General features: G+C 46.2%; 1 protein-coding gene across 1 annotated transcript; it reads left to right on the plus strand.

Annotated features, from left to right (window-relative positions):
* Positions 1-36575: 36575 nt before the first annotated feature.
* Positions 36576-105496, plus strand: LOC147717217 (keratin, type I cytoskeletal 19-like). Its single transcript, XM_086920497.1, has 9 exons — positions 36576-36939; positions 50747-50875; positions 54636-54718; positions 59708-59864; positions 81417-81578; positions 84346-84471; positions 85086-85306; positions 102122-102150; positions 104461-105496. Exons 1-9 carry the CDS (start codon positions 36676-36678, stop codon positions 105327-105329), a joined length of 2040 nt encoding a protein of 679 aa, XP_086776623.1. The 5' UTR covers positions 36576-36675; the 3' UTR covers positions 105330-105496.
* The last annotated feature ends 32004 nt before the right edge of the window (positions 105497-137500 follow it).

Here is a 137500-nt window from a genome sequence, read left to right on the forward strand (position 1 = left end):
ATTTCCGTTTTTAGAACATCAGTTAGAAACCGTTCAATGTTCAATTTTAAAGAGGATAAGTTGCACAGGAGGAAAATATATGTATGCTGTCTGCATTAGATAAAGTACATCTAAAACAACATGTACCCCTCCCACTTCCCCATTTGGCGATTCTATCAGGGGTATAATACATAAAAAAGCAGGTTTTATAAAACTGAGTTTGCAGTTTAGTTGACATGAGGATAGTTTGAGATAAATCATATGCATAATTAAATTCTTCTATGCTGATTGCTAATTTCCCCTACCACTTCTGTGCTGTTTTCTCAAGATTGTTCGGAAGGAGGGATAACAGGTGAGAATATATATCACCAATTGTGAATTTTTTGGTTCTTTTTAAGGTTTCTGCTGTCGGTATTTTATCAAATGGGGTATTTTCCCTAATCCGTCGTGTTAAAAAATCTCTGATTTGCAGATATTTAAAAAAAATCCCTCCATCCCAAGTGATATATTTCCCTCAAGGTTTCAAAAGAGTGTAACCCTTCATTTGAAATAAGACATCCAAAATGTGTAATTCCTGCCATATTCCATCTATCAATACAGGCATCTCTGAATATTTCAGGGAGGGCTGGATTGTTGCTTAGAGGAGAGTAAAGCGAGAGTCGTCCTATACCCAGTAATTTCCTCACAGCTTTCCATGCTTTAAATCCTCCCAATAAGGTTTTTAGGCGGACCTTTTTGTGGTAGCTATCATAGAGAAATCGCCACATATAGCCTTTGCTCTTATTACCTAATACCAGCTGGTGAATCTATGGTTGGTCTTCCCCTGAGACTGTCTCATTATCATCTAATAGAAAGAAGAGTTCATGATTATATGAAAGCATACAAGCCCAATGATATAGCTTAAGGTTAGGAAGGGCTAAGCCTCCTTTTTCTTTAGGGAGAGTCAAGAGCTTGTAGGCTCTTCGAGGTTGTGAATAAGACCAAATAAAACTGGAGAAAGTACGCTCCATCAGTTTAAACCAATATTCAGAAATTTCCAGATTAATTGCTCTGAACATATAGAGCAATTTAGGGAAGTAAACCATTTTTAGTGCATTTACACGGGCAATCAGAGATAGAGGCAGGTTATTCAAACAGTGAAGATCTTTCTGCATTTTATCTAGCAGGGGGCTGAAGTTTAATTTGACCACTGTATCGAGTTTAGAGGAGATACATACCCCTAGGTAGGTCGCTTTTGTTGTCACACGAGGATCCTAGATGAACTTTCTTAAGGCCTACAGATTCCACACATGCACTAAAGTGCACTGTAACGGGTGTGAGAAGAAGTATTCTGCAGAGTCCAAAGTCATATTTATACTGCTTTTGGGTCATCCAGAAATGTCACATTTCTCTGAGTTATCCATAACCAGGACCTGGCTGAGGGCTGACCTCAATGGGCTGGATTAATAACTTTTCTTCCACAAGCTAAGTCCTCCTCTCCATGAAGAGAAGATGGGTCATCTATCAGCAGCTATCACTGGGTGCCAGGCACCAGGCTGCACCAGGGAGGGAAGGCAGAGTGGGTGAAGAGGCTTTTAGAGACCATGTGGCAGGAGACCCTGGAGGATGCCATTTTGAACAAACCCAGAGGCTGAGCAGAAAGGCTGGAGCAGGGGCAGTGAAGTGATGTGTCGCTGCTTGATAGCACAAACAGGGACTTCCTGCCAGCCCCTCGTCAACTTTTAAAAGTGCTTGCACATGAAGAGAAGCTCTCTCTGGGGTGTGGTCTGCTGAGACAGAACGTGCTGGAGCCTGGCGCAATGGGCAGGTGGAAGGAGGAACCCCCTGACTGCCCCCAGGATCCTGAACAGCACCAGGAGAAGAGTCCAGTACCAGTGCGCAGAAGCAGGGGCCTCTGCGCAGGGAGAAGAGAGGCCCAGGAGGAGAGCCAGCGAAAGGCTGGTGCAAGGAGCCAGTGAAGACAGCTCCCTGCTGAATGCACCCTCCTTCAGACCAGGCAGGTGAAGTAGAGTGTTCCCAGTGGCTGGTCAGGAGGAGCAAGGAGAGACGGAAACTGTGAAAATCAGCCACCTGGGGGCCGAGATGTGCCCCTCAGAAGGTAAGCAACCTTTGACCCCTCAGTAGACTGACAACGAAGCAAGTGGGCCTCCTCCGCCAGTCTCAAATATGCCCTGATGGTGGGTCAGGTTCCCGGGGGCTGCCCCCAGCAGAAGGGAAACAGGGGAGTACAGTCACATTCCCTGTGAAAAATGCCATGCAAGGGGGCCAGGAACCCACCCTGGCCCCTGCCGAAGGTGGAGGTGGGGGAGCGCCATCACACCCCCGCGAAGATGCCAGCCATGGAGCACCGTTGCGCTCCCCGTGAAAATGCCCCATGTGGTGAGGTGGAGGTGGGGAGCGGCGTCATGCCCCCTGCAAAGAGGTCTTTGGGGGCCAGTGCCTTGAAGCAAAGCCGGGGAGCACCGTCACGCTCTCCGTGAAGTTATCCTCTTGAGGGTCCGGGGGGCCAGGAGCCCAGCCTGGCCCCCGCCGACGAAGAGCAGCCAGGGAGCGCCAATGCGCTCCCATTGATGAAGCAGAGGGGCCGGGGACCCCATCCCCAGGCCCCGAAGTAAGGAGGAGGTAGGGGCAGCGCCGTCGCACTCCCACGAAGAACCGCCAGCGAAGGAGTAGCCTCCGCGTCTTCCCGCCAGAGCGGGCAGACCAGAATACACACGCCTGCTCCCGCAGCCGCACACAAGGGTGCAGGCTGGGAGGGAACCGGCATGGGCAGCCGGGGGTGGGCTCCCATCAATCCAACTATCAGCGCAGGGTACCCAGGTGGGACCGGGACCCTGCAAGGAGGAGAGGAGCGGCCGGGGGTGGGTTCCCCAAACCGGGAGAGTGACTTACCGACGGCACGGGGTCCGGGTGGGACCGGACCCCCGACGAGGTTGGCATAAGCGGCCGGGGGTGGGCTCCCCAAGCCACAAGGAAGCAGTCACCTGGCGGTCAGGGTGGCACTGGGCCCCCCACTGGGGAAATAACGAGGCGCGAAGCGCCAGCTGAAAAATTAGCGCGGGTAAATCCGGACCAGCAAGGGAACCGCTGATATAGAATGCACAAACTCCCATAATGCCTTGCAGGCCAGGACCAGCCTCCAAGGGCAAACAGCGGTTTTCTTTGCTTGTGGTGGCCCCAGGAGAACAGGGTCACCACCACATGGCCGCAAAGGTGCAGGGGGAGCTGCTTGAGAAGCGCACTCTCCCCAAGCACAAAACTTGAAGTCCCTCCCTAAGTCTCATGGGGACTTGAAAAGGATAACCCCTCAAGTGCTCAGTCAGCATTTTAACACCTTGTGGCCTGGAACTTTTGTTCTACAGCTGAGGGTGTATGAAGAAGTGCATCAAGGAGTGAAAGTCTGGAGAAGGGCATCCCCTGGACAAGAAGAGGTTTAATTTCAACTGTAGTGCATTCACTAATGTAATTTATTTCAGACGGATTGAAGGCCACTTGTGTAATGTGAGGTACCTGTGTAAGGTGATGTCATAAGCAAGGTGGGGCTATGTTGCCTGACATTCCTGCTTGGGTGTCTGGCTGTATATGCAGTAATCCTGTGATTTCACCTGTGATGCCTTTAGGGGCTGTATTTGCAATGCATTCTGATGATCCACAAATGTAATGAGTACTGTCATTCTAAAGTCATGCTTACACATGTATTCTTGCTGCTGCGCTTAGGTGAAGAACCCAGATTGCTAGCCTTTAAGACATAGAGGTGTATACTTCATGGTCAGTAGGAAATACGCAGTCAGGGTTATGTGTCACCAGGGCTGGGTTACCTATTTTAAATGTTTGTTGAGATAATGGGGTGGGTCGCCACTGGGATGGTGTCAGTGCGCAGGGCCCTCCCTCCAGTTTATGTTCAACTAACTGCAATTGGGGGCAAGATGATGTGCATACATGGAAGTGGTGGTACTAGACCCCCCCTCCCCCCAGCGGGAGGGGTGGAGATGTTATGCAATGTCACAAACTAATTCCAACAGCGTATGTATATTAGTAAATTGGTGCATAGTATTGAGTAGTGTGGGACCCTCAAGCCTGCTATTTTCTGGCCATTCCTGCTGCTGAACTGTGTTGACCTGCTGCCCCTTTGACTTCCGTCGTGTGCGAGAGAGACCTTGCCGGACCCGCTGCGCGGGTCCCGCAGCGCCGCACTCGGAGTCTGTGCCATTCCTGGGAGAGGAGCTGTCATCTTGGGCGTGAGGAGCTGCCGGCAGGGCTGCGAGCTTGGAAGCAGGGACTCGCCTTACCAGGAGTCCCTGCGAGCCCTATTCGCAACACCTGGGCTGCTCTCCCTGCTGGCCCCGCCCACCCGCCCACGGAGTGAAAAGCGGGAGAGGAACTTGCCTTCACGGGACCCTCAAGCCTGCTATTTTCTGGCCATTCCTGCTGCTGAACTGTGTTGACCTGCTGCCCCTTTGACTTCCGTCGTGTGCGAGAGAGACCTTGCCGGACCCGCTGCGCGGGTCCCGCAGCGCCGCACTCGGAGTCTGTGCCATTCCTGGGAGAGGAGCTGTCATCTTGGGCGTGAGGAGCTGCCGGCAGGGCTGCGAGCTTGGAAGCAGGGACTCGCCTTACCAGGAGTCCCTGCGAGCCCTATTCGCAACACCTGGGCTGCTCTCCCTGCTGGCCCCGCCCACCCGCCCACGGAGTGAAAAGCGGGAGAGGAACTTGCCTTCACGGGACCCTCAAGCCTGCTATTTTCTGGCCATTCCTGCTGCTGAACTGTGTTGACCTGCTGCCCCTTTGACTTCCGTCGTGTGCGAGAGAGACCTTGCCGGACCCGCTGCGCGGGTCCCGCAGCGCCGCACTCGGAGTCTGTGCCATTCCTGGGAGAGGAGCTGTCATCTTGGGCGTGAGGAGCTGCCGGCAGGGCTGCGAGCTTGGAAGCAGGGACTCGCCTTACCAGGAGTCCCTGCGAGCCCTATTCGCAACACCTGGGCTGCTCTCCCTGCTGGCCCCGCCCACCCGCCCACGGAGTGAAAAGCGGGAGAGGAACTTGCCTTCACGGGACCCTCAAGCCTGCTATTTTCTGGCCATTCCTGCTGCTGAACTGTGTTGACCTGCTGCCCCTTTGACTTCCGTCGTGTGCGAGAGAGACCTTGCCGGACCCGCTGCGCGGGTCCCGCAGCGCCGCACTCGGAGTCTGTGCCATTCCTGGGAGAGGAGCTGTCATCTTGGGCGTGAGGAGCTGCCGGCAGGGCTGCGAGCTTGGAAGCAGGGACTCGCCTTACCAGGAGTCCCTGCGAGCCCTATTCGCAACACCTGGGCTGCTCTCCCTGCTGGCCCCGCCCACCCGCCCACGGAGTGAAAAGCGGGAGAGGAACTTGCCTTCACGGGACCCTCAAGCCTGCTATTTTCTGGCCATTCCTGCTGCTGAACTGTGTTGACCTGCTGCCCCTTTGACTTCCGTCGTGTGCGAGAGAGACCTTGCCGGACCCGCTGCGCGGGTCCCGCAGCGCCGCACTCGGAGTCTGTGCCATTCCTGGGAGAGGAGCTGTCATCTTGGGCGTGAGGAGCTGCCGGCAGGGCTGCGAGCTTGGAAGCAGGGACTCGCCTTACCAGGAGTCCCTGCGAGCCCTATTCGCAACACCTGGGCTGCTCTCCCTGCTGGCCCCGCCCACCCGCCCACGGAGTGAAAAGCGGGAGAGGAACTTGCCTTCACGGGACCCTCAAGCCTGCTATTTTCTGGCCATTCCTGCTGCTGAACTGTGTTGACCTGCTGCCCCTTTGACTTCCGTCGTGTGCGAGAGAGACCTTGCCGGACCCGCTGCGCGGGTCCCGCAGCGCCGCACTCGGAGTCTGTGCCATTCCTGGGAGAGGAGCTGTCATCTTGGGCGTGAGGAGCTGCCGGCAGGGCTGCGAGCTTGGAAGCAGGGACTCGCCTTACCAGGAGTCCCTGCGAGCCCTATTCGCAACACCTGGGCTGCTCTCCCTGCTGGCCCCGCCCACCCTGCCCATATACTCTCCCCATCATTATAAAAGGAGCTACACGTGCCGCTGCGCGGGAGCGCGCGGGAGGGCGCCGGGCGAAGCCCGGGCCAAGGGCGGGCCCGTTTAAGCCCGTTCAAGACCGGGTAAGACTGGACTGGGCCACCCCCTTGATAGCGTATCCCCTGTGCTGTGATTGTAGCACTTGTTCTGTAAACCCCGACTTTCCGGTCAATTAACTTAGCGCTATACTTATTAATTTCGTATCATGTCACCTAGGCTTACTAGAAACACCAAGCCTACCCATGCTGCACAGGTCAAAGGGCCTATAGATCAATTTATTGCTAAAGCAAACGATGCCATAAATCAAGGTGTTCTGTTACTTGAAAGGAGAGTCTCCCAGGATTTGGCCGCAGCCAGACGCTCCTCATTGGGACTACTGGCGGCAGCCAAAACTCCGCAACGCTCTGTAGACGCTGGTTTACAGCTGGAGACTCATACTGTCCCTGGAATAGTGGATTTATCAGTATCCATCGATCTTTCCACTACTCACATTTCACCCTCTTCTGCACCACATACCCCCCCGTCACTCGAGAGAACTCCACTTCTCTTTACTATCCCTCCCGAGGAGGATTCTCCTTCTTCTCCCTCCTTAAATGCAAGGGGTCAGAGGGAGGGGGCTATTCCGAAAAAGAGGAAAGTGAAAAAGGGTGCTAAAAAACCCCCCCACAATAACGTCATCATACAACAGGATCCCCTGATACCCCCCTCAGATCACCCCCTCCCTTCAGCTTTATCCCCATCTTACCCAGCACTGTTTCAACAGTCAACGCTTATCACAGCGCCTGAAATAATAAATCTTTCGTCAGACACACTTAACCAAAACCCAAGTGGCAATTTACATAGCGAACTGGCTCCCAGTACACATGAGACTTTCTCTTTGGTGTCTATAGAGGCTTTAATTAAGTTACATCTGAAACCCATTGAGCTAACACTTTCGAAAATTCTAAAATCCCTAGCCTCATTAACAAATGACTTAAATGTTCAGAAAAATCTGACCATAATCCCAACACCCTCACTCCCAGTGCCTCAACCTCAAAATTCAAAACCTAAAAATGCAGGTAAAACCAACTCTCTGCAAACATCCAAACCACAGAAAGTGGCGACCACCACAGCGGTGGTTCACCAGAATCTCACCAAATCACCTAGCAAACCAGCGCAGCAAATACCAACCAATAACGCAGCTAAAAACACTTCCACCTCTTCACGTCCTGCTCCTACTGTAGCAAAGGCCCAACCCGTCACAATAACCGCAACAACCCCGGCAAAATCCTCGACAAAAACCCCAGCCTTAAAAAACGTCTCTTATAACACAAGACGTAACGGAGCCCGGCCTGTTCACCTTCCCCCAGAAGCGACCCCGTACATCATCATTATGACCGGGGTCCCAGTTTTGCGTACCAATTCTGAAGAACCAGGATGGTCCCTAAAAAACAAAATAATCCACTGGTTGTCACTGAATCGCCCACTTCCTCCATATTCTAATAACAGAATTGTTTCGGTACGCAGAGTCCCGTGGATCGGGAGGGAGCGAAAAACGATCCCAGGAGATTGCATAATTATAAATTTTGAGGATCCCCAAACTGTCGAGTTGATCTCCTCTTGGGGTCCCCAAACATCCCCTGAGGGAATCGGCACTAAAAGACTAGCCTTTTTCTATCCTCCAGCTAAACCCATGCAACCAAACCCTGAGTGGAACTGGACCCAGGTAGGCAATTGGAATGGTAACTCGGATTGGTCAAACTGGGCAGGACAAGGAGGTAGAGATAACATGCCATACCTAGATTGGGGGGGTGTCCCTACTTATAATAGGTTTGACTGCCTAGAAATGGTGGACTGACCACTACTCTCCACCGTCTTGGAAGACAGGAATATATCCCCCTCCAGCCCTCTATCCTTGTCGCCTGTAAGTTCCTCCCAACTCCCAAGTCCATTGACTCAAATAAAGTCACCATTAACCACATTAGCTACAACTGCCACAGATGATATAAACCTCTGTCAAGGCGCTGATATTCAGCCCAGTCCCGCTATCATATGTAACACGCAAGGGGACATCCTGTCCCTCTCTCCAAATTCCGATCCATGCGCAACAACTAAGACTCCTTCGCATATAGGATGCCCAGCGTATGGTACTGAAACCCCGTCGTTCCATCTAGTTTCGATAATATTCTGGAATGTTGCAGGTCTCCGATCCAAGATCGTACTGGCACCTTGGTTAGACTTTGTCAACACGCACCAAATAATTTGCCTGCAAGAGACCTGGACAATTAACCCACTGCATATACAAGGATTCATAACACTTCATTCCCCAGCCAGTCCAACAACACATGGTAGACCCATGGGGGGCCTTGTGGTTTATATTTCTAACACCTTAGCAGCAAAGAAAACCATAACTCTACGTACTACACCAAATTATCAAATTATTTTGCTCACTTTTAAAAATGGTATATCTTACACTCTTATAAACTTTTACAACAATTTAACACCAGCAGATTGTGCAAAGACTGTGTCTGATATTTCTTTGTATATAACTGAACAACGTGTTAGGTATCCATCAGCTATGAGCAATGTAATATGGGGAGGGGATTTTAACGTACAACTGTGCCCTAACTATAAGAAAACTGTCTGTGGCCTCTTAGATGAACATGATTCCCCGTTGACCCACTTTACCCATACCCCTGTAGGAGACTCTTTTAATGATAGTCTAATGTCCCTAGAAGTGATGTTCGCAAATGAACTCGTAAACCCACCTGTGGAATTTAGACCTACGTTTCATGGCAGGGGTTGTTGTAGTACCATAGATTTTATACTATGTTCTTATTCTGTAATGGGTACGCTTCACCAATTTACTACAGGCTCAGAAATAGCCGGCGATCATTTTCCTAACAGTATTAAGATCAAGTTACCTACGACTGCTCCCAATACACCGAAGAAGAGTTTGCTGACCCAAAAAGCACTGACTATGGATAAAACAAATGGTTACTCTGTGAAATGGTCAAGTGTTGACCCATCAGTTACCTCAAGTAAGGTCATAGCTAAGGCTCTCCCGTGGATTTCCACCTGTCTCGATGAGGACTCCTCCCACGAGCAAATTATTACTAGCTTCGGAGAAATCCTCAATACCATCCAGAAGGTATTAACCCGAAAGCCCAACCCAGGTAACCACTCTGAGCCTCGATGGTTCAACGTGGCTTGTAGGAAAGCCCTAACCGCCTTAAAAAAAGAGCTACACAATCCAAATAGAGATAAAGATACTGTAGCTAAATTAAGAACAGAATACAAACAGGCCCAAACGAGTTGCAAAAAAGATCATAAAAATAAACTGTGGGCTCAATTACACGAGAGCTGCCAGAGTAAGGACAGCATTCAGTTCTGGCAGATTGTTAAATCCCCATTCCTGCTGGAGGCTAGCTCACACCAACACCTGGACGTGGCCGTGACTGCCGACGAGTGGGTGTCTCACTTTTCCAAGATCTTTAGTGATCAACCCCCGGAACACTTTGCACAATCCACCTCAATAACCGACTCCCCAACAAAAAGGGTTTATCCAATTGATCTTCATTTTACCCTAGGAGAGGTTATAAGTGCACTTTCTTCCTCTAAAACAGGTAAAGCGCCGGGCCCGGATGGTGCACCGCTCGACATATTCATATGTAACTTGGAACTATGGTCCCCAGTCATCACGCAGCTGTTGGCCGCAGTCTTAAACATCGGCCTTCTGGATTCTTGGTCTTCCTCGATACTCCTTCCAATTTTTAAGAAGGGTGAAAGAAACAACCCCGCCTGCTACAGACCCATTTCCCTCCTGGATTCATTGGGTAAGGTCGCGGGTCGCCTAATTCTGGAACGTTTACAGGATTGGGCGGCAGAAAAGAACATCATTACTGACCTCCAATATGGATTCCGGGAGGGACTGGGTACTGTCGAACAGGCTCTGAATCTCACCCTTCTTATTGGGAAATATGTGGGAGTAAAACGTGGCAACCTATTCATGGTCTACGTCGACCTTAGTGCGGCGTTTGACTGCGTAATTCACGTCAAGCTGTGGTCCATCCTGGAGGAGTTGGGTGTTGATCCTCCCCTCATCAAATTTTTGCGCGAGCTCTATACAGATGCCTCGGCTTGCGTAAGATATGGTAGGGGTGGAGAGTTAACATCCTCCTTTCCAGTAACTCGTGGAGTACGGCAGGGTTGTGTCCTGGCTCCCTTCTTGTTTAACTTATACACTAACGGTTTGGAAGAAGCCATGCTAGAAGGGAGTCAGGATCTACCCACCATTAATCATCGCCCTATTCCAGCGTTACTTTACGCTGACGATTCTGTACTCTTTGCTATGACCCTAGTACAGCTCCAGAAACAGCTGGACAAATATTGTACCTATATGCTTTCGCTTGGGCTAAAGGTGAACAAGACCAAGACCTTTGTCATGCACTCCGGGCCCAAGGTAAAAAGTTCCAAACATCTCTGTATCGAGCATACCAAACTGGAACGTGTGAGGGAATACCCCTATTTGGGTATCTTAATAGATGACCACCTGACATGGAAAAGGGCATTGGTAACCAGAAAATTACTCTTTCAACGAGCTACCTCTGCCCTTGTTTCATTTTCCAGAAAATTGGGTAAACCTACTCCATCAGCGCTCCTTAAGATCTTCCAAGCCAAATGTCAGAGTATCGCCACATACGGAGCTGGGGTATGGGGTTATGCTAATGTTATGGAACTGCAAAAAGTCCAAAATGTCTTTACCAAATATCTGCTGGCCCTCCCACAGAGTGCCCCCACCTATGGATGTCACATCGAGCTCGGGATTGACTATTTGGTAGATTACATCAAATGCCAACCTGTACTCTTGTGGCATCGTGTTTGGTCCAAACCACAATGTCATCTTACACGTGCCCTGATCTCTGAATGTTTAGAGATGTCAGCCTGGAAAAACATCCCGTGGCTGGCGTACGTGGTTAACTTCCTGAAAGATCTGGATCTTACTGAGTATATTATCGAGCCATCTTCTATCAGTGGGATAAGCAGAAAATCCTTGAAAAACCTATGTCTCAGTCATTTAAGGGAATTGCGCTTGTCTGGTGAAGTTTCCAAGCAATCTAATGTACATATTCTGATGCTTCAAGTTTCACCAGGCATACAGCCTTACCTTACATATTACATAACTAACCACGAAAGGTATTTATTAACCAGGTTTCGATTTAATTTGTTTTTTCGTTTGGTTTCTTTCCCAAAAATGTCAACTTGGACTCATGATCTGGGGAAATGTCCTTGTGATAAAGTATCCTCGCAATCAACCATGCATACAGTATTGTTTTGCCACTATTACACTGAAATACGTAGGCGCTGGGTTTTACCAGTGCTGCGCCAGTTGGGGTTGAGGACCTGTCGCCCGGCGTTTCTAGCGCTACAACAGCTTGATACTCAATATGTGGCAAAAAGCTTAGCTATGTTTTTGAAATTAAGCCTATCAACTCGCAAAGCTATAGAACTGTCCCCTACTTGAATATCTGTATATCTGTATTTATCATGTTTTGCGAACCCGAATGTATTTCTTTCTCATTTATTCATCTTAATCTGTACTGTAATAATGTATTGTAATAACAATTATGCGCCTTATTTATGATGATGTTTTTTAAACAACCTGTGTACTTTTTATGATTATCAAAATGATTAATCGAATAAAAGACTTTTTGACTTGAGTAGTGTGTAAGTTTAATAAATGTACTCTTACTTTTATACAGACTGGATAATCAATTATTGATTGTTATTTCTGCGCACCTGCAAATGGCGATTATTAGTTATTAGCCCACACCACCTCCCTTGAGTAAGCCTCAGACTGCTCTGCAAGCTACCATCTGAGTGTCAGATGCTATAATTGGGTGTTTGGTTCCCAGTGAAGGACAAATGTAGTCATGTTACTTGTGCAGGCCTCACAGATGCTGCCTCGTTTTCCAACACAGGTGGATTATGGGAACCATTTTGTCAGTATTCTAAGGCTGCACACAACAACTCAGACCTGCCAGGCAGGGTAGGTGTCAAGCTCCAGCAACTGCCAACGAATGTCGAGTGCAGTTCCTTCACTTATAAGAATAAGAAGATTAGTAATAACAGCAGAAAAATAAACCCTGACAAACAAACAAGTGAATTAAAAGAACTGTGAAAGATTTGCTAGAAAAACAGTATCAGACCACCCTTGATAATAAGAACCTAGTCTCAATTCTCAAAAATGATGCACCTCTGTGCCAGCAAAGTTACATCCTTGTGCTGGTGCAGATTATCGACTTTTTGCACTTCATTGGGCCTTTCTCAAGTACGCCTTGCATGTTGCCCCAGCTGCAGGAAGACATTTGTGAATTTCTTGTTATGTACTTATCATCTTCCTGTGTTTCACTAAGCACACACAACAGCTTTCAGTCAGCTTTCCTTGGCACTTGGTCACTCCCCTCCTCCTCTTGACCAAACATTTTTTTTTATTTCAGCTGTCAGGAAATTGACAATATTTTTTTTTATCAGGTCCATTTTGCTGAATTTGTTTCTGTAAAAGAAGCAGCCCACTGACTTGGCCTTTCTCTACAGTTTGCTCCTGTGGGTTGGTTGGCATTCTGCAGTTGTGTGATTTCTCCTCATCCTACTTTCTGGACTGAACAGGCATTTATTCGTCCCAGTAGTGTTTTAAGTGAAAGCCAATCAAGGTTCATAATAACCGGTCACCTATGTAGTGCATAATCGTAAAACCTTCAAAATGCTGTGATAAAGATGATGCTATTAACCCAACCGGATGTTAATCATTTAATCAACCTCAAAAAGATGAATCTCTAAGTGAATTTGAAGGATTTGGAACTGTGCAAGTGAGGTTAAACCGATTTCTGCAGGGGATGCATTAGTGCACTGAGATATCTCACAGGATTTTTTTAAATGAACAAGTCCACCTCATCATACGCATGCTAGAATAAATCTCACACCTGGAGAACCTCAGTGTCTGCAAGCTTCACATTTAGGATCTGCTGCATCATCTATAATGTAGTCAACAACAAGACTTCAGCATCCTGGTGACCAAGACATCCACTGGAACGTGCACAACACGCACCAGTAGCATCCCCTGTCTGGAAACAAGTATATGCAATTGGGAAAACATGATAAGTCTTCTCCTGCTATTTACCCCATGGTAGATAATTCTACCCCAATAAAAGTCTGTCAGGATCCAGCTCTTCCTCTAAAATCATGAAGAACCAAAGATTCATTTTTTCAAGCAACAACTCATTGCAAAATAAACATTCTCCTGCTGAGCTTGCTGACAAAGTAGCCATATAGGTTGTATGATAAAGGTACACAAGGGTCAACCACATGTGCCTCTACCACGCAGCCTGAACCACAAATGTGCCTTAACCACACATTCCTTTACCACGCAATTTCATGATAAAGGCATGAATGGTAAGGGTGTATATGTGGCTAAGTTCACCTCTACTTTGACCCTCCTCCCCTCTGCCCATAGCACAACATTACAAACCCCCTACCTGCCCCCAGCCCTAAGTCCTAAATTACAAACCCCCTACCTGCCCCCTCCCTAAGCTCTAAATTACAAACCCCTACCTGCCCCACCCTAAATTACAAACCCCCTACCTGCCCCTACCCTAAACCCTTAATTACAAACCCCCTACCTGCCCCTCCCTAAGCCCTAAATTAAAAAAACCCTACCTGCCCGCCCTAAATTACAAACCTCCCCCTGAGCTTTAAAAACGCGCCATTCCTTAAATACTCCCTCATGCCCAGCCCTTAAAAATAGCCCTAAAAAGTTCAAACTTAACACCGACCCCCTCGAAAGGGACTACAGACCAGAGCCCTAGAAACTTGAACCCGCCCCTTGAAAGCAACCCCAGCCCCACTTGCTTATCCGTGTCCCCTTCCCGTTCCAACGCTCCTGTTTCGAGTCCCTGCCCATACCGAACACTAGAGCACATTTTCCTTAACCACTCATATGCATGGTTTGGGCAAATGCTTTGTTTGGGGTAGCGTGGTTACACTTGCAGGCTTCGGGAACACGTGGCTCTGGCTGCGTAGTTCAGGATGTTTCCCAGCATGTAACTCCAAAGCCCACCTTCACAATCCTATACCTAACCCACCTTACCCCATTTGCCCTCTCCCAAAATTTCTTTGAAACCTTCGCCCTTATCACCTCTCCCTCATTGTTCTCCTCCAAGGTGTCTTGCACCCACTACACATAAAATGTATACTTGCTTCCTGCAAACCACCTTGTTCCTTTGTAGTTAGCTTTGTGATACATTATTTTCCCTCTGTCTCTATCTCTCACTTTATCTGTCTCTTACACACGCACACAAGCGCACACACACAATGTTGTGTTATGAGGTTATGTTATGCTATGTTATAGTCAGAGCCTTCCTTAACATTTTTGAAGAGGAATTCATAAACTTCCATAACCATTTTTCTTCAGCATGACATAACGTTTACATAATATAAATGCACTTAGCTGTCTATGACATCACCATTGGACTAGATACAGTCTTTCACACACTAGTAAGTATGTTATGTCACAGCTAGTGATTAAAAAACTCAAGGTGTGAGCAAGCAGGTCTGGCTTACCCCTAGGTATGGTTTGAATAAGCAGTACCTTGAGGCAATCTTTCAGTGTCTATTACAAAGGAAAGGCTGGCCTAAAACGCAGGGATCTGAGACAAGGCTCTGGAATGGACCAGAGCGTCCGCCTCCCCCTTTCTGGTCCATGGCTTCCAAGATCATCTGCGTCATCCCTCAGACAGACATTTTTCAACATCTACATGGCCCGCTCGCTCACGTCACCAGACTGCAAGACCTCAACATTGTCTCCTACGCCGACGACACAAAGCTGATCCTCTCCCTCACCAAGGACCCCCTCACAGCCAAAACCAACCTCCATGAAGGAATGACAGCCGTTGCCGAATGGATGAAGAACAGCCGTCTGAAGCTGAAATCTGACAAGACAGAGGTCCTCATCCTCGGCTCCACCCCCTCAGCCTGGGATGACTCCTGATGTCCGACCACCCTGGAAGCAGCACCAACAACCACCGACCACGCACGCAGCCTGGGGTTCATCCTCGACTCAACACTCTCCATAACCAAGCAAGTCAACTCCATCTCATCCTCCTGCTTCAACACCCTCCGCATGCTCAGGAAGATCTACAGGTGGATCCCAACCAACACAAAAAGAACGGTCACCCAGGCCCTCGTCAGCAGCAGGCTGGACTATGGAAACGCCCTTTACGCGGCAGCCCGGGACAAACTGCTGAAACGACTGCAACGCATACAGAACGTCTCTGCACGCCTGATCCTCGCCATCCCTCAACACAGCCACATCACACCCCACCTGAGAGACCTGCATTGACTGCCTGTCAACAAGAGAATCACCTTCAAACTGCTCATCAACGCACACAAGGCACTCCATGAAACCGGACCATCATACCGCAACAGACGACTCACCTTCTACATCCTGAACCGCCAACTCTGGTCCGCCGACCACACCCTCGCTAACTTCCCCTGAATCCGAGGAGCGACTGCCGGCGGCAGATCGTTCTCCTACCTCGCTGCCAAGACCTGGAACACCCTGCCCATCCTCCTACGGCAGACACAAGACCTACTTACCTTCAGGTGACTACTCAAGACTTGTCTCTTCGAGCAGTAGCAGCAAACTCACCCCTAGCGCCTTGCGACCCTCACGGGAAAGTAGTGCGCTTTACAAATTTCATGATTGATTGATTGATTGATTGATTGGATGTAAGCGCAGACTGGATTCAGACTGCGCCATGCCAGAACGCACTGCATAGTAGGAGCACCAGCAGTGAACTGTGTTTCCCAGTGGGCTACAGACCTTTGCGGGTCTAGAGAAGGAAGCCATATTGGCTCTACAGGTATAACTTCCCTTAAGGTGCTCTGCACTCTTGCTTGGCTATTGTGCTACAATGTTGCTGTAGTGGGACATAGCGACATGGATGTAGGATTTCAAGCATCAACACCTTTGGTTCCTAGGGGAATGGATTATGGTCTACAGAAAAGTATCCAGAAGTCAAATTTTATATGAAAACGAACCTTGAACTCTTCCTTATGCACTTCTTTCAAATTTGAAGACTGTGGTTGAAAGTTCTGCTAACAGTTCTTCGGATTGAACAGAACGGATTCCTCATTTGGCATTTCACAAACATATAAATATTAACGAACATATTTTATAAGTTGTACTGGGCTAAAGTAGAAATTATTCTCATCTTCCCCAAAAGAGCTCATAGCAACAAATCTGGAATGACACAGCCCTATTCTGAACATCTAGAGATTTGTAAGTGCATATGTATTTTGCAAGAGATTTATATTCTTAATGTTTAACTTTAAAGAAGTGTCAGTTAGCTTTCAAGGTGTCCGGAGATGGTTATATTGGGATTTTGCCAAGATATATCACTTCACAAGTACAAAATATGATCGGTGTTCCAATGATAATTTGCTTAAGGCATCTCTTTTTCTTGTAGAGTGCCACTACAACCTGCATACCTACTTGACCTCAGAAGGTACAAGGTAGAGTGTGGAGTCCTGTGTCTCTGTTTTCTTTTTTGCTCCAGTCCTCTTACCCCAGTTTTACCACTGGTCTTCATGTCTTAGTGTATGTGGACTCTGGTGGGTAGCGGATCGGAAAAAAAGGAGGCTTCTGTTAGATCTTGCACGCAAGATTAGTGCAAACTTGACAATTTGCCTGGCACACAATATCAATCCAACACGAATGATGGATTCAGACACAACTCTGCCTCAGAGCCTAAAAGTCATAACCAAATTACAAAACTTGACTTTACTCAAATCAGAGAATAAGACAAATTACTTAAAATGAGCAACTGCGAAGCAGGAGATAGGTATTTTGTGGAAGTTAGAGAAGACAGATGCAAGTCGAATTCCCTTGTCAAATTGACTTGCATCTTTCTTCCCTGATTGCAACTCAAGTTCATGGGCTTTGCCAACTCCTTTGAGGGATACAGTGTTTTTTGCATATTCCTGTTCCTCCGTGATTCATGTTATACCCGTAGCTTCTCTAAATAGGTTTTCTGGGGCTCCAAAGAAGTTTGCACTGCTTCTCAATCATTGTCAGTTACATTTTTTGGTGTAAACCACCGACTTTCCCAGAGCAACAAACCAAAGTAGCTTTTAAATTGGATTGGCTTACCTGTGGCTACAAGTTATGATAGAAAGATAGATGTAGAACCAGGTTCAAAAATTACTTGTAGTTTAGTGTGTGCACCCACGGAGTGAGAGAGCGAATATTTCCTTCAGTATCTAGATGAAAATGTGTCTTATGGCTTTATTAGAGCTTCACAGTCTCCTGCTTCTTCACCTGTATTCTTTGTACTCTAGAACGTGGGTGAGTTGAAGGTGTGCGTTGATAACAGAAAGCTGTGAATAATCAATTCCCCTTGTCTTTGATATCTGCCTTATTATATTTTATTATAAATGCCAAATATTCACTAAGGAAACACCTCGGGTTGAAAGAGTGCCTCTTGATACGGGCCATTAACGACTTTGCTGTAAAGACAGTGTGAAGTGAACCCAAAGAGTAAAATGTGAAAGCAGCTGAGGCCCTAATGCTGACTGACATGCACATCTACCCAGGGGATCTCAGTCATTTGTGATACCTCAGCCAACTGTAGCTTTTAGGCCAACAACACTTTGCCACCTGGGACATGTAGGCTCATGCTTATAAGGAGACCAGTTGAACTGTGAGCTCCTAAATTTAGAGTGCTCTTGTCTAATATGTTAACACCCCTGATGATGCCACATATGATGCTTGTCTAGTTGGTAGCACTGGTCATGACATATGTTATAAGTATAATAACCTGCGAGTAGGTGATATTCACCTGTGATGCTCCTGAGAGAGGTTTTTTATACAGTTAAGCAGTCTACTTTGATTTAGGATGTATTATCTAGCTGTCCGGAATTCATTAAGAATAGAAAGGCTAGGCTTCAGGCATAAATCCATGTTCAGGTATCAAGCCATGGACGCCCATTATGGACCTCTGAGGGCAACAGTGCCTATGGGTTTCCCTTTCATTCCCCTGGCATCACCCTTGCTACCATTGGTCCCAAGAGCCATAAACATAAACAGAGGAATAAGGATCTGATTACGAGTTACAGTGTAAATTCCAATCCCTGGGAAAAATTGAATTTGTGTTTAGATTTACATGACAAGTTCTCTAACTTTTACTTGGGGAAAAAATGTGTAAATAGAACTATAATTTCTGGTGGATGCCTGGAAAAGCCCTAACCAGGCGGATGATTTTGGTGTGATAAATACCTATAAATACCTATATCCTGATGTTGTTGATGCTGATGTCAGGGCAGACACGTGTAACAGGACTATTAACCGCATCTTTCTCAACCCAAAGGAACTGCATTTACGGAAACAGTCAATGTCTCTCCCCGTACAGAATTTGGGATCATTTTTTTTTTTTTTCAAAACTGGTTTTATTGAATCGCAGAAATAAACATCCACAGTGCTCCGAACCCCGGAGGGGCTGTGACTACAATCACAATTCATGTTGTGCGATACATTTAATGAAAATACCTTCTACTCTCCACCCCCCCCCCCAACTACCCAACCCCCTCCCCCGTCCTGCAACACTCCGTCTCTCCACCACTGTTATGGGTAAGTATACAATCATATATGGAAATAACTGTGTCTCAATATGCCCACTACATCTGCCCTTCCTCGCCCCTTAGCGGCGGTGGGGGCTCCAGCCACAATCCCCTGTAGTCCGCCCATCTCTTCCATATTTTATAGTGTTTTGTGGGACAGCCTCTGGCCTCGAACACCGGCCGCTCCAGTCCCATGCAAAAGTCCAGGCCTTTCCTCTACCCGGCTACTTTGGGAGCCCCAGGGTCCTTCCAGGCCTGAGCCACATCACGTTTGGCCAGTGTTAGTCCCAGCAGCAGCAAGTGTCGCTTGTAAACTTTCCCGCCCACCCCTTCAAGCACATGAAGCAGGCCCAGTTTCGCCGTGCGAGGGAGCTCCCACCCCAGCACCTCCGACAAACAGTCCCACACACCCTTCCAGTATCTCGCCAGGCCACTACATTCCCACACTGTATGTAAAAGGTTGCCCAACTCATGACCACATCGCAAGCACACCGGGGACTCAATCAGCCCTGCCTTCCACAATCTCTCTCTGGTATAATATGTACGGTGGAGGTATTTGAATTGTATTAGGCGTAAACGGACTGCTATTGCTGCTCCCTTGGGGGACTCAAGAGCCTCCCGCCAGTCCTCCTCCTCCAGTTCTCCCACATCCCGCTCGCAACGATCTCTTAAGGGCTGTAGATCCGAGGAACAGTGTGTCACTAATGTTTGGTATATTTTGGATATTTTACGATCCTCTAAATCCCCCATAAAGATTTTTGCCTCTATCGGGCTGAATTCGGGTAGTGTAGTCAAGCCCACTAGCGCATGTGCCAGAGCGTGCCTAAGATGTAGATAGCGAAAGAAATGGGTGCGGGGCATATTGAACTCTGCACTGAGGTCTTGAAAGGTTTTAAGCGTGGTGCCTCTGAGGACCTGGCCCAAAGTTGAAATACCTATCAAGTCCCAGCTCCTAAATCCCGGAAGGGACATCAGGGCCGGGAGTTGCCCGTTATGCCAGAGCGGGGTCTCCTCAGTCAGCTTTCCCCACCATCCCATGCGGCGCAGTGCTTGCCGCCATACCTGGAACACCACTTGCGTTGCTCTAGGCAGTCTCTTTTGCAGCTGTGGTGAGTATAAGACCGTGTGTAGGGAGTCAGGTTCCATCAGATATCGTTCTAGGGCATATGCCGGGTCCCCCCGTCACAGTACCACCAGTCATTCAGGACCACCAGATGTGAGGCCTGGTAATACGACAGAATATCTGAGGTCGCCAGACCCCCACAGTATGTGGACAGAAAGCAGGTCCACAGCGCTACTCTCGCCGCGCCACCGGCCCACAAAAAGCGACCGAGAGCCGAGTTAACCAGTCGGAACCAATACGGCGGGATTGAGAATGGGTGGTTTTGTAATTGATACAGTAATCTGGGAAGGGCAACCATCTTAAAAATGGCCGATCTACCATAAATATTGAGAGGCATGCGGGACCAGCACTTCATTTCCTGCTGCACTTTGTCCCATACCGGAACCACGTTGCGCTCCCATGCTATCGTCGGCATGGTTGTCAGGAACACTCCCAAACATTTAAGGCCCCCGACCGCTCTCTGCAATGTCGAGGCCCACGGCCCGACTTCAAAGTGGTCTCCCAAAGTCCATAGGGTGGACTTCTGCGGTTTCAAGCTGAGTCCGGAGACTACGCCGAAGATTCTCATGATGTCTAGGACCCGCGGCCCGAACCGGTTCACGTCTGTAAGAAAGAACAGAACATCATCTGCATATAGTGCAATTCTGTCCGACAGTCCCGCCTGCCACTCAAATCCCTTCAGCTGTGCATCCATCCGGACCCACGCCGCCAGCGGCTCCATAGCTAGAGCGAACAAGTAAGGCGAGAGGGGGCATCCCTGCCGAGTGCCACGTCCTATCGGGAAGGCTGCTGACACTTCCCCCGCCACCCTCACCGAGGCCGTCAAACCGGTATAAAGAAGCCGGATATAGGACATAAAGTGGGGCCCTAGGTTAAGGCGCGGAAGGAGGGCAAACAAGTAGGTCCAACTCAGGGAATCAAAGGCCCTGTCAATATCAGCTAGTAGTAGTGCCGCCTGATCCCCGGTTCTACTCATCGCCTCCACAGCCACGTGGGCTCGTCTAATATTATGCCGCGTCGCCCTGCGGGGCATAAATCCGGCTTGATCCGGATGGACCAAATCTGATATGTAGGGGAGAAGGCGATTCATGAGCGCTTTAGCAAGTATTTTGGCCTCAATGTTCAGAAGAGAAATTGCCGATAGGACTCGTGGCGGTCCGGGGGCCGACCGGGTTTACAAAAGACGACTATTTCCGCATGTCTCCAGTCCGCCGGCAGAAGGCCCTCCTCTCGTGCTGCCTCCAGGGCGGCTTTGTAGTGGGGCCCTAGTTGTAGGTGATAGCGCTTAAAAAATTCACTCGGGAAACCGTTGGGCCCGGGGCCCTTACCAGTATTGAGTTCCCACAGTGCCGTGCCCAATTCATTGGCCGAAAGTGGGGCCTCAAGGAAATCATGCACATCATTGGGAAGCGCGCGGGGCGGGAGATCAGTTATAAATTCATCAATATCAAGTGCCGCGAGAGAGTCCCGCGGGGCGCATTGCATCGCAAAGTAGCCAGCGAAGCTGTTCGCAAGTTCCCTTGGAGCTGAAATGGAGGCCCCGGTATCGTCTCTAAGGCCCGGCAGGTCCTGTGCCTGGAACACTTTTTGGCAGAGTCAATGAAGCATGGTGCTGGACTTGTCGCCCCATTGATAAATCCTACTTCTGGTCGCTAGCCAGATCTGGCGGGCCTCGTCCAGCTGGAGAGAGGCGTACGTCTGTTGCGCCAGTAGAAGTTGCCCTACGTCCTCTAGGCGATTCGCCACACCACATTGAGTTTCCAGCCGCTCCACCTCCGCTGCGGCCCGCACCAGTTCCTCCCGTCGTCTGCGCCGCGCCGCCGCACACCATGCTATATCTACCCCGCGCAGCGTAGGTTTTATAGCCTCCCAAACTGTCCGTGTGTCAGAGACCGTACCCAAGTTTTCTTCCCAGTACTGGGCGATAGCCACCTCTAGGTGTTGCTGGTACGCCTCCTGTTGCAAATGCCAGGTAGAGAGACGCCACCTGAATGGGCGCCTCTCCCTGTCGAGGGCAACCTCCACAACTACGGGGGAGTGATCCGAAAGTCCCCGCGGCTGAATAGCCGCCGAGACCACTCTGGTAAGGACCGCGGCAGGAACAAAAATGTAGTCTAGTCTCGAAAACAAGTGGTGGACCGCCGAGACGTACTTGAATTCCCTCTCATGTGTATGCAAATATCGCCATGCGTCTACCCAGTTCAGGCCACTCACCATGCCATGTAATCTAGTGGGGGTATCTACTGCGGGGTCCCCCCTGAGTCTGAGGCGATCAAGTCGACACTGCATGACATCATTCCAGTCCTCCCCTATCACCGCAAGGCTCTCTGGGATCTCGGCCCATACCGTGAAGAGTTTTTCAATCAGGGCCCATTGCAGTGGGGGTGGAGCATATACACTCCCAAGAACCACTGATTCTGAGCCCACCGTCCCCTGCACAAAGACATAACGGCCCTGGGGGTCTATCCAGTGTTTAGTGTGTGTGTATGCCAGTCTACGAAGTATCAGCAAGGCCACCCCCCTGGAACCTCTCCCGAAGCCCGCGTGATAGACCTGATCATAGCCATATCTCTGTAAGCTCAGTGCTTTGTTACCCATGAGGTGTGTTTCTTGCAGCATCAGGACATCTACATTCTCCTTCTTCCCTTGTCGCAACACCGCCCCCCGTTTGATCTTGTCCAGCATACCCCTCACATTCCAGCTCATTACTCTCATTAGGGCACCAAGTTGCGCCCGCCTAGGGTTTTCAGCCCCCATCTAAGCGCAGATGAATTCGTACAGCAGGTAGTAGGCTCAACAAGCGTGGACACCACAACAGCATCATTCGAGACAATCGTGTGCAGGACAGCCCTTCCCCCCCACCTCCCTCAGGCCCCAACCCCCCCCACCAACTGCAATCAACTTCCCACAACTCCCCCCCCCGCCCCCACCCCATACCTCAATGAACAATGAAGTACCTGTCGCGGCGTAGCGTGGCTCCTGCCCCCAATATGAGACAGACCGCCCACCCCACCAATGGACCCCCATCACTACCCAAAAACCACTAACAAACTAAACCTAACAGAGGGGTCGAGTCCGCCCTCCCTATGCCGTCCCCCCACCCGACTCCCAAAACCACAAAGTTACTTGTACAAATGAAGTTCTTTGCCATGGTCCGCCAAGGCTGTCCACATCCGTGGGGAGCGAACTATCTCCCCTCAAATCTCGATGGAGCAATCACTTTTCGCTGCGGTAGCTAAGACGCCGGGTCCTGAGAGTCTGGAGCCCCAGTAGCTCCCGCCGCCCCATTCTCCGTGGAGGAGTTTTTCTTAGAGCGGGACCTCCAATTGCTTCTGCTGCGCGACCGCCGTGGAGTCCGAGGGGGCCCAGTCGTGGAGGAGTCTGAATCCCGACCTGGGGTGGGTGTGCACTCTAATACGGACCGTCTCGTCCGTCCAGGCGAAGACTTCCTCTGGGGTGTTAAAGAATAAGGTCCTGGATTGAAACACCATCCGCAGGCGGGCCGGGTAGAGCAGGGCATATTGAATTTTCAGACCCCGCAGTCTCGCTTTGGCCTCAGTGAAGGATTGGCGCTGCTTCTGCACCAACTTAGTGTAGTCCGGAAAAATTAGGATCTTATGATTGTCGTACAGTAGAGGGTCCTTCAGACGGGCTTGTCGTAGGATCGTGTCGCGGTCGTGATAGTTAAGGAGCTTGGCTATCACAGGTCCAGGGCGTTCTCCCACCGGCGACTTCTGGGTCAGTGCCCTGTGCGCCCGTTCGACTATAAAGCAGCACGATAAGGACTCCGGCGGCATCCAACTTTCCAACCAAGTGGTCAAGAAGGCCTCCATATCACCCTTCTCACAAACTTCCGGAAATCCCACAAACCGTAGGTTGTTCCGTCGGGCGCGCCCTTCAGCATCTTCTGCCCTCAGGGTAAGGCCCCTCTGGCCGAGACAGAGACCTTATTTAGGAGGCTTTTAAAAACTCACCTTTTCACCCTCTAGGTCGCTCACTTTCTCCTGCTTCTCTCTCCACAGCGCGGGGACACGCCGAGATGGCGTCACCAGGCGCTTTATAAAATCCTTTATTATTATTATTATTATTATGCCCTCCATGCTGGCCACCTTCTTCTTAAGGGTCGCGACGTCATCCTCCACTCCAGTAATCCTTATTTCGGCTTCCGTTATGCGAGCCACTGCGTTGCGCAGGTCTTGGCGCAGTAATGTCACATCTGCTCCAACTGCCCCAATTTTTGCATCTAACATGTCCCGGGACTGTGTTATCGCCGCCATGAGGGCAGCATTATCAGGGACAGACGCAGGAGGTCCCCCAGCCACACCGGCACCCCCTGGCGTCCCCGTGAATTTGTCTATGGTGCCCTGTTTGGAGGTGTGTCCGCTATTGCCGCTCCTCGTCATAGCTGCCAAGGTATGTGGAGATTAGGTCCAAGGCTCTATAGGGATCATATCTTTAAGAGTTTGTTTACTCTGCTGTTTCCACTGCTAGCACCACAAAATCGGTGGTAATTCAGCGGCCATCTGCAGGACAAAGAGTTAACCCTATGCTGTTGTCATAGGACAGAGGGTGTGTGATGTCACTTTTGGTATCCCTGAATTCTAGACATCCAAGTATAATCCTCAGCAGCTATTAATGATGAGAGGTGCACATGAGTTAAAAGCTCCTTAGAGATATTGTTGACTCTGAAACAATGTTGTCAAAGCCCACGGTCAGTTTCCAGTTGTTGTTACAGGTCTCATGTTATCAAGAGGTTCCACACAGGGATGTATGACCTTACAACGCATACTTTTACCACGCATACCTTTACAACGCGGTATTTACAACGAATACCGTTACAACGCATAGCGCTTAGAGGTGCTGGATAGTGGTAAGTATAATTTTCTATTCCAACTCCAGTCCCCGTGGACACTAGGGAAGGTGTTGGATAGAAAATTAAACTTATTCCCTATCCTAGAGCGCCCCCCAGCGCAATGCGTTGTAATGGTATGCGTGGTAATGCCTGCGCTGTAATGGTAGTACGTTGTAAAAAATGCGTGCTAAAGGTTGTATACCTCCACACAGTCTCTACAAAGTCAGTAGTTAATGGTGGTTAATGAGGAGGTCAAAATCCTTCTACTTGGAGATGTACTGTTGTGATGTTCATACTACACCCCAAGAACTGCCCTGGGGCGCTGTTGCTTCACTTTTTTTTATATTGTATCTAACAATTTGTAATAAAACAGAAATAAGGTTTCACCTGTCTGCTGTTTGTGACTTCATGATCTCCAAATTTTACTGTTAATATTGATTTCTCAAATTCCCAACTAAATATCAGAGTGTGTGTTGCATGTTTGCTACTGATGTATGGTGTTTGGAAGATTGCTCAACCACCAAATGGAATTGAGGGAAATCACATGCTGCAATAATCAGGAAAGCCAGTTTCTCACTGTTGAGTTGCAGGTGTTTTGCAGTGGCTCTCAAGGCTAGTAGAGGAGATAGCATGTCAAGGCATGACTTTTAAAAACTATGCCAATGACCGCCAGCTTGCAATGCGCATCGATGGACAGAATTGGTAGGTTTAAGGACTCCCATTGTTCACTGAAGGTGACTCATGACTGCCCAGTGAATGGCCAACAGTGGATACTATATGAATGGTGCACCCTAAATGGTTCAACAATGGAGGGCATGAGGAGGCGATCCCTCTGCAATGTCTCTCCCATTAGCAGTTCTACATCTTTGGCAGACTTTGAAGAGTGACCACCAAGCTGGGAGAGTTAGTGCAGCAGCTCAGCATCATGATGATGCAAATGAGGTCTCCATGGATGTCAAGGTATATTTTGTTGCAAGACCAGGCAATTCCAAAGGGTCCTAAACAAGCTTGCTCCAGATTTCGAGCGCCAATACACAGCCCCTCCCCCCCAGCCCCCCAGAAAAGGCTGAGATCATATCCTGGCTTGATTATGGAAAAGCCACATTCAACAGGTTAGGAACTACCCCCCAGATTCATCAAAGTAACGTTTTGCAAGTCCTTATTAGCGAATTTTAAGGATTCGCTATTAAAGACTCGCAAAACGGGATGCATGTAGAAATCGCAATATTTGATGCGATTTCTACTGCTTCCTTATTTGCGATTCGCTAATTGCAAATCGCAAATAAGGAATGGCTTTCCCATTCATTCCTATGGGCCTAAAGGCCCATAGGAATGAATGGGGAGTCATTCCTTATTTGCGATTAGCAATTAGCGAATCCCAAATAAGGAAGCAATTTCAAGGGTGCCAGGGTGTCCAAAGGACACCCTGTAGGACCCCTGAAATGGTAATGTACACTGCAAATGTACATGTATTTATATAGCGCAAATCACCGACCCGGCATCTAAGCGCTTGCTTAGGGAACCCGTCCTGGTATTCCCCTGTGAGATAACCCCGGCAGGGTATCCACAAGGTGAAAGCCAGGCATCCCACCGCAAGGGGCCGTTGTGGAGATTAAGCAAGCTATTGCCCAGAGTCGCAGAGTGTGAACCCATGAATCGAGTAGACACCGGAGCGAGAATTGTCGAGTCCGTGGACATTGTCGGACTCAAGACCCGCCGAGCCAGGAATTGAACCCTGGTCCCGGGCTGACCTCTGCTTCCAGGTCTGCCTCCTCTAACCAGTGAGCCACACTTCTCCACTGGTGTTGCGCACACACATGTCCAAAGGACATGTGTGTGTGTAACATACAACTTAGAAAAATGCACTGAAGTGCATTTTTCTAAGTTTTTGCTATTTACCACGTAGTTAGATTTCGCTGTAAATAGCGGCCCCAGATTGCGAATTTGCAATTTTAAAATGGATCATGAATTGCATTTAAGGAATCTCAAATTGAGATTCCTTAAATGCAATTAATCGCAATTTAGCGATTTCTAGACTTGCGATTTTTCCATTTGGGATGATGAATCACAAATGCAAAAATGGCGCTCGCAAAGGGCCAGATTCTGAGAATCTGGCCCTTTGCGAGCCGATTTCGGCTTGATGAACCTAACTGTAAGGACTAGGGGCCCGATGTAGGTAATTCCGATTTACCGACTCTTAAATACCGAATCATACCGATTCGGTATTTAAGAGTAGGTAAATTGGAAGTAGGCAGATGTAGGTAATTTTCATTTTCCAATTACTGATTCTGTAAGATTCGGTATTTACCGAATCGTTAAATACCGAATCGGTATTTCCCATTGATTCCTATGGGCCTTGAAGGCCATAGGAATCAATGGGAAATACCGAATCGGTATTTACCGATTCGTTAAATACCGAATCCTGGCAGGGGGAACGGGGTGTCACTTTGACACCCTGTAGCACCCCAATTGCAGGCTTGTGTGCCATGTGGCACACATACATGCCCTAAGGGCATGTCTGTGTGTCACATGGCATAGGTGTACATGCACAGATGTGCATGTACACTGGAATTCGGTATTTTACCACCCAATAGGATTGGGCGGTAAAATAAGAATTCCTAAGGGCCTGTGGCACTGCAAACTGTGCCACCTACATCTGGAATTACCGATTCGGTAAATATACCGAGTCGGTATTTTACCGAATCTGTAAATTTACCGAATCGGTAAATTTACAGATTCTGTAAAATTCGGGCCCCCTACATCTCAAAAACCAATTACCGGTCGGTAACGGCCAAAATCGGCCGTTACCGACCTGTAATTGGCGACCTACATCTGGCCCCAGATGTAGTAAGAATCAATTCGCAAAAAGCATCACAAATTGCGCATCAACCTTTTTTCAAATAGATTCTGATTTTACACACCAACCTGAGGTACTAATAGATTACCATTTGGAGTGAGTCACAATTCAACCCACTTCGTAAATATTATTGAGTTAGATAACAATTATGACCCATTCTAATTTGAGGACTTGACATGCATGGGGGGGGGTCTTGTTACCTGCCTGCTTCCTGTCTGCTGTGCCCTGCGTGCTCTTTGCTGCCCGCAACGCCGCATCTGTCAAATTTGAAACCCCTGGTGGTACGACGGTCCCAGGGGCTACGCGGCAACCACTGCATCTCCCATTGCTACACACACTCTGGGGAGGACCACAACCCCCAGAGTGCATTGCACCAGCCCGCCGCTGCTGCGAGTGAGGGGGAGGCAGGGCAAACATGCTTATAGTGCAGCCTCTCCCACCGTGGTGCAGGACGCGCATGGGACTCAGCCTGGACGAAGCCCGGACCAAGGGCGGGCCCGTCTGAGCCCGCCAGAGGCCGAAGGAGGCTGGGCTGGGCCACACCCCTTTTGCTGTTCTAAGACTTTCTGAGCCCCGGACTTTGATCAACTCTGAGGTTATTTTTGCTTTTTGGCCATGTCCTCTAAACGTAAGGTTACTGGACTGAGGGTGGGGGTGGGGGGGGTGTAGTGGGAATGCTGGATGCGTTTTTATCAAGGGCAGAATCAGTTTTAACTCACAAAATACAGCTCACAGAAAAAAGGCTTTATTTGGGGATGTATGCAGGGCAAAAAAGATCATCTCTGGGGGCTATAACTTTGGTCAAATCTCCCTTGGGTGCCCCGCAAGCCATGCTCCGCCCAAGTTTGGACACATTAGATGCCAGTTCTGCTGGGGCCCCAAGTGATGGCCTAACCTCTAAATCAGGGACCTTCGAGGCGGACATCCTAGGGATCTCGGAACTCACCCAAAGACCAAGGTTGAGTGTTCCTTGGGATCAGGCGGTGACTGCTACTAAGGAGAAGTTAGATTTGCCTGCATCCCCTCTCCTATCCCAAGTTCAAACTTCAATCACGTCCGGGGCAGCCCAAGGTGATCCCGCCACCAGACCTAAAAGAACTGTTAGGGAAAGGGAAAGTGTGGCATGTTCCTCTAAGTCTAGGTTTGGAGCAAAATAGTGAGGGGGGGAACGGGGAACCGCCTGCAAAACGTGCAAGGGGTGGTGTGGCAATGAGAAATAAGGCCAAAGCTAAGCTTAAACACCAAGCTTTAGGGAAATGCGAGAATTACTCCCCGAAACCCAATGGTGGTACGCCTTTTATTCTAAACCCTGATCCTCCCACCATGGTGGAGCACGGAGACGACCCTGATCATTGGAAATGCTTGGAGACATTAATTACTGGTCTCCTAGCGCCTTTCTTAAGCAAACTAGGGGCGATTGAAGAAATAATGCCTCATCTTTTAAAATCAAGCAATGTTTGAGACAATCTGGAGGCATGTTGGTGGCATAGTGCTACGCAGGGGATCTAAAGTACCCGCGGCGCCGTCGCTGCCAGAGACCATTGGTCCTGTGGGGGGTTCATAATAGGGATGTGGCTCATGGGGTAGGAACAAAGCTTACATGTAATGCATGCCCTGTCACGTCACAATCACTATGTTTGCCATCTGGTTCAGGGGGGGATATCGCCCTATTGTCCACGGGAGGCCAGGGGACAGGTGGCCCGGCAAATTTCTCTCGCCCACATGAACAGAACCCGCTCACGCCCGTGGGCTCCCTGAGACCATTATCTGTTGAACAGGCCAAATCCATCTCAAACTCCAGTAATCACCATAGAGATGGTCCCACTATGTCGAATGCTGTGATCACCAAGCCCTCTGGGGATATATTAGATCTGCCACCGGCTGCATGGCCTTATGTCTTGGTTTTGGCTGGTGTTCCCCTGCTCAGACCAGACCAATCTGAATCTTGGACCCAACTGCGTAATAAAACCATAGATTGGTTATCCAGATATAAAGGCTTTTGGGTACCTATGAGTAATAACATCATTATGGTATGTAGAGTTGGGTGGGTGGGATGGTTGTTAAAGAATATTGAGGGGGATTGTGTGGTTGTCAACCTCCGAAATCCGCGCCGTGCCCTATGACTGCCACCTCCATCTGGGCTTTGCCATTGGGATTTTTCTACAGGCCCCTATCGGGAACATTGATGGAGCTAGCTCCCCCCATTCCTGTTTCAAATAGGTTTCAGGCACTCTCTGGACTAGACACGGTTTTAGATAACCTGGAGGAAGTGATGGAGAATGAAATACATGCCCCCACGGTTAGTTCACCGCTTTCGATTATATTTCCCTCTTTGAACTGCCAGCCCCCTCCAGCTGGTATTGCAGACCCTAGCTCTACCCCGGCATTAACTGATGGAGGCAGTATGAAACTTTTATCCTGGAATGTTGCTGGACTAAGGGCCAAAAGGGGTGACGCCAATTGGGAACTTTTCTTTGCTACTCACCATATTATAGCACTACAGGAAACATGGGAGGCTAATGAAGCCTATTTTTTGGATGAGTGTATATCCTTTCGTAAATGCGCTATACCGTCCCGCATGGGGAGAGCTAGGTGGGGGCTATTGTTGTTGATTAACCTCAAATTAATATATAATGCAAAGTTGTTAGATACATGTTCCCCATATATTTTGGGAGTTGAATTGATAGGGAAGAATATACCAACTCCTCTGGTGGTAAATTTGTATAATTCATTCACTAGTAGCGATGAGCTAGAGCATCTAAGAGCCCTCACTGCCTTTCTGGCCAATTATGCTGACAGCTCTGCATCTCATTATAATATATTAGTCCTGGGTGATTTTAATATTCATGTTTGCCCTACCAATTGTCTAGCAAGACTGGAAGAGGAGTATGGCCCCCAGGGGTTAACTCATTTTGATCATACCCCCTCTGAGGCCTTCTTAGAAAGTTTTTTATCAACCCATCATTTGATCTCCCCTGCACAGTGGGATAGGATACTTCCTTACCTACATACATTGGCCAAGGCCGGCAAAGTATAATTGATTATATTCTAGTCTCATCTTCTTTGTAGTCGTCACTAGGCACATTAAGTGCAACAAATAATTGTTTTAGTGACCACAACCCCTCAATACTGGACCTTAATATTTGCGCTGTTAACAAAGGGAGGCCTATGGTGCAACTTACCAATGCTAACATTGCAGCCGTAGATCAAGCGCGCAGAATAAGGTGGGAAACGATCACCCCTGACAGCTTTATTGACAAACTAATTACTGATTGTGCACAGGAGTTTGGGATTTGCTCAGATCAGGACTCCCATCCACTATCAGTCCTTGGTGCCTTTGATCGAATCACAAAGCAGGTTGCCTCAAACCTAACTGTATCCCGTAGACGAAGGCCCCTAACATATAAACAATGGTTTGATGAAACCTGTATGAGTACCCATAATGAATTCATGCAGGAACTCAAGCAAAAACCCAAGGTAACCTTAGGGGTCAAGAATGCAAGGAGGGCATACAAACTTGCAGTGGAAAGGCGGAAGAAAGAACTAAGGGAGATAGCGTGGGAGGAGCTTAGTCAGGCCAGTGTTCTGGCAAATTGTACTAGGTTCTGGTCCGTTGTCAATAGCCCAATGTTTGATGAATCACCAAACTTCAGTAAAGACTGTTTAGTTCCATGCTCTAAGGTGAGTTCAACACTTTGGGAAAGTGTATAGTGATGTGATTACCGCAACACCTGCAGGGTCAGTAGGTAGTGATCGTGTTTCATATCCCTTTTCACAACGGATGAACTTATTAAGGCGATTATATCAACGTCAGGGGGGTCCTGACAGAGTACCGGCCGATCTCTGTAAAGCAGATCATGAGCTATGGGCTAAAATTTTAACTCAGGTTTTTAATGCAGCCACCCTGTCTGGTTTTCCCCTGTCTTGGGCCAACGCGGTTATTATACCGATCCTTAAGAAGGGAGCCAGAGACGACCCAGCCTGCTATAGGCCTATTTTGCTTCTTGACTCCGCTGCTAAAATTATGGGGAAAGTTGTCCGTGCACGCCTAACAGAGTAGCTTGATCAAGCAAACATAGTCTCCGACCTTCAATACGGTTTCAGGCAAGGGAAAGGTACGCTGAGCCAATGTCTCAATCTCCATTTGGTGATAGGGAAGTACACAGTCGCTAAGCACGGGGACCTCCATCTGGCTATTATGGACCTAACCTCAGCTTTCAACCTTGTCAATAGATCAAAACTTTAGCGGACCCTCCAAGATATAGGGCTAGATGCTGACCTGATCTCTTTTTTGGTGCCATCCATGAAAATACAACAGTGGCAGTGCACTTTAATGAAGATGGTAGCCTAACTGATTCTTGGGCAGTTAAAAGAGGAGTCCGGCAGGGGTGCATTTTGGCACCCTTGCTGTTCACACTCTATATTAACAAGTTAGGGGATGCCCTGATCTCTTGCTGCAAAGACATCCCTAGAGCTGGCTCTAAAATGATTCCTGCACTTCTGTACACCGATGATGCAGTGTTGGTGGCAAGGACTGCAAGGGGGCTGCAAACACTTGTAATCTGTTTTATAGATTTTATGGAGTCCCTGGACTTGATTACTAATTTTAAAAAGTCACATGCTATGTCCATAGGTTCAAGGAGGGCAATGAAGGTCAAAGTCTAACATCTTTGCAAGGATCTGGAACTAGTAAAAATTCCTGCTTTTCCATATTTAGGGGTTATTTTTGATGATAGGCGTTCATGGTCCACGCAGCGCACCCACAAAAAGAAAGTATTAGCTAGAGCTTCGGGGGCTATCCTAGACTTTGCAAAAAGAATTGGATCTAAACCACTCATGAAGATCTATAATGCCAAGTGTCTCCCCATGGCGACTTATGGGAGCGACATCTGGGGATATATAGATTTCAGAGAAATTCAGGGGGCCGAAAATACTTTTTTGCGCCGATTGTTATCGGTCCCGGCTTCCATGCCAGTTTTTAACATACATGAGGAGCTAGGAGCAGGTTTTATTTCCAACCAGATTGCGGTTGCCCCATTACTGTGTTGGCTGAGAGTTTGGGCACAACCCACGCCAAATCTCAACCAACTGATCATCCAAGATTGCCTCTCTTTAGATAAGGTGTTAGATATCCCATGGATTTGATACATTAAGGTCCATATGGAAATCCTTGGCTGATTTCCTATTCTTGAGCCCCATAGCGTTGGGCAAATCAGCCATTAGGGACATTTTAGGCAGCAGTTTTTGGATAGATGTATGTCATTAAGGGAGGAGAATGAGTTGGTAAAACCTACGGTGAGAGGTTTTGTCACACTGAGCCTGGGCAGCCAGCTGCAACCATATTTATCCCATATAAACAAACCATATCACTTGTTTGTTTTAATAAGATTTAGGCATAATATGGTCCCCTGGCTCTTAGCGTTTCCGAAAGGGTATTTTAAAGAAGGAACATTAAATCCTTGCCCCTGTGATAACTTCTTGGACCGGAACACCCTCCATTTAATATTTTTCTGTGCTTATTACAATTCATTACACAGGAAATGTATTATTCCTTTACTCAAAGGCTGTAATTTTGAACAAGTTAGGCCGGCGCTGGCATATTTGCAAATGCTTGTGTCACCTACGGTGTGCTTTGGAGTAGCCAGTTTTCTAACAGGAGCAATCAGGCATAGGAACAGGCTACCATTGAACCACATTGTGGACTCTGTTTTAAATCATGTTACTTAGTTATATATTTTTAATGTTCTCTTCATATGACAGTGGATAAGAACAAGATGGGCTAAATGGTATCTAATGTATTTATTTAATTCCTGGGACTAATCATTTTTTGTTGGAGTGCTGTATTTTTATTCCCCCTGTCATAGATTGGTGGGGTGTTTATGTCTGTGCATGAAGTGTAATGCAATTCTGCAAAGTGTTTTTTAACCTCCTGTAGATAATGACCCTGAACAGAGTAAGATGTTATGAAGTGTAACAATTGTTTTAATTGTCCTTTGCTAAAAAACCTGATGTCTGCCACTCTGTTATCAGTTGGGGGAAATTGAATGAGTCTACATTTATGTACTTAATGTATGTATTTTTGATTGGTTTTGTTTGTTTTTTTGCACTTTGCTGGTTTTAATTAATTGAATAAAGTTAACTTTGAACTTTGAGCATGGTGACCTGCTAGCATCAGTAGACCACTATGTCTGTGATGACCTTTAAATAAGGTAAATGTTTTTTTAAATGAGGCCTATTTTCCTTAAAGGAATCTGAGGAGCCTTCAAAAAAAAAGTTTAATAAAAAAAGAACATCTTTGAGAGTTGCCAGTGGTCTTATGGTCCACTGGCTACTCCCTAATAAACTTTGTCTAACAATCACAAAGTTGAAGTGGATTCAAGAGGATCGCGAATGGGTTACGGCCTCCTTTGCAGTATTGTAACTGTTCAATGGTTTATGACCGGACTTACAAGCTCAAATTATTAATGCATCAGATACTAACTTGCAATTTTTCAATTGTCACTCTTAACACACCCCTTTCAAATTGTTACTCAGTAGACATGTTTAAACCCATTTTGTGATTTGGTAAGCCATTACTGAATTGTAAAATAGGTTCAGTGAATACCAAAAAGCCACAGAGTGGCCCTAAACCCTCTAATCTTGCGAAATAAAGGATTTGTGATTGCAAAATAGTTCAGTACATCTGGCCCTAAAATATTTGCAACACCGTTCTTTAGTTTGACACCCCCAGGTTATAAGTATCCTTGTGGCTCTAACAGCATGGCTACATACCGACCCATAAAACAGATAAGAAATTGGATGCCTATGACACTCACTCCTCCCTGAGACAATCTACAGATTTTTTGAGGCAGTCCTCTTTATTTACAGGAACTAAAACATTGAGCGTCTGGCCCTGCAACACATCACACAGAAATTCACCATATATGTTTTAAACTGCAAAGAAACGTTTTAGTTTAGAGCAGGATCTCCTGCTTTAAGTTATGTTTTTGACCAAAGAAGGTAATCACTTCCTGGCTCATAGTCACTTAGGATGGCATTGTGTGCCATAGTAATAAGTATTAAAACGACATGATACCCAAGAACTGAAAGACATGGCAGTGTGTCCTCTACCCAATACAGGCACCAATTGTGCCTACCAAGTCCCAGATAAACGGGCCAAAGAGGTGGCGTTAATAATTGTTGCACGAGTTGCTAAAAATGGGTAAAGCTATACATGCTACAGGTGTTTAGCAGGTAGGAGACAGAGAGAAGTAGGAAAGAGGATCCTATACTGAAGGCCCCCATAAAGGTGTTTTGAATAGTGTGGACTTATTCTCCAGACAATACAGAACACCGCCGCCAAACTCATCCTCCGCATCACCCAGCACGAACACATCAGCCAACACCTGCGAAGACTCTACTGGCACCCCGTGGAAAAAAGGGTCACCTTCAAAATCCTCACACACGCCTACAAATGCCTACACAACACCAGAACCAAATAGCTCAATAACAGAATCACGTGCCCAAAAGAAACCTCTGATCTTCCAACCTTGCACTGGCCGAAACCCCATGCATCTACAGAGCAGGAGGAAGATCCTTCTCTCACACTGTGACCAAAACCTGGGTCGAGCTCCCGGCAGACATCAGACTCTCCCCCTCCCTGAACACCTTCAGCAAGGCCCTCAAGAGCTGGCTCTTCAGCTAACGGATCTGTAAATGCCCCCTCATCCGCGCTCAGCACCTTGAGACCCTCACCGGTGAGTAGCGCGCTTAATAACCTCTGATTGATTGAGTGATCGATTCTTGAATTTTCAGAGCTAGGCCTATCCATTTTGTAAAACAAGTTGCAAGAGTTAATGGGACGTTGGCCTGTCCATGTATTATGTGTGGTGGGATGTTATCACCACTTATAGGATCCAGACGACTTATCTAATCTTTATGCCTTTACTTAAATGATTAATATCCTACTCCTAACCCTGTGGTTTTCAAATGCTTGACATTTGATGAGGTTAGGTGCAGTCCCATTAAAGGTTACGTGTATTAAGGAAATAGATGAGCTTCTAGGTTGCTTATTGGGGTCGCTGTGTTTTTTCATGACTGATGGGAGGAATCTAAAATATCCAGAGAGAATAATGGATCTTTTGTTTGGGGTCCCAAACCATGAGCACTAAGGCATGACAGTTGTTGTGTACATCAGTGGATATCAGATCAACAAGTTTGGGGTGCATTGATTGATACAACTGTGTTGTAAGACCCTTTCCTCTAGCGGAATGTTGTTTTTCTCCTGGGTATTGGATTGAATTAGCAGGACAGAGTTGGTGTTTAACTGCATGATAGTTTTGAACATGATTGAGGTGTATAAGTAGAGATGCCTGGGCTTCCTGGTCTTGAAGAGTAGGGGGCGATAGTGGCTTGGTGTGAGTTGCATTGGCTGAACTGCTCTACAGCATGGTTGAAAGAAGCACATGATCCACCAAATTGAACTTCTCTGATTCTGAAACTTTGGGTCAGTTCTTCTGCCACCGTCAGCAGCTGGGCAAGGGGCACACTATTACAAGGATCATAGAAGGAAAGGCTTATGTTAACTAGGTGGGGAATCCCCCCCAGGTCAAGTCATAACCAACCCATCTCCTCCTGGGAGACTCTGACTGGCCAGTTTATCCTATGTCTGAGATCCACCTAAAGGCTGTCAACATTGCTGCATTTCCTCGAAAGAAAAGCCTTAACAGGCACGTATTGGACCCAGTTTAGGCACGAAAAATCATCAACACTTAATCATTTTTGAGAGTGCTCTGTTTGCTGTGGTTTTCAACCTTCGATGTTTGTACAAAAAAATCCCCACAGAAAAGGCAGCTGAGTTGTTCAGAGTGGGCGTGTAGCCTGTTGGGTTTGTCTAATACTAATTCTACACAGGCAAAACAAATACAGAATATGCGTGCATGAGTATGTGAAGCCAGGTAGCAACAGAGTCTTTTCTTTCCCTTGTACTAACTGTCAACTCCAGGGTTTGTTTCTTCAGGCGCTAATGTGGGCGAGCCAGTTATGGAACAATTTTTTGCTGCAGCTCTGCTTGCGCGGCCTTTATAAGGAAGCTGCCTTCAGGTCTACGCGCAGTCTCCTCAAAGCAATGTCCTTGGCTAGCAAATTTGCTACAAGAGCGCCTTTCTTTCAACACTGAGGATCAGATCCTTCAGCATCATGTTTGTGCAGCCAACTATCTACGAAGCCCATAGTGGGCCAGGAGCCAGAGGGCCACTGAGGTCTCTAAGTATGGGTGGTGCAGTAGGCGGAAGGGAGTCCAGAACCTCTGCGGGTGCTGGACTCTTCAGCACTCTCAATGGAGGGGGTAACATCGCCGGCGCCAACTTGGGTTTCAGCGACAGTGAATTTAGCATTCTCAGCAACAACGAAAAATCGACTATGCAAAACCTGAATGACCGTCTAGCTGCCTACCTGGAGAAGGTAAGATAGCCCCCAGCTGTAGGTGTGAGTGATGACCAGCATAAATATTCATATTTTGCTTTACTGTTCCTCCATTTTATGTTTAATGTAACCACTTCCAGTAGATGTTTCAATAGGTCTGGGCCAAATTATTTTGTTCTTTCTGATTTGTTGGTCCCATTGAAACTCGTGGTCGGATTTGGGCAATTGGATGGATAGAGAGAGTTAAGGTTTGTGAAGACAATCACATGCCTCTAGGGACTAAAAGGAGCCTCTAGGGTGACCTGCTGTAGAAAGTGTGGGAAAGTGAAAGCAATATTCCCCATATTCATAGGTTCTGGAAGCAAATTATTTTTAAGGATAAGTATTTTCAATGGTAAGAAAAAAGGTTTAAAAATATATTATATTATATAAGGAATTATGTCCCATTCCTGCATATTCAAATGGTTCTGCTTAAATTTTGTCTCAGGAAAGGAGGCAGAAGTTGCTTTCCCTAGAGTCCCACCATCCCCGGGCTTCAAAGTACAAGGTATTGTAGGGTTGGGTGATTTTATCAAACCAGTGAAAAAATCTGTGTTCCTACCAGTGGTGCACCTACCTCCACTGTAATGTAATGGGAGGGGGGTACTCTCCATCCAATTCTAACATGGGCATGCGGCAGCACAGAATAGGACAGGTCTCTGGTGGGGTCTACTAAGCCTAAACTGGTGATAGTGGACTAGCTCTCTCTTAATGAGGTTTGCAGCGTACCCGGGGCTCCCTGCCAGTCTGTCATGTATGCACAATGATCCTGGGCATTCCTCTATGGGGGGTGGGAGGGACACGGGACACATCATGCCTGCTCCCAGGGGGTGCCCAAGAATCCAACAGCAAAAGAGGACATACAAGTATTGAGGCACTACTTCTACACTTATCACTGCACGCACAGTACAAACAACAGTGCTACTTGAACAGGTACCCTGAGGCATCGAGTACCTGCACTTCTTAAATTTGAAAGGGAGAGTTCTCAGTAATTTTAAGCAGGGGTGCAACACCTTTAGTGGGGGAGTAATGGCAAAATGTGTCCAGATTTTCAGCAAGCTGCTAGGCATATACACCTGATCGTAAAGGGGCATCAGAATGTGTATGCCGATTGGGCCCCTGGCCACCATTTTCCTTCCGGGGGCCAGCTACCCCTGTAATACCACTGGCGGCTGTGGTCAGGGAGTGGGAAGGTGGTGCGGTTAGGTTTAGATCTCGGTTGAGTTGTGACTCTGCCTTGGTTTAAATAGGTGCCCCAGTATATGAAACTGAATGCATTTCTCTCATTTGCACCGGTATGTGGTGAAAGGGAAGACTTTCCATGAAAGAAACCCATTTCCTATGAACATAAGAAAGGCATCAAATAGATTTTAAAGTTTGTCTGAGTTCCCTAACTCACCTGTAAGTGCACAAAAAGTGGGAAGGATTAGGTTTGACCAGCCACTGAAATGGACTTGGCAGGGACAGCGCAAAGATGAGCGTCTGTTTCATGCGGTTGTAGTGTATGATAGTTTAACTCAATATTTTTGCTTTTTTTTCAGATGATAAAGCTGAAAACATTTTTAAGGTTTACCTCTGTTTCTGAGCTGTGCTGTCTAAAAATAAACCACTAGCTCAGAGAACTATCAAGTTACATTAATTGACTTTATGCCCAGAAGGCGCTTGAGCAGCCGCTCTGCGCTGTGCCATCAAAGCCAATCATCATACATCCCTAGAGGGATTTACTCTCCACACGAATAGCGTCAAATGAAAGTAGGTAGCGCCCCAAGGAAACCAGAAGGCTGTACTATGGGGGCGGGGAGGGTTGCACTATCGTCCCAAACATGTGGGATAAAGCTGGAGACTAAAGATGCAGTCATAGAGAGTGTGCAAAATGACTTATTAATGCACTATCCAAAAGTAAAATTTACTGTGTAAGAGAAATTCAAAGAAGAAATCAAAATAACCTAAGGCAAGATCGGGCAAGGTAGGGCGGAAAGCAGACAGGCAGCACAGAAATTTCAGGTGATAAGATTTCAATGTCTTGATGACACTCTGTGTGATTCTGATCAACTCTCAAATAATCGATGTTATATTTGTCTCTACTGCTGCAGGCTTTACATTATCAGTTCTCTTTAATCTGACGACTATCCTTGCTGTGTGGGTCCCAAGACTGTAAGGTCTCCGTCATTTCAGTTTTGGAATCTCTTTGCTGACAATAGCCAGGGCATTTGAGTATGTGCATTCTGTGGGAAACGTCTGCTGTGTTAATTCATGACTCCAGGGTTTATTCACATAGATACATTTACAAAAGAGTAAATCTACAAATGTAAATTTACTTTTACATATTGGAGAACATTTATAACTTTTTTCCTATTCACCCATTCCGAGTGTAAATTTACTCCAAAGTGTAGATTATTTACCAATGTAAAGTTACTGCTTGTAACTTTTCAACCCATAGACGGTGATTTCCGCCATCTTTGAAGACATCTCCACCACTGTGGAGCAGAACTCTGTCACCGCGATGTTGAAATTGAAATAATAATTTTTACACTAGAGCTAATAAAATAAAATGTTAGAGGACAACCCCTCTAAAAAATGTTCACTAGATAACTAGATAATGTAAATATACTAATTAATTTTATAAATAATAATTGTTAAATAAAACAAAATAAATGTTCTGTACCAGGCAATTTTATTTGTATTTTACAATTAAATGGTGTGTTTCATGTTTTAATTTTTAACTAAACATTTAAAAATGTATTTTGGACATAATGTAAAAGTTGAAACAACTTAATGACTTTAACATTATTTCCTATGAGTTGGTATATTAAGTCGTGTGGGCTGTTAGATGAAGTCCCTGCCTACATTATTCTCTTAAGGGCTATAGAGAGGTGTTGCAGTTCCTATGAGTAGCCTCATGTGCTGCTAAACTTACTCCAAGGTTGTGTTGGAGTATATCCACTACTGTTGTGTCAGTTTGAAGACAGTCCCACCTTTAAAGGTGTAGTTTGGGGATAGCCAACATCATGCTCTCTTGTGGAACGGCTTAATACCATGTCCCTTTCTAAACTACTCGTTACCTCTTTCTAAACCCCTCCCATTAAGTAGTAAGTTTGCCCGATTGTATCACCACTCACCCAGTCTCTCCAACATTTACTACTATGTAGTAAACTTAAATTGAAGAGATTTCCCAAAAGAAATTATAGGAGGGGTGAAGCCTGAGATTTCCACTTGAGGGTTTGTGAATAGCATTTTTTAATAAGTAGTACAACTTTACATACTACAAAATGGAGTTTGTGAATCGAATCCCTATGGGTTGTGGCACCATATTCCATAAAGTATTTGATTACGTACTGAGTCATGGATTGGAAGGCAGCACGATCATTCTTAAATGTTGGTATCTCAGCAACAAAATACTGTGCTTTCAGAAATGTGCCTCTAAAATTCCTGTGCTGCCCCTGCTGTTTAATAGTATCTTTCTCCAGCAGTGTACTAACTGGACAGTCTTTGCATAATTGACCAATAGCTGGGCCCGGCTTTAACATTGGTTGCACCTAGTGAGACAATCCTTTTTGCTCCCCCTTCCCCATGACCTCATTTTTATAGATTTCCAAACTACCACCCTCCAATAGTGTTACACATCTCGCCTTAACTCTTCTCTCACATTTATTTACTTTGTAGCTCTACTCATCCCAATATATAGCGTCAGAGCGCTTTATATCAAAGACACCATGTTGTACAGTGAAAATATGTCATGCAAACGTGTAAATGTATATGTACTGTTACGAAAGACAATAAGGACTGCAAGGTGTAGTAATCAATGTCATCCATACTGATAGGCTTTATATGTTAAGACGTTTTGGTCTGGAGAAACAAAGGGGAGGATTTACTACGTTTTCATGCTGCACAGTCCCCAAGGTGCTGCGATGTTTTTGTGAAAAAGAGAGTGCACAACAATATCAGATCTACTAAGAGATGGTGCTCTCTCCTCTAGTGCCAACTTACTTAGTGATTGCCTTGCACCAATGCACACACCCATGCACCATAGTGCAAATGTGTGTCTATGTTGTCAAGTATGGTTTTATAATAGAAGGGCACCGTTCAAGCACAAATTCTATGCTTTCACAAAGTTTAACACTTATCCACTTTACAGCGCACATACAAAGTTGGAAAGGTTTGTAGGAAGTAAATCTTTTCCCCAACCTCGCGGGTGTGTAATTTTGTATGCAAATCCCATTCTACTAAAGATAGTAGATAGGGATTTGTATCAGAATCCATTGGTGGGATCATGGAGACGTCTGTGTAAAAACCCATGGCATGCCTTATCGATGCATATAGTACTACTTATGATACCTTCTTGCTACTTTCCAACACAATTCAGGATTTGCACTGGAAAGAAAACCCTAAAAAAACGCTTTGCACCTGGTTTGCTTAACTTCTATAATGAACATCAGGCAGAAAGTGTTAGTAAATCTGCCCTTTAAACTCAGGGTTTGAAAGGTAACTCCATATTCGGGGTGTCATTTTAATAAAATGTCATTGCTATCTAAGGAAACCACTTTTATCAACGTTAGAATAACTAGTGGCGGTCGGTATTTTAAGAGGCAGGGAGGCAGACGGGTGGGACACACATGCACACATACGCATATGCACTCACAGCCATGCATACACACACCCACAAACACATCCATTCACAACTCTCAATACCAAACATTCATACACACATGCACACAAGCATGCACCAAACATTAATTTAAAAAAAACACACACAGCTCTTCCTTAGGTCTCTATAAGGGAAGGCATCAGTACCAACGTCATCACAAACTGTGATGGGGTCAGTGAGACCGCTGACCCTACCCCACTCTGTGATGAAGTGTCACTGATTGACACTCAACCATGGGCGTTTCAGGGCTTAAAAATGAAGCGCCCAGGTGCGAGGCAATCAGTGACGCTACTCCTCGTCACTGAGTGGAGGGCCTCAGGGACCTATGCTGTGTTGAGGAGATCACACCCACAGGAGCTGTGACGTCCTCAGCCCAGCAAATTTCAGCTCAGGCAGCCAGGAGCCTGCGCATTTGGATCATGTCTGGCGCCTGGCTGCCTGTCCTGAAAATGAGCAGCGTCGGTCAGGCTGACCCTTGTGCAGGCTGACAGACACTGTTCGTGAGGGGCAAAAGATGGGGGGCGGGGCCACAGCCCCAATGAACTGGCAGCGACTATGAATAACAAAGATTGAGGAGGAAAGCAATAAGAATATGAATGTATGCCTTGTAATTTGCATGCAATTCTTTGGTGCCAGTTCAGGTTGTTCGCCGGTACAACGCAGGTAATTACTTCACATGCCTTTGCCACGTATTTTTTAGCATGCATGTTTTTACTGCGAATATGCATTTACAACACATGCCAATACCATGCATTGTTTTTAGATTTAAAAACAATGTATTTGTGGGGGGAGACCCCCACCTCCAACTTACCTTAAATGCGTGGTATTAGCATGTGTGTTAAATGCATATTCGCTGTAAAAATATGCGTGCGAAAAAATGCGTGGTAAAGGTACAACGAGGTAAAAACCTTGTTGTAAAGGCTGTTTCCCACAAGGGTTATACGCTGGTACAGTGCAGGTAATTGCTATATTAGAAGTTATGTAACTTAAGAAGTCCAAAAAACAAAACAATCTGTTTGACAAAAGCAGTACCCCTCTGAGCTAGCTACACAAAACGCAAATTTGTGATTTTCAGCAGGAACATTACACTTGTATGCTACTTTAGCATGAGTCTAAACTGTACCTACACAGATCTCTCCATTAAGTGCAGTAACCACCAGAGTTACCATGCTGTTATTAGTCCCTGAAAAATGGTAGGCACAAAAAGATCTCTGCAGGCCGCTCTAAACTTACCTCAGCATGTAAAAGGGCGCCGCCCTCGACCTTGACACCTGGTGCGAGGGCACTGATCGCACCACCCTAACAAAAGCACTGACTGTTTGAAGTGTAAAACACAGTAATAATCAGGGTTCAGTGGACCCCTTGGCTCCAGTGGCACTGCACCTTCTGCACTCAGTGTTTAATTTGAACCAGTGGTTTCCTGTGCTCGGCACTAATTGCCAACACCGGGCCTTATGACAGTCTGCCACATGGTGGTACTGCTTGTGTTTTTTTTTAGAAATGAGCACAACAGTTGCTTATTAATTTAATAGACATTAAAATGACTAATACCGGCCACCCTAGCCATTCTTATAGCTTTGGTGACCTGGAATCGGCTGAAGCGTCACACCTGAAGGAGTTCAATGTTCATATGTGTGCTTGTACTGTCACCGGAAGCCCTGGCCAGAAGAATGGGTGGTGCAAGCTGCAGAGGCCTCCCAACGACAGCCATGGCACCTATTATTTTTTACAAATTAGGTACTGACTGCACCAATAGAAGCTATACACCTCCCTGCAATTTACTTAAGCAAGTGATAAAGTAGGGGTAGAAGTGCATACAAAGGAGTGTGGGAATTGGTTTGCCACCTTTCCCAGAGAAAAATACCAGTCATTTGTTCACTTATTAATATTCTTTAAAGGCCCAGAGATGAAACGTAATAGAACTTTACATATATTTATACATCTTCATTATACATATACTCTCCAACCATCCGTCTAAAACAATTTTGGGAGCTTAGTGAACCACAGTTACCAAAGATGCTGTGCTCATAAGCAAACACAGTCATGCAAGGCCACCATATCACCTTTTTAAACTTTACAAAGGGGGCTTTTTGGGATTTTCGGTATACCTAGGTCATGACTGGCAGCCTCACTCTATGGCATTAAGGGAACAGTTTCAAAGCTGGGACTTTCATGTGACAACCTTATGAGTGGTGGATGTTTATTTTGTATCCATTGAACTAATTAAATGAACATACTCAATGGCGAATGTTTGTGTGGTAAAAGCACGATTAGAGACCATTCTACTGCTTACTCCCAAAGGGTGTATTCTGATTGGTCTGGAGGCTTTGCCTTTCTAGTCTTTCACTAGAGCTCCATAGCAAGCATGGATGGCTTCCTTTCTCAGTCAGTGAACAGTAAACAAACTAGGGTTCTTATGAGATCTGTGGGACTTAATAAGCATTTATTGTAAAACGTCTAACCCATAAAGACCTCAGGCAGATAGACATTCTCAGTACAAGCCTCCTGCTTGTGGAATTGACCTCCGGCAGCTGGACATTCTCTGCACAAGCCTCCTGATGGTTGAATTGACCTCAGGCAGATGGACATTCTCTGCAGAAGCCTCCTGATGGTTGAATTGACCTTAGGCAGATGGACATTCTCTGCAGAAGCCTCTTGCTTGTGGGATTGACCTCAGGCAGATGGACATTCTCTGCAGAAGCCTCCTGCTTGTGGGATTGACCTCAGGCAGATGGACATTCTCTGCATGAGCCTCCTGATGGTGAAGTTGACCTCAGGCGAATGGACATCTCTGCTCATGTCTCCTGCTTGTGGTATTGACCTCAGGCAGATGCGCATTCTCTGTGCAAGTCACCCACTAGTGGAATTGACCTCAGGCAACTGGACAGTCTCTGTACAAACCTCCTGCTTGTGGAATTGATCTCAGGCAGATGGACATTCTCTGCACTGACCTTCCGCTGTGGAATTGACATCAGGCAGATGCATGTTCTCAGCACAAGCCTCAGGCTTGTGGAATTGACCTCAGGCAGATGGACATTCTCTGCACAAGCCACCGCCTTGTGGTTTTGCTGACCACGACCATGAACATGATCAACCGTGCTGTGAACCCCATCTAAGTTTCTGCTAGAGTATGATTTGGCTCTTTTAATTAGATGCTTTCATTGTACATCGACAGTTCGGCAGTGCCCTCTACATCAACACACCACTCCTGTAATGGAAATGCAAATGTATGAATTACCTGTTTAACATCACATCAAATAATATCCCTTCCCTACCTATAGCTCTTTCCGATAGGTCCAACAAAGGACGTGAACACCGGTGCAAGAAAAATGGAACTCTATGTACAGGGCTGGCCTTTTTCGCAGGCACCCATCAGGCAGAACTAGCGAACACATCGCCCATGCTGAAGTGGTCTTCCACCTGTGATTATTCACACACAGTAGACACCCACCCACTTGATGAAACTGTAAACAATGCAATAAGGCAGTGCATGTATGCAATGTGTATTGATCTCACACATCACAGTGAATAATTTAAACATAAGCTTGTTAACAATCATTCAATTTATTTGTATGTATATTGAGTTACCTATTTAGTAGCATGACATTTTGAACAGACATATGTTACAATAGAATATTAACAGTATAGAGTATCGTAGGTGATGTGGTAGTTAACATGAAAACAATTTTAAGCGTACGAGTACTTGTTGCTGTGTTTGAGTCTGAGCAGCAAACACTCCCAGACATACTCATGAATGATAAACGACACTGATCCTCTTCTATTAGTAACACTTAGCAGCTTCTCCTGTTTGGGATTAGGTGTATAAAAGGGCAATAAAGTACTGTAATCCCAGTTACAATGGATGCGAACACTCCATCCCTCATCGGTATCCACTGCTGTCATTAGATGCTCAGATGTAGTTTGTGGTTAACAATCCAGCACGCCTCACAAAAAGGTGAATACCTCACTAATGCAGCCTTTCTTCGCAGCATCCGTCCCCACCCAGACAGACATGTTTTCACTAGCATGGTATATAGAGCTCAGGAAGGATAATGAAGGAGGCTCTCTTTGTACTTCCAGGTTATGTCCTGTCTGTAGGGACTTTGCACTCAATTTCAGTGATATCACTCTCAGCTGATGTCCAACGTTAGTTCTCCGAAAAGTGTCACATCCACATTGACCTTTTAACTTTTAAACCTGCTCCTTAGACCTATTCTGATCCAATAACTATGTATATTCTCACTTGCAATATAGAATTATAGATGAGTTACAGTGAATAACATGGATGTTTTCTGACAGAGGGGGCCTAAGTGACATCAAAAAGACAATGAGAGCAAAGCTCATGCTCTCCACGCTGCCAGTCAGACCCAGAGGTGAAAATCATCAATTATTTACTTCTTACTGATCTATTATTTTATGTTAATTATAGTCTCCTAAATTATCTGTCATTGCTTTCAACAGCTACGCAAAGGTACAGTAGTACATAACATGGTCTCTCCTCTGTGTCCCAAAATTTAAAAAAAGTATCTGACCTCCTGCAGCCCACCCTCACCACACTCTGTACCCTCCCTCCCCTTTTGAAACTGCACCTCCTGCTCTCCAGCCCTGCACTGACAGGCTGCCGGAGAAACCTAGAAGTCATTTGTAATGAAGCAGCAGTGGGTATCAAGTTATATTACCCACTGTCATGTATCAATGTCATAGCAGTGAATTGCTGGATTTAGAGACCAGTTTTCATGCTAATGGCCTGTAATGAGAGCCATAAATAACAAACGCATTAATATCCATAGAGCTCATCTCTCCATTGCTGAGGACTTCCTGACAAGCGTAATGCACCAGAGTACCACCAATAGGCAGAAAGAAACTACATAATCTAGTGTGACTTTATTTTACGTTACTTTACCCTCTAATACTTAGCAGAGGATATAGGAGGACTCGAGGTACCCCCTATACATGGAATTTAGCCTGCACAACTGCCTATAAACAGCTGAAAGCGGCACTTTACACACATCCACAGTCAAGACAAGGAGTTAAAGATGCTCGGCGTCTATATAAATCTGCTTTAGAGGTGAGAAAAGACGAGGTATAACGAGATGAGATGAGATAAGAAGGATGATCTCGTAGAGGCGGTAGAGTGAGAGGTAAAGGAAGATTGTGGGAGGTAGTAAATTGCCCTTTCTTTTCTGAATATGATACCCCGAGGGTTGACTCTTTAATTCCAGCTGATTTATAGGTGACCCATTTCTCAACAGTGTTTTAATCAGAGAACATGTAGGTTACTTACCCGCAACAAATAATGCGTTGGGTATGAACCTTCAAAATCAGCAGGGTTGTCTTAACTCAATAGAAGTCTGGGAAGTAGCCTTAGCAATCCGGAATAGCATTGCAGAGGAGGTACCCGTGCCAGATGGTGTGCCAGCTGATATTTTTTTCAACCAATATTAAATAATGGGCACCACTGCTAAGAAATGTAATGAGAACCTTAGCGATAGGCCATATACCTGTTTTACGGAGGTCAGCCATCATTGCCTCCATTTTGAAGAAGGGGGATAGGTTTTCACCATCTGCTATCACCCAATATATTTAATCGGTTCTGATGCCAACATCTTGGGTCGGGTACTTCTGTCCTACCTGAAAGCATGGGCAGAAGAAAATGGCATACAATCAGAGGGCAGTAAAAAACGACATGCGAACAGATGTACAATATTGGGTCAGACCTTGAATTGGTACTGTAGAATAACGCCTCAATCTCTACTTACTGCTGGGGAAATATGTCATGGTCAAGGAGGGTGCTTTACACTTAGACTTTATGGACCTCTCTAGGGCCTTCGACCTCGCAAACCATTTGAAACTGGATCCTAATTGAATAGATGAGTTGGAAAAGGAGTTGCTCATCTTAATGAAATGCCTGCATCACAATACATTGGTTAAGGTCTGTTATGGTTCACTAGGTGAATATACCTCCCAAATTTGAACCGTGAGGGGCATGAGACAGGGGTGCATCTTGCCCCCTTTTAATTTTATTATATATAAATAGGATTAATAACCATTTATTATGTAAAGGAAAGGATATGACTCGAATGGGAACTAAGGGGCATAATATCAAGAACGGCGATAAACAACTCAAAACTTTCCTCTTCTGTTAACCGGTTCTGTCTTTGCTACTTCTGATACTCTCTGTTGGCAAAGCGCTGGGATGCTCCAGGGTAACCGTGCGCTGTACAAAACCGATTTAATAATAATAATAATAATAATCTTTAAAAAGGCGATAATGAGCTTGATAATATGTCCTTGTGAATTCCCATAGCAGCCCAGGTTCTGGTGTTGACCTGGGCTGCTATGGGAATTCACAAGGGAATATTATCAAGCCCATTATCGTCGTTTTAGCGGCAGTTTCCTGCCGCTAAAGCGGCGATAATTTTATCTCAGTTCTTGATAATATGCCCCTAAGTTCATATGAATTCTACTGTATGCAGATAATGGGACTGTTTGTTTACTAATGGTTAATATTTTATCTGGTTATTGTTCATATCTATGAATTGCACATATTGTGCTTTTTATACTTTTATGGCATGTGCCAAATAAATGTTACTGACAGAGTGACTAAGGAGTAAAACTTCCTAAGTTCTATGCAAGTTTCTTACACATCATGTTTTTGCAATGCACTCAGGGATTAAACAAATGACACATTTTGTGTAGTAGCTAAACAAATATCATACCTGGCTTCTGATTGCTAGGACCCGAAGCGAAATACTCTCAGAAGAACATTTTAACAGAAGTATAACAAGCATTTTAAACATTACCAAATGGAAAACGTTAGTGCCTGCTGCCATACTCAATCTGGTTGACCGGTGCACTGTTAGATGTGTCTTGCCTGTCAGAGGTTAGATCAAATGGGTCAGGGTCAACACTAATTTGCATAATGCTGGGTCCAAATTGAGGTGACATGGTGTGCAAAAGAACGATGGGTTGGGATGCTACCCCGAGCAAGTGCTGGTGGTTAGACAAATTTCAAGTATTCCTCCCATCACCTTTTGTATGTTTCATTTACAACCCACAGTGGCATGGATATGCCCGGACATGGGTCCTGTACTCACTGTGTCACTGGAACTACTGATGAGCCCATAACTAGGGAGTAACCAGTCTTGGGTTCGGGAGGACTTGGCTTGGTAGTTCAGGCTGCACTCTTCCCATGAAGATCAGTGTCAAGACTGATTTGCATATGGCTGGGTCCAACTGAGGTGACTTGGTGAGCAAAAGAACAATGGGTTGGGATGCTTCCCCGAGTGATTGCCAGTGTTTAGACAAATTGCATGCATTCCTCCCATCACCTTTTGTGTGTTTCATCTACCACTGTGAGTGGCATGGGTGTGCCCAGACGTGGGTCCTGTGTTTACAGTGTCACTAAAACCAAGCTGTTCCAGGTTATTGAGCCCATAACTAGAGTAAAAACGGTCCTGGGTGGCTTGTGGTCCGGGTCAGGAAGGACCTGACTTGGCAATTCTTGTGGAACTGTTCACATAAGGAGCAGGGTCAAGACTGATTTATATTTTACTGGATCCAAACTGAGGTGGCATGGTGAGCAAAAGAATGATGGGTTAGGATGCGGCACCAAGGGATTGGCAGTCGTTAGACAAATTACAAGCATTCCACCCATCACCTTTTGTGTGGTTAAAGTGTAAAATATGTCATGTGAACCGAAACATAAAACATTAGTTCAAAACTCAAAACTCACTCTGTTGGCTCCCAACAACTCTGTGTTGCCATTTCTAAAATGGAATAAACCCATTAAATGTAATGGTGATCAGAATCACACCCAAAATACTTTATATTAGGGTGCCTTGGAAAAAAGGTCCTGGGAATCCCACAGTAACTGGCCCTCAAAACACACCGACGAGGATCCTCAGATCAAGAACAGAGTCTGGTCCCTCAGAATACAGAGTCGTAGGCGGTGGGAAACCCTCAAACTATATGTGAAGGCACAACTCAACCACCTCCTCTTTATAAGACTCTTGAAAACTGAGCAGTTCAAACAAGCTTTCAAGGAGGAAGCTGAAGCAATGAGACTAAACTATGCCACATGTAGTGATGTCTCATGGGATACTGCCTTTAGAGTTTGACATCTTTCTAAGTGCTGCTTAGAAAAGGGGTCCTGAAAACCAGTTGAGGCAAATTTATGTGATGGTTGTGTCACGTTTGCACCACGCAACTTGGTGCTTGTGTGACGCAAACCTTTAAGTCAGATGTTTGAAGGCTTGCAAAGCCACTTTGCGTGGCTCTGAGCTGCTCAGAAAATCAGGAGTAACGCAACTCAGCGCAAATCATTGCATTGCGTTACTATTCCCTCGGAAGATGTTCCATGGGGGTCATGTGGGTGTTCCCGCACAACTCCCATGGATTTTCATGCATCCACAGATTTACAAGAACCTGTAAATCCGGGGATGCACCAAAATCTGACACCTTCCCATGGCAGGTGTAATGAGGAGAATTATATCTATTTCTACTTGTTTCTTTCTATGTGTCCTGCATTCTGCAGCACCAAATATAGTAAAAGGAATATGCCTCCCTGGATTGTTTTTGTGCAGGAAGGTGTCCCTTCTTGCACAAAAACAGTCCTGAATGCAACGTACTTACACAATAGTGCAAGGGTACCTGCATTGGTGCTGGGATGCTTAAAGGGTGCCAGCACATGGGAAAGAACAGGAAGGCACCATATTGCCTTAAATACAGCACATTCCTACCCTTTTCCTGTCACGCTGTGCAGCTGTGCGTTCCTAGGCCATAAATATGCAGCAGAGTGTGTCTGTTAGAACATTTGCATACCCACATCTCACTCAGGTGTGTTACATCTGGGATGAAATCCTTGGATAAAAAGGTGCAGGGTGCTCTGTGTTGTGTGATTATATGTGAGCCTGTTTCTTTACTTATCAAGTTTATAGTAAACAGTATGCACTTTTCTTTTTCATTCTTCTGCTTTTTCCATTAAATTCAGCATTTTCTTCGCTTTAAGCTGTTTGTTTCTTGCTCTGTCTGACTCATTCTGTCTTCAGAGCTGTGGCAGTACACAGATATACAGAATGCATTTGCTTTTGATTGGTTTTGACTGGCAGAAACATCTCCTTGCTGTATATAAGTTCAGTTATATTATCGCACTCCCAATAGGTGAGGTCTCTTGAAGAGGCCAATCAGGAGCTGGAGCTGAAGATCCGTGAATTCCTGAAGACAAGATCACCAGTGATCGACCAGGATCTGAGTGATTACTATGCCAACATCAGTCTGCTCCAATCACAGGTACTGTAGAGGCTTCTGTTTTCTTGGCTTTACCAATGCCTATTATGTTTGTGAATATTTTAATATGAAGGCAGGTATTTATTAAAACCAAGCATTGCACTAGTAGCTCCTGACACTGAAGAGGACTACTTATTATGCGGACTACTTATTATGCAGTTGTGCACATTGTGCAAGAGCTAAATGCTGTCACTCACAGAAAGGTAAGCCAGTGGCTGAATGTTCTGACCCTCTGCCCTACGCTGTATGCTGTGGTGTGCAAAAGCAAAATGTGAATGACATTACAGCATACCAATGGATGTAAATGGCTGACTGAAAGTCCCATAAGTAAGAATGTATAGTTTACATTCTTATTTTTTTTTTAAACGTCTTGGCTAATACAAGACCTAAAAAGGCTGGAGGTCTGCTGTACGAAATGTACAGACTCCATCAATCAATCTTTTCAGTTGTATGCATGAATAATAGCCACACTGCAGCAACTTGGACACTTTTGAGTTGGTGGATAGAGACAACCATAAATCCCACCTGCTATCTCCAATGAGGGATTCCACATTCCTAAAAAAAAGTACCTCCCATTTTTTGTCTTTGTGAAATGCCAATCAGATGTGAAAAATCCCACTAATTCATAACTGGTTGGAAAACTCTGCTTTGTGAGAAGGTTCCAATATAGGGTGTAGCTTTTACTTTTATTTCCTGATCTAATTATTTATTTTCAAAAGGAAAACACACACCTACATTTCCTGATTTTTATCAAATTTTGTAATCTAAAAATACAGCAGAGCCAGCAAAATAACAGCCAGATGGCAATTATTAGGGACGTAGGACTAAATCCTAAAGCGGGGCCCTCTAGATGTTTCTTTCATTTTTGCCAGGTGCTAAAAGCACTAGTTTCCAGGTAATAAAAATGCGCTGAGTGAAAGAAAAAAACATGGTGTCTGTCCCCATCTATTTATATGGCCATATACGCGGCCTCTTTTATTTGATGAAGCTGGCAGGTTAGCTATTATTTAATAATCTATGAATACCTTTTGCTGAAGCAGTGTGTGGCCCTGGAAATCCGAGGGGCTGGGGCATAATTCCTCATGTATGCCTCCTTCTGACAGTCCTGTTCTAAATGGATACATTTTTAGAAAGGAAGATCAGTATGTGTCTATTAAATGTATAAGGATGAGTTCAGGTCACTTGATCGACATAAGAGCTCATGAAATTCTCCTATACACATATATAGAGAGAGATAAGTGTGGAAGAGCGGGTGTCAACAAGCAGTTTTTCATCTCAGGGTTCTCAGTATCGACATAGACAACACGAACGCTGTTTTTGCTCTCATTGTCTACAATGTCACTTGCAACCTCTCTTTGGAAAAAAAGGTGAGCGCAAGGTAAGTGGTTTTATGCCTACCCAGGTGGTTGTTGACTCCCCCGACCCTGCCTTACCGCTCTTAACTGTGCCGGCCACCACTACCTACCTGTCATCTCCCTTAGACATTCCCTTCTGCCTAAATTTCCACGTAAACCAATACCTGGTGTCCTGACACACTGCCTCACTTCCCTTGGGCTTCCCTCACTTCATTTTCCCATATATGCACTCATATTTGGTGTCTTACCACGCCTAGTTGTTTATGATGTTAAATCAATGGAATAAATAGACTCATCCTTTTGCTCCGATTAAGCTAGGAGGTGTGAAATTTGCGTAATTTGCTTTTGTGTAATTATGTGAAAGTTCAGGCAAATTATGCAAAATTACATGTAAATTCATATCTATCAGTTAGCACTATATTTTAGCACCAAATGCACCCTCACATCAATTTTTGACATGTGAACGCATTTTGAACTATAAAATGATTGAAAAACACAATTGCAGTGGACAACAACAGTTAGCGTTCTGATTGCTTGCGTCTCGCACAACAATTTTGTTGCAAATAGCTGCATAATTACGTAACGTGACTTAATGGTGTCATTTCAAGAATTTCACCTAACTAGCGTAACACCATATTCCAGAAATCACGCTTACGTCTGCTTAATTTAAATTTCACCCAGGCTTAATGAACCCCTCATATGCCCCTATGAGTAAATCAGAAAAGCAATTCAACAAGGCTATACACTCAATCGAATGGGCATATTTAAAGCCATTGTCTAAGGGAAGTATCCAACTTGAATCCAGCCCTGAAATTTGAAAAAGCCCAAATTAATAGCATTCCTCCATGCAGTGCTTAATTTGTAAAAATTATAAATACTGGTGCCCAAAGTTGTGCTCGGAAGCCGACGCAACAAATATAGGGTTGCTGAACACCAAAGATGCTTAGGGGCACATGCATCAACCTATTTAGGAAGTGCAAACGGTGCGAATCGGTAAATTCCGCCGTTTGCATTTCCTAAATACGTTTTTGGGATGCATGAAACAATTTTTCAAAATTCGCTTTTTTTTTGCATTTCCTAAAAATGCGAATGCATTTAAGGAATCACATTTGTGCGATTCCTTAAATGCAATGCATCATTTTTAAAAAAAATGCGAATTTTGAAATAGGAAGTGCAAATTAACACGAGGTTGTTCCTCGTGTTAATTTGCGAAATTGTTTCAAAAAGCACAAAAATGCATTTTGAAAAGTGTCATGTTACAGACACACATGTCCTTAGGACATGTGTGTGTGAAACATGCACTTTAAAATACATTTCAGGGGTGCAGGGGGGGGGGGGGGTCCTTTGGACCCCCCTCGGCACCCTTGCATTGCATCAACAAATTGCGATTTCCTAAAAAAGAAATGCAAAACGGCATTGATTCCTATGGGTCTCTAGGCCCATAGGAATCAATGTAATGCCATTCCTTAATTGCGATTCTCAATTAAGGAATCGCAAATTCCGAAATTTAAGAAATCCTAAAGAAATTTAGGATTTCTTGATGCATAGGATTTTGCAATTCCTAAATAGCGATTCCTTAATTTTCACTTTTTAGGAAATACAAAATCCTAGATTGATGCATGTGCCCCATAGTCTTAATTCCATCTCATATCACTTTCATCCATCACCACACACTCCCTGACTCTTTATCTCACTCTTGCAGGTTCCTGCTTTCTCCCTTTATCACGATTTTCCCGTCTTTCTTTTCCTCCTTTTTCTCCTGGTGTGTTTTTCTCTCTCTTGCTCAAGATTAAATTCTGACGAGGAAGAATAACTAAGCGTATCAGTGTTGAAGAGTGAAACGGTTGATAGATTGGTGAAGATCCACAGACAAATTCAACAAACATTTGCAGGTAGCATCCCACATTGAAAATTGTCAGAGAGTTACCGCTACGAAGGGCAGGAGTAAATCTGTTTTCAAAATGGGAACGCAACACACCAAAAATAATGCTGTGTAGGGTGATGGATTTCTTCATGGAAGCACAAAAAGTTAGCAAATTTATTTTAACTTGACATACCTGCATGAAGAACATAAAAATGTTCATTTTCATCAGTGTCATTGAATGGGTATGTGAGATAGTCACAGCTTCAAAACAGTATTCCTGAGAATTTAGCAAAATTCCAAAATGTACTCAAGACATAGGCGAAGGCCTGTATCACCCAAAAATCTTTACACTTTAAAAGCTTAAAAATAATTTTTCATTATAGTATCTAAACAGACAGTCAAGTGAAGCAAGCGGTTGTGAAGTCGTGGGCTCCTGTGCCAGTCCTATGAAGGCTTCCTACTTCCCCTGGCACTGCCCTTGCTCTCTGTGATGGGCACTTTAGACCCAGTACTCCATGCATGTGACTTCTTGTCTTCCTTACAGATTCAGATGGCTACCATGGAGAACTGGGGGTTAATGCAGGAGATAGACAATGAGAGGCTGGCCATGGAGGACTTTAAAATGAAGTAAGTAATCTCTGCTTGTGCAGTGCCATCTTAAAAAATAACACCACAGGCCCAATTCACAAAGGTAAACTTAGACCTGAAGTCAAACTTCAGACCTGAAGTCTAAGTTTAAACATGAAGTCAAACTTCAGACCGAAAGTCTATGTTTAGACCAGTCTAAGTTTAGACCTGAAGTCTAAGTTTGGACATGAAGTCTAACTTTAAACCTGAGATCTAAGTTTAGGCATCAGATTTTAACTTATACTTCAGGTATAAGTTTACTTTTGTGACTTCAGATCTTAACTTATACTTCAGGTATAAGTTTACTTTTGTGACTTCAGATCTTAACTTATACTTCAGGTATAAGTTTACTTTTGTGACTTCAGATCTTAACTTATACTTCAGGTCTAAGTTTACTTTTGTGACTTCAGGTCTTAACTTATCCTTCCAGTCTAAGTTTACCTTTGTGAATCGGGCCCTGAAACTATACCATCAACCTCTAAAACTCATACTATACACTATCTTGTTTCTCTGCGACATGATTGGTGATCATTGGGGCAGAAGAGGGGACCGTGGGTAAAAATAAAAATTGGAAAAGTGATTTTCGTAAAGAGTGGACTGAGAAAAACAAGCATTTACAAAGCCTATGAATTACCTTTTTTTTTAATCACAACATATAGGAATGAATAGACACATACACATACAGAGACAGACTGATGAACACAGCCACAGGCCTCCATGCCCACACAGATTGAAACACTCATACAATTACCTAGGCACATAGGTACATAAGTACAGTCCCTCGGAGCCCTATGAACAACTGTCCTGTAGACTTCCAAGCACAGCAGTGACAATACACACATCCATGGTTCACAGGTGCATATTTATTGATTTAGATCTTTCATAGAGATCCCGAACGCGTAGTCTTGTGGGCACTATAGTATATCAAATGCAATCCAATGTGGAGGAAGCAGCGTCCAGCGGAATGTGAGATGAAGCCTTTCTGTTCTCTAGTACTGTAACCCTGTTCATGATGATGGCAAAGATCAGATGATAGCTTGTTTAAAACGTCAATCTTCAGAGGTTTTCTGAATAGCAGACAGACTCAGCTCTCTGCTGGTATTCCAAAGTTTAGGACTCTGGACACCCTGGTACCTGCCTTAGCGTGTTTGTCATTGAATCACATTAGGTCTTTTGTTTGAGTAGGCCTTGTGGATGGTGCATAGTGCTTTTGAATTTAATCCAGGATTACACTGGGTGTCTTGGGAGTGAAATGAGATCTGTTTTCACATTGTTGTGTTTCCAGAGGATGAGTCAGCATCTGGCTGCATGATGTTGCAGCTTTTACAACTTGTCAAAGAGCTTTTGTTTGGTGTCTTGAATAGGTAGCCTGGTAGTAGCACTGTCAACCCATAGAACGGGCTCTGTCAGTTCCAATAGTAGATTAGTGTTTTTCATTAGTGGCAGGATGTCCCTTAGATTGGACAATTGTAGGTTAACACCACTAGATACAGCTGTCACATGTGCAACAAGTGAGAGGTCTGTGGGGAACGTTATCCCAAGATTGTTTACTTTCTGAGATGTGGACATGCCAGAAAGGCTCCTCCTGGGTCATTCAAAAGGAAGCTTTTCATTTGGCCCTCCTAGAACGAGGAAGTCTGATTTAATTCCATTTAGACAAAGAAAGTTGTCTCTCTTCTCACAAAAAGAGTTCTAGCTGTATTTTGTGGTTTGGCTCTCAGAGTTGAAATCCATTCATAATGGATTTGGGTATCACCAACATAGATTTGAAGCGTATGTGTGTTAGTGGAAGCAAGTAAATGTTGAACTGTAGCAGTCAGTAGAAACATCCTTGTGGGAAACCCCAGGTCACCCTACAAATTGACAATTCTTCTATTCCAATGCTCATTTGACGGCTTCAGTTGTTGGGGAGAATACATGGGTTCAGCTGTACCAGACTGTCAGGTCATTCATTGAGTCTTGACAAACTGGCCAGACAGCACACGTACAGGCACACAGAAAATAAGGTGATTTTCAGACACACACAACACGTAAACAGACTAACACTACACATACAAACACACACACATAGACATGCACTCACAGATGAATGCATTGATCATAAAATATTATACAAATGGCTTTCATGGAATTTCACTTGTTTTTGTTTTGCATTCTAAATACGTATGAATGTGTGACCACTGAGTAAGTTAGTAATATTGTAAACATCAACAAATCATTTTGTGACAACATCCAGAGATAATAACCAGTGGAAAATGAATACTTAACTGCGATACAAACCAGGGATTTGAGTTGGAACCATTTTATTCTCTGTAGAAAAAAGACACTAACTTCTACCAGTCATGAAGCAATATTTTATCAAACATACAAAAGGTGATGGGGGAATAAGTCTACACCATTTGCAGTAGCTCTGACTAGCATTCCAATCCATCGTTTTTCGCCTTCTGCCACTCTAGACAAAGCTCTGCAAGAAGACTATAGCAGTTACTGAGCAAAATGTGGCTCTTTTGAGAGAATGCAATGTTATAACTTGCAAATTTGGTGAAACAATCTGCCTCATATCCGACTGCTGAAATAGTAATATCTATGTCTTGCATGATGTTTACAGTCCTTAGAGACACCAATAACAGAACTTAAAACCACACCTAGCAACTGTAAAAGAAAACAGACACTTGCGGTAGCACATAGAAGCAAAAATAGCCAGCAGGCAACACGAAAAGCAAAGGCAATATGGCAAATCAATAGACCACAGCTCCCCCATGTCAGCTGGAGCAAAGCAATGCTAAAATCCATGCATTGCGGTGACACGGTTATATACTTTTTCTCTATATATGTGAATGTAAGCAGGGCATTGTGACAGACAGAAACCTACAGATAGGTAATAATGAGCAGGCGCCGGGTTCCTATCGAGGGAAGAATGTGATAAGAGCTTGGAAAGATGTACCAGGCTTCCCAGGTGAAGGCGGAGTCTATTAGTTTCTGCAATCCTTGCTTCGTTGTGTCAACTTCAGAACGAGGCTTCACTTACTAGAATGGGTAAATTAAAATGTGCAATGGACACCACAGGTTAACAAAATGATAATTAGTTTAAAATACTTAAAAAGGTGCCATAGTGATAAGGCTTTTGTGAACCTGGAAAAAAAGAAATCGCAATAGAATAATAAATTGTATAATCACACGTTAAGGCACACGTAGATTTTTATTCTCACATTCGTACATGCGATTAAGGCAGTGGCTCCCAAACTTATTTGACCAGTGGCTCCCTTGACCTAATTGGCAGTTGGCCGTGGCTCCCCACCATTTTTCCACCTGTGGGCGGGTGGGGGGGGGGGGGGTAAGCCCAACCTCTGGAGTACTTCCTGTTGTCTTCGTTAAATTAATTGGGATGCAATGAAGGTATTTAATCATATTTGTAACAAAATAAAAAAGATAACAGTTGTAAAAGGGGAAAACCAAACTTTTGTTTAATGGGCTGATACGTTTTCTCTCATCGAGAATGTGAACTCAGGCGTGGGAAGCTGTATTGAAACAAGTGACCATACTGATGTTTCAGTGACCATACTGATGTTTCCGTAATATTTGAATGTATTCCCCTTTTAGGGACCATCCGAGAGTTGAATATATGGAATATGAATTTAAAATGATACAAAAAAGTGTCTTTTGTTTAAAAAACATCTTCAAATGTGCATTTACAGACAGGGCCATTGTCATTTTTCTAATCTATTCTAGACCAAACCCAGTAGCACTCTCGGTTAATCTGTAGTTAAATTCCACCAAGTTAAGATGGAGCAACTCAGTGTTATCATTGCATACTGGAGGAAAAATGCACCCAGCAGATAAAATCAATGTTTGAATATCGACTGTGTTCCTATAACTAATAGGTAAAAACAGTTTTAATGGTAAGAGATAATACAATATATCAAATGCTCTCATTCACAAAAATTGCAAACAAGAATATAGTTTTTGAGAGGAGGAGCTAATTTAGCGGAGGCTACGAAGCGTAAAACAAATTTGTCCCCATAAAATACACATATCCTAAATACAGACATTCCCATGGTTATCCTGAAACTTTGGTTTGGATCAGGCATCCTTAAGCCACGGTGGACAAGTAAGTTCTACATTTTGTTGGAAAAAGTCATTTCCCATTCACTTGCAATTTGAGACTTTTGGTAAACTGAGGAAGAGGGGTCCTGTTTACACCAACGCTGCTGATGGAAGAGCCTTCTGGCCATGCCTGACTGAGTAGATGGTGCTCTTGATGATTAATAATGTAAACTTTTATCTTCTTCCAAAAGACCTGATGGATTGACTGATTGGCTGTCGACAGCTAATTAGATAGCAAGGTTTAAATTTGGGGTCCCCAAACTAAAAGTATTTAGGACTTTTATCTATGAGAAAGAGAACTTAACATCCATCCGTGCCATTGAATCAAGGTCATTTAAGTGTCAATCAAACACCCCTTTGCATCACTTTGTCAGAACAGCGACCTTCATAGTTTGAGTGCAGGTCACCACTTTGGGTAGACAGGATGGAGGCAGTCTTGAAGAGAGACCAGCTAAGAGGGATCTTGATTATGTTTTACACAAACTAGAGTGCTTCTATCATTCACTGATTGGATCAAAGAGAGCAAATTTAGACCCGTCCGTCATACCGCCATTTCATGATTGGCCAGCTGAAATTCTGATGAAAGTACTCCTGCTATTTTGGTAGAGGCACATTCAGTGACCCCCCCACCCCCAACTCCCCCCGTCTTAGGCATAGGGAAGCTTAAAAACTGTAGGTGGACTGTAGGTGAGTAGCTGAGTCTAAAAAATCATGAGTTCTGTTTATCCAGAGCTGGTAGAAGTGTTTAATAATTAAGATGGATGAAAAAAATAGAAAATGTGTGACCAAGGCATCAGAGATCAAAGCATCAGTAACAGGAGTAAGAAGCCAGTGGAACCTGGAGGCTTGTAAGAGAGAGTACAACACTCTATTTGCATTTGTTAGATACGAGACATGGCTGATGGGGCGGAAGAGAGTGGAGCAGGAAATCAACGACCTGCGCAGAGTACGCGACGAGCTCACCCTGGTAAAGAGCGACCTGGAGATGCAGATTGAAGGCCTGAATCAGGAGCTGGTGGAGCTGAAGAAGAACCATGAGGAGGTAGGCCTTACTGCACCCCGAGCACTCAGGGGGACAGGACACACTGCGGGGGTAGGCCTTACTGCACCCCGAGCACTCCGGATGGCAGGACACACTCCGGGGTAGGCCTTACTGCTCCCTGAGCACTCAGGGGGGCAGGACACACTCCGGGGTAGGCCTTACTGCACCCCGAGCACTTAGGGGGGCAGGACACATTGCGGGGGTAGGCCTTACTGCACCCTGAGCACTCAGGGGGGCAGGACACACTGCGGGGGTAGGCCTTACAGCACCCCGAGGACTCAGGGGGGCAGGACACACTGCGGGGGTAGGCCTTACTGCACCCCGAGCATTTCGGGGGCAGGACACACTGCGGGGGTAGGCCTTACTGCACCCCGAGCACTCCGGGGGGCAGGACACACTCCGGGGTAGGCCTTACTGCACCCCGAGCACTCAGGGGGCAGGACACACTGCGGGGGTAGGCCTAACTGCTCCCTGAGCACTCAGGGGGCACAACACACTGCGGGGGTAGGCCTTACTGCACCCCGAGCACTCAGGGGGGCAGGACACACTGCGGGGTTAGGCCGTACTACACCCGAGCACTCAGGGGGGCAGGACACACTGCAGGGGTAGGCCTTACTGCACCCCGAGCACTCCGGATGGCAGGACACACTCCGGGGTAGGCCTTACTGCACCCCGAGCACTCAGCGGGGCAGGACACACTGCGGGGGTAGGCCTTACTGCACCCCGAGCACTCAGGGGGGCAGGACACACTGCGCGGGTAGGCCTTACTGCACCCCGAGCACTCCGGGGGGCAGGACACACTCCGGGGTAGGCCTTACTGCACCCCGAGCACTCAGGGGGCAGGACACACTGCGGGGGTAGGCCTTACTGCTCCCTGAGCACTCAGGGGGCACAACACACTGCGGGGGTAGGCCTTACTGCACCCCGAGCACTCAGGGGGGCAGGACACACTGCGGGGTTAGGCCGTACTACACCCGAGCACTCAGGGGGGCAGGACACACTGCAGGGGTAGGCCTTACTGCACCCCGAGCACTCCGGATGGCAGGACACACTCCGGGGTAGGCCTTACTGCACCCCGAGCACTCAGGGGGGCAGGACACACTGCGGGGGTAGGCCTTACTGCACCCCGAGCACTCCGGATGGCAGGACACACTCCGGGGTAGGCCTTACTGCACCCCGAGCACTCAGGGGGGCAGGACACACTGCGGGGGTAGGCCTTACTGCACCCCGAGCACTCAGGGGGGCAGGACACACTGCGCGGGTAGGCCTTACTGCACCCCGAGCACTCCGGGGGGCAGGACACACTCAGGGGTAGCCCTTACTGCACCCCGAGCACTCAGGGGGGCAGGACACAATGCGGAGGTAGGCCTTACTGCGCCACTGAGCACTCAGGGGGCACAACACACTGCGGGGGTAGGCCTTACTGCACCCCGAGCACTCAGGGGGGCAGGACACACTGCGGGGGTAGGCCTTACTGCACCCCGAGCACTCAGGGGGGCAGGACACACTGCGCGGGTAGGCCTTACTGCACCCCGAGCACTCCGGGGGGCAGGACACACTCAGGGGTAGCCCTTACTGCACCCCGAGCACTCAGGGGGGCAGGACACAATGCGGAGGTAGGCCTTACTGTGCCACTGAGCACCTTTGGGGTAGGGGTTGGGGGGCACTGCCTGGGTAGGTCTTACTGCGCCACAAGTATCCAGAGGGGGCAGGACCCATGCTTGGTACTTCCCAGTATTGCAACTTTGTAATGTTAGAAATCATGGTCATAACTACTGCTTATCTGAATAAGACTCGTTTTTTAAAGAGACCAAGATGAAACACTCGATATTTACCTGTGAGATTTGAACCTCAGGTTTTTCACAAATCTCTGCAATAGATGCATTAACCCGTAGAGCTATCGTATTGGTCATGCATTTATCCCTCGAAATCACAAAGAGTAGCAGCATCACTTTCCCTCAATTCTCTTAGTAATAAAGCAAGACCAAAACAAAAAGGAAACATTGGTTTTACTGACCAGTTATCCTGATTAAAGACACGCAACCACATGTTGTTAGGTTTCTGGACAAAAACGATTATATGTGTTTCAGCCGTGGTCAAGACTAGCTGAAGCTGGTAAAGCCTTGTTTTGACTACACATTTGACCTGGGAGGACAGAAACTGATTGCTAAAATGGGTCCAAAAAAGCGAAGGTATTTGCATGTAAGTTAAACTTAATTACACAAATAGTTTTATTGAGGAGCGTGAATAGGGCGACCAGATGGCTCCATGTCAGCAGGACACCACACTTCCATTCCTGGACTTCCATGTGTTGGTGCTCAATTAATAAGAACCAAGACTATAACTCCCAGAATGCACTGATATGTAAAAGCAAAGCCTAGGCATGGACGAAAGAGTTCTCTCTGTGTATTTCTGTTTGATATTGCGAGTCTCTCAGTAAGCCATGCCTGCCTTCAGGGGTATCTTTTCAGTGGGTGTAGAACTGTAACCTGCTTTTAACACTCGGTTTCACCGTTTACAGGATTAATCCCTTATTACATATATTTGTGCCAATTAACACAAACTTATGAGGGGAGTTTGATAATGGTTGAAGCAGTAATTTTTTTTGAGTTATTACTGTATTAACTCTGGGGCAGCAGGCCAGAATAATTAATCATTTTGAATAATTCATAAGAATGTGGGAGCAGGTGAAGTGGAACTAGAGATCTTGTAGGTACATGCTTAATTACTTTTTAGGTGACAGCCTACCAGACAGCTTGTCTGGTTTGGTAAACACATCCTGGGGATATTCAGAAAGTTCGCCTAGGAATGTATTCCACCTGTTGCTTACCATTGGCGTTGTGGTTTGTAACTCACATTTTCTGGCTTTCTATTTGCTGGCTTTATTTGCTTTAGTCTGTCCAGCTCGAGTTCGTCCCTCCTTTTGCTCGAACATTGTTCACTGTATTCTTCCACTAACTCTCTTTCTGTAAACAGATATTTAAATCTTGTTCTGATCTTGTCACATTGGCTGTGCCTTCAAAGGCATAGGTGGAATGTCAGGCTGTGTCTTTCAGGGAGCTTGCTGTTTATTTTTCTTTCTCTGACTTCAAAGTGGGAGGATTTATGAAACAATCATGATTGCTAGTGGGGTCTGCTTGAGGAAGTCTGTACAAATGTTATATTTTTTCTAGCACAAATCAACATTTAAATGCCTGTAAATGATCTGTGCAGATGATAAAATCAATACATTGGGTGATAACATTTCTTCTCATTGTTTGTGCTCTGTATACTTTTATCATCAAAACTGTATGTGAGTGCAAACGTAATGGTGATTTCAACTGAAGATGTGTTGTATGTAATGGCAGTACACTACCATACTATGAATACTCAACGTTACCACACTCAACTCTACTCTGCACCACTCCACACCACTGCACTCTACTCTACACTACTCCACACTACGCCACTCCACTCCACATTGCATCACTGACTCTTCTCTGCATCATTCCACTGTATGTCGCTCTACTCTACAGCACTTCACTCTATGGAATTGCACTGTACCCCACACTACTCTACTATGCACCACTGCACTTTTCATCCCTGCACTCTACACCACTTTGTGCCACTCCACTCTGTGCCACCCTAATCTGCAACACAGCACACTATGCCACTGCATTCTATGCCAATGCACTCTACACCACTTTACTTAAAACCAATGCACTCTACACCAATCTACTTTGCATCAAATCACTCTAGGCCATTATACTCTACACCATACTATTCTACTCTGTGCCATTGCACGCTATGCCACTCTACTCTGCACCACTTCACGCTATGCAATACTATTATTGCACTCCATGCCACTTTACACCACTGCACTCTACAACAGTATACTCTGCAACACTGCACTCTCTGCCACTCTGCGTTATGCCACTCTGTGCCACTGAACTCTCCACCACTGAACTCTACGCCACTGAACACTATGCCACTGCACTCTACGCCAGTCCACTCTAATTTACTCTGCGACACTGCATTCTACAACCCTCTAGTCTATACCACTGGACTCTAAGCCACTTCACTCTACTCTGAAACAATCTACTCTGCCATTGTAGTCTATGCCACTCTATTGCACTCTGCACCACTCCACACATGCCACTCCACCCCACTCCAAACTACACCAATGCACTCTACACCACTATACTTAAAACCAATACACTCTACGCCACTTCACTCTAATTTACTCTGTACCACTTCACTGTACATCGCTTTACTCTGTCCAACTGTATGCTACTGCACTTTTCACCAATGCATTCTACGCCACTCTACTTCACACCACTGCACTCTACTCTGTAGCACTGCACTCTTTGCCACTAAACTCTCTGCCACTGAACTCTGCAACACTCTACGCCACGCTTCTGCACACTACACCAATGCACTCTACACCACTCTGCTCTAGTGTGCACCAATGCACTCTACAACACTATACTTAAAACCAATACACTCTACGCCACTTCACTCTAATTTACTCTGCACCACTTCACTGTACATCACTTTACTCTCTCCAACTCTATGCTAATGCACTTTTCACCAATGCATTCTACACCACTCTACTTCACACCACTGCACTCTACTCTTTGCCACTAAACTCTCTGCCATTGAACTCTGCAACACTATACGCCACTCTTCTGCACACTACACCAATGCACTCTACACCACTCTCCTGTGCACCATTGCACTCTGACACTTCACTCTACACCACTTCAGTCTATGCCTCTCTACCACACCCCATGCACCACTGCACTCTTCACCACTGCACTCTACACCACCTCACGCCACTCCACTCTGCAACACTGCATCTACGCCACTACTTTATACCACTCCACTGTACCCTACACCACTCCACTCTATGCCACTTTACTCTACTCTGAAACAACCTACTCAATGCCACTGCACTCTAGGCCACTGCACTTTACTCCAATCTGCGCCACTCTGCTCTGTTCCACTGCAATCAGTGCTTCACAACTCTACTTGGCGCCACTGTACTATACTCCACTATTCTATGCCACCACACTCTACCCTGACCCACCACTATACACTACTTTACATCACTCCACTCTCTTCTACTCCGAAACAATTTACACCACTGCACTCTATGCCACTCTGCGCAACTCTACTCTACCCTGTCCACTCTTCCACTGCACTGTACTCTATGCCATTCTATACCAAACCACTGCACTCTAAGCCAATTCACTCTACACTACTTTACTTAAAAGCATTGTATCCTATGCCACTGTACCTGTGCCAACTACTATGCACCACTGCACTTTATGCCAATATACTCTACAACATTCTACTTTATGCCACTGCACTCTACATCACTGCACGTTACATCACTCTACACCATTGTTCTCTGTCACTGCACTCTACACCACTCTATTCTACTCCATGCCACTGTACTCCTTGTCACTTCTCTCTGCAACACTCTATTCTGTACTACTCTACTCTGCACCATTGTACGCCACTGCACTCTATGCCACTGCTCTCTGCAACACTCTACTCTGCATGCCTGCACTCTTCAACACTGCACTCTATGCCACTGTGCTGTACTCTACACTACTGCACTCTATGCCACTCTACTGCACTCTATGCCACTGCACTTTTTGCCACTGTGCCACTCTCCTGTATGCCAATGCGCTCTACACCACTCTACTCTACATCACTCCAGTCTTATGCCACTGCATCCTACCCTTCACCACTTCACTCCACTTTACTCTACATAACTCTACTCTGCAGCACTGCTCTCTTTGCCACTAAACTTTGTGCCACTTAACTCTGCATCGATGCGCACCACTGTATTTTACGCCAATCCACTCTAATTTACTCAGCACCACTGCACTCTAGGACACTCTACCCTATACCACTGTACTCTACCGCCACTTCACTCTACTCTGAAACAATCTACTCTATGCCACTTCTGTCCACGCCACTCCATTCCACTCTACTCTATGCCACTCAAATTTATACCTCTGCATTCTGTGCCACTGCTCTCAACACCAACGTTCTCTATACCACTTTACTCAAAACCAATACACTCTATGCCATTGAAGGCTATACCAATCTACTCTGCACAACTGCACTGTACGCCACTATAATCTACTCTGCCACTGCACTCTATGCCACTCTACACCATTGCACTCTATCACTTTAATTTGCACCACTCTATGCCACTGCACTCTACTCCAATGCACCCAACGCCACTCTACTCTACTTCACTACTTTCTACGACACTCTACTCTGCAGCACTGCACTCTCTGCCACTGAACTCTTTGCTACTGCACTCTACAACACTACACTCTACAGCACTCCACTCCACGATACTCCACTCTATGATGCTCTACTCCAGTAAACTCTACTCCACTCTGTCACTCCACTCTACAGCACTCTACACCAATCTGTGCCATTCTGCGACCCTACTCCCTCTTTGCCATTCCATGCCACTCTGCTCCACTCCATTCTATGATACACTACTCCACTCTACGCCACTCCATCTATGAGAATCTACTCTGCTTTACACCACTCTACTCTACACCATTCAACTTCACTCTATGCAACACCCTCTACACCACTCCACTCGGCCCTACCCCACACCACAACGCTCTATGCCACTCTACTCTGACACTCTACTCAGTTCTGCCACTGTGCTCCACTCTACCCCACTCAACAGCAGGCCCTTCCACTCTATGACACTTTACTCCCTCCATGGCACTCCACAACATTGTACGCTACTCCATGACAATGCACTTCACTCCTCTCCCCTCCACGCCACTCAACTCTACTGTTCACTACTCTATGCCACTCCACTTTATGCCACTCCATGCCACTCTCCTTTACCCTGCTAACTTCTAGCCATGCTGGACAGCACCCACTCTGTTGTACAACATTGCTCAAACATATTGCCAAATCCAATAGCTCTTGCATAGGTGAGACCTATTGGCTTTGCCAATGCTTGTTTTCAGTTCATCAAAGGCGTGTGAAGGTGCCCTTGACATGTGTAGTGATTGTTGCAACAGTATCTTGGTTAATTGCTTTCTGAAAATATTTTAAAAGGGCAACCGAAGTTAAAAATAGCCACTTCTCTCTGAGAAAGAGCTTACTGCAAACTGACAGGTGACGGTGAGACGCGTAAATCCCACAATGGAAGGCGTCTCTTCAAAGCTACGCGTAGACAAGAAAGTCAGAAGACAACAACAAAAGGAACCAAAGAGCAACGCTATGCTTCATTTGATTTAACAAAAACAAACACAAACACAGGTTACATTAAAAACTGCATGGGGCGAGAGAGCCTACGCAGATTCTTTAAAGATTGTTTCACAAGGTTTTATTTCTCAGCTATTTCGTTGACGGTTGGCGGGCCACAGGGAAATACAAAAAATGCCGTTGTTGGGGTTACACGTAACCAGCCAGTCCCTGGTGACTACTTCTAACCTCCTACCCTCATTTACCAGGGGAATGTGTTTGTTTTGTTTTAGCTGTAAAGATGGGGGATTTAGGGTGTGGTTGAAGGCATTGGTGGAGTAGAAGACTCGCCAATTCTTGTTTTTGAATGAACGGATGAATTAGCCTTTCATTCTTCGTAAGTCGATAAAAAAGTGATGAATTTTGGCACCCTTCAAGTGCCTAAAGGAAATTCAGTTAGAGGCATATGTCTTATAGATGGCAAGTACAGACTGAAGCTAACCCCACCTAAGGTCATAATATCATGTTTCATTCTCCCTTTCTCCATATCCCTTCTGCCTCCTGTTTTCCCTGTCCTCTTTTCTCTTTCTCCTTCTTCATTCTCCCTAACCATCCCTCCCACGCTTCCTCTTGCCTGCTTATCCTCACTTCCATCCCATCTTTGTTCTTCTACCATTCGCTTCATTCTTCAATCATCCCTCCTTCCCTTTGGGTCTCCCACAGGTTTGACCGTGGGCTTTGGTGACGTAAAGAGCTTTGCAAAAAGAATCATGGCTTGAATAGCATGATAGGAGAAGGGAAAGAAACAATCTTGAGCTGAGAACATTGGGATACTAGGCCACCAGGAAAAAGGGGCTATTTACATTGGCAACCCAGGATGGCACAATAGGTCTACCCCTTGTGCAGGGAAGCAATACACTGTAGTGAGCTGGGGCGGGCAGTGGCTGGATGATCCTCTTGGCCTTCTGTCTCTTCCTGGCCATTCTGATGGTCTTGTGGTACTTACAGCCCTCCTCCTACCTGGTGCCTGTCTAGTGACGTTTAATAGTCACTGGGGAGCCCATATGTCTCCTTGGCATCAGGCTCAGCTTTTCAATTACTGGGTTTTCATTTAACCCCTTCCTTGCTCGCCGACGGGAGCACTCACTCCCTGGTGCTGCAGCCCCGCCCACCCTTTAGAATTGCCGCCGTGGTTAAAGTGTTAACAAATCAATGCACTCTGGGAGTTGTAGTCTTGGTTTAAATTGTTTGGACAATATAACTTGATGACAATTGTTTGGAAATGGAATGGTCCTTTATACAAAATGACAATCCCCACCAATAAACACTTGCAGCCAACCGCACACTCAGTTTTGCCATTATCTGAGAGGAGGGGCTGTTCAGTGTGCATGCCTGACCTGCAGAGGAAGCTGCTCAGAAGTATGGACCGCATCAGATGCTGGCTCACAGTCATCGTCCTTGAGGAGGAGCTATGTCTGGATTTCGCAGGGTCCCTTATCACAGGCATCCTTGGAGCCTGCAGTACCAGCAATACCCCTCAGGGTAGTGACATGCTTGATAATTATACATGGCTTCCCAAGGTGTTTTTCCACATTACAAGGCTTTCCTAGTCTTGGTATTTTCGAGGATTTCTCCACTGTGAAATATTGGCAGGTCAAAAAATCCAAAAGTGCGGTCTTCTTCCCACTGACGTAAAGTCCTAAGGTCTGACTCCATTTTTAATAAACTCCAACTCCACCTTAGTTACTGGAGGTCTCTATCTTATCAATTTTAGGTAAAGGGAGTCGCCATTATCCTCAGATTTATGCAGAATTATTGTCATGCCTGCCATTGACGTAGCTGTTGTTGGACCTTATCTTTCTAAGAACTTTCTAAGCACGATGAAAGTTTCAAGTAACTCGGCTAATGAGTCAGATACAACACCTGATGTGACTTCAGTCTGGGACAGGTGTTTTCTTATCACAATATCAAGATCAAATAAGAAGAAATACTGACATATAACCAAAATATTGTAGTCTGAATGGATGTCCTTTCAATTTATATGCGTATAAGGATATAATAAGGATGCACCCCCTGATGCACATAATCTATGTCAGACATTCCTAAACGTATGTCAGGAATTCCAATCTCTGATAAGATTTAGTATATAAGGGCTGACTCTTGACCACTTGTCAGGAGAGTCCCTTATCCCAGGTTATCACATGAGAATCGGCCAGAGATGGTGTAACTTACTGCCAGCGTACTACGAAGAGGCTACACTTGCTACAGATAAAGTAGAGTCCCAGCGGAAGGTTGCTCCCCAGCCTGTGTCTGCCCTTCTCACAGAGCACTGCTATCATGCCTCCACCGATAATGACAGCTTCTTCTGTCAACAAGTTATACAGTGCATCTCTTTTCCCTTAGAAACTCTAAACTACAAGTTGCTCTGCTTTCCATGCTTTCTTAGTGTTGCACATAGAAGTAGGTTTTAAGGTAGAAGGTTTTTAATGACATTGTAAACATGTTAGAAATGTTCATTTTATTCTTGTTGATCACAACATGCCTTATTGCTGTTTTTTTTTATCACATCCTGTGTAGTTGTTTTAGAAGTGATGAGAAAGAGGTTCCCCCTGTTGTAATAAATACTGTCTATTTTTCTTAGTGCAGTGTGTGTGTGATAATGTGACAAACGATATAGGTTTGTTTCTGTTACCACCGTGCCCTTGGTCACGTTGCAGGGCTTGTTAGTCATTCAAAAGCAATAACTTTACTCCCACAAGGTATTGGGTGAGGTTCTGCCCTGGTGCATTGAACTCAGTTCTCCCGTGTCACCCGTGGGTGGAAAAGCAAACCTTTTAGAACTATGCCAGAGTCGTAGTTTATGCAACACCACCTGATAAATTGGAGGAGTCATAAAGATTGCACCCTTTGTAATTGACGCACAGCAATGAATAGAGATACCTCAACCAAGGGCTTGAATGGCCACCTTCAAAATACCCTCTGGGTTTCTTCAATAAACTCAAATCGACCCACATGAAAGTGTCAGACTTATTTTCAAAAAATAGCACGCAGTACACGGTTAATGCTGGTGTTCTGCATGGATACACATTCCAGTCACCAAAATAGCAGTGGAAGCGGGTGGGGCATCGTACACCATTTGATCTTCAATGCTATTCAATGTCCGACTCCTTTTCCTCTAATTATCGCTCTACATGATGCTGAAGGTCTTAGTTAAGGGTAAAGAGTGGAAAGTACAGACAGTAAAGGAAGCTCAAGATCCCTGTTTATGCTGTATACATGACCTGTGAAGTCAGAGGTACCAAATGAGTGGAATCTCCGTGACTTCCAAGGGGTCATGGAAACCGTTGTTCTTTTAGATTTGATTGGTAGACCTCCACGCTGTCGACCCTACTGTCCACCATGCTAGATTGTACTGGGGCTGATAAAATAGTTTATGGGAGTGTTTTATCTTCATTTCTATAGAGTAAAACTAGTTATGAGATACAGTGGATCCATTTGCATAGCATAACTATATTTATTTAATTTTCACTTGCCGGTTTTGTAAAGGACTGTAACTGATCATGTGGTTGCAACAACAAGCTCTCACTAGGGAAAGCAGGAAGGAGAATGAAGGCTTGTGGTGGACGGACAATGGAACAGACAGCAAGAAGATAGAATGACATGATCCCTTAACCATTGCTTGGGTCTGCTGATGAAGCCTCAAGAGTTTCAGCAATGTCCACAAGCCTCAACTGTTGAAGACGATAGCCGGTCTTAGGCTTCTGATTAGCAGGACACCTTGGTTGGAAGACAGGTGTGAGGCTAATCTAAGGAGTAAAATCAACCATGGGACAGACTGGACAGAAAATTTAATTTTTTTGACATTCTGAATGTACAAAATATATTTCCCTGTCTTAACTGTTTCGGGGGGGGATTTCCATAAAGAGAAGCTATGAATATTCAGCAAATTGTTTGTAGAGTGTGAACTAAATGAAGTGCAGTTTATGATTTGCAGGACGTAGAAATCAATTTGGAGATGTAGTATGTTGAGTGATTGTAACATGGGCTACATCGCATGATTGGTGATTATAAGCGTATACAACAGTGATTGAGGGTGTGTAGTATGATAATCCTAATTTGCACAGAAATTGGGGTTTCCGCTCAAATCAGTTTTACGAGGTATGCAATGAAACCTATGTGATTTACCTCAGGTATATTTTGCCTGTTAAAAATAGGCAGAATTTGTCCTTGGAACACTCAGAATCGCTGCAGAAATCAGTGTACAAATACCGTCCTCAAGTTATTTTTGACTGCGAGTGGGAAAAGTGGTGGGTGGTTAATTTCCATGACAAGCGGTATTGGTTAATGTGGGTGTAGCATCCATTTCCCCTTATAATGAAGCCCTGTATATCATGTTCCTTGAGTAGCTCATTCTCTCTGATCACCCCGGGCTCCTCATACTGGTTGTTACTGTGCTTCAAACTATCCTATTTTTCCAAGCTCAGCATCCTGTGTAGGCCTGGTGTGAAATTCCGCTCCTCTTGCAGAGTTTTTCCCACTCCACACTTCACATACGGCACGGAGTCCCAAAAACCTCTGCATTTTGGTGTGAAGCAGAGTTTTTCCTCTCCTGTGGCTTACCAACGTTAAGTTGGCGAGCAAGGAAAATCTTACTCTAGACTACCTCCTGGCAAGATTACTCAGCACAGGTGTTCACAGCTGTTCGCTAAGGCTCGTGTTGAGAAACCTTCCACTCGCGTTGAGGAGAGAGAAGCAGCGCACTCTTGCGCAGTGCATTGTAACTTTTTGGCTGATTTTACAGCACGAGGCAGGCACCCCTCGCTAAAAATCAGTGCAACGCATTCCGCTGCTTTTGGAACTCTGTGTAGCGCAGCTGAGTTTTTTGGTCACTTTGCGGAGTAAACTCCAGCCAGGCCTAATCCTGTGGGCCTGATTCTTATAGGAAGTTGTAAACCTGCTCTAGTTGCTCTATATTATTACATGGGTGCAGTGTTTGAAGAATTCACAACAGTATCCAAAGGTATGCCTGGAAACGTGCACCGGGTATTGGTTTTCCAGGCTCACTCCTGGAAAACTTAGATAAATTAAATTTTTGCATGAGCAGAACTATTAAGTAAGTGCAAATGTACTTACTAACTGAATTTTTAAAATGTTACTCAATAGGTAAGGTATGATCGTCCTACAGCCCATCAAATTTGGGAGGGCTTTTAAACTTTTCCTAGCCTAAAATCTCAGGTGTAAATTTCCCCAACATTTCCAAAGTGTAATGGGTTGGAAAGGGGTTTGTGATTTCAATCTTTGTGTAGGTTTGTGGGTGTACTCAAACCTGCAGAGAACACCCTTTTGATGACCACACTGCACCGTGAGCAGATTACTCACATGAAAACCATTCTACAAGAGCAAAAAGTAACTTTTGTAAATTGCAACTTGTGTAAGTCAAACGTATACCTTTAAATAGCTTTGGGGATCAGGCCCTAAATGTTCACGTGCATGAAAGTCTTCACATTTTTATGTTTTCTGCCTCATGCACCTCACTTCCAAGTATCGGAAGCTGCATTACCAAAAACTATTTCATACTGTTTCTTCATCTACTAAGGTCACACCCCGTGTGTATTTGTAATTTAAGCTTCTCACACTTTCTGTTCATGAGTTTCAAGCTACTTCATTTACTATGTGGGTTCACATGTCCCAAGTGACTCACACCATCTGTTCATCTAACCAAATCTACACTACATTGGTATGTGTTCTTCTTTCCTAACTCTTTTCATTTGCCAACACCTCCCTATACTTTCCATGTGCTAAAGCTCCTCAAACTATAGGCCTCATTCTAGAAGGTATTTACACATATAAGTCATATCAGATGGATCAGCCCCAAAGCATCATTTTGCAAGAGCAAAATACCTTTTTTGGTCGAGCCTGTAGCGGCGCGCATGCGCTGTTCTGGCGAGGGGCTTTCAAAAACTGACCACACTCACGAGATTTTGTTACAAGCTATTGGGCTTTGCTGCGTCTTTCTAAAAAAGACAGCACGCAAGGTGGCAAAGGCGGGTGCATGTCCCGCCTTTGCTCCGCCCATGGCCTATTACTTGCGCTTACCTGCACGGGCAACATCTGTTTGCAATTATCGTGCACAGACGAGTGTGTGATAATAAATAACAGATGTCTCGCTGTGGCACGCGCACACCACTTGCCTGCTTGTTTCCTTCCTCCTATTGGCTTCGCTGTGATTGGGGTAGGAGGGTGAGGATCTGGTGTTACTGGCTGCATGGTATATCACACCCCTATGTGAGATCTCACCCGCCCTTTGTCACTCTCCAGCAGCCCTCCTCAGGAAGAAGCCTTAACACCCCTTTAGTGCACACTCGGCTTTACCATGCCCCAGCCCACTTAAATCCCCAGTACCCCGCAGATAGCGCATTCCTTTGCATGGTATGCTTCTGCCATTGCTCCATATACCCTCTCATCACTTGGCTTCCCTTGCATACCTTAAGGTACAGATTCCTGTTCTCTTCCCACAAGTTTGTGGACTCTCATTCCTTCTCAGCCAGTATCATTGGTAACCCCTGCAACACCACAACGTCCCTGTTGCCTGCTCCATTACCGCCACTGGGTCTTTCTCTTCTACTCCTGTCTGTTCACCTGCCCTCAGAGCGCACCAAGGTATTTACCAGCACCCATGTACCTGCCCCGCGGCCCAAACCTGTCCACATCCCTTATTCTCTTTTATTACCAGCCCCCGTCTCTATGAGCTAGTGCCTGCGCCCCACCTGCCAATATTGTGCACCCCTTCCCCCTCCGATGCCTGACGTGTTGGTACCGTGGAGGCCACCAGGCCCGGGCTCGGGCTGTGCAGTCTGGGGCCTGTAACTCGCATGTGCTGGTCCTGGGCTCAGTAACACGTCCGCAGAAGCTGCTGTGCTGCTGACTCCAGGAGGCTGGCGGGTGCCACCGCTTCACTTGTTTTAACTGTGAATCTTGATAAATGCACGTCTCACTTTGTCGAGTAACGAACTGGTCGCTGGGTCTTCTTATTTGCAGTTGCCTGTTTATAATAGGGAAAATAGAACGTCAACCATATGATGGTAAATGCATAATAAATGCGCATCTGTAAAGGAACAGCCTTAACTATTTGTGTAGTTTCCCAGTATCTCCTTGCAGTGTATAACATGGCAGCAAATTCTTCCGAAACTAGTTGTGTCCTAGGAATATGCTAGTAGTTTTTAATGTGAATGGGCATTTTTGACACAGCACCTGGAATTAATGTTAATGTCTTGTAGTGGTTACATTGGTGCTCTTTCGCCGCCATGGTTGGTACAGGCTGTATTTTTATCTTCAATTTTAGTTGGTGGGGGGAGAAAAATAATTTTAGACATTGAAAAAAACATAATGGGAAATGCATCTGTTAAAGTGTTTTTGCACTGTTTGTCCAGCGGTCATTTAAATAGTCACAGAGATCAAATTTAAGCCCACTTGAAGGCCGAGAGGTTAAGCGACACTCTCGGACCCTCAATCTAAGTTTTTTTTTGTCCACTGAATTAACACTCTAGAACAAGCATTTGCAATGCAATAGGTCTCGCATTAGGAAAGTGTGAGCTATTGGTATTGTAAATTAAATTTTTTTAAATATGTGTTGGCTTTGAAGATATATAAATTCATAGCATTGTTATTCCCAAAGTCAGTAGCTTACACTTTCCTAATGCGAGTCCTATTGGCTATGGCAATGCTTGTTGGTAGCAAGCAGGGACAGTGCTGTTATGGTGCTGAGTGATAATGTGGTTGGGCTGAGTGATGTGGTGGTGTATTAAAGTGATGTGGTGGTGTCCCTGAGTGATGTGGTGGTGTTCCTGAGTGATGTGGTGGTGTCTGTGAGTGATGTGGTGGTGTATGTGAGTGATGTGGTGGTGTCTGTGAGTGATGTGGTGGTGTCCCTGAGTGATGTGGTGGTGCCCCTGAGTGATGCCCCCGAGTGATGTGGTGGTGCCCCTGAGTGATGTGGTGGTGTCCCTGAGTGATTTTGTGGTGTCCCTGAGTGATGTGGTGTTGTCCCAGAGTAATGTGGTGGTGTCCCAGAGTAATGTGGTGGTGTCCTATAGTAATGTGGTGGTGTCCTAGAGTGAAATGGTGGTGTCCCTGAGTGATGTGGTGGTGTTGTGAGGCATGCAACAGTGTGAGGCGTGCAGCAGTGTGTGGCGTGCAGCAGTGTGTGGCGTGCAGCAGTGTGCAGCATGCAGCAGTGTGAGTAATCTAGCAGTGTGCAGCAGTGTGAGGCGTGCAGCAGTGTGAGGCGGGCAGCAGTTTGAGGCGTGCGGCAGTGTGCAGCATGCAGCAGTATGAGTAATGCAGCAGTGTGCAGCATGCAGCAGTGTGAGGCATTCAGCAGTGTGTGACGTGTAGCAGTGTGAGACGTGCAGCAATGTGTGGTGTGCAGCGAGCAGAGGCGTGCAGCAGTGTGAGGCGTGCAGCAGTGTGTGGCGTGCAGCAGTGTGTGGCGTGCAGCAGTGTGTGGCGTGCACCATGCAGCAGTGTGAGGCATGCAGCAGTGTGAGGTATGCCTCAGTGTGAGGCATGCCTCAGTGCGAGGCGTGCAACAGTGGGTGGCGTGCAGCAGTGTGTGGCGTGCAGCAGTGTGTGGCATGCAGCAGTGTGTGGCGTGAAGCAGTGTGTGGCGTGCAGCAGTGTGAGGCATGCAACCGTGTGTGCGTGCAGCAGTGTGAGGCGTGCAGCAGTGTGTGGCGTGCAGCAGGGTGTGACGTGCAGCAGTGTGTGGCGTGCAGCAGTGTGTGGCGTGCAGCATTGTGTGGCGTGCATCAGGGTGTGGCCTGCTGCAGTGTGAGGCGTGCAGCAGTGTGTGGCGTGCAGCATTGTGTGGTGTGCAGCAGTGTGTGGCATGCAGCAGTGTGTGGTGTGAGGCGTGCAGCAGTGTGTGGCGTACAGCAGTGTGAGGCCTGCAGCTGTGTGTGGCGTGTAGCTGTGTGTGGCGTGCAGCTGTGTGAGGTGTGCAGCAGTGTGTGGCATGCAGCAGTGTGTGGCGTGCAGCGTGCAGCAGTGTGAGGCGTGCTGCAGTGTGTGGGGTGCAGCGTGCAGCAGTGTGTGGCATACAGCAGTGTGTGGCGTGCAGCAGTGTGTGGCGTGCAGTGTGCAGCAGTGTGAGGCATGCAGCAGTGTGAGGCATGCTTCAGTGTTAGGCATGCTGCAGTGTGTGGTGTGCAGCAGTGTGTGGCGTGCAGCAGTGTGTGGTATGCAGCAGTGTGAGGTGTGCAGTGTGCAGCAGTGTGTGGCATACAGCAGTGTGTGTCGTGCAGCAGTGTGTGGCGTGCAGCGTGCAGCAGTGTGAGGCATGCAGCAGTGTGAGGCATGCTTCAGTGTTAGGCATGCTGCAGTGTGTGGCGTGCAGCAGTGTGTGGTGTGCAGCAGTGTGTGGCATGCAGCAGTGTGTGGTGTGCAGCAGTGTGAGGCGTGCAGCAGTGTTTGGCGTGCAGCAGTGTGAGGCGTGCAGCAGTGTGTGGCATGCAGCAGTGTGTGGCATGCAGCAGTGTGTGGCGTGCAGCAGTGTGAGGCATGCAGCAGTGTGTGGCGTGCAGCAGTGTGTGGCGTGCAGCAGTGTGAGGCATGCAGCAGTGTGTGGCGTGCAGCAGTGTGTGGCATGCAGCAGTGAGAGGCATGCAAGCAGTGTGTGGCGTGCAGCAGTGTGCGGCATGCAGCAGTGTGTGGCGTGCAGCAGTGTGTGGCATGCAGCAGTGTGTGGCGTGCAGCTGTGTGAGGCGTGCAGCAGTGTGTGAAAGGGGGGCAGTGTGAGTGGTCTGTTGGAGAGGGGTGTAAGCATGTAAAGACAGCCAGAGGCGAGACTGGATGAAAGTGCTGTTTGTGGAGAAAGGGTTTTTGTTTTGCATACAAAATATAAGAAGGAAAGGATCGATTGAGGTAGATATGGTGGAGGTAGATACGAGTGGGAGGCGAAAACAGGGCTTTGGAAAAGGAAAAGTGCAGCTTATGACAGAGAGAAAGAAAGAGGATAAAAGGACAGCTCAAATCAAGAGGAAGAGAGATAGGAAGAGACAGGGTGAGAGGATGAGGAATGTTAGAAACAGGAGATGAAATGGGTACATAAAATGAAGAAAATGTAAGGTGATAATTGGAAAAAGAGGAAGCTACGTGCAATGAAGCAGGAAAAGACGTAATGGAAAGGAAGGAAAACATGGCGATGGGTAAGTAAAATAACAAGCTCTCGTCATTGCTGTGGCGGGGTTGGGGGAGCGCATTCCTTTGAAGTCAGCAATTACACAGTTTATTGACCTCCGCGGGCCAGGTATGTGGCTGCTGCACAGGGGCGGCTGGGGAGGGCCTAGACATGGTGTGGGAGGAGGGGGCTGGAGACGCGAGACACGGCCAGACCAACGCAAGAGCAGGGAAAGACACTGTATAGGGAGAGAAGCGAGGCAAGATTATAGAAAAGACGGAAGAGAAAGGTAGCCGTAGGGACAGAAGAGGCGGGAGTGTGATAGAAGAAGAAAACAGGAATGGTGGAGGTAGATACGAGTGGGAGACGAAAGCAGGGCTTTGGAAAAGGACAAGTGCAGCTTATGACAGAGAGAAAGAAAGAGGATAAAAGGACAGCGCGAATCAAGAGGAAGAGAGATAGGAAGAGATAGGGTGAGAAGATGAGGATTGCTAGAAACAGGAGAAGAAATGGGTACATAAAATGAAGAAAATGTAAGGTGATAATTGAAAAAAGAGGAAGCTACGTGCAATGAAGCGGGAAAAGACGTAATGGAAAGGAAGAACAAGCTCTTGGCATTGCTATGGTGGGGCGAGGGAGCGGAGCGGGAGCGCATTTCTTTGAAGTCTGATGCGAGGCACAGACAAATGGTTGTGTGACTAGGCTGGCGATGGCGTGCACGCACATAGCTCACATGAATTATACACGATCCGCAAGTTTGGTAGAGTTTTTGAACTGCCTAATATATTCTCGCCTATCTATCCTTGCTGTATAGAATAGTCTAGACCTAAAAAGGAGTGCAGGGGAGGTGTGGTTTTGTGGCTGAATAACTGTTTTCGGAACTCGGCGAACAAGCTGCAATTTCGGGGCCTCCACTTGAACCACAGCCATGTGCGATTCTGGTTAAGTAGTTGTATCTCCCTATACATCGAATGAAAACAAACTTAGGAAGTGATATAAAGCGGGCGTTCTGCGCCAAACTCCTTTGTGAATGGTGCAAAGACTACATAACAGTGGATTGTGAGCTGCTTTTTGCATCACCTGGCATGCAATTAAGAAAATAACGATACAAGGACAGCAACCAGGCTGAGGTTAAAATATATGTTTACGGATAAACTCTCCTGTGGTCAGGTCCTATGTGATCATGATATCCTTTAGCATCAACTTGGGACATTGTTAAAGCTATTTTTGCTTTGTTCAGACAGTGCATGTAAAGGAAGAGTTCAGTTGGTTTACTTTCAGGTTAAATAAGACATTTTTGATATTTGTTAGTAGCTAAACAAATGCCCTAATCTAGTGGCTGCTGTGCCTTCTTCTTTCTTCTTTCTCTCACTTCTCTCGTGTTCTCTCTTTGTCTGTCTTTATTTGTGTTTCTTACTTTCCCTCATTCTCTCACCTCCCTTGACCCCTCTCTCTTTCTTCGTCTCTCACCCTTTTCTGCCTCAGCCTCCCCCCTTTCTTTCTCTGGTCTCGCTCATTCCCTCTCTCTTTGATTCCTCCTCTTTCTCCCCCCACCTTCGTCTCCCTCTCGCTTTGACCCCTTCTCCCTCCTTTTCGTCTCCCTCTGTCGTTCATACTTCTTCACTCTCACTTTCCCAGCCATCAGCACCGCTGCCCCCTGTACACCAACAGATATCGGTGCACAAGGAAGAGACAACATGACATCTGTGCAGACAGACTTCTACATGAAAGAATAAGAGTTTACCCTGGAGATTATAATGTGCTGGTGTTCGATGCTGAGAGGATACTGCTGTGCATAAAAGTGTCTGGGAACATTCATGCATACCGACAGTGGCTTCAATAAACCATAACTAGACACTGAGCTCCACCCAAACAGGCCAGCAGAGCCTGTCAGTTACCCCTCCACGGGACACACCCGCCTCCCTTCTCCACCCGTCAGAAAGAGGAACAAGCATTGGCATAGCCAAAAGGTCTCACATTTGGGACATTATAAGTGTTTAGCCATGCAACAGTTTATGTTGTTGCACCAAGGATATTGTACTGCATAACTAAATACTTATAAGGTTCCAAAGGCGAAACCTATTGGCTATGCCAATGCTTGTTGTATTTAGAATCTTTCTTTTTGCACTCATAAGTTGAATTTCTTGCATGGAGATTTTGTATCACTAAATCTACGTGGTTGCACTTGGATGTTCTAGAGCAGGAAAGCCGTAGACGTTGATGGACTCCCACAAATTTACACGTTGGTGGGATTCAATATTAATTTTCTGACCTGCGAAAGGTCAGAGATTTAAGTAAGTCATGGACTGGAATCAATCTCATTGCCTTGTGGGAATGAGTAGGCAACATGCTGAGGGTGCAAGGAGGGTGTTTATGTGCAGACACATATTTTTTCACATGGTAAACAAAGATAAAAGGTGGCATTTGCACTTTCTCAAAAAAAATTGCAGGCTGGATTATAAGAGTTTATATGCTTGCATTCGAAGAAGAAATTCAGATAACAGTTCTTGGACTAAGTCTGGAAAGCTTTGACGTGCCCACGTTTCCATTTGTGATCTGGAAATGTTTTGTGAATCCCTGAAATGGGTATCTTTATACCCATGTGTGGCAGTAAACCAATGGGTGCTTATTTACTTATTTATTTATGAATGCTATCCTTTATATTCATGCTCCCAAAGCACCCCAACTCTTCAAAGGCCTCCAGCTGCTCATACTGCCAGTCCATGATCCAAAAGTGGCATCAAATGGAGGAGATGAACTGCCACCTCTACCCGGAGATTTAAGAGAGTGCAAGAGTACAGTACGTCAGCATGTGACGTGGTCGCCATATGGCTGCCTTGTCGGCATATGACATAGGGGTGCACGTTCGGCGAGACAAATCAATTCCACGTCTAAGGCTCACCCCTGCCGTAGTGCAATATTGCCTCTGGCCTGGAAGCTGGTTAGGCAGGGGGTATGTTTCTGTAGTGGTTGGTGTCACAGTAGGTAAGCAGATAGAGGGCTCGGAATAGTCCGGTAGCAGGAAAGATCTTCAGATTGGGATTTTACAGAGGAGAATGTTTCAGATCAGGTAGTAGGAGGCAGCCTTGACCCTATCGGAGGTATTTAGACAGAATTTGATAAAGCTCAAATATTGTGGGACAAAAGATTGAGTCAAGACGGGGGTAGATCGGTTTCGTACACCGCCCCCATCACTTGAATAAACTTCCCCTTAGTTTCTGCTCCAAGCTCAGACTTCACTTCCTTCAAGAAGGGGCTGAAAACTTAGTTGCTTTAGAATATCCTCCCCTCTCTAAATAATGCAGCACTGAGATTCTCCTCCAAGAGTGATTTGTGCGCTATATTAAATGTCTTTTTCATATTATATCAAACATATCGAGGACAAAAGTATAGTGAAAGTAAGTTTCTATAGTTAAGTAAAGTTTTACCACATATCACTCCACATATATGTACCTAGACGATATATCTTCAAAGTACATAGATGTGAGGTTGAGACTAGTAAATCTATGCTTACCTATTTGCACTTACCTTCTCAATATTTGGGTCCACGATATTTTTGACACAATATTCTGTCCACACAAAATACGAGTTTCCCATATTCTGTCAGTGATCCCCTAGAAAAGCATGCTGGACACAAATGTTGTGAGTGTTTGTGAGTAATGGTAAGAATAAGATATGCAATGTTTTGAGATAGCTGAAGCTGAAATCTAGGCAAAGTGACTTTACAAGGTTCATGGGTGGGAATGTATTAGGGGAGTGAGGAATAGGTTAGTTGTTGAAATGACAGTGTTAGTGGTGACATTTTAGATTGAACAGATAAAGCCAAAAGATATCTGTCTGATAAATGAGCTCAGCTTGGTTCTACAAAACGGAGTCTTTTGCACCTTTGAAGAGTATTGGCATTTTATATTATCTCAAAACTCCTCACACAGCTGTTCACAAGCCTTCAGCTCCTCACACTGTCTGTCCACATGCTGCATCTCTGATCAGGTTGGTGAAGTGGCACTGCGTTGCAAACCTCTTCTCTTTAATTCACTTTCAACATATAAAATGCTGAGAATGTCCACAAAGCAGTTCCTCCAAGTGCCTTCCTCTGATTGTTGACAAAGATATCAGAAGGAAGCTGATTTATCTGGACATGCTTGTTCCCATGATAGGAGCAGGCGGATCTTCAGAACCACACAGGAGGCGACGTCAACGTAGAGCTCAACTGTGGACCTGGCCTGGATCTCCTCAAAGTCTTAGGAGACATGAGGGAGCAGTACGAGGCTCTCACTGCGAAGAACAGAAGCGATCTCGAGAAATGGTACCAGGTGCAGGTGAGTGACCTGTCAAACCTACAATGGCCATCGAGGCAATTCTGCAGACATGCCCATAGTTAAACCCCAATCCTTCCAATTGAGGTCAGCTTGCATCCTTTAAATGTATTACACAAAGTTCAGTTTCAGTCTTATACATTCATCACCCTGCAAAACAATTCTCAGTACCAGATATTATTTGACCGATGAAGCGCCTCAGGTACATCTGTGACTGCTGAGCCACTGACGGCCTCATCCTATCACTAGGAACTCTTATTTGAAAAATTAGTTACTCCATTTCCAGCAGAACTCCTCAGCAGTCATTTAAACAGGTAGCAGTGACTCCCATGTTCAGAAATTAATCCCTAAATTTGTCTTACAAAGACAAGTTTTGTCCATTTTCCGAATGTCGTAGGCGATCTAGGGATACAGTTGTTACTAATTGCTTGAAATGAAGTTATTAAAGGAGATCGTTCATTATTTTTCTCATTACAGGCACATTCACATTATGTATGCCGCTACTGTGTAGTTATATGTTAAGACACAATTTCAATAGGAAGACTTTTTTTTGTTTTGCTAATAACTGTGGCGCAGTTTGATGAATCTTCACTAAACGTTCCAAATAAGTGAATCCATTTCAGCTCCTTCCTGGAAATTTTCAGGGTGATCTATTAAGGAAGGGCTGAGATAAAGGGGGAGGGGGTTCCAAAACATATTTTTCTCATATAAATTATCATTGGAATTTTTGTAAGCGATAAAAAGAAATGGCTCAACAGAATTACATCAAATTTGCAGAAAGCTAGCTCTTTACTCAGGAAGCATGCTTTTTGTTTGTTCAGAAGTTTTTGAGAAATTAGTGTAAAAAATTAGCAATATCTAGTACCGCAGGACTGCAGTATAAACAAAGAATTCTGATTGGCTCGGCCCTCAGAAGTTCGACAGTGCCTCCAGGCCCTGAAAAGAAAATCCAAATCAAATTTAAGGGGCCAGGGTAAGAATACCCCAGCAGGAGTCAGCGTGGCCCCAGTGTTCTCCCACAGGAGTCCCTGTGGCCAAACCAATGCTGTGCAATGTCTTTGGCCATCCATTGCAGGTGTTTGGTCGCCCTCAGAGAGTTGGCTGCTGAGCTTGGCCACAGACCCTGCGAGCAATCCTTTGATGCTCATGGCCAAAGGCTGTGTACAGGAGTAGTTGGTCATAGCCTTATTGTAACAAGATTCCACTTTGTGTTAAAAACCATTGAAATTAATTGAAAAAAACAAAAGTTAAAGTGGAGTTATGCATACGTGAGGTAGTAAGAGGGTAACTAATGTAAAAAGAACTTAAACATTCACTGAAAGAATCACGGTAAAGTGGAGTTATATGTAGGTCTTTAATAATAAAAAAAACTACCATTTTAAAACAAAAGAAAAACTGCTTGCAATCCATCGGTTGTATACAACTGACATAGCTATAACTTTCACCGCTATGATGCACTGCTTATGACCTCACAATTTTAAAGAACTGAAAGTTTTGAAATAGCTATATTTATTGTTGTGGGACTCCCACCCTGTGGGATAAAACAACAAAATAAAACATTCCTACGGGAGCAAGATCTCAGCTTGCCTTGCCGTGACATAAGCAGACATTTTGCGTCCACCATTACAGTGATCAGGCACCCAGTCCAGAAAAAATAGACATAGAAGAAGGAGAGTAGGGATACCCTGACTCCTTAGCCCTTGAGGGCCCCAATTAAACAAAATATATATACTTGTTTGTTTGGGTTGTTGTGGTCCTGCGTGAGGCACCTTGGTACTCCCGTTGGAGCCAGCACAGACCGCTGTGTTCCCACGGGACCATGAAAAAAAGGAAAATGTGGGGTGGGGCCCATGGGCGGTTAGGCGGTCATTGAGGGGGTTGCGCTCATGGGGGGTGGCCGATGCCGTGGGTTGTGTGCAGGGCCTGTCCGCAGGCAAGGCCCTCTTGCCTACCCCATGCTGTGCACAACCCTTGTGTGGGTCCGCGGCACTCCTGTGGGCCACTCTGTGCCGACGGGAGCATAAAAAAAGGAGACTGTGTGGTGTGGGTCCAACATTAATTAAATGAAATATTTTTATGAAGGTTAAATGAAAAAATAAATTCCAGCCTAAAGTAAAGTAGTTGCATTTTATTTTGTTATGCATTAATAATTATTTTAAGTGATATATAGAATTAATTAAAAGTAGCTTAATTATATTTTGATAACAAAATAATGTAACAATAATTTGTAAATTCAAAAAAGTTGTTAAAATATTTTATAATTAAATAATAAATAAATTTCATAATATATTTGTACTTTAAACTAAATTTACTTATATTGCTACCTGTTTTAAATAATCAAATGTAATTTAATATTATTTCCTAAGGGGTTTAATTTTAAGTCTCTACCTCCATTATTTACTATGGGAGGATGTTGTGGATGTTGCAGTCCTAGTGGTTGGCCATGTGTTGTACTGGAAATACTACTGTTTCTTTTCGGCAGTAGAAACTTACACACATAAAATTGGCTCCACCCTCTGTCTGATGGAGTGGAGACATGTAAGTCTACACTTTTGAGTAAATTAGCCCAGGTAAGAAAACTTAAGTCCAAAGTGTAAAAGTGAATTCACATGTGTAGGTTAATCTGAAGTGTAAATTACCTTAGCGACTATCCTTGAGCCATATTCTTTTACTTGAGGTTCATAATGGTTCTGTTCCACCCTACCTTGCAGGGCTCTAAACAGCCAGCACAAATTTCTAGACAGTGAAAGCTTTCCTTTGTGTTTTACAGAGTGCGGATTTGAAAAAGGAGGTGGCAGTTCGCACTGAAACTACCCAGACATCCAAGAGCGAAGTCACCGAACTAAAGCGCTTGCTCCAGTCACTGGAGATAGAGCTGCAGTCTGCGCTGAGCATGGTAAGGAGAGCATTGTGCTTCTAAGTGGGGCACGTGAGATAGGTCCTTTCTTCAAACTTATTGAGCCTATATTGAATGAGAAGGGATGAGCCTACTTATAGGGCCTGAGTATGAGTGCTCCGGGATAGAATGCGATAACTATCGCATTTGCTAAAATCTGACTCAGAGGCGCAATAATTATCACCTATCCCGACTCCCTTACAAATGAGGCATACATCTGTACGCCTTAGCACTCTACAGATCTTTTTCACTTTTTAAACTCTGATTTGACTTACTGAAATCTAGCGAGGGGTTAGACGTAATTACTGGGTGCAATACACATTGCACCACTTAAATTGCAGTCTGTTTGCACAGGGATTGCATTGTTTACCGGGCTACTGATAAGAAGTCCCATACTATGTTATAGAAATGTGCTCAACAGGAATGGAGCTAATTTGTGAAGCCAAGTTGACAAACCACCAAGCAAAAATACCTATGATGTTCCTTTGAAGACCTGTGCTTGTGTTGTCTGAAAGTGCTGTGAAGCATCTGTTGTTGGTGTAGCTTTGTGCTGATCCTGCTTTTTGTCAATGATCACACCTGTGATCTACAGCACACAATGTTCCTTATTACAGAAAGACTCCACAGAGCATATGCTGGCTGAGACTGAAGCCCGCTACGGAGCCGAGCTGCAGAAGCTGCAAGTGACCATCACCCGCCTAGAGAAGGAGCTGTCTGGAGTGCGGTCAGACATGGAACATAACTCCTATGAGTACCAACAGTTGCTGGGTTTGAAGATGAGGTTGGAGCAGGAGATCGCCACTTACCGCCGTCTCCTGGAAGGAGATGACTTAAGGTTGTTGTAGCCCACTTTTCCATGTTGCAGAATTTCACAAATTCACCATTTCCCCATGTTGCAGAGCTTCTCATATTTACACAATGACCACATTCTTACCGATCAACATAAAAGATGTACTAAAATATATTGAAATATTCTGGTAGTAATGGAGGGTTTTAACCTCTTCATCGCGGTTTCAAATTCCTGCGCTGTGCTGAACGTTCTATTGGGCTTATGGACTCATGGCGGAACGGTTCCGTCATGAGCACAGGCCAACCGACGCTCATGACGGAACTGTTCCGTCATGAGCATCGAAGGGGTTAAATACCTTGACAAATATGTAACTGCAGAGCCTTATCTCTTCCACACACATTATCTTCAGGGACGTGGGACATTGGAGCTCATTGCCACTCTCCTTGCTGGGATGAGCAACCCTTTTCAAAGTGATGGTGCTCCCAAGATTTCTCTATGCATTACAGAGCACGCAGTATCGGGTCCAAGAGTTTTGTTTCCAAGCCATAGACATCGAGGTTATAATCTTTCTTTGGGATAGAAAACCTCCAAGGATAGCCGCACGAAAGCTGATGCTAGGGTGGTATGATGGCGGTATTGCATTACCAATTATTCAGCATTACTATTGGGCAGCACAGTTAGCCGTCATCAATCAATTGGTGCACCGCCTGCAAGATGACCCTGCATACCGAATGGACAGATGGATTTTGAGTCCTGGGGGATACACTCAAGCACTATATACTAACCCCAAGCACCATAATATTACAGGACCTATGAACCACACAGTCACATTTTAGCACTAGGTGCACAGGAAGTTGGGGTGGCACAATAAAATAATTCAGGGAACAGCACTCTGGGGCGCGGAAAGACTCAAAATATTACCAGGTTTCGACAGATGGGACCACATAGGTATCTCTAAAGTGGGAGACCTGGGAGCTATAGAAGATGTCACCCACCCCACAAAAGAAAAAAAAAGCTTGTGGATCTACTGGGGGAATATGAATTAGTGCCCACTGAAACTTTTTAATTTGCAATTAGACAAGCCTTAAGAGCTACTATACCACAGGGAAGCAACCTCCCTGAGGCGTCCCCATTGGAGGAAAGATTATAGACTGATTACATGGACTAGAGAGCAATATCCCTGGCTTACCAAAAACAGATACATAACTGCCCTGACCCACTCCAGCGCCTTTAAAAATGCTGGCACACTGACTTGAGGGAATTGATGGACAAAGACTGGGTGGAGGCATTGACATTCCCTAAGGAGTCAGCTATGTCGTCAAAACTTAGGTTAGTTTAACTTAGACTTCTTCATAGATCCTACATTTCCTGTAACACCTTAGCAAAGATTGGCAGAGGATTAGACTCCAAGTGTCACAGATGGTATGGACAGGAGAGATCTTTTTACCATATTTTATGGGAATGCCTGGAAATTAAAACCTATTGGAAGGCTATAGTACAGTGCCTGCGAGAGGTGTGCGGGTGGACTTACAACCCTCGCCTAGGTGGTGCCTTCTAAATATATGGGATCTTAGCTGTAAAGAGCAAATCTGGGCAACTATGGGGACAACGATCGCTAAACGTAACTTAGCCTGGAGATGGGGGGCATCGACAACGCCGACACTAAAAGAACGAAAGAAAGACATGGACTAGTGCATGGTGGCTGAGAAAGTCGTCTATGAAGGCAGGTGATGACCCAAGAGATGGGAGCAGATCTGTGGTTAATGGAACTCTTGAAGGGTGGGTGTTCCAGCTAGGCCTGCAGTAGATGGTTCCTTAGGGGTTCCTGTGGGTCCTCTTGCCACCTGTGTGACTACAGAACAGAAGATATTTCGAATCTACTCTGTACGCGCAAGGAGCTGCTAAAGGAAAGGAGACAGCTGCTAAAGCCTCCCTTTAACCAAAGGGGAAATCGCTCGCGGAGGCAAGCAGAAATGGCCTGCTTAGGTCCGGGGGACCCACAGCTGAAGTGCAGACTGATAATATTTCTTATGCTAGCTGAAGAAAAAACAGCCACTGGCCTCCAATCGTGAAAGATGCCCGGTTGCAGCTGAATGCACACTAAGACAGGGATTGTGGGGACACTGGAAAACTGTACCTATTCAAGGACTGACCCAAAGCATCACCAGTAGCACACCTACATTTGTGTGCACAGCACTCATCACTTAACAAGCATGGAGATGATCTAACTGTTATTCTAAACATGTTCATTTTAAATGTATGCATCCTTACGGTTTAAATCCACCTGTTTTAATGCACTGGTTTTTATTAACTATTTTTATTTGTCCTGAAAGCAGGTAAGTAATATGTACAATGAAGAACAAGGAGTAGGTCTCAGAAGTTACCAGAAATTTGTGGAAATTCCACCGTGTCGCTACAGTGGCAGAGTATCCAGAACAGGTGTCAGTTCACAATAAACAGTGCACCCTATCAGTAAACTTGAGATTATCTTGGCATGCGCACCATATATCTTTATTAGTGATTACTGACTGAGTTTGCCACCCTTTCGTAGGACTCACCTGGATAAACAACACTATAAGGCAACAGTTCCCACTTAGATTCAGGGCCCGATTATTATGTTGGCAGTGTGGGAGTGGGGGCCCCTATGCCGGTGCCCCTCTCCCACACCACCCAAGCTGTGTGAGCACTGCCCACGAGATTACGAGTTTTCTTGTGTCTGTCAGGCGTTTCTTTGGCAGTCCCACAGTATTGCCCCTGAAAAAGGGCACCGCAGTGGGGGCGTCAAAGGTAGCGCCTGCACAGCATGGACTCTGCAGTCCATGCCGTGTAGGAACTGGGGGGCATGCACACAGGGGGGCACAATGTACATGGGGAAAGGGAGCCCTAGAAGGACCCTTTGTTTGATGACCGCCAGCAGTTTAATGGAGTAAGTACCTCCATGAGACCGCTGGCGGTCTTGAAATTCATAACATGCATGGTGGTGCTGCAGCGGCACCGCCAGCATATTGGGAACCCCTGACCGCGGTACCACCGCAGGGAATGTGGTTCCATAGCGGTTGCCGTGGTCCAATGGCGATCCGAATGCCAAAGTTGTAATAGGGCAGTCGGATCGCCAGTGCAGCAGTGGCACCGCCACTGCCTCGCCACCATGAGTTTGGTGGTCCACGTACGCCAACCTCATAATCAGGCGCTTGGATCTTCCCAACCATCAATCAGTTCATCTGATATTTCTCGCAAAATAACCATGTCTTTTATTTATCCCCAGTTCGACCCCAGACATATTATTATTTTCTTAAGCCAATCTTTCTCTTACATCTCATTTTGATATATCAGGAGATGGGCCAGGCGGTTGTGGCATAGATGGTAAAAACGCTGCAAATGACAAGTGAGCATTTCCCTTCTGGAGTCTCGGGCATAGGCCCAGCATATTATGAGTAAGGCGGGTAGCATCATGGCACCTTCGGACATTGATACATGTCGCCAATTGTCTTCCAAAACTAAGCATGACCACTTGTGTCTAGAAAATCAACTCTGCCGTTCCAGAACCACTGCAACCCTTCCTGGTACTAATAAGAATTTTGTGAAAACATGAAATTTATTTTGCTACTTTTACTGTTGGAAAGAAAATCCTACATACATTTCAGACATTTAACAGGTGTTCAGCATTTTTTTAAATATCGTATTCATTTTATTTTTAACTAATTACAACATTTTCGTTAGCCTAAAAACATGTTAGCACTGTTCAGAAAAGCTTTCACATATAATAAAACTAAACGCTAAGGACTGACTCCAGTGTTTATTATGAAAAATATATTATTAATGTTTTATAACTTTTTAACTTGCAATTGTAAATATTTGAAACAATTCCAAAAGACATTTTCAAGGCATTCTAATCTCCAAGGCAGCTTAATTAAAAATATAAGCTTAAAACGTAATCTTAAAAAAAAATCAACATTGACAGCTGATTAAACACGTATACAGAAAAGAAAAATTAAAAATGACCCCCCCAGGGAGTCGCGATCATTACTATCTGAAAAAAAAAAATCACACTTCGAGAGTTTGTTTTTGTAAAACAAAAAAGTTGCTTAGCAGCTGTAAGAAACATGGCGGTTTTCAGCAAATTTGCAGTGCCTTCAGAGCAGCTGCTATCACTGTAGTTCCTTTGAAGTCACAGATCTCCGCCACGCTGACAGAGAGCCTTAAATAAGACAGGCAGTAGTCTCTCCCAGAGGAGCGGAGGTAATTACCCCCCTTTGCTCCCCGCAATTCGGAGGGGGACACCCACCCAATTCTAAATCCGGCCCATAGCCCTGAGAGTTGCTGTCTTTTTCCTGACAGTCAATTTAGTATTTCTGATTGGTCTTTAACATAATTTTAATGCTGAAACTGAGTTATACTAATCATGTTTATCTAGTAATGAAGGAAGTAATTCCACTGGGCTCCTAAAGAGAGTATATTTCCATGAGAAAACTTGCCTAATTTGTTTTCATCTCCCTTAAAACGTAATCCTTAGAAACTTGAGTTCTGCCTGATACGTGTTGCTACAGATTCCTGGACATATAGAACTGGAAATTCAGACTACCCTTCTATGTCCCTTTTTGTATCATCATCATCTTATCTATCATTAGAACATTCATGTTTATACCTGTGTGTAGGTTTTGGTAGTTAGCTATAAAATTCTATGAGCTGTTTACTGCATGTCAAATATGTTAGACCTGTCGGCCCTTTGGGTGGTCCCTCCTATTTTATTATTTATTTTTGTCCCCTTTTTGCTCCTCAATCCCTTTGTTTTTATGTCTAGTGGACTTTTCAGGTGTTGACCTAGGGGTTAGGTGCTCTTTGCCCTCATACTCTTTATCCTAAGGCCTAGGTGCCTTTCTGACTGAATTTACAAGGCCCACAAAATGGTGGCTTATAACTGCCATAACTGTCTTATCTCAGGGACTGACCCATAGTCTAGTGTGAGGTTCTGGAACCTTCTGGACCACTCTGGAACCTGGGGCACAGGCTATATATAGGGAGACTGTGGGGCGGCCATTTTGTGAAGACACTGGACTGACAAAGTGGACTGGAGACCAGGCTGCTGACTGTGGAGGGTATCGCACATAAGGGGTTGATTGCCTATCAAGGCTGCTGCTCTTATAGTGAATGCTGCCCCCAGCTGTTGACCTCACCCAGCCGCGAAACAACCCCTCCTGGACCAGTTTCCCATATCACAGGAGGGAGATTTCCCTGACCAGGACGTGTGAAGGGAGCCAGGACAGTTGTCAAGGTGGTGAGTGCTGAAACCCCCACTAGAAGAGTGGCCTGCGCGACATTGACCCTTGACGCCTTATCCTTACCCGGAGCGACAGTGTGACTACGTGTCCCCAGGTGCGGCCCCTAAGGCATTGGGGTCCTTCGCAGGTGGTCGGAAGCCCACGAGGAAACACCCCCGCAGTCAAAGCGGGAAAGAATCACACTCCCCCTCTACTCGTTACGAGACTTTTCCACTCACCACAGTAACTTCTCGATGAGTGGGATTCCAGGAGAGGGTTCCCCAGGAGCGGCGGCCGGTGATCTTGCTTCGGGGCCAGGTCGGCTGGTGCCGCGGACCGGCCTGTGGAGAGGAAGCCGGGCAGCACTGTCGGGAAGTCGAAGTGGAGCTGGGAGAGACGCGGGGCGGAGTTGGAATCTTCTGCCCTTGCGCATCACACTTCCGCGTCTCTGCTGACAGCCCAAACCACACGGGGAAAGTAGAGAGAGGTCAGCAGGTGGAGCGACAGAAAGTCTGTGACCCTACTTCATCCCCGTAGCCAAAAGTACCGAAGCCTACAGGGGAGGCGATTGGGGTGGCGTGCCGAAGTTGAGGTGCGTGGTCTTGCTCTTCAGACGCCGTTCTGAGGAGAACGAAGGTACTGTTCTGCCGGCTAGCGAGACTCGAGCGGAATCCGCTAGTCGGAAGGGGAGGGTGAGATCTGATCAGCTGTAAACCAGAACGAAGGGAGAGAACCTGCTGTCACGTGTGTGGATAGTAAATTGAGAACCACAGGTGACTCGGCAGTGGCAAAGCTTCTTGAGGCAGCTGGTGTGGATCAGCTATCTGGATGAGTGACTGCAGCAGAGAAATTAGCCCAAAACACCTATAGTAGACGGTTCTTCTTACAAGTAGGAACTGGGTCAGACCTCCTGCCTGCGGGGGAGTTATTCTATTTGGTATTGTAATCCCAGCATGTTCATTAGAGTCCCCTCAGTTTAGGAGTCTGAATAATCTATTGTGAGTAGGAGAGTAAGGAGTTAGATTACATCTGTATACAGAATGAGCACGCCTGCTAAGTGAGCCATTGACCATAAAGGCGGGTGGCGATTAGTTATAAAAAGGTTATTCAGGGTTCATTGCATTGATAGCTGAAGATTGTTGGGGAAGTGCCACGGCAAATGTAAGGGAAATGTCTTGCTTAAATGTAAGTTAATGTTGGGAGCATTCACCTGGCCAAGAACCTGTTTATTTATAATTGCTTCAAGTGAAACTGTGGAATATTCAGTGTATAGATAAAGGCTGGAAATTATCATTAAGTTCCTTCTGACTATAGGGAATGTGCCATTGAAACTATTTGTAAATGTGATTGTGCTAGCAGACTAATGCAGAGCAGTGTTTAAACAGAACCAAAATATTGCAAAGAAAATGAGATACCACGAAGAGAATTTTATAAAACAGCCCAAATTTTTCTAAACTGGTGTAGTGTCCTTATTTTTGAGTGGATGGACGTTATGTTACTGGAGGGTGTGGCGCAAACTTAACACATGTACCTTTGGGATAAGCTTACCGACTTTGTGCCAAGGTACCCTATGTAGATTGGTAACCCCAGGTCCAACAAAATACATTTAAAAAAAAACACATTTGAGTAGATGTACGAAACAATTTAGCATTCGCAAATGGCCCAATTTCGCAAACACAGAAATGCCTTTTCTAATGCAGAAAGCCTACATTGCTATTTGGTAACCTGTTATCGAATCATAATTTGGGTTTGCGAATTGGTATTTGGAGGGGGGAGGGTGTTTGGTGTGTCCCTTCCAAATACCGATTTGCATTGGTATGTACGAATGTTTTGTTACCAAACTGTGTTCGCAAAACATTCACACACGCTCTCCACATGCACAGCTCTACCCAGCTGCGGCCGTGCTCCTCCCCTCGCTGCCGCGAGTTCGAGCCACCTGTGTTGCCTCCCTGCCTCCCTGCTGCCCTATTTCTCTGCCTTTTCTTTCTCCCTCTTATCTTTTGCCCTTGAGCCTCTTGCCTGTAGTTTTACTCCATTCTGCCTTCTTGCACTGTTTTGGCATCTTCTGCCTTTTCTCACTTTTGCCCTATCTCAGCCTTCTGCCATCCACTTTTCCCTCCGATGCGTCCCCTGGGCCCGTCCCCCCTCGATCGCCCATTGGCCCTGCACCCGCCTCCCAGCTGCTCCTACCTCCCACCTCCTCTTCTTCATGGTGGGCACGCGGCTAGCGCGCCAAAGGCTCACCTAAGGCAAGCCCGTCTGCGCCCATTCACGCTTGGACCGGTCCCAGTGCGAGCTCCACAACACCAGACGCCGCTATGACGCCAACCTCCTCTACGCACTCAACGCCGGCCGTTCTACCACCTGCTTCCAGGTTACCCCGAATTGCACCCATGGACCCTTCACCTGCCGAAACTGCAACTTCACCAGCAAGCGTGCACCCGCCTCCCCCCCACCAAGGCAGACCACAACTATCTCAGATGCATACTGCTCAACACCTGATCCGTCCACAGGCACGCCGTCGAACTCTGGGACCTGCTCAACTCATCCTCATTGGACGTCGCCTTCCTGACGGAGACCTGGATGAACACCTCATCAGCACCCGACGTTGCCATAGCCATCGAAGCTAGCTACGAGATCAACCGCAGGGACTGCACCAACAGACCGGGAGGCGGAATCGCCATCGTCCACAGAAACACCCTCAGAATCTTGACCAACAAAAAAGACACCCTCAGCACCGCCAAACACCTGCACTTCCAGATTCACATCAATCCCAACACCACCCTCAAAGGAACTCTCCCTCGGACCCCAGACACAGTTCTGCGACTCCATCACAGACGTCGCCAGCCCTACGCCTTGGCCTCCACAGACTACATCCTCCTCGGAGACCTGAACTTCCACCTCGAGAACGCCGACGACAGCAGCTCCATCACACTACTGGACAACCTCGCCAACCTCGGTCTCAAACAGCTTGTCATGACACCCACCCACTCCGCCGGACACACCCCCAACCCCATTTTCTCTGCCAGCAGCCACGTCAGCTTCAGCGACACCACCGAACTCCACTGGTCCGACCACCGCTGCATCCACTTCTCCTTTGAGAAAACCACTGAACACAACCACCAGCAAAGAATCCCCCACCACAGGTGGAACAAGGTCGCCGAAGACCAGCTAATTACCACCCTCGCCCAAGACCCACCACCCAACCACACTGACACCGACACAGCCGCCCGTAACCTCACGCAATGGATCGTCGACTGCACAAACTCTCTCGTCCCAATCAAGAAGCCCTCAAACAGACGCACCAACAGAAGGGCCATTTGGTTCACCGTCGACCTCCAGGCTTTCAAACAGACCTGCTGAAGACTAGAGCAGAAATGGCTCCACGAGCAAACACCGGACAACCATGCAGCCCTCAAGAACGCCAGCCGAAGGCACCACCAACTCATTCAAACCGCCAAAAGGTCTTCCTACAGGTAACGCATCAACAACAACGCACATAACAGCAAACAGCTGTTCAACATAGTGAAGGAACTCGCCAACCCCAGCTCGAGCGCCAACGGCATCCCACAGTCACAAGACCTCTACGACACTCTAGCCACCTTCTTCCACCGCAAGATCATAGACATCCACGACAGCTTCAGCCTCCAGACCCCCAAAAGCCTCCAACTTCTAGGACTCACCGCCCACCAGACACACCGGCCTCCTGATCTCCATCAAAATCATGAACTCCATCCACTCCGGATCACCGTCAGACCCCTGCCCCCACCACATTTTCAACAAAGCAAGCTCCCTCATTGCACCCCAACTCTGAAAGATCTTCAACAACTCATTCGAGACCGCCACCTTCCCGGAAAGCTGGAAACATGCAGAAGTCAACGCCCTACTCAAGAAACCCAAAGAGGACCCAAAGGACTTCAAGAACTTCTGGCCCATCTCCATACTCCCGTTCCTGGCTAAAGTCATCGAGAAGATCGTCAACAGACAACTTTCCCACTTCCTCAAAGATAACAACACCTTGGACTCATCCCAATCCGGATTCCGCAGCAATCACAGCACCGAAAACGGCCTTACTGGCAGTCACCGACTCTTTGATACGCTTATTGGATGCAGGCACTCTACCATGTTAGTTCTGCTGGATCCCTCCGCAGCTTTTGATATTGTCTCTCACTCAAGACTGTTGAAGAGACTTGTGAGATTGGTGTTTGGGGGACTGCGCTTAAATGGTTACATAATATCTTGAAGGATAGATCCCAAATGATCACTCCTGGCCCCTATGCCTCTTGCAAGATGCGTCTGGGTAAGGTTGTACCACAAGTAAGCATGGGCGAATTTTGCGAATACGCGATCCGCGAATTTGCGGATTTGCGAATTCGCGATCCGCAAAATTTGCGAATTTGTGCGAATTTGCGGATTTTTGTTTTTTTGCGTGTTCGCGGGGTTTTTTGCGTGTTCGCGGGGATTTTAGCGTCTTCGCGAGCCGCTTGCATAGCGAAGTTACCCATGCAGTCGTTTATGGGAGAGGGAGAGAGAGATAGATAGATAGATAGATAGATAGATAGATAGATAGATAGATAGATAGAGAGAAAGAGAGGGAAAGAGAGAGGGAGAGAGAGAACGAGAGAAAGAAAGAGAGGCCGGATCTCTGAAGGGCCAGATTCCTGAGTTGCCCCTACAGAACATACAGCTTTTTATTTTTAGCAAAATGCATATGAAAATTGTGTTGTAAAGGTCTCTTTTAGTTTAACCCCTCCTGAAACTCAAAATGGGTGTATTTGCCATCCTCTCCCTTCTTCCTGTTTTTTATATCTGTAAGTGCTTCCTGATGAGGTTTAATTCCTTGGACAGGTGCCTTGTTGCCTACTTGTAACTATTCTCTGACCCTGCTTCAAGGGTCAGAGCAGGGTCAGAGAATAGTTGCAAGTAGGCAACGAGGCGCCAGAAAGCAATTAGCAGCAGGTGTCCAAGTTGAAGTTAATTTGTTTGTAACCCTTTTGTAAAAGGTTACAAAGAAATTAGGTTCAACTTTTGCACCTGCTGCTGTAACCCTTGCTTAGCTGAAAATTCGTCCCCGCTGATTCGCGGATTTTACCGCGATTTCGCGAGATTCGGGGATCGCGGAATCGCGGAAAATCTGCAAATTCGCCCGCGAAACGGATTTTACGCCCACCCTTAACCACAAGGCTCATGTTTGAACCCCAACTTGTTCAACATTTATATGGCACCCCTTGCTAGGATTGTTGAGCCTTTTGACTTCTGAATTGTATCCTATGCTGATGACACTCAGCTGACCTTCACTTATTATTCTAATTTAGACTTAACCAAAGATCGGTTTACAAAAGGAATGTTGGATGACTGACAATTATCTACAGGCCATGATTCACCAAGATCATGCTGTTTGGCAAAGCCATCACCCTGTGGTCTAATGAGTGGTGACACTCTCAACTAGAATCAGTCCCATCTCGTAAACAATCTGTGAAGAACCTTAGCATAAAAATGTATCCATTTCTGTATGAAAAATCATATCTTGGATATCATGGTCAGGTGCTACCATAATATGCATTTCCTATGAAGAATATTTCCCTTTTTCCCTCTCTCTGCAAGAAGAACATTAGTTCAAGCCCTGGTAGTGAGTCTTCTAGAATACATGAATGCTCTACTGGCTGCAGTTAATAAGATGCTCTGCTCATGGCTAGACTACAGGTAGTGCAAAATACGGCAGTGAGACTCATTCTCAATCGTCCGCCAGGTACCCCGTCGGCCCCTTCATGGAAGTCTTTGCACTGGCTGCCAGTAAGAAAAAGAAGCATTTTTAAGATCTGCTGCCTCACATCCAAGGCCATAAGGGACAACAGCCCCAGTTATCTTCAACAGAAAATTAAATTGTATGCACCCACCAGATGTCTAAGATCTAAGGACAAACTGTTGTGTGTCACCCGCAACCGTCTTACTAGAGGTGGTGGGAGAACATTTTCTTACCTGACTCCTATTTATTGGAACAAACTCCCTGTGCATATTCGTACCTCCCTGAACTATTGCCAATTTAGGAAATTGTTGAAAGCCTCACTTTTCCAATGAGACCTATTCTTGTAGATGCTTGCCTGCTACTGTTTGTATCACTGTGATGCCCATGGGTGAATCAAGCCCTATATTAAATGGAATTAACATAACATAAAGATAATGAAACATGAACAGATAATATTATAGGGCCCAGCTTCACTTCACCCAACTTTCCACTCAGATATATGTTTGTGAAAATATAATCTCTGCATCTGTGGAGTGGTGTGCATGAAAGAACACGCACTATTTTCCAGTGACATGTATTGCTCTTTAGGTCTCTTCTACACCAGAGGTTTTCAAACTGTTTATGAGGCAAGCCACCTGAGAAAAATGTTTTCAAGACAGGCTCCTCCAAAGTTTTAGTGACCACAATGGGCAGGGACAGGCTGGGGTGGAAGGACTGGTGAAAGAGATGGCAGGGCTGGTAGAAAAGAAAAGTGAAATTACTTCTTAGGTACTTCCTAAGTGACTATGAAAGTAAATAGAGGCAGTAGTGGGACACACACAAAATATCCTTTTTCAGAGTCAAGGCATAATGCTCACATCTCCTTTGCAGCAGGGGTAGAATACATGGTACTCAGAAAAAGCAGATCTCATTGTTGCTTTTTCTCACACAGTGCTTTCCCATATATTGCCTTGTTTAAGATTTTATGATACTGCATTGAACAAAGTATTGCAAATATAGCCCTTGGTAAAGAGATGAAGCTCCAAGGTCTGCTGCTTCTGTTTTTTTGTGCAGCAGCAGCTTTGAGATGTGTTTCTTTTGTCTGTCAAAGGATAGGATTGCTCGGATCTGCTGTGGGATTATGAGGTTTGCCCAGATTACTGTCAGATCCGGGTTCCAAGGAGCCACAGAACAGACATGGGCGACTGAGCCCCAACTGTGGCAGTCAACCAACAGACACAGTGCCCAACACAGTGCTTACCCCATATGGAACAGGGTCCAAGGATACCTGACCCCACCATGGCTGAAAATGATGACTTCTCCCCCCCCCCCCCGCTGAACTTTGACTTACTCTTCCCGTCCAGGACTGCGCCTACCCTTATGCGAACATCTGAAATTCTTTCTTTCCTCCCCGTTCCACTCCTCTCCACTTACCTGCTACTGACCTCTGCCCTCACCTTGTCCTGGCCCTTGTCCCCACCCTACTTACCTGTGAATTTTCCCTTGGCATGTGAGCTGACTTCATCAGCCCGCACGCCCTCCCCTCCGCTGACTACATCCTCCTCGGGGACCTCAACTTCCACCTGGAGAACAACAACGACTGCAACACCACCACCCTGCTGGACAACCTCGCAAACCTCGGACTCAAGCAGCTGGTGACCACCCCCACCCACTACGCCGGACACACACTCGACCCCGACTTCTCATCCAGCAAGGACATCACCTTCAGCCACGCCACCGGACTCCACTGGACGGACCACAGCTGTGTCCACTTCCGCTTCAGAAGGACCACGATCCACCACCACCAGCAACAGGTTGCAGGCAGAAGCTGGAACAAGATCACAGCCGACCAGCTCGCGACTTCCCTGAGCAAGAACCCACCCACCAGCGCAACGAACCCCAGCCAAGCGGCCACCAACCTCACGAAGTGGATCAGAGACTGCGCAGACGACCTCGCCCCCCTGAGGACCCCGCCTAGCAGACCCGGCAGCAAGAAAGCCCCATGGTTCACCGACGAACTCAAGAGCTCCAAGAAGAACTGCCGAGCCCTTGAGAGAACCTGGCGCAGAGACCCAACACCGGACAACATGACTGCCCTCAAGCTCGCCACCCGAAAACACCACCAACTGATCCACGCCACCAAGAAAACTGCATTCAAGGAACGACTGGACAACAACGCACACAATAGCAAGGAACTCTTCAACATCGTTAAAGAGCTCTCCAACCCCAGCGCCGGAAACAACGACATCACCCCTTCGCAAGACCTCTGCAACTCCCTCGCCTCCTACTTCCACAACAAGATCGCGGACATACACAACAGCTTCAGCACTCAACCGACGCACGCCACGACCGAACCACCCCCCCCCACACCCATCCTCCGCGCCTGGACCCCGATCAGCACAGAAGACACTGTCCGCACGATGAACTCCATCCACACCGGATCTCCGACCGACCCCTGCCCTCACCACGTCTTCAACAAGGCCGACGCTGTCATCGCACCCCACCTGCGGACACCATCAACGCCTCCTTCGACATCGCTACCTTCCCGGAGAGCTGGAAGCACGCCGAACTCAGCGCTCTACTAAAGAAGCCATCAGCCGACCCCACCGACCTCAAGAACTACCGCCCCATCTCGCTGCTCCCGTTCCCTGCAAAAGTCATCGAGAAGACCGTCAACAAGCAGCTGGCCGCCTTCCTCGAGACAAACGGATCCCTCGACCTCCCGCAGTCTGGCTTCCGGGCCAACCACAGCACCGAGACCGCCCTGATCGCAGCCACCGATGACATCCGAGCCCTGCTTGACAACGGAGAAACAGCAGCCCTCATCCTCCTAGACCTCTCCTCGGCCTTCGACACTGTCTGCCACCGTACACTAGTGCAGCGCCTCAGCAACGTCGGAATCCAGGAGAAGGCACTGGAGTGGATCATCTCCTTCCTCGCCGGAAGGACACAGAGAGTCCACCTCCCCCCGTTCAGATCTGAAGCCACCGAAGTCATCTGCGGCGTTCCTCAAGGCTCCTCGCTCAGTCCAACCTTCTTCAACGTCTACATGAGGCCCCTCGCAGACATCGCACGCCAGCACAACCTCAACATCATCTCCTATGCCGACGACACCCAGCTGATCCTCTCCCTCACCAACGACCCCGCCACAGCCAGAGCCAACCTTCACGAAGGGATGAAAGAGGTAGCCGAATGGATGAAGAACAGCCGCCTGAAACTGAACTCGGACAAGTCGGAAGTCCTCATCCTGGGATCTTCACCCTCCGCCTGGGACGACTCCTGGTGGCCCCCCGCCCTAGGCAGCGCACCCAAACCAACAGACCACGCACGCAACCTGGGCTTCATCCTGGACTTCTCCCTCTCCATGACCAGACAAGTCAACGCCATCTCCTCGTCGTGCTTCAACATCCTGCGCATGCTACGTAGGATTTTCCTGTGGATCCCCACCGAGACCAGGAAGATGGTCACCCAGGCCCTCGTCACCAGCCGTCTGAACTACGCAACTCCCTCTACGCCGGAACCACCGCCAAACTCCAGAAGAGACTCCAGCGGATCCAGAACGCCTCAGCACGACTCATCCTGGACATCCCCCGTCGCAGCCACATCTCCGGACACCTGAGAGACCTGCACTGGCTCCCGGTCAACAAGAGAATCACCTTCTGTCTCCTCACCTACGCACACAAAGCCCTACACAACCAAGGCCCAGGATACCTCAACAGCCACCTCAACTTCTACTCTCCCAAACGCCAGCTTCGATCGACCGGCCACGCCCTCGCCGCCGTCCCCCTAACACCGAAGAGCCACCACAGGGGGGCGGTCCTTCTCCTACCTCGCCGCCAAGACATGGTACTCCCTCCCGACCCACCTCCGCCTGACCCAGGACCACCTCGCCTTCAGGAAGCAACTCAAGACCTGGCTGTTCGAGCAGTAGCATACCCCCCTCCCCTAGCGCCTTGAGACCCTCTGGGTGAGTAGTGCGCTATATAAATGCTTTGATTGATTGATTGATTGAGATCTAGCTATTTTGCATGTTGCCCGATGGAGCTACCTGGTTTAGCTATAGGGTAGAAAGGTCGGGATTCCATCACTGGACGTCACCTACCCAGTCGGTCTTCAGTCAGACTTCCTTTCATCTCTCCTGTCATCTCTTCCCGCATCCTCCCTCTATCTATGTCTCTCCTTCTCTCCTCATTTTGAGACTGAACTATTTTGTCTGATGCCCGATGGAGCTACCTGGTTTAGCTATAGGGGAGATGGGCTGTGGACTCCCTCCTTGGTCGTCACCTACCCAGTCGGCCTTTAGACTGACTTATTTTCGTCTCTCCATTTTGTATATCCCCTTTCTTCCCTTTTCTCACCCTCTCCTCTATGCTCCATTATTTTGCCCTCCATGCTCGTTTTATGTTTCCCTTGAGACCTCGCTATTTGGCCAAAGCCCAGTGGAGCTACCTGATAGCTATAGAGGAGATGGGTTTTGGGACTCCCACTCCACCTTCACCTACCCAGCTGGACTTTGGGCAGACCTTCCTCCGTCTTTCTGTTGTATCTCCCCTTTACCCTTATCCCCTTACCCCCTTCCCCGCTATACTCCACTCATCTCGTTCTCTATGCTCTTGTAATTGTTTTTCTAGCAACTGTTGTATATTTCAAGGTCATACACAACCCCAGACATGTGAAATCAATACTTCTCCCATTACACCATTGAATATGCATAGGCTGCAACAATGCGATGGCCAATAACATTCAGAGACTGATTCATTGCAGTTTGTTGTATACATTTGTAGACTGTATCAGAAGCACGTTTGTTTTGCCTGAACGGATCCTGGAAGCATTGCTTATCATCAGTGGCGGCAGGCACGGATCGCGGTTGGTGAGGCGGGGCACAGAGGGGAAGGGGATTATCTTAACACAGGACGCATGTGCCAATAGGCACATATGTAGAGGATATCTTTGTAGCCCTTCTGTCCATTATGGATTTTATGGAGGTAGGTATATTTCCAGAAAATTCTTATTCTGAAACATACAATTACGTAGATGGTCTTTGCAAAGTGTTTGTATCTAAAGTGAATCTTATTCTAGAGATTATGCGTTTGCACTGGATCTTGATATGTGGTTCATGTCGTATTGTAAGGTATACCTTCTCATAATGCAATAATGCAATTCTTGGCAGAATTATCATCAAAGCACTCTTGTAACTGAGAAATATGTTTTAAGTGACGGCATCTGGGTGGTAAAATGTTATTGATTATAGTGTTAAGATAACTTTAAATTCATTACCATGTGTTCACTAAAACATGTTTGTATGGCGTACCAAGCTTCTATTATGAAATTAAAACATAACTGGAAAGTAAACACAGCACCATTGAAGGATGACAAACTCCTGTGATTTGCAAATTTAACTTCTTACTTTTCTTTTCATGCCATGTTTACACAGGAGCATTTTTAATTCTAATATTTTAATTTCTGTTAAAAATTCTTGAAAAATAATTAAAGACATTGCACGTTTGCCATGTCCATCTCTTTTGACTTTGCCAGTGCTTGGTATATCCCTGTTTAGAGACCCTCTATGGCACTGCGGTTAAGGTGTAATGAATATTATGCCTATTTGTCTTGAAATCAAGTTTGGAACACTATACAACATCTGCAAATAATTGAAGATTACCTCATAACTAGTAGATACGCTACATTGTTTCAGAACAAATGATCCATAATGGTTGGCGTTATCATGTTGCAAACACCACAGAACAAAGTAGAAAAATGTCAATGCTTTCTCCCTCCCATCTTAGTTCTTTCATTCTTATCCCATCTTCATAAAGCAGAAGAACAAAAAGTTAAACTTTGGTGAATCAATGTATTTTTTCTTTGTTTGTTTTCCAGCTTTTCATTAAATGGAGAAAATGAAAGAGGTGAGTGGTGAAGCTTGGAAGGGAGGTGTCATAAGGCTGGTCTCCAGAAGAAGAGGTATCTTGGGCGGTATTCCTTAATTGCGAATCACAAATTGCAATTTGCAATTCACAATTAGGGAATATGTAGGATTCGCTACATTTTTTGCAATTCCTACATACATACAGGCACATGCATCAAAGCCTTTTGGGATCACAAACGGTGCGATTCACAAAAATCGGCCATTTGCGATCGCAAAATTAACTTTTGTGATGCATCAAGGGTCAAGCCCCTCGCAATTTGAGAATTCACAATTAATTGCGAGTTCTCAAATTACGATTGCATTTCAGGAATCGCATTTGCGATTCTTTAAATGCAATGCAAGAACCACTTTGAAGTACCGATTTCGCTACTAGGGGGTGCAAATTACCATGAAGTTGAACTTCATGTTAATTTGCAAAAACTTTGAAAAATGCACTACAGTGCATTTTTCAAAGTTCCATTTTACACACACATATGCCCTTGGGCATGTGTGTGTGCAAGATGTACTCATATGCAGATTTAAGGGGTGCAACAGGGTATCCTTTTGACACCCTGGAACCCTTGAAATTGCATTTTCAATTTGCGATTCTCTAATTCAGAATCGCAAATTGAGAATGTCTTCTCATTCATTCCTATGGGCCTCTAGGCCCATCGGAATGAATGGGAAGGTATTCCTTAATTGCGACTTGCAATTTGCGAGTCGTAATTAAGGAAAGTTTAGAAATCGCTATTTTTTAAGCAATTTCTACATGCATATGCTTTTGCGATTCCTTAATTGCAATTAAGAAATTGCAAAAGCCAACATTGATGCATGTGCCTGATAGCCTTTTGCAATTCTCAAATAGTGATTCACAAAAAATCACAATTTGAGAATCGCAACATCAGAGTTTGATACATATGGCCCTAAGTAATTAACTTGCTCATTTGTTTCTCCTTTTCAGTGCATGAATTTTCTAAACTAGATTGCTCCACGCTCATCTTAAAGCCACTCAACAGAACAGACCGATAAGCAAACTGTAACCCTGCAGACCCTGCTAATTTTCTTGAATCCTTTTAGTTTTTCAGAGGACTAGATCATGATAGTTTGCTAATAATCCAAAATCTAATTATTACACCTAATTCTATGAGAACAAGAAAATGAAAATTGTTAAACCTTCAAGCAAATTTGTTATATATAGTTTGTAGTTCCTTCAAACTATTTGTTTAGTTCTCAGTCACAATGTCAGTAGAATTCTAGTATTTAGTATTTCATTCCGGTTGCCATGTTCTATTCTATTGGATTCTCTACCCTTTGTTGTCCCCACTAGTAAGCATTTATTTCATCAAGCCATGTCCACTATATCACACCTTTCAGAAGCATATCTTGGTTTAGTTTGGAAATGGAATAGATAGGACATTCCATTTCACTATGGGCACATTTATTGACAGGCTACTGTCTGTATCCAAAAGGGCATGGGAAGCACATTTCAGACACTATTAACTAAATTAAAGATTTTCACAGGCAGGGGTTGTTAGACAAGCTTGGTTAGATGAACACTGATCTAGAAATATTTGATACAGAACTGCATGATCATTTGCTTTATTTATAACTACAATTATGCAGCCACTGGGCATTGATATATGGCACTGGTGCTGTTCAGATGGTAAATGGCCATTCATTGTTGTGCCTGAACATATTTTGTAGTGGCTTGGACAACAACATCTCATTGTCCTTTCTCCATGTTTGATCCATATCAATGTTGTGAGGGAGGTAGCCTCACTCACATCCATATGTACTCCTGCCAGCAAAAAGCACAAGCACCCTGTGTGCACAGCGACCATGCTAGCCCTGCTTTTCTAAGCTCAATTGCTAATATTCATGGGTATCCCTTCCTCCGCTAGAGTTCAAGTATCTTCATCATTGAAGAGCACCAGATTGAGTGGAAATGTATTGCAATTAAAAGTTTGGGAATCACACTCAAACAATGGACAAGTACACACGCCTGAGTGTATTTAGGTAAAGTTTGATGCTAGCCCCTGCCTGAAAAGGGATGGGAAAGTTATTTAGTCATCATGATAATTTCTGAGTATGAAACTTTTCAATAAATAGCAAGCTGGCCAGCATATTCTGCTAGACAGGTGGATAGGCCTCACTGCAGGAATGATACTACCCAGCATATAATTGTGTGAAGGACAAGCATGTTGTAGAGTCATTCTTATAGTTCTGTGACATTTCCTTCCCAGTCCAAGCCTAGGTGTGCAGATTCTGTACTTTTTCCTCCAGTCTCAGTTCATCTTTGCTTCTCTTTTAGCCATTGGCAGCACTGTGAGCAGCACCATGAACAGCAGCCTCAAGAGCAGTACAGCTGAGGGCAGCAGTGCATTCAGTGACAGCACCAAGAGTGGCGCAACCACAAATGGATACTCACTGAGTACTGGTCAAGTGACTGACAGAGCCACACATAGCAGTACTCTGTCTGGCAGCAGCAAGAGTGACGGCGCAATGAAAGGTATCAGCACGATTGGTAACTCCGTAAACGGCAGCATCGAGAGTGATAGCAGCAGGGGCGCTATAGGTGGTAACACTTCGAGCAACAAAGCCAAGAGTTCTGATACTGTGAATGATAACACTGACAGTGTCAGTAGTGTGAATATCAGTTCTTTAAATGCCAGCTTGGAGAGTGGGGGCACAGGGAGTAGCACTGCTGCAAGTGGCAGCACTATAAGCAGCAGCACAATCAGCAGCAGCACCGTGAGTGACAGCTCAGTGATTGGCAGCACTGGGAGTACTCACAGTGTTACCATTAAAAGTGATAGTACCATGAATGGCAGCATTAGCAATGGAACCACCGAAGGAGGCAGCACCAAGAATGAAGTCACCATGAATGGCGGCACTATGGGCAGTGGGAGTGACCACTTCACTTTTGGCAGCTCCATGAACGGCAGCGCTGTAACTGATAGCATTGAGATTGGCCACGCGAATAGTGGTAGCATCGAATATGAGAGTGACAGCAATGAGAGCGAGATATTTGAGCTTGGCAGCCCCCTCTACAGCCCAGCGAGCGGCATCACTCGTAGAAGCATCAAGATCCGCAGGGTGAGGAAGGTGATCCAAGATTTGGTCGATGGCAGAGTGGTGTCTACAAGTACTGAGGAGACGGAGGAGCCAATCGAGGAGTAAATTGTGCGACTGATCTCCGCATTGGCAAAAGATGAAACAAAAGGAGAATAAATGTTAAGGTGTGTCCACCTGCACACATTCAATGAATAAATTGGGTGTATGGGGTTATGGGGCCTAAACTTGAAGAGTGTCTTTCTCACAAAGAATATGAGCCAATAAAGTTAGTAAACGCTTTGATCAAAACTAGTGTAACGTTTTGTAAATCTGTTGTGGTCTTTTTACATTGACACTGAGTCTTGGTTAAGTGGTAGAATAGCACAGTGTATCAATGACTGTATTCAGCCCTGCTTTAAGAGGTATGAAAAAACTGCATCTTATAGTATGTTCCTAACGAACAACAAAATGCTATTCACTGACCTATGTGTGGGAGTCAGTGCCTCTACCTTTGTTATCTTTTACGCGTGGAGATCTCTACCTTCACAGCACACATCTCGACGCATGTAGGTAGGTATATGTTTTAGTTGTTAATGTAGGAGGGAAAGTGGCAAGTGGCTGGATAATAGGGACTATTTACTACTAAAAGGGGAAGAGGTTTGGGATGAGTAATGAGTTAATGGAGTGTTAGGGAGAGGCCCAGGGAGGGACATGCAGCAATCCATGAAGGTTTAAGCCCAATGATATTCACAAACTGCACTTCTATAGTTTCAACAGCCAAAAATTACCCAAGATATTGCTTCAGCTCAGAGTTGGAGTAAGTCCAGCACCACACATGGGCAAATACTGGTACTACAACACTTTCCCATATAAACTTATGTAGGTAGGAAATTGAAACCCATTGTAAATACCATTGAAGGTTAGTTCTTTCAACTTTTAATGTATGTACACATTTATTAAGCCTAAATGATGCACCTTTGTTAGTTTAGAAATAAATGTTAATTTAAATTTAAAAAAATGCATTATTTAAAATAAATGAAATACTTATATTTTAGTAATTTAAATACATAATAAATAAATAAACATTCAATGTTAGATTTTTTAAATAAATCTTTAAAAATACTTAATTAAAAATGAAGTTAAAAGTACTGTAGCATTTTCTAACATTCTACTACTTTTAAAATAAATATATTAAATTAATTTACATTTACTTTTATCATAAAAACCACACTATATAATTTTACAACTTTAATAATTTGATACATTTCCGTATACGTTACCAAAGGAAGGTCTTCTTCCTGATTGCAGAGGCCTCCACCAACTGTGTGGAACCAAAAATAGGGTTGTAAAGTGGTAATTCTATGTTTGTTTATCACTTTTTTCTGACTCCATCCTCCTGTTTCAGGGGGTGGGGATATATAAGTCTACACTTTTGGGGACTAGCCAAAAGTAGCAAATTTACTGAGAAGTGTAAGAGTAAATTTACATGTTTAGTTTACTCTATGACTTTTGTAAGTTTACCTCTGTGACTAGCCCTCTATGTCTATAGTGACATCCACTCTCTGGTCACCACCCTCATACTCAGCACCATCGTCAGTCATTTGGATAACCAGTGCGATTCATTTATACCAACAATATCGCTCATTTGTACCAACAAAGATGCTTACCTGGACCACAAATGCCACTTATTTTTGACAACAATTTTGCTTGTTTACTATCTCAGCATCATTCATTTAGTTCAATATTTGGCTTATATGTATCAATGTCAGTCATTCATACCAACAGTTCTCTGACTTGGACCAGCGGTGTCATTCATTTGTTTCATCATGCTGCCTCATTTGGTTTAACTATGTCCCTGCTTTGTATAACGAGCACACTCATTTGCTTTTTTGTCAAAACTTTGTGTACCTTATTATTTTGAGCAACGATGGCATTCATTTGTACGAACAATATCACTCTTTCGAATCAACAATTCGAAATATTTGGGAGAACACTCTCCCTTGTTGGTGCCAATGTCTTTCTCTTTCCCGTCAATAATTTTGGCAGAAGCATCTGAGGGTAACTGTCTCTAAACAACTGGGCCTAGGGCCCAGAGGGTGATCTGGCCAGTTTTATGCCTGCATGACTGGTATTTCACTGTCCCTGCCGGTAAGAAAAACTAGAAAAATCACTGAAGCTGGTATTTGTTTCCCTTATCAGTGCATAATTTAACAGCACTGACAAGTTTCCCAGGTCCTTGAGTGATGTGTCTTTCCAGTCCAGGTTTGTTCCTTAAATTATGGGACTTGTAGTCTAGTTTATCCCATTATAAAACAGGACAAGTACCAACATTCAAAGGAAAATACCTGGACTGGACCAGCACATCACACATGGAACTGGGACACTTGGCAGATATGCGTTTATCAGTAAATGTTAGAATTATACACTTTAAAATGTGTTCTATGGCTGCCTTTAAAGTGGTGTAACAAATGCCCCTGCAGTGCGGGGGCCCCAAGATCCAGTGGGCCCCCTCAGCAGAGTACCCTGGCCTGAGACCTCCTGAGTGAGTCCAAAGGGAGACCCCACTTTGTACTTTGCAGGGAGGGCCCTCAAGTTTCGTTTTGCCACTGCTGTGTTAATGACCTGACCAATGCTTAGTTTAAACTGGTGGTTTTGCTGACAGCTGCTTTTTTTTCCTCATCAAAAATTTCCAGTCTCACGTTGACAGCTAATCGCACTCTCGGGTATCAGGCTGCTTTATTTGCAGGGTTTTTAGCTGTGTTTTAGAAGCCTTCACTATATGTTAATCTTCACCAATTGTGTCTCAAAACTTGCTTTGAATTTGAATTCGTAACTTGCACTTTGCACTTTCCCAAGAACATTGCTGCTATCTACGGGAAGTTGGGGGCGGGCTTTTGGGAATTTAGCCTCACCACTGGGACATCGAGGGCCACCATTTTTGCAGAGGCCGCCGCACCCTCTCGTAAGGGTGGGGGAGGCTTGAAGGCCGGCGCCATAACCCTCGTGGTGCCACTAGCGGGGGTAAACTGGTTCTGGGCGCTTTGATGCACCCAGGAACCAGCGGAAGCGGGGTGCGCACCAGCCACCCAACCGGAAGTGACCTGTTGACCTGAGCGCCCCCAAAGGGCGCCCAATGGTCAACCTGGCTTTGTTTGAACCCCCCAATCAGGGGGACTCACCTGAGACCTGCATGGAGGGCTCAGGAGGATTTAAGCGACGCCGCTTCCCAGCAGAAGCACAACGCCTTCGAGGAGCTGGGAGAACGGCGCGACAACAACAACGACTGAAGGAAAAGAGGCGACGCGGCGAAGGACGAAGCTGTAGAAGGCGAGGCCACGGTTGGAAGATACAGGTCATCGTCTCCGAAGACGCCTCGTGGAGTACGGCGCGCCGTGCCAGCTCCCCCGAAGCGAATACCAGGTAAAGCGGCAACAAGCTCAGAGCCCGGGGTAAGCACACGCAGTTAGCTGTGCCCCAGCCGACGGCCTGACGCAGACACAAAAAACCAAGAAGCCACACGGAAGTGCGCAGACGATCACGACATGTCGGAAGGCCAGCCAGACGAGAGGGCAGAGGTACTGATGAAGATCTGTGAATTAGCGGCCATCCACGGTGACGACTGGCTCCACCCTCACTTGGGTAAAGGGAAAGAAAACAGACCGGTGGAACAGGCAGACGAAGAACCAGGGCCTTCCGCACCCAAGAAGCTGAAAAACACGCCGATGAAGAGAACATCCAAGAGGAATCCTCCGAGGAAAGTACGGCAGAAACCTCTTCCGTCGAGACCGGAGGACAGCGACCAGGGCGAGACGACCAGCAAAAAGAAAAAGGGTGAGCATATTAGCAACATCGTAAAGGAATGTTTAAAATTGCTGGCGCCGGGGCTACTTAATGGCACAGGGCAAGGAGTGGCAGGGCCTAGGGAGCAGCGCGCAGAGGAAGCGGCAGGTCTCACGTGGCATATGGTCGATCCGGGGTGGGCCCGACAAACAAGAGTGCAAGAACAGGTAAGCTTGTCCGCCCAAGGTGAACAGATTTCCCCGCGGCCCCGTTTCGGGAAGCCCACCTCCGAGCGGGGTAGTCAACGATCATTACATCAGGCCATCACCTGGTCCGGCGTCCCTGACTACGAAAGCCACCGGCTTGGCATGTCTCATCCCTCTTGCGGTAAAAGAGAGGATATGGCGCAAGGAATTCATAGACATATTTTCGCTGCTAGAAATTGAGCTAGAGGGGCTCAAACTAACTACGTGCGACAGGAAGGAGGAGGACAGGAGAGAAAGGCGCGGGGCCAAAAAGGAGCGCACTTTCGACAATTGGCTAGATGCGTTCAGAATCATGGCATGCATTATAGTAGAAAGGTTCCCCCATTGCGCTGCTGATTTGTGGCTATACGAGGCCAACATCCACCTAGCACAGAGGCAGTTCCCTGGGGATGCCTGGTTAGAGTACGATAAAGGGTTTGGATTAAAAATGCAGAGGCACCCCGAAATGGAGTGGAATGAAGAGGATGTCTCGGGGTTCATCCACAAGATGCTTACGGCTAAGGAGGTTAGGGCCTGGGCAGGCAAAAGCGACCAGCCCTTTCGGAGCTCATACCAAAAGGGGAAGAGTGGTACATATCAGAGGCGGTCGAACGGGAGATCATACTCCCCAACCGCAACTAAGGCGATCTGTTGGAGATACGAGGCAGGGGACTGCTCATGGGGCTCCGCTTGTAAGTTTCAACACGCATGCGCCAACTGCGGGGGCAAGCACGCTTCCGCTGCATGCAAAGGTTCCAAACACAAATCGAGAATCAACGCAGGGGAAAGGGGGGGACTGGTGGACATTAGTAAGTGCCAGCTGGCCAGATCCCCCATTATTACACAACGGCTGCGCAGATTGGCAAACAAATATCCGAACAAAACAGATGCCAGGATACTGGTAGAGGGCTTTGAGCAAGGCTTTGTTATTCCATTCCGGGGCCCGCTCCCCTCGGCGGGGGCGAGCAATTTGAAGTCGGCAAGGCAACACCCCGAGGTGGTTAGCGCTAAGATAGAGAAAGAATTGAACCTGGGTAGAGTTGAGGGCCCCCTCCCAAAGGAAGTACAAGAGGGCATAGTCGTCTCCCCGCTAGGCGTGGTTCCCAAGAAAGAAGAAGGTCAATTCAGGCTGATACACCACCTTTCGTTTCCGGAAGGTTCCTCCGTGAACGACGGTATCGACCCTGAAGCTTGCTCAGTGGGCTACGCGTCTGTCGACGACGCAATTGAGCTGGTGAAGGCGGCAGGCATAGGAGCCCTCATGGCGAAAGCGGATATTGAATCAGCGTTCCGCCTATTGCCGGTCCACCCCTCCAGTTTCCACCTACTGGGTTTCCAATGGGGCGAGGAGGTGTTTATTGACAAAGCCATGCCCATGGGCTGCACGATATCATGCGCATATTTTGAGCAGTTCGCCACTTTCTTAGAATGGGCGCTTCATGACCAGCACCAGGAGGGTGGAAAACTGCACTACCTAGACGATTTCCTGTTCACAGGCCCGGTAGGTTCCTCAGTTTGCGCTAGCACATTGGCAGCCTTCGAGGATCTAGCCAGGTCCCTAGGGGTCCCCCTCGCAAAAGAAAAAATGACAAACCCGACCACGAGGCTCACGTTCCTGGGCATAGAATTGGATTCTATAGCCACCCTGAGGGAGATCCAAGGAGTGATAGGTAGACTTAACTTCGCGGCTCGGGTAATCCCGCCCGCCAGGGTATTTTCGAGGCGCCTAACAGAGCTAACGGCCGGCGTCACCCACAAACACCACCACATCAGATTGAGCGCAGGCGTGAAACAGGACCTGCAGGTGTGGGACGAGTTCCTACAAGATTTCAATGGGGTGCGGATGTGGAGAGAGGGGTGGGTAACGGCCGAACAGATAGCTCTTTACACGGACGCGGCCGGAAGCCTGGGTTTCGGCGTGGTCCTGGGAAACAGTTGGTGCGCCAGCCAGTGGCCGGAGGAGTGGCATGCGCAGGGGCTCACTAGGAACATCACGTTTCTCGAGCTGTTCCAGATAATTGTAGCACTGACCATCTGGAGAGAAGAAATAAAAAATCTGAAACTCACGCTGTGGTCAGATAACATGGGAGTAGTGCAGGCCATTAACAGAGGCGCAGCGAGATGCCCAGACATGCTGAGGCTAATGCGGCGGTTAATTAAATTACAGCTGGAAGGGAATCTGGAGCTGAAGGCACGCCACGTGCCAGGGTCAGAGAACTCGGCAGCAGATGCACTCTCCCGGTCCCAAATGAAGAGGTTCAGAGAACTGGTGCCCGGGGAAGACAGGGAGATGACCCCCTTTCCACCGTCCCTCTGGGACCTGGGGGAGTAGACTTATCCTGGCTGATAGGGCAATCACTTACCGCGGAGGCAAACAGAAGATACAGGACTTACGCAAACGTGGTAATGAGAGTTGGGGGTCTAAAATCGCTGGAAGACAGGGCGAAAACTCGCACAGCAGTGGAGAAATTCGTACAATGGGCATTTAAGTCGAAGAAAACGAGATTGTGGGCCCAGGCGCATTTGTCCGCCACCGCCCATTTCGCCAGGCTTTATACAGGCGAGGACCCTACTACCTCGGCCTATTTAAAGGCGGCCCTAAAAGGCTGGAGAAGGGTTGAAGGCAAAAAGAAGGACAACAGGCGTCCCATCGATTTCGCCAAGCTGGGGCAGCTCCTGGGAGCCCTCACAGGCTTAATATCAGACAAATATGAGCTGCAACTATTTAGGGCGGCATTCACCACGGCTTTCTTCGGAGCATTCCGAATCAGCGAATTAGTAGCCCCCAGTAAGTCGGGCCCAGCGCAGCAATGCCTGCAGGCAAGAGACATTAAACCAATGGCGAAGGCAGTGGAATTAACGCTGAGACAGTCCAAAACGGGCAGGGCAAGGAGGGGGACGACGATACGTCTCCATTGCATCCCAGAGGCTGGGCTCTGCGCGGTATGCTGGCTATTTAGGTACATGGGGGCACGACCAGCTGGTGAGGGCCCCCTCTTTATACATAAGGATGGAAGGAACCTGAGTAAGTTCCAGTTTACAGCCATAATGCGCCAAGGTCTTGGTAAAGCCGGGTATCGCGCGGCATCGTTTGCCTCGCACTCATTCAGGATCGGCGCAGCGACCTCGGCAGCGCAGCATGGCATGCCAGAGGACAGGATCCAGGCGGTGGGCAGATGGTGCTCCAAGCCGTACAAGTCGTACATACGCCCTCACCTCGTAAAAAAAAAAAAAAAAAAAAAAAAAGAAGAGAAAGCCCCGAGGGGGGAGAGGGGGAGGTAGTCACTTTGGGATGCCGCACGGCAGGGTGATAGCCCCCTCGTAAGTACACACGGTGCGCAGAAGGCCACCTAACAGAATGCTTTCTCTCGACAGGGGGACGCCCGCGGCTGGTCTGGGTGGTGGGACATTCATTCGTGTCCCGAATGGAGTCTTGGTGGCAGCAAGGGGGCCACAGCATAAGCAGGCCCAAATCGACGTACATCCGCTGGATAGGGCAGCCGGGTATGAGATGGGAGCAGCTACTGCCGATGCTGGACGGCCTCATGGCAGATTCGGCCTGGCTGCCCGACGTCCTGATCATCCACCTTGGGGGCAACGACCTGACCCGGCTAGGGCGAAAAGCAGTCGGGCAGGCCATCCAAAAAGATCTCACCAAGACAGCAGCGTGGCTGGGACCCACAACGATAGTCTGGTCCGAAATGATCAGCAGGAAGTATTGGAGAGGTGCCGATTCCAACAAGGCCGTCGATAACGCAAGGAGGAAATTAAATGTCGCGATGCACAAGTTTTGCCTCGCCAATGGCCTGGAATCAATCCGGCACGGCCTCATCCACCCGGGCCGCCCGGAACTCTACGGGCAAGACGGGGTGCACCTCTCCGAAAAGGGGATGAAGGTGTTCTGGGATAACTTGTGGGGTGCAATGACACTCGCAGGTTGCAATTAAAAAAAAATATATATATATATATACACAAGTATGGAAAAAGGTGGGAGCCACGAACCAGGTGCAGGGGGGGAGCCGCAGTAAGACGTGAGCCTCCCTGCGGCGTGGCGGAAATCCTACACTGGTTGGCTAAGAAAACACACCGGCGGGCGGTGTGTAAGAGGATGGCCACTCACTTTTGAATGCCGCACGGCAGGGTGACGTGGCGGCATAAAGGAGGGGAGTAACAGGAGGAGACGGCACTTGCGGCCCAGACCCGGCCGGACGGCAGGGCGCAAATGGTAGCGAGCTGGGGACCTAACTCCCGACAGGAAAGCTCCCCTCCGCAACACGCAGAAGGCGTGGGCAACCAACCACTGGAGCACCAATAGACTGGCAACAAACTGGTTTGTGTACAAGCCCCATTTTCGAACTAAGGAGGGCACAAAAAGACTGACACCTGTTATCACAAGATGGTGTCATAATTTGTATATGGCAATTATGATTGATGTTTACTGTTCGTAAAATGGAAGATTGCTTGAAACCAGTTTGTGTTATTAATATGTCTTTGGTTATTAATAAACTGCGGCCAACAACGACCACTACTAATACCAGTTATTGTTGGCTGACATTATTTCCCACCATTGGCAACAGCAGAATGCGGGGGCCGGTAAGTATGTATGCTTGGGTCTCCGCGGAATAGGCACATGCGAGGGTTATTGCAGAGGCCGCCGCACCCTCCCGTAAGGGTGGGGGAGGCTTGAAGGCCGGCGCCATAACCCTTGTGGTGCCACTAGCGGGGGTAAACTGGTTCTGGGCGCTTTGATGCGCCCAGGAACCAGCGGAAGCGGGGTGCGCACCAGCCACCCGACCGGAAGTGACCTGTTGACCTGAGCGCCCCCAAAGGGCGCCCAATGGTCAACCTGGCTTTGTTTGAACCCCCCAATCAGGGGGACTCACCTGAGGCCTGCATGGAGGGCTCAGGAGGATTTAAGCGACGCCGCCTCCCAGCAGAAGCACAACGCCTTCGAGGAGCTGGGAGAACGGCGCGACAACAACAACGACTGAAGCCCACCCACCCACACCTAAGGAACAGCAAAGTCGCAGTGCTGGATAAGGGAAGGGGCGTTAGCGGAAATCCTACACTGGTTGGCTAAGAAAACACACCGGCGGGCGGTGTGTAAGAGGATGGCCACTCACTTTTGAATGCCGCATGGCAGGGTGACGTGGCGGCATAAAGGAGGGGAGTAACAGGAGGAGACGGCACTCGCGGCCCAGACCCGGCCGGACGGCAGGGCGCAAATGGTAGCGAGCTGGGGACCTAACTCCCGACAGGAAAGCTCCCCTCCGCAACACGCAGAAGGCGTGGGCAACCAACCACTGGAGCACCAATAGACTGGCAACAAACTGGTTTGTGTACAAGCCCCATTTTCGAACTAAGGAGGGCACAAAAAGACTGACACCTGTTATCACAAGATGGTGTCATAATTTGTATATGGCAATTAGGATTGATGTTTACTGTTCGTAAAATGGAAGATTGCTTGAAACCAGTTTGTGTTATTAATATGTCTTTGGTTATTAATAAACTGCGGCCAACAACGACCACTACTAATACCAGTTATTGTTGGCTGACATTATTTCCCACCATTGGCAACAGCAGAATGCGGGGGCCGGTAAGTATGTATGCTTGGGTCTCCGCGGAATAGGCACATGCTAGGGTTATGGGGCGGTGTGCACTCTAGTCTCAGATGCATAAAAGCGGGGACGCTGTGCAAAAAGTGGGGGTGCACTGGCGCGCTGAAGGCGTGCCTAAGGCAAGCCCATCTGTGCCCGCCAGCATCGCGGAGGCTCCCGGCGCCGGCCATGCTGTCCGTTGGGCCCCAGGTACGACGCACACCGTTCAATATAAACAAGATGTATTGCTTTGCTTAGGCGCCCTTCATTCGTGCCAGGGTAACGCGGCTAGTAATGAAAATTTGCCTTTGCAACTGGACTCCGGTCAGGGCTTGGGAGGGTCCACACATGGGGCCAGCGCTGAGTAAGAAGGAAGTTATTTAGGAAAACAGGGGAAGCATTTTAAAGCAATACTGCTCAACACTCGATCCCTGCATAAACATGAGGCACAAATATACGACTGTCCTACTAGATGCACGCCCTGACCACCTGTTCCTTACCGAAACATGGCTGTCGGACACCTCAAATCCTACCTTTGCATCTGCCATTCCTTCTGGTTATAAAATTATGAGGAGAGATCGCCGCTGCGGAAAGGTGGTGGCGTGGCTATTGTTTTTAAACAGGAATTGGAGTGTACATCTATCTTATAAGACACAGTAGAAGGCGTCGAATGCCTGGGTTTCCGCTGTTCTCTTTCACCTCATCAATGCATTGCCGGAAATTCTGATATATAGACCGCCAGGCATATTTAGTCATTTCATTAAGACTCTTCAGGAGTGCATTGCACCGCTTGCCCTCTGATATAAACATCTCCTCATCTCGGGGAACCTTAATTTACACATGGATAAGCCATCGGACCCTCATGTAACGGCTTTGTCAGAAATAATGGCAGCATTTAATCTAACTCCTTTCATCTCTGCTCCTACACATAATTTGAGACATATTTTGGATCAAATTTTCTGTAATACGACTTTGGAAACTGACCCTTTAGTCCCGATAACCTGGTCGGATCATCTCCTTGTCAACTTTAGGATATCTGACATAGAGAAGCATATTCCACCCAAGATGAAAGCAAATGAGCATAATTATAGAGCTCTAAATAAAATAGCCCTGCTATCTCTTCGGTAGGCGTTGGATTCTTCTGTTCCTTCCTTTTCGAACAATCCTGAAGTGGATGCCTGTGCTTTAGAATCATGGCTCAGGATTAACATCGAAGCATCGCCCCTTTGACCTCGTGCACTTCAAGGAGGAGCTGTCACTCTGCCCCTTGGATCAATGAATCCTTGCGAATAAGCAAAAGCCAAAGTAAAGGTCTCGAAAGAAGGTGGCGCAGTCACTATCTTTCTGAGGATAAAATCCTCTATAAGGCAGCTTCAAAATCTTATTAACAGATGGTGAAAGTGGCCATGACAAGGTATTTGCAGACCAAGATTGTGTCCACTAACAACAAAGGCAAGGACATTTTCACCATTGTAAAGTCCTTTAAGACACCTAAGGCGGCCAATAAGGAAGCCCCGCACACGGTGGAATGGGCCAGACAGGTTGCCCACTCTTTTCAAAATAAGATTATGAATATCCATCAGTCCTTTCTTGAGGAGACTGAGGGTGACATGCCTTCTCCTCATATTTCCGATGGAATAAACAGGCCCCAGTTTCCCTCAGCACTTTCACAGCTGCCATCCTTGTTACAATTTCCCGCTATAGAATCTGATGATTCACTTGCATACCTTAAGGGCCTTAAGTCGGGCTCACCAGCAGATGCATGCCCAGCTAAATTATTACCTGCCCTAGCATCCATTATAAACCAATTGGTTAGTATGGTACTGAATTCCTCTCTTTCCACGGGCATTGTGCCATCCCTCTGGAAGTAGGCAAAAATCCTGCCACTCCTAAAAAAAACTAAAGCAGACCCAAATGTTCCTACAAACTATAGGCCTATCTCCCTCCTCCCGGCCTTCTGCAAACTGTTGGAGAAACACGTGAATAAAGTGATCACTGATTATGATGAAAGTCATAATCTCTTGCACCACACTCAATCTGGCTTTAGAGCTAATTACAGCACTGAAACAGCTCTGTTGGAGGTGACAGAGCATCTTAAGGAAAACCTTGATCAGGGGGGCAGAGCGATTCTCATACTACTCGGTCTGTCGGCGGCGTTCGACATGGTGCCACACTTGATGCTCCTCAATCGATTGAGGAACATGGGCATAGGGGATCTGGCACTAACCTGGATAACATCCTATCTGAAGTATAGAAAACAGGAAATATGCCTTTCACACCCCCCCATACCCATCATGGAGGTAGGAGTCTTTCAGGACTCTATTTTGAGCCCAACTCTTTATAATTTATATATGTCCCCCCTAGACCCCTTGGCGGAAGCAAATGGCGCTAAGATAATTTCGTACACTGACGATACTCAGCTGTTGTTCTCGTGCGACAAAGGCACACACTTTGATGGTAACGCTATTAGAACCTGCCTCACAAAGGTCTTTAAATGGCTGAAGGTTAACCAGCTCAAGTGCAACCCTGATAAATCAGAAATTGTTTTCTTTGGACTGCCTTCTGTGTGCAATTGGAGCCAATGGTGGCAGGAGGAAATGCCCCCCCAAGCGTTGCCCAATCCACAGTTAAAAACCTGGGAATCAACACTGATGATGCCCTCTCTAGGAATTCTCAAATTCAGGCCCTGGTGGGAACCTGTTTTGGTCTACTCCGTATGCTGCAAAAATTCCTTCCCTTCCTTCCGCAAGACTCCAGGGAGATTGTGGTTCAGGCGTTGGTCACGTCTAGATTAGATTACGCCAACATCCTTTACTTGGGCCTACCGGACTACCTCCTTCAGCACCTCCAGGTGGTGCCAAACTCAGCTGCTAGGGCGATTTTCAGACTGAATCCCAGGTCTCATATGGCCCCTCATTTCAAGGCCTTACACTGTCTTCCAGTGAAGGAGCGGATAAAATTTAAAGCCATTGTCATATTTTTTAAAGCCCTCCATGGCAAGGGCGCAGGATATCTCAGAAGGCGCGTCTATCTATGCACCTATCAGATCGCTAAGATCATCTTCCTCTGATTTCGCTTGCATCCCCATAGTCCGCTTGGCATGTAGGGGTGGTACATCTTTCAGTTTCCTTGGTGCTCAAACATGGAATAAACTTCCGGCGGCACTGCTAGCGATCACTGATTTGACAACTTTTAAGAAACAGCTAAAAACTTGGCCCTCTACGGCAGACTATAAGGCTATAACAGTGCCGGCCACGGGATTCTGAGCAGCACTCTGGGTACCAGCAATTATTATTCAGAAATGAAGAACTGGCCCTGACTGATAATTAAAGTAAACAAATACAGAAATGGCATGTTAGAAATGAATACAGACAATTTTGTGTAGAGTTCTACTTAAGAATCAGGTCTGGGCCTTTGCAGAATATTAAAATGTGACGAGATGGCCGGAACATGTCTCTGTGAAAAGTGGCAACCCTAGCCTCTGCTCCGCCGTTCCCGACTCCCACCTGAACAGCCATTATGTTTTTATTTTGATTGAGCAATTCCTTTACCAGAAACATGCCAACAATTTAGAAGAGGAAAGTGGAAGATTTAAAAAATCGTATAACAATAGGGAGAATGTATTTCCTCCTTGACTTGTATTGAAGCATAGGCAATTTCAGGTGGACAGCGGCGGCTGCCACTAGAGGGAGCCAACGATCTCGAGTTCCTAGTTATGTGGATGGTAATTGTCATAAGCAATTACCATCCACATAAGTGTTTTTTTTAATTAAAAACAGGGCTTTAAGCTGGTGCCCTGTGCTGCCCTCAATATCTGGCTGCCTTTCCTCCTTGCTGAGGTGAGAGTCGGGCAGCCATTCACTACTGAGAGGGACACAGGCACTAGTGAGCATGTGCAGCACAGTTTTGTCCTTTTCCAAACAATCTCTAAGCAGGCTAAGGGCTGACCTAGTGCCAGCCCTGGCCTGTAATTTTCAGGGGTCTGAAGAGACCTCCCATGATGTGTAACAGCGTCATATTTACAAGCAATCCTGGGAATCTAGGACATAAGTACAGTATTCCTGGGACTTCCTGTCAATCTTTTCACATGCTGCAAGCAACGCCCTTTCCTAACTCGTCACCTGTGACGTGTTGGGGCTCGGTGTTGCTTGCAGTCTGTGAAGGATGGAGGGCAGGTGACTCGAAGCCACAGAGGAATGACACTCAGGGACCTCGAGCCACATGAATGCTGTAAACAGATACACTGTGCATGCTGTAACATGCTCGGAGTGTCAATTTAAAGCACGTAATTATAGTATTGAAAATAGCTTCCTTTGTGTGCTCTTAACAGGCGAGTGTTTCACTTTACTACATCCGTTTAGATCACTATACTGACAGGCCTTTATTACCAGTTTTAACAAATGCCTCTCAGTATTGTGATATTAACTGATGCATTCAGGTGAAACAATCGTGCATGTTAAAAGCATATGCAAGAACACTTTTAAGTATGCCAGTTCAGGATGTGTGCATCCTGAACTCACATATGTAGAGGCCTCTTGTATGCTTTCAACAAGCTGGAGCTGTTTACTTCAACACATCCGGTTATATCACTACATTGGGTGGCATTTATTAATGGTACCTGAAAACCCCACGTCTGGTACTTCCCCTTCCCAAACCAAAACGAGGCACTGACAAAACACACAGTATTTTGTGGGACAAGTCATATTTATTATAGGTAAGTGAAGCACACAAAATTAGCTTAACATCATGAAGAGTCAACCCCAAGTGAGATAAGATCACACAGTAAGCAGTGAAATACACTTTTAATAAAGTGAAGATCGTGACAAAATCAAAACAGTATAGGATCTAAGGGCAAAATAAAGCATACATAAGAGGCCCCAGCAATGAACATTGTAACACCAGGGTATTTGCCGATCGCACACAGGTGGAACCACCTGCATCTGTGAGGAGAGGTCCCCCGCATCGCTGTACCCTCGTCCTCATTCTAGGGTCCCGCCCCTCAAACACCAGGCTGTGAATGAGCTGAGATTAGTATGACCAGCAGCTGCAGCCCCATGCCCAGCACAGGTAAACCGTGAGCCCTAGCTCCAAAGCCGGCGGGTGCATCCTCTCCTTGTAACAGGATTGCTGCACCCTTCCCTCAAGTGCTGCTCTGGGAAGTATGAACCGGAGGACCCCTCTGCTGACTAGAAGTGATCTTGGTAGTAGGGTTCCTGCCCCAAGGGCGACGTGAGCAATGAGGTATTTTGCCCTCCACATGACAAACAACCATTTACAATGCAATAGGTCTCGCTTTCGCAAAAGTTAGAGCTATTGGCATTGTAAAAGACAAACTTTTTATTTATGTGTTGGTTTTGAAAACAGATAAATAAATGGTTTGTCATTCACAATGCCAATAGCTTAATCTCTCGCAAATGCGAGACCTATTGCATTTGCAAGGCAATAGGTCTCGTATTTACACGAGTTTGAGTTATTGACATTGCAAATAACAATGCGTTGTATTTATGTTTCAAAAACCAAAACATAAATAAAAGGTCTCTCACACTGCTGTCTCTCTCACACTGCTGTCTCTCACACACTGCTGTCTCTCTTACACACACTGCTGTCTCTCACACTGCTCTCTCTCTCACACTGCTGTCTCTCTTACACACACTGCTGTCTCTCACACTGCTCTCTCTCTCACACTGCTGTCTCTCTCACATTACTGTCTCTCTCACACACCATGCTCTCCCTAGAACACAGACACTTCTGTCTCTCACACCGCTGTCTCTCTCACACCCACTGCTGTTTCTCACACACTGCTGTCTTTCTTACACACAATGCTGTCTCTCACACTGCTGTCTCTCATACACACTGCTGTCACTCACACTGCAGGTGTGGGTTGTGGGATGTGGGTTTCAAGCTCATATCTGGAGGGTGGGCGCTGCTGCATTTCATGGGTATTTTTTTTACATACTCCCCAGGGTATTAGTGGTAGCTTCAGAAACTTTTGTTTTGGGGGGAGGGATGTTGGGGGTCAGATCTGCGCCCAAAGCCCCAACCCCTCTTTTTATGACCTTGTGCCTTCATGCCTCGTAAACGCAATTGTCTTATGATTTTGTCCCTTCATAGACACATCCCCTATAAGATCCTCCTCTAAACCCCCCCACCACCCATTGTGAAATGTATCTGCAAGTTGGCATGCCTGGGCCGTAATTCTGTGGCAGTCAATGGATCACTGCAAGAATGCAGTGTACCATTCATTCATTTTAGTCCGCTGCAGGCAGAAAGTGGATCATGCAAAAACTGATATTTTGCACCTGATTCACATTTGCATACTATGGCTAAGAAAAAGATAATAATTCCCCAAGCAGACTGAGCCACACACAGAGCCACACACACAGAGCCACACACACACACAGAGCAACACACACACACACACACACACACACAGAGCCACACACACACAGAGCCACACCCACACCGAGCCACACCCACACACACACACAGCCACACACACACATAGAGCCACACACACAGACACACACAGACCCACCCACACACACACAGAGCCACACACACACACACACACACACACACACACAAACACACAAACAGAGCTGCACACACAGAGAGCCACACACACACACATAGCCACCCACACACACAGAGCCACAAACACACACAGAGCCACACACACACAGAGAGCCACACACACACACACACAGAGCCACACACACACACAGAGACACACACACACACACAGACACACAGAGCCACACACAGAGCCACACACACACAGACACACACACACACACGCAGACACACACACACAGCTGACCTTACAGTGCAGCCTAACATGCTAATCTTTTTTACTTGGCACATCACAGCTTTGGAGATTCAGGACTAATCCAACGACTGTTGGGCCTAGGACTTTCTGGCATAAAATGCACCAAAAACAATGTCTGATATTACCACCCTTAGATAACAGCAGCTTTTTGACATCATTAATTAAATGATGTTCAGGGGCAAATACATTCATATAAAGCTGCAAAATGAATTCATTGGAGGAGCACTGAAGTCCAGGAACTTTCTCCTAGCAGGTCAGTTAGGGAAGTAATGAATTAGGACTCCAATGGGACAGAACTGAGTGACGTCGCAGGGCCCAACAGGAAGAGGAATGAATGTATGCAAATGGGGTCATTTAAGGGCCCAACAGCATATTGTGTGCCTTTGTTTAGGACTGCTGTGACAAGCAGCAACTGTAGTGTGTAAAAGGTACCCCTCCGTATTGCGAAAACTAACATGAAAGAAAAGTGTAAAAACACCACTCACAGTAGGACCTAGGTCACACAACTGAACTCATTTAGCACCAAAAAGAGCTTGATAGGCGGGCACTGATCAAACTGCACTCAAGAAAAGGCACTTTGTGACCCCCTTGGTGGTGTCTGATAAGTGAATCACCCGACCTTCCTCTACGTTAAGATAAGGTTTGGCATTGATGGAATGGTTTCAATGCCTCGCGCCAGGCCTCTAGGACTCTGCACCACTAGTGAATATCAAGGACGCATAGAGGTCTCAAGGAACAGGGTCTCAGAACAGGACAGAGCTGGCAAGAGCCAACCTCAACATGACCCCTAGCTGCCCTCCAGCTTGGTTGCAAGGGGTCATCCGGTCCTTCTCCCTTTAGCGAACACAGGACCTGTTGAGATTATTAGACTATAGCATCGAGTTTTGCAGGAGTCTCTGTTTTCTTTGATGTTCGCATGTCCTTGGGTGAGACAGGAGACGGTCAGACATTGGCCAATCAGGCGGCGGGAGGGCACCCTGCCCAGAGGTTTCCGTGAAGTAACATAAAATGATGCCATTCCCCCGCACAGCCAGTCCCCCCTCCCGAGTATCCCAAATTTCACATATAGACATTAACCTAGTTCTCAATGGGGGCACCCTGAAGGGTTGGGGGATCCTGAAGGAATGTGGTGAGCCCTCTGTGCACCATGGGCTGCTTAGGTCTGTGTTTTGACCGTGGCGGTTTGACCTCTTCCCTCATCAGAATTACACTAACCCAAGAGGTGCAGCAGGGAAACATCAGACAACTTGCGAGTCTCCTGGTAAAATAACTACCCTCCCCCATCCAATGCACTGAAGAGTAAAACCTAGAAGCAAAGACCGTCCAGGCCTAAAGGACATCACAACAAGCAGTCGAGGCATCACCACACAACACGCAACACAGCGGCACAAGCTTAAAAGTCTTCACCGAGCCAATGGTACAGAAGTAATACCCAGTGACTATTAAAATAACCATGCGGCGTAAAACAGACAGTATACATACTGGGAGGGACACACGCTGCTGCTCTATTTGTGCCCAGTGCCTCATTACACAGTAGAGCCACACCAAGGATACCATGTCTCACTCACCTCTAAGCATGGGCGGAAAATCCGTTTCGCTCGCGGATTTTGCGGATTTTCGGTAAATTCGCAATCCGCGAGATTCGCGAATCTCCCGCAAAATCCGCAAATCCGCGAGCAGCGGATTTTATGGCTTGCTCGCACTGTTCGCGTGAGTTCGCGGCTTCCCAGTACAACTTCGCGCCCCGCGAATAAGCGCAAAATTGCAGAAATACGATCTTAGCAAAACTGAAACTACTTACCAGGTTCAAAAGTTCAGGCTCATCATTAGTAGCCATTTCCTGTAGTGCTTCCTGAGGGACCCCTCCAGAGTTCAGTTGCCAGTTGCAACTATTATGTGACCCTGCTCTGAACCTCAGAATAGTTACACATATGCCACAAAGGTCCTGAATTACAGCTAAGGGAGACAAGCAGGAGCCAGGCTGGAAGTTCAAATCCATTAATCAGCCCCTAATTCATTATTGTCAGTTGGGGCAGGGCAGGTGTTGTAACTAATTTTGCAACAATGAAAGCACTTAGCAAGTGCAAAAGATCACTAATCAGGAAGCACTAAGGAAGCAGGTGCCAGCTAAAAAAATATTCTGTGACACATTAATCAGCCCCAAATTAATTCAGGTCACTTGAGGCAGGGAAGGTGTGCTTGCTTTGCCACAATAATGTACACTGACTGGACAACCAGAGGGGGCTGTGATGAAACAGAGGGTGGCATGGGTGGGCCAGAGGGTGGCATGAGTAGTCAGAGAGTGGCAGTGGTGACAGAGAGTGGCAGTGATGAAGAAGAGTGTCCCAAACAGGCTGGACACGTAGAAACAACAAGTTCGCGAAACTTGCGACCCGACAGGTAAGTTCGCGTTTGCGAAATTGTACAAAACCCTCGCGAACTGGCAGAAACCCGCGCGAACACACAAAAAAAAAATCCGCAAATTCGCGAGAATTCGCGGATTTTGCGAATTGCGAGTTCGCAAATCCGCAAAATTCGCGAACGCGAGATTCGCAAAATTCGCCCATGCTTACTCACCTCAGGCCGCGCCGAAAGAGAAAGTGGACCACGCCGGGAGCAGCATGACGACTTCAAAATATCGCGAGATCTCGATCGGCCACAAACAACAAGCCCTCACCCAAAGGGAAAAAAAGGGCATAAAAGGTTTCTTATCTTCTTTATGGGGCCATCTGTTTCGCCCCATAAAGAAGATAGGAAAACTTTTACAACACACGTAAGTCAAGGAAGCCAGTCCAAGTGGGACGGCTTCCAAAGAGAAAAGAGTATGTCACTAACACCTCTTTTCCAATGGCTGGCCACCGTTTAGTATGACCCGTGACGCCAGCCAATAGAAAAGAGGGGAGGGGCTTAACCTTGCTAGTGAAACATACTCTAACTCTTTAAATCTCGCTACCGAGACTGCGCATGTACGCAGCCTACGCTAGACGAGACCTAAAAAGGGACTGAGTGAACGCCCATATGCTGCCCATAAACAAATCTATTACTACATCAGAGAGATGCACACTGTCACAGTGAAACATACCCCTCAGCAACTTATGAGGGATATTCCAAAGTAGGCCACGGCCTGGGCACGGCTTAGACAATTTTAGAGTTCAGTTACCTGGAGGATATATTAATCGTTCTGGACCTAATGTCCTAACCCCAGTTGAGACATTGTACCATATGAGAGGAGGCAATGACAGTATCCGGGAAAGCTCTACCAATGTTTGCTAACTCTATCAGAATTGCTTTCCAGGTGCACTTGAGGGCCAGCTTTTCCAAGTCATTATCACCAAGGTGCACAATGATAAGGTCCGGAAACTGGAGTCCCTCCCAGCCCCTGGTCTCTCCAACCAACTGCTGCTGCGAAATCTGGAATCCCCTGACTCGGCACCACTGGAAGGACATGTCTCTCAAAGTCTCTGGCTTTGGCTTATGGGTCAGTTGCGACCTCTACGCCGAACAAAGGAATGGCCAATCACCCAAACAACCTTAGAAGGCATACAAGAGATACATAGCAAAGAATACTGTGAGCAATTTGCTCTCACTGTAAGTTAGGGCACAAATACGGCTTTTAGGACTCTGAAGACCACTTTCCTTTTCTCTTGACTTCCTTATGAAAAAGGCCTGTCTGCCATGAACGTGGCCACATCTATCCTTTAACAGTATGAGGAGTAACTGCTTGGATTGACCCCAGCTGCCTTAAGGGAACAAGACAAGACAGCAATAAACTGGTAGCATGAGAGGCAGTCCCCATTGACATGCATAAATAATGCTGGGGCCGTGAGATTGGGCAGGACAGCTAGGTAGGACTCCATACGAGACACCAGACAAATAGGGGAGCCAATGGCTGATCTGAGTTAGTCTTAGTTTTCCTTAACCAAATGCAGAGCCTGTCATGATCCAAAAAGACATCAATCTATTGTAGGCCACCCACATAATCAGACTTAGAAGACCCTACCAATTCAGTCATCCGAAAGGCACCGTAAAATGCCACTGGTGAACTCGGCTGCAAACAATGTTGTCTCGTGAGGAGAGCTACACGCCTTGTGCAGGTTGTCTAACAGAAGGACCAGGATGTGTGCATTAAGGGGGCGCCTGCCATCTTTGACACTGCAATCAGATCAAGCCCTACTGGGCAACACTTTTCTAATCAGAAAACAATCACCCACATCCCTTATGCCTCTAGGTTTGACAAAGAAACCAATAGCTGTAATGTGTGCCCTTGCATAAGAGACTGGCCTGCCCTGTTCTCTGAGGGTACCTAGAAAGAGACCGATGGCATCAGCAGTAAACAAGCCTGAAATGTTATGCTTGCACAAGAAAATTTTATAATGCACAAAATATTTCTCATATGACAGCTGTGTGGGCTTCGTTAATGAGGCCACCACTAGATCAGGAACGGCGGGACTTTATTCTTAAACAGATATGACAGAAACTATGCCATCTCCTCTGCAGTCTCAGGGAGAACATTTAGAAAATCCTGTAGCTTGGAGCGAGACAAGGCATCAGCAGCGTTATTGTGAATCCCAGGTACATCTTTAGCTCTAAAAAAATGTTAGACGTCAGGCACAGTAACGCCAGATGTTTGAGCAATCTCAACTCAAACTTGCTGGAAGGCCCCTGCCAGGTAATGGCCTCAACTACAGGCATGTTTTTTGACCAAAGGACCACACTTCTGTTCTGGAAAACATTTGCCTATATGGTTACAGCTACTACAATGGGGAACAATTCTAAAAAGTCTACATTCTTAGTGACTCCGCTGCCATGCCAGACTGCGCGGCTAATCGCCCCTACAACATTATGTGCCTAGAATGGCACCAAACCCCACGCTGTCTGTCACATCACTGAATGAGCCAAGAGAATGATTGGAGATTAGTCACGTAGGCCAAATGACAGAGCCATTAAATGGCTGCAGAATACTGCACCAAATTCTCAAGACCTCTTTTACCTCGATCAGGAGTTGTGTGTGATGATGTTTGTATGTGGGGCCAGTCATTGCTCTCGAAATTGAATTGAAAAGGGACGCCCATCAGAATAATCCACAAGGTGAAATTCAACTGGCCCGCTAGCACCTAGAGCTGGTGCAGGGCCACCTTCTTTAGGGCTACCATGGTTTCAAATGACTGACTGAAAGCAAACACATTTTCTGAGGGAAGGCGGCATTCACCAGCCACAGTATCTAATTCAATACCTAGGAAAGTGAGGCATTTGGTGCCACCAGATCCTTGAACAAAGCGGTTAATGCATTCAGCGCCCACGAGCATACCCTGGACCCTGGCAGTCCCAATACTAAGAAGCCATCTAAGTAATGAGTCACTTCCTCATGCCTGTCATTGCCGTATAAATCCGCTGGAGCAACGAGCTGAATCGTTCAAAGTATTGCATGATATTGCACAGCCCCTTATAATGCATTTGTTGAAATAGTACGTGTCCCCAAATTGGAATCCCAAGAAGTGATAGTCCTCCGGGTAGACAGGGAGGTGTCTAAAGGCATATTCTATGTCTGTTTTTGCCAGTTACGCCCTGGGGCCCAACTCACACAGTCTGAACACTGCAAGATCTACTGAGAAGTACCCGCCGGAGCAAGACTGGGGGTCACTATCATCATTAACATAAGATCCCTTGGGAGCTGAGAGGTTATGAATCCACCTAAACTGGCCAGGTTACTTCTTAGGTACAATGCCTAGGGGAGAACATACAAAGTCCCCATACGGGGGAGCTGGGGAAGACTCTGTAAAGTTCTCTAAGGCACTCTCTTTCGCTAACATTTTAGAGACTACGGCTTGATGTTTGCGGGCTGATACCAGATTGCTACAATGAGGAATAGGGGCCACTCTGAGTGCAGGAATCTTAAATTCAGTGGAAAAACCCAAATACAGCAACTTCACAGCTTCCTTGTTAGGATACGAATTGAGCCATGGGAGTAAGTTGATGACCTGTACCGGTGTTGGCAACTGAAAATTAGTTGGAGGGCTTAATACTGTCCTTTCCAGTTTTCTTTGGACTTCTTGTTACACTTGAACTCAGGGTGGGAGGGGTGGCCGCAAAAGGAACAAACATTATTGTATTCATATGACCCCACCGGGCGTGGGGATAATTTCTTATTGAAGGCCCAGTATGACCCCTTCCTGTCCCCAGAGAATTGGTGAGGAAAAGGAGGCTTCTGTGGGTCTTGTTGTTGACGATCTCTAGATAGACATTGACCTTTGTCTGATCCCTCCCTATGTCAGTATTCTTCGCTTTAGCCCATATAAAATTGTGATAATAATCCAACTACACAGTGCCCCTCTATACATACTGTGCTTTGAGTATATTGTTGGAATAGAATATCATGGAGGTCACGACCTCCGGCTCCTTTTCAAGCATTACTGACATGTAAACATTGAAGCCAAGTAACCAATTAAAATTGGACTCCTTAACTCCAGGTTTCTTGTCCTTTGTTGATGTGTTTCCCTCTTCCTTATCTTGTCATTGAGATTCCTCCTCTTAACCCTCTTTAATTAAAAAACATCCACAAAACCCCCTGTCTGAATCTTCTGTTTGAGATCCGACGGTACATGGGAGGCCAACTTTCCCGGCTTGGTCAGCAATGTGCCTTGGCCCCCCAAGTGCAATTAAGGATGTAGAATTCCCTTTAAACCCACCCACAGCAGTCTCTTTACCTGATTCAACCGTTGAAGTGTCCTTGGCCCCAGGTGATTTATCTTCACTGTTGTTTCCCCCTTGTGGACCCCCTTCTACCCTGTGCTAGTTTTGCTGATTGCCTCAACCTGTTTCTTCAAATCTGCAAGAGCGGAAAGACCTGAGTCAGATGGACCCCATGGGGAAATCTGTGAGGAACCCACATTCGCCTTAACTGCCGGGCAAGTAACGGGGCCACTGTACCCAGAACCCCTGTAATAGTGTCCTGTGAATTTGGCAATGGACCTTGAATGAGGGTCTTGCTCTTGTCAAGGGGGCAGCATGGCCTGAGCAGGGGTGACTAACTGGGACTGGCCGCTCACAGATGAGGTTTTTTAGGTGTTTGCGGACTGCTCTATGGTGGATCCCTTGGGGCCCAATGACAAGGTTGCCAGGGCCTCTCTAATGTCTGCTAAGGCAGCCAGAACTTCTCTAGGCTCAGATAGACTTAGTTGCTAGAGTGGAGATACTACCTGAGTGGGCAGAGGGTTAGTAAGCCCCTTTTGAAGGGTAGTAGGAGAAACCAAAGACAGGGTTTGCTGACCATGGGTTCTGCCTGTACACCCTGTGCCATGTCTGTGAGGGGTGGTACCTCATCCACTACCACATTTGGGGAAGCCTGAATATACTTCCTGGCTCTGCGTCTCACTGGTGTAAAAGCTGCCTAGGGGAGATCATTAGACCGCCACGGGCAGTCAAGTACTGTAACTGCCTCACTATGCTCTACATGAACCCTCATCATCGCCCAGCTTGGCAAGGACCAATTCCAGCAACTGCGCTAGCTAAGGTCTTGACCCTTTCTCTTCGCCATCTGACCTCCCCTTGCTGACATCACAAATATACAATTAACAAGCAAGGGTTTTTAGTTTTATTTAGCGTGAGCTAGACCCAAAGGTATCCTAGTGCTTGACATGAGCACCAGTTGCATTACAGATGGGCACATTCATTTTGTTAGGCACGGGGAGATTAAGTGATTTGCCCAGAATCCCAGGGCGCTGAGCGTCCCTACCATGACTCGTACCCAGTTTTTCAGCTTTGAAAAGTATTGCAAATATCAGTCAAATGACAAAGGACAGTGCCTCCCCCTACCCCCACCACTTACCTCATGGTCACCTGGTTCGTGATCCTAGGTTTGCGAGGCAGAATATCCAATTTTAGGTGGACTGCGAAGACTGCCCACACCTGGCCAGGAAGGTGGGGCAGGGCAAAAAAAGGAGGTGAGGTGTTAAAGCAGAGCTGCAAACCACGCTGATGCGGTGCCTCCTTGACTTGGAGATGGGGCCTGAAGGGCTGAACTGGTAATGGAAGCCCATGCCTCGAGCTCTGGGCCAACACGTCTGCGTTGCGATGTAAAAATAATAAGTGGAAACATTCAAGCAAATCAAGCCTGCACTTCCAGAGGCCAAGTCGTTGTTATCTGCGCTCCAGGAACTAGGGTACCAAAAAAAGTGGGAGGTCAAATCCGTCCTGACAAGAGCCCTCTTCGGGTCTCTATGCCGCAGTGATCTGCAACAGATAGGGTGACCAACTGGCATGAGTGCAAATTCAGGACGGTGAGTGTAAAAATTCTGGACAAAAATTCAGAACAGATAAGAAGTGGGCATGTGTTGCAGAATCGATAACAGAAAAAAGGTGTACAGACCAAAACTGTCTCGTACTTGGTGGCTAAAGGAATTTGAACATGGGAGCCCCAATACTTGATACCCACTATCATCCTCTTAATACAGGCACAAAGAGTTGAACTGCTTAGGATCAACAGCATGAATATTCAAAGAAATCAACAATACACCCCATCCCACAGTTGGGCCCCTCAGAAAACCTTGGGGCATATTATCAAGGGGGTTTATCTCTGCTTTTTTGGCTTTAAAAGCCAAGAAAGCGGAGATAAAATTATCTCCCTATTACCTAGCTGTCGCTAACACCAGTTAGCGACAGCTAGTAGGAGATAGCGACCATCTTGGGTCCCAATTTGCATGTCAGTGATATTTATCACTAATGACATGCAAAGTGGGCATGCCAAGATGTTAGCGACTGGAAACAGTCGCTAACATTGCTATCTCCTATTACTAACCTTTGGAGATATTTGCGCTAAGCGCGAATATCTCTAAAAGTTAACACCTGCTCTGAGCAGTTCTTAGCCATGTTATCCAATGGGAGGTGGATAACATGGCTAAGAGCATTAGCTCGGTAATGCATGAATATCGCGGACTTTTCAGCGATATTGATGCATTGCGGCCGATTTTTATCGCATTTGCGATAAACCTTGGTAATACCAAGGTTTATTTGCGATAAAAATCGCCGCAGCTCAGCTGTAACTTTTTGTCTCTAACCAAGCAATAGCGATAATTATCGCTATTGCTTGGTAATATGCCCCCTTGTGTCTCTTTTAAAATGAGCCAAATTCACCTCCAACCCAAGAATACAGGGTTCCAATTATCCACGATTTATTTAAAATGCACACAGGTTGTTGTTGAATTTACTTTAGCCGCCAAGTGCATGACGGTTTTGGTCTTTACACCTTTTTTTCCTGTTCTAGGTCCTGCAACACATGCCCACTTCTTATCTGTGGTTGATTGCGTTTTTGAAGGTTTACACCTCTCCACCAGATAACTTATATCGATTTCTTAGTAGGACATTGGTGAGGTGAGAATAAGCGATATTCTTATATTCTCCTTTTTTCCCCTTTTTTTAGTCTGTATATAGCCAGGTCGATGGACTTTTAGGTCTCATTTGTTGTAATTGAGTGAGTGTCCATCTAGATACATTCAATTTCAACTCACAATGTTATTACACTGTATAGATTTGTGTCTTTATTCATTTTAGTTGTCTCGTTTGGTCTATTTGTGTTTTTAATTTGTGTGTTTTTCCCTCTTACAAAAACATTGTGGGTGTTGTCTTCATGGTTCATAATATATATGTATATTTGATGTAGTAGTAGTAATTAAGCTTTATTTCGATTTTAAGTTGCAAAATCATAAAAGCATGCAATAAAACAATTATATACAATAAAAAGCGTACATTGAGATAAAAAATACAATATTTACAAGTTTAAGAATATGAGACCAGTCTCATAGGTATCAATCCACCAATTTGATAACTTTCTATTTTAAGAGTAGAGATAGAGACTTTTTCCTTTGCAACTTACTGTCGCTTAATTAAGATGATTAGCAGCATGCAAAAGAAATAGATTAAAACTTGCGAATTTATAGCATTATAGGGCGAAAAACTGCCTTTTATATTTAAGATTGCACAGACTCCGAGGTGGACAAATTCAGTCTAAGTTAATTCGATGACGAACAATACACTTGAGAAAATTAACTATTATAAGGACCAACCGTTCTCCCTCCAAGTGCTGCAAATAAAGTAGTGCCAGGCGACATAGTCTATAACCAGTTTGCTGTAGCAGTGGAACAAGCCATTTTTTCCTAAAATCATTATGGAATTTACAAAAAAGAATAGTGTGCAGAGTAGACTGCGTAGAAGTGCCGTCACAGGGACAAAGCGGAAGATCTTTTGCCCAGTTATTTCGAGTTGGGAATGCAACCAGTCGGTGGAAAAGATTCATCCTAAACCTAGCCAGAAGATAACGATCATAGCTCGTGATGTTGTATGTAAGGTAGGGCTGTATAGCGGCTGTCGTTTGAATCATCAGGCTGTGTACAACTGATGGTTTCGTGACCTCATTCATCAGTCTCAGTTCTTCAAGGTGTGCAAGATATTTCGCCTGTAGTGCCTTCCTCGGAACCTCACGAATTAAGGAGGGGTCATAATAATATTTGTCCCAACCCAAATCGTGAAAGAACCTTTTTATGTACGACAACCACCTAGATTTATGAACGTTATCCATGGCTATGCAATCGGAGAGAATAGACTGTGTGAGGGTTGCTTTTTCCGATGTCCAGATTCTACGCCATAATAAGAGGGGTTCAACTTTTGCTAAGTCCATCACGTGTGAAAGTCCCAGCTCCATGTGACAAGCAAAGGTACCCGTACTCTTAGGGACCGAGAGAAGGTACCTCACGAAGATGTTTTCCACCCTCTGTATACTATCCGTGGCCACAAAACCCCAGAGACCCGCCCCGTACAGTGCCACAGAAAGGCATTTAGCTTTATAGATCATGATTATTTCAGGGGGTGCTCTCTTACCCAACTTCCTGGAAAAATTAGCAAGGGCTGTAGTAGTTCTTATAAAAAGGAGTTTCCTAGTTTCTACTGCCGGTTTCCAGGATAGTTTGTGATCTATCATTATGCCCAGATACGGGTATTTCTGTGTGGTCGCTAATTTTCCCTGCTTCAGGTAGATGTCCCTCATTTTACATTTATGACCAGTACCTGCCCTCATGACAAAGGTTTTACTGATATTAATGTTTAGGTCAAGACCTGCCATAAATGTGGAGTATCTATTCAAACCCTTTTGGAGTTCAAGGGGGGTACGAGCTAGTATAACGGTGTCGTCTGCGTAGAGTAATGCTGGAATTGGGCGGTTGTTCACTACTGGAAGGTCCTGGCACCCCTTAATCATCTCCCTTTCCAGTCCGTTGGTATATAATGTAAAGAGGAAGGGGGCCAGGAGACAACCTTGCCTATCCCCTTTTTCTACTGCAGACTCTGCTGTTAACTCTCCTCCCAACCCGTAGCGCACCCTTGCTGTTGCGTTTGAATAGAGTTCCCTCAGAAACTTGACCAGGTTTGATGGTACCCCCATATCCAACAGTAGTGACCAAAGTTTGGAATGGGAGACACAATCGAATGCAGACGATAAGTCCACATACACCATATACAGGTCTCCTCTTTTAATATGAACATACTTGTCTATCAAGAGTGACAGGTTTAGGGCCTGATCAATAGTCCCCAATCCCTGCCGAAACCCGTACTGGAGATCTGGGATAATCCTACCATCGTCCGCCCAATCCTGCAAATGCTCAAGAATGACTCGACCCGCCACCTTGCCAAGGGAGTCTAAAAGGGAGAATGGGCAATAGCAGGTTACCGACCCCCGTCCCCTTTTTTAAAAATGGGAACTAGTACGGATTTGGACCATGATTCCATAAGGCCTGTTGCACATGATGCATTCAGGACTCTGGTTAGAAGTGGGGTCCAGAGGTCCATCTGAGCTTTAAAAAGATCGATGGGAACACCGTCTGGACCCAGTGCCTTCCCGTTTTTATTTGCTCTCAGAGCGAGAGCGACCTGGTCCAGTGAAAACTCTAGGACAATGGGGTAGGGGCTATCTATGTGGTCTCGAGGGTTGGGTTCCTGTGGGTTGACAACCTCTGGATCAATCGCAAAGATCCTAGAAAAGTGGTGGACCCAATCCTTTTCATCTATTGCCACCTCTAATTTTGGATGATCAGTATTATCAACTAGGAAGGGGGACTTGACCATTTGCCAGAAAGTGACGCATATTTGATGTTAAATTGTGTATTTTGCATATGTAGGGTCATGTTATATATTTGTCATATTGTGTGGGTCGTTTTTAGTTAGAGATGTTTTTTGGATGTCATGTTGATGTGTTATTTATGTTATGTTTTGTTTATAATTGTTACAGCCTTGACGAAGATCCCTCTGGCAACTGGGAACGAAACGTGTTGGCTGTGTGCCAGTTTTATGATTAACTTAAAAAAAGAAGTATTTTGGACACATATGGCCTGATTGATTGACTTCGCAACAAGTGCATCTTTCATTTTTTCTGAACATTTGATCATTATCTGGATCTCCGGATGGCGGGTGCTGGAAGCGATCGCACCATCTATAAATAGACTTACATAGGGATTGGAAGTGCTCGACCCTGGTCAGCCGTTTGATCTTTTGCTGTTAATTAGAGCTGGCAGTGAGGAGTCAGTGACAGCTCTGTATTGCCTTGCTGCCGCCCGATCATCAGAGGAGGTCGCACTCACAAGTCAAATGGTCTGATATTGGCCTACCTCGCTTACAAGTTTATGAATGAAGTATATATTTCTCATGCAACATTTTTTTAGTTATAACCATACCCCTATTTATTTATACTTATTTTTTCAACCTCTGGCTTTGGAACTTAGGAATGACGGTTTTGCCTTTTACATTACAGTGAAAGTAGTGTATTGCTCTCACAGTGGCGGCTGGTGACATTTGAAAGTGGTGAGGCGTAAAATGATAATCATACAGATGCTTGCTCCCTCCAAGAGGGAGCAGTAAAAAATGTGTGGTTCTGGCAGTGGAGCTTGAAGAGGCCACTGGGGCCTTTGGGTTCCCCTCTTGGCCCTCAAATGAAAGGTGCATTGTGAGTACCCCTGGGTGGGCACCGGCTCACCCACCTAATAATTTTAAAAATGCACAGCTCCTGCCAGGGGAGCTTGCTGGTGCCATCGGGTCCTGGGGCTCCCCATGCAACCTCCAACAAAAATGGGGCTGAGGGTGCCCCGGGTGGCTAAGGATAAGGTGGCCAGGTATGCTTTAAGGTTTCCAGCACACGAATGGTAGGAAACTGCTGCTCGCTCATCGCCAATGAAAGGATGGCCCTCACAGGGTGAGGTGAAGTGAAGTTTAATCAGCACCAAAGTATGCGACCAGCATCCTGACTCCAGCAAATGTCTACGGTTCAAACAGTAGCATTCAATTTTAGCACATAGATGTCCAACTCTTACATCCTATAAGCAGATCGGACCAAACAGCCATGATGCCCAGGAGAGAGGAAATTTCTATTTTGGTAATGTTCCAGAGTGGGTGCTTTTCACAGGCTTGGATATAGTGGGAGTAAACAACCTTTTTCCTTCACTGTTTTGAAACCATCTCTACTGCAGAAGTAACAGAACGTCCTTTACAAGCTGGGCCATAAGAATGGATCTCAAAATACAATGAATATAAATTAAAAAACTTACCTTGGCTTAATGGCTTCGTTCCCGCGCTGACTCCGTCCCGAGACTGCTCCCGCCTTCGTCCTGGATTTTGAATGTGGGCTCTCGTCATTGAAGGCTGCTGCAGGCAGCCTCCCTCCCCTCCATGGCAGCCGGCGCTGATTGGTTCGGCCGGCTGCCCTAAATACGTCATTTCTCACAGTCTGCATCCTGCAGAACGGAGAGTGGGAGGAGGCTTGGGGGAGCGGCTTGCCCACTGTTGCTAATACTGTCTGTTTGGACAGCCTCTCAGGCTGTCCAAACAGTACGTATTCACAACAGTAGGCAAGCCACTCCCCCAAGCCACTCCCCCCTGCCCTGAGGATCGAGAAACCAGGAAGTTCAGAATCGGCTGACGGCTGACTGCTTTCTCGCCGTGCGAGAAGGGCAGGCAGAAACAAATTGTAGTTATTAATAAATAACTACCATTTGTTTCTGCCTTCTACTCGCACGGCGAGAAAGCAGGTGGGGCGGCGCCCAAACGCCCCCATGGGAGAACGGGCACTGTGCTCTCATAACTATCAACACATCAAACCTTTTGCAAATGATAGGAGAAAATAGTATGCATAAGCTTTTTGCACACATCGGAATGGGCATAGCAGGTTATTCTGCATTCCAAGGAATGCATGGTTAAATGAGCATCTGCTAATAATCTGTGCTAATGCTAATTAGTGGGTGCACAATTTACACATGCAATTTGCAGGTCTTATGCTGTAATCGATCATATACAGGCTTATGCATCAAAGTAAATACCGGGAGCAAAGGGGCAGATTCTCAGAATCTGCCCCTTTGCTCCCAGTATTTTTGCATTGGGATGCATCATCCCAAATGCAAAAATCGCAATTTAAGGAATGTCTAAATTGAGATTCCTTAAATTGCAATTGCATTTAAGGAATCCCAAATTGAGATTCCTTAAATGCAATGCATGAAAGTCAAACAAAAAGCGAATTCGCTCATAGGTGTAGCAAATTACCATGAAGTTGAACTTCATGGTAATTTGCAAAAACTTTGAAAAATGCACTTTTGTGCATTTTTCAAAGTTTCATGTTGCACACACACATACCCTTAGTGCATGTGTGTGTGCAACATATGTGCAGAGATCAATTTAAGGGTGCAACAGGGTGTCATTTTGCCACCCTTGCACCCTTGAAATTGCATGAGCAATTTGCGAGTACCTACTGGTACTCGCAAAATGCTCATGCCATCTCCAATTCATTCCTATGGGCCTGCAGGCCCATAGGAATGAATGGGATAGCATTCCTTAATTGCGACTAGCAATTTGCGAGTAGCAATTAAGGAATGTTTAGGAATCGCTATTTTAATAGCGATACCTACATGCATAGGCTTTTGCTATTCCTAAATAGCGATTCCTTAAAAATCGCTATTTAGGAATAGCAAAAGGCTACTTTGATGCATCTGCCAGATATTGTTTATATTGCAGAACTGATAAAGCCTTGAATAGGCCACGAAGCCTATAAGTGCACCATCAATCTACACGCTTTGACGTACACGTTTTACAGACCACCGTAACCTTCCCATGCTGTAGGCACATCGCAACCATGTACACTTTTAACCATGCAGGTCTGCTCCAGTGTGTAAAACGAAACTCGATTGAGCGCTTCATGTATACAAAAGTGATAGCAGTGCGCTATACAAATGTTGAGTGAAAAAACAGGTAATTGGTCTGTGTTTTATCATTGAAAGGCAAGTGTAATAATTCAGCTTGCAGGCTGCAGTACAGAGACTGTTATACTAAACATTGTAGATGACCTGCACAGATCTCTGGATGATGGCCAGGCCTGCTTTTTTGTCCTACAGGACCTATCGGCAGCCTTTGACACTGTCAACCATGCCATCCTCCATAAAAACACCCTCTTGCATCGTGCAGGCATCAGTTGAACTGCCCTTTAAAAGATCCCCTCTTTCCTAAATCAAGGCTCGCAGATAATCAAATGAGACAACTGCTCAAAAGCAAATCTCACAAGGAGTCCCTCAAGGATCAATCCTGTCTTCTGCCATATTCAACTTCTATATGGACCCCCTGGCACTGATCTTGAAGCAAGCTAGAATTGCCTACCATCTCTTTGCAGCTGGCACACAACACTACATGAAAATCTCATCAGTCAAAGACGTCCAGCACCCAAATAGCACTCGCTGGACAGTCCAATCCTGGCTGACAACAACCGTCTTAAATGGTACTCCTTTTCATCCAATCTAAAGAAAAATAATTTCCTGTAGATATCAGGCTCGA

Source organism: Lissotriton vulgaris, chromosome 5 (assembly GCF_964263255.1).
Source record: "Lissotriton vulgaris chromosome 5, aLisVul1.2, whole genome shotgun sequence".
Lineage (NCBI taxonomy): Eukaryota > Metazoa > Chordata > Amphibia > Caudata > Salamandridae > Lissotriton > Lissotriton vulgaris.

Excerpts from the sequence above, each read along its gene's own strand:
- LOC147717217 (XM_086920497.1), top strand. The coding sequence starts at position 36,676 with ATGTTTGTGCAGCCAACTATCTACGAAGCCCATAGTGGGCCAGGAGCC. Across the intron at positions 54,719-59,707 it reads ATGGAGGACTTTAAAATGAA|ATACGAGACATGGCTGATGG; the intron begins GTAAGTAATCTC and ends TGCATTTGTTAG. Across the intron at positions 84,472-85,085 it reads TGCAGTCTGCGCTGAGCATG|AAAGACTCCACAGAGCATAT; the intron begins GTAAGGAGAGCA and ends TCCTTATTACAG.